The 136062-nt window shown below is 36.5% G+C and overlaps 16 protein-coding genes, 2 long non-coding RNA genes and 1 pseudogene across 40 annotated transcripts in view; 12 read left to right on the top strand and 7 right to left on the bottom strand.

Annotated features, from left to right (window-relative positions):
• Nucleotides 1-18247, bottom strand: part of LOC111476591 — a 22267-nt gene extending 4020 nt beyond the window's left edge. The window contains exons 1-18 of the mRNA XM_023120312.1: nt 15732-18247; nt 15042-15240; nt 14870-14929; nt 14333-14437; nt 13293-13433; nt 10285-10347; nt 9831-10061; nt 9646-9729; nt 8279-8436; nt 7592-8117; nt 5158-5325; nt 4962-5021; nt 4319-4441; nt 2699-2974; nt 1599-1664; nt 1288-1419; nt 106-921; nt 1-19 (exon numbers count right to left, since the gene is read on the bottom strand). The exon at nt 1-19 is cut by the window's left edge and continues 262 nt beyond it. Of these exons, the coding sequence (XP_022976080.1) occupies nt 1-19; nt 106-921; nt 1288-1419; nt 1599-1664; nt 2699-2974; nt 4319-4441; nt 4962-5021; nt 5158-5325; nt 7592-8117; nt 8279-8436; nt 9646-9729; nt 9831-10061; nt 10285-10347; nt 13293-13433; nt 14333-14437; nt 14870-14929; nt 15042-15240; nt 15732-17635 (5131 nt within the window). The 5' untranslated portion in view covers nt 17636-18247. The remainder of the gene's footprint in view (nt 20-105; nt 922-1287; nt 1420-1598; nt 1665-2698; nt 2975-4318; nt 4442-4961; nt 5022-5157; nt 5326-7591; nt 8118-8278; nt 8437-9645; nt 9730-9830; nt 10062-10284; nt 10348-13292; nt 13434-14332; nt 14438-14869; nt 14930-15041; nt 15241-15731) is intronic.
• A 1122-nt stretch (nt 18248-19369) lies between these two features.
• On the bottom strand, nt 19370-22419 carry LOC111476645 (nucleolin). Its single transcript, XM_023120413.1, has 3 exons — nt 21555-22419; nt 20615-20894; nt 19370-20094 (listed from the first exon to the last, which is right to left on the bottom strand). The coding sequence occupies exons 1-3, from the start codon at nt 21873-21875 to the stop codon at nt 19718-19720; spliced, it is 978 nt and encodes a 325-aa protein (XP_022976181.1). The 5' UTR covers nt 21876-22419; the 3' UTR covers nt 19370-19717.
• Nucleotides 22420-24417: 1998 nt separating this feature from the next.
• Nucleotides 24418-31578, top strand: LOC111476594. 3 transcript variants are annotated; one of them, XM_023120318.1, is made up of 5 exons: nt 24418-24663; nt 24842-27390; nt 27603-29285; nt 30029-30275; nt 30383-31578. In XM_023120318.1, exons 2-5 carry the CDS (start codon nt 24880-24882, stop codon nt 30949-30951), a joined length of 5010 nt encoding a protein of 1669 aa, XP_022976086.1. In that variant the 5' UTR covers nt 24418-24663; nt 24842-24879; the 3' UTR covers nt 30952-31578. The 3 variants fall into 3 exon arrangements, with proteins under 3 accessions (XP_022976086.1, XP_022976083.1, XP_022976085.1); XM_023120315.1 differs by having other exon boundaries at nt 24419-24659; XM_023120317.1 differs by lacking the exon at nt 24418-24663 and having other exon boundaries at nt 24671-27390.
• Nucleotides 31579-32613: 1035 nt separating this feature from the next.
• LOC111476615 lies at nt 32614-39033 on the top strand. Of its 5 annotated transcripts, none has more exons than XM_023120372.1 (14): nt 32614-32786; nt 33092-33206; nt 34051-34112; nt 34277-34364; nt 34437-34498; nt 34575-34671; nt 35174-35596; nt 35956-36423; nt 36529-36684; nt 36780-36887; nt 36987-37046; nt 37862-37937; nt 38020-38065; nt 38677-39033. In XM_023120372.1, the coding sequence occupies exons 2-14, from the start codon at nt 33108-33110 to the stop codon at nt 38834-38836; spliced, it is 1905 nt and encodes a 634-aa protein (XP_022976140.1). In that variant the 5' UTR covers nt 32614-32786; nt 33092-33107; the 3' UTR covers nt 38837-39033. The 5 variants fall into 5 exon arrangements, with proteins under 5 accessions (XP_022976140.1, XP_022976139.1, XP_022976138.1 ...); XM_023120371.1 differs by having other exon boundaries at nt 33089-33206; XM_023120370.1 differs by having other exon boundaries at nt 32614-32833.
• Nucleotides 39034-39663: 630 nt separating this feature from the next.
• Nucleotides 39664-51434, top strand: LOC111476612. Of its 7 annotated transcripts, none has more exons than XM_023120361.1 (10): nt 39664-39842; nt 40749-41020; nt 41237-41897; nt 42149-42348; nt 42430-42674; nt 42980-43631; nt 43747-43866; nt 43964-45195; nt 46070-46217; nt 49930-51434. In XM_023120361.1, the coding sequence occupies exons 2-6, from the start codon at nt 40749-40751 to the stop codon at nt 43522-43524; spliced, it is 1923 nt and encodes a 640-aa protein (XP_022976129.1). In that variant the 5' UTR covers nt 39664-39842; the 3' UTR covers nt 43525-43631; nt 43747-43866; nt 43964-45195; nt 46070-46217; nt 49930-51434. The 7 variants fall into 7 exon arrangements, with proteins under 7 accessions (XP_022976129.1, XP_022976130.1, XP_022976126.1 ...); XM_023120362.1 differs by having other exon boundaries at nt 42980-43663; nt 44007-45195; XM_023120358.1 differs by having other exon boundaries at nt 42980-43663.
• Nucleotides 50117-55341, top strand: LOC111476646 (probable E3 ubiquitin-protein ligase RZFP34). Of its 2 annotated transcripts, none has more exons than XM_023120415.1 (12): nt 50117-50265; nt 52808-53040; nt 53125-53212; nt 53312-53371; nt 53483-53515; nt 53617-53694; nt 53871-53914; nt 54074-54114; nt 54211-54293; nt 54381-54472; nt 54543-54654; nt 54873-55341. In XM_023120415.1, exons 2-12 carry the CDS (start codon nt 52868-52870, stop codon nt 54975-54977), a joined length of 909 nt encoding a protein of 302 aa, XP_022976183.1. In that variant the 5' UTR covers nt 50117-50265; nt 52808-52867; the 3' UTR covers nt 54978-55341. The 2 variants fall into 2 exon arrangements, with proteins under 2 accessions (XP_022976183.1, XP_022976182.1); XM_023120414.1 differs by having other exon boundaries at nt 50117-52731.
• Nucleotides 55342-57088: 1747 nt separating this feature from the next.
• LOC111476636 lies at nt 57089-59696 on the bottom strand. Its single transcript, XM_023120401.1, has 3 exons — nt 59427-59696; nt 57720-58823; nt 57089-57618 (listed from the first exon to the last, which is right to left on the bottom strand). Exons 2-3 carry the CDS (start codon nt 58727-58729, stop codon nt 57489-57491), a joined length of 1140 nt encoding a protein of 379 aa, XP_022976169.1. The 5' UTR covers nt 58730-58823; nt 59427-59696; the 3' UTR covers nt 57089-57488.
• Nucleotides 59697-61684: 1988 nt separating this feature from the next.
• LOC111476676 lies at nt 61685-67106 on the top strand. Its single transcript, XM_023120453.1, has 5 exons — nt 61685-61842; nt 62835-62886; nt 63122-63277; nt 65343-65422; nt 66738-67106. Exons 1-4 carry the CDS (start codon nt 61737-61739, stop codon nt 65350-65352), a joined length of 324 nt encoding a protein of 107 aa, XP_022976221.1. The 5' UTR covers nt 61685-61736; the 3' UTR covers nt 65353-65422; nt 66738-67106.
• LOC111476617 (potassium channel KAT3-like) lies at nt 63199-70445 on the bottom strand. The gene is made up of 13 exons (XM_023120373.1): nt 70237-70445; nt 69617-69832; nt 69006-69167; nt 68785-68842; nt 68369-68686; nt 67888-68127; nt 67562-67660; nt 67446-67478; nt 66111-66296; nt 65848-65925; nt 64633-64699; nt 63941-64087; nt 63199-63533 (listed from the first exon to the last, which is right to left on the bottom strand). The coding sequence occupies exons 1-13, from the start codon at nt 70419-70421 to the stop codon at nt 63430-63432; spliced, it is 1893 nt and encodes a 630-aa protein (XP_022976141.1). The 5' UTR covers nt 70422-70445; the 3' UTR covers nt 63199-63429.
• On the top strand, nt 67873-70942 carry LOC111476679. Of its 3 annotated transcripts, none has more exons than XR_002717145.1 (7): nt 67873-67988; nt 68083-68130; nt 68642-68752; nt 68989-69163; nt 69518-69905; nt 70278-70510; nt 70790-70942. It is a non-coding gene; the product is annotated as an uncharacterized LOC111476679 (long non-coding RNA). The 3 variants fall into 3 exon arrangements; XR_002717144.1 differs by having other exon boundaries at nt 69042-69163; nt 69553-69905; nt 70790-70941; XR_002717143.1 differs by having other exon boundaries at nt 69553-69905; nt 70790-70941.
• Nucleotides 70943-71929: 987 nt separating this feature from the next.
• Nucleotides 71930-97029, bottom strand: LOC111476590. 2 transcript variants are annotated; one of them, XM_023120310.1, is made up of 36 exons: nt 95851-97029; nt 95473-95617; nt 95058-95336; nt 94781-94948; nt 94475-94690; nt 94089-94183; nt 93102-93273; nt 92361-92785; nt 90650-90773; nt 89638-89733; nt 89382-89453; nt 87887-88024; nt 86646-86799; nt 86184-86551; nt 85311-85771; nt 84883-85227; nt 82835-83059; nt 82345-82435; nt 82153-82230; nt 81737-82027; nt 81430-81627; nt 80777-81268; nt 79886-80047; nt 79383-79712; nt 79218-79300; nt 79015-79119; nt 77741-77963; nt 76075-76440; nt 74913-75014; nt 74686-74829; nt 74205-74293; nt 73619-73701; nt 73397-73512; nt 73206-73291; nt 72714-72813; nt 71930-72439 (listed from the first exon to the last, which is right to left on the bottom strand). In XM_023120310.1, the coding sequence occupies exons 1-36, from the start codon at nt 96783-96785 to the stop codon at nt 72374-72376; spliced, it is 7623 nt and encodes a 2540-aa protein (XP_022976078.1). In that variant the 5' UTR covers nt 96786-97029; the 3' UTR covers nt 71930-72373. The 2 variants fall into 2 exon arrangements, with proteins under 2 accessions (XP_022976078.1, XP_022976079.1); XM_023120311.1 differs by lacking the exon at nt 95851-97029 and having other exon boundaries at nt 95406-95498.
• A 932-nt stretch (nt 97030-97961) lies between these two features.
• Nucleotides 97962-102536, top strand: LOC111476637 (DDT domain-containing protein DDR4). 3 transcript variants are annotated; one of them, XM_023120402.1, is made up of 11 exons: nt 97962-98422; nt 98539-98649; nt 99152-99241; nt 99334-99371; nt 99472-99553; nt 99891-99997; nt 100081-100240; nt 100329-100421; nt 100579-100702; nt 101155-101197; nt 101987-102536. In XM_023120402.1, exons 1-11 carry the CDS (start codon nt 98234-98236, stop codon nt 102018-102020), a joined length of 1071 nt encoding a protein of 356 aa, XP_022976170.1. In that variant the 5' UTR covers nt 97962-98233; the 3' UTR covers nt 102021-102536. The 3 variants fall into 3 exon arrangements, with proteins under 3 accessions (XP_022976170.1, XP_022976172.1, XP_022976171.1); XM_023120404.1 differs by having other exon boundaries at nt 101960-102006; XM_023120403.1 differs by lacking the exon at nt 101987-102536 and adding an exon at nt 101333-101931.
• A 696-nt stretch (nt 102537-103232) lies between these two features.
• Nucleotides 103233-107378, top strand: LOC111476621 (aspartate--tRNA ligase 2, cytoplasmic-like). The gene is made up of 9 exons (XM_023120380.1): nt 103233-103947; nt 104194-104307; nt 105607-105897; nt 105980-106090; nt 106266-106319; nt 106442-106521; nt 106606-106721; nt 106852-106966; nt 107099-107378. Exons 1-9 carry the CDS (start codon nt 103318-103320, stop codon nt 107223-107225), a joined length of 1638 nt encoding a protein of 545 aa, XP_022976148.1. The 5' UTR covers nt 103233-103317; the 3' UTR covers nt 107226-107378.
• Nucleotides 107379-108460: 1082 nt separating this feature from the next.
• LOC111476592 (DDB1- and CUL4-associated factor homolog 1-like) lies at nt 108461-118413 on the bottom strand. The gene is made up of 14 exons (XM_023120313.1): nt 117884-118413; nt 116943-117021; nt 116632-116748; nt 116340-116518; nt 115397-116243; nt 115189-115286; nt 114646-115069; nt 113937-114539; nt 113665-113847; nt 112971-113534; nt 111977-112087; nt 111513-111631; nt 109804-111409; nt 108461-109233 (listed from the first exon to the last, which is right to left on the bottom strand). The coding sequence occupies exons 1-14, from the start codon at nt 118165-118167 to the stop codon at nt 108541-108543; spliced, it is 5907 nt and encodes a 1968-aa protein (XP_022976081.1). The 5' UTR covers nt 118168-118413; the 3' UTR covers nt 108461-108540.
• Nucleotides 118414-119476: 1063 nt separating this feature from the next.
• On the top strand, nt 119477-121501 carry LOC111476667. 3 transcript variants are annotated; one of them, XM_023120445.1, is made up of 5 exons: nt 119515-119612; nt 119878-119932; nt 120163-120280; nt 120500-120714; nt 121126-121501. In XM_023120445.1, exons 3-5 carry the CDS (start codon nt 120191-120193, stop codon nt 121388-121390), a joined length of 570 nt encoding a protein of 189 aa, XP_022976213.1. In that variant the 5' UTR covers nt 119515-119612; nt 119878-119932; nt 120163-120190; the 3' UTR covers nt 121391-121501. The 3 variants fall into 3 exon arrangements, with proteins under 3 accessions (XP_022976211.1, XP_022976212.1, XP_022976213.1); XM_023120443.1 differs by lacking the exon at nt 119878-119932 and having other exon boundaries at nt 119477-119612; XM_023120444.1 differs by lacking the exon at nt 119878-119932 and having other exon boundaries at nt 119513-119608.
• Nucleotides 121502-123438: 1937 nt separating this feature from the next.
• LOC111476666 lies at nt 123439-125595 on the top strand. 3 transcript variants are annotated; one of them, XM_023120439.1, is made up of 4 exons: nt 123439-123572; nt 124202-124319; nt 124540-124754; nt 125208-125595. In XM_023120439.1, exons 2-4 carry the CDS (start codon nt 124230-124232, stop codon nt 125470-125472), a joined length of 570 nt encoding a protein of 189 aa, XP_022976207.1. In that variant the 5' UTR covers nt 123439-123572; nt 124202-124229; the 3' UTR covers nt 125473-125595. The 3 variants fall into 3 exon arrangements, with proteins under 3 accessions (XP_022976207.1, XP_022976208.1, XP_022976209.1); XM_023120440.1 differs by having other exon boundaries at nt 123476-123576; XM_023120441.1 differs by lacking the exon at nt 123439-123572 and adding an exon at nt 123587-123704.
• A 276-nt stretch (nt 125596-125871) lies between these two features.
• On the top strand, nt 125872-129034 carry LOC111476684. The gene is made up of 7 exons (XR_002717151.1): nt 125872-126180; nt 127405-127518; nt 127659-127737; nt 127846-127900; nt 128132-128211; nt 128296-128505; nt 128688-129034. It is a non-coding gene; the product is annotated as an uncharacterized LOC111476684 (long non-coding RNA).
• An 870-nt stretch (nt 129035-129904) lies between these two features.
• Nucleotides 129905-132655, bottom strand: LOC111476668 (annotated as a pseudogene).
• Nucleotides 132656-133950: 1295 nt separating this feature from the next.
• On the top strand, nt 133951-135360 carry LOC111476672 (guanine nucleotide-binding protein subunit gamma 2-like). Its single transcript, XM_023120448.1, has 4 exons — nt 133951-134688; nt 134809-134861; nt 134955-134999; nt 135094-135360. The coding sequence occupies exons 1-4, from the start codon at nt 134491-134493 to the stop codon at nt 135173-135175; spliced, it is 378 nt and encodes a 125-aa protein (XP_022976216.1). The 5' UTR covers nt 133951-134490; the 3' UTR covers nt 135176-135360.
• Nucleotides 135361-136062: the final 702 nt, after the last annotated feature.

Here is a 136062-nt window from a genome sequence, read left to right as displayed (position 1 = left end):
CCTCAATGGTCCCTTTTACCTATTTATTAAGAGAATATGTAATTGAAATACAGTGTGAAAGAAATTAGATGATATAAACCCATGATGAAATTGGAGTGTGCTCACCTGAAGTAAGATGTCAGCATTTCCATGAAGCCAGTTGACATGAGGAGACAAAGCTGTAAGTAACAGCATGCCTCCATCTTTAATATCTGCATCAACCCTAACTTCTCCTACATCCAAAAGATTCCAGTTTAATCCTTTAAGGCCTTCAGCCAATTGAGTATTCCAACCTTCTTCATTTCTCTCTCTAGAACTTTTTCTGTCATTGAACTTATCTCTAACCTTTTCCTTCCCCCAAGCATGGATCAAAGTTGCCCTACTTGTATCAGTTTCGAGTTCTTCCACCTCTGTCACGCTATTTTGGAAAAACAGCACAGGAATGCTTCCTTGAACATGTACATGGCCGTTTTGGATAATTGGTTCAAATTTTGCATTGAACAAAAGACGGCTACTTGAGGTAAGGGAAGCAACAACTTCGGCTCGACCAAGATCAATGCCACCAATGGCACCATCAAGGAGCCTTACTTGCACATCACACTCAGGTTTTGCAAGATTACCTCTGAGATCTCCTTCCATGTGCAGTATACCTCTAATTGGAGTTACAAGTTGCCTCAATGAGTGAACAAGATCTTTTGCTGAAGATTCAATTACCTGAACCACAGTAGGAACTAGACTGACAGGAAAATTTAGAACAGCAAAGTGTAGATTAGTTATAGGGCCAAACAAAGTTCCATCTGCATGAATTGTGGCATTATCCTTCTGGATAAAAATTTTTTCTAGCCGCAAACCATCATTGTTGCTGTATGCACCACCAGCCAAAACACGCTGCGTTTTGTAGGTTCCCCATTCCCAGTCCTCCCCATGAAAGTCAAACTCTGCCTGACAAAACCACCAAGGAATGACGGTCATTCTTAGAAGCCAACCATCCAAGCCACAGATCACCATATAATAATTCGGGCAGCAATGATATGGATTTCTATTGTTAATCTGAGATAGCATGCAGTTTCCACAATTAAACTCAATAAAGTAATGAACTTTTGACATCATTATTTCAGGAAGTGTGCACCTGCTTATTTAGTACATTAGGACGAGGTTTAGAAAGTAACATACTTTCAGTTCATCAACATAACTTCCAACCAGAACGTTTAAAGCCACATAATTCAAATTACCATCGCCAATAATTGGACACAAAAAGGAAAGAAAAGTGAACTTATTATGCGCTAAAAGTTATAATTCAAGATCTACCATCGTATCCCCATTGCCTCCACCACTTGCATCAAGAGAGCCACGCCAGCAGCCTCTGAGTTCAGATAAGCCTGGAAGAGACAAATCTTCAAGGACAATTTCATCTGATAGAATAAATTGCCTCCGTATCACCTGGAAAAGTAAGATAAAGACAAAGCATGATGGAGTTGTGAATGTAGCAGCTCAAGACAAGATCATTGATCAAGAAAAGAAACAAGGACATTTCTGTGAAGGTACAGACTAAGGAGTGAAAAAAGCAAGTCAGAAATAGTTAAATCATTGCAGCTTTCGATCATTCTATCAAAAAGTACCTCGATCAGCTCTTGAACACTTTCAGTGTATAATCCAACAGCTTGCAAACTTCGAATAAAAAGATCCTGCATTTGGTTGTAAGTTTAGAAATTTACCAAGTAACAATAACACACTTCACATACAAAATACACACAAATTCAAAATTTCATCATTTTTTTACTTTCTTGCAAGGGAAGCTTTTACTCTATCAACTTTATTTTTTAAATGGACTATATTGTACAATACTAAAGAAATCGGGCCCTAAGATAGCTGTTTGCTTCAATTTGACTTTTCTTTTCCTTAATAGAGAACAAACATTTTATTAATAACCACACACACACACAAAAAAAAACAAAAAAAAAAACAAAAAATCCACTACAGGGATAAGATCAAACGCAGAAGGATGTGTAGGCAAGGTTTTCTTCACTGCTCTTATGCTAGTGTTCACCTTTGTTGCAATCTTTCCTGTGTATTTAAACCCCCTATGAGCCAATGACCACAGAAAGTGTTCACCTTCCTCGGTATTTTGAAGTTCCAGATCTTTTTTTTCAAAGGGTACAATAATTGAGTTCTAGAAGCAGCCGAAGTCAGAAACTGGGACTTAGTGGAGAAAGAACCCGAAGAGTACAAGACCCAGCTGATTCTGTCATCCCCTTGGCCCAAACGAAAACATTCCAGCTTTTCAGTTAACTCAATCCAAGCATGCACCTCTCTAACAAATAACCCTCTTCTGATGCCCAAAGATGGGAAAAGTAATCTCATAACTTCAAAGAAATTACAACTAAGAGGTGCTAAGGTCTTCCCCCCATCCTTGTGTAAAATGCCTCAATTAAGAATAGCGAAATACAAAGTTTCTTTGTACTTCAATAAGAATGGCCCAATATGGCGTTGGAAGCCAAAGAAATAAACCCTACTACAAATGTTATGGCCATTTCCATCAAAATGCTAGACGTCAAACCTTACAAGTTCACACCATAAAAAAACAACAAATGAATAAATAAAAGGGCATGCTTTAAGGTAGAGCTATGGTTGAAGTTTTAAGCAGATACAGGTTTCTTGACCACATTTTAGAAGATAATAACAAAAAAAATCAATCTTGTTGCAGTGAAGAGGAAATAACCTTGGATCTTGAGTGAACTGAAGGATCTGTACTTCGTGAAAGAAGTCGGGCCAGTGGAAGCATCTCAGCAACCTCAGCCCTTGGAACTTCAAGTCTCATCCTCCATCTTCCCATGGAAGATATGACACTGCTCAGATGTGAAGCCATTGCCTTCTTCAAAAATCCATGAGTTTCCTTACCAGTAACATTTCGATCACGGCTTCCAGGAAGCACATATTCACCTTGAAGCTCATAACGACTGTTGCTTTGCTCTAGAATAGTTTTCTCGATGGTGATCTAAAGATGCATGCGGGTGAAGTACATCGTTAGATATTAAATAGCAGGAACAAAGTCTAAGAAGAATCAATATTATTATATGGGTTATGATAAATGGCAGCCTCAATTCCTCAGAAATTTTGCAGAAAAAGCTTCCCAACCATTTTCTTATGCCTTGGGTTTGCTCTCTTTGTTTGGTTTTGGGGGTTCTCTCAACCATATTTTCTTTGAATTCTCCTGTTCACGGTGGTGTTGGTTCAACTTATTTGCTTTGTTCAATCTTCAAACTTCAAAGGGTACTTTCAAACAAAATGAAGGATAACGTCATTCAACTTCTAAGTGGTCCTTCAATGAGTTCAAAGGCTATTGGACTAATGCAGTCAAAGCCATTCTTTTTGAGTTACGGTGGAAAAGAAATCAGTGTATTTTTCGGAGCTTTCAAGTTATGGTGAGTTTGCAGGGCTTTATGTTTACTTTGTTGGTGTTTTTTTCTGTCTTCTTATTTTCGTCTTAATTTACTTTGGCTCCTTTCTGAGTGTAAATTGTCTCATACTTTTACTTCCAATAATCATACCTCCCTCATTCTAAATTGGGAAGGTCTTTTTGTAAGCATTATGGATAATACACCCCTTTTGTAAATTTCATATATCAATGATATATATATATATATATTCTTTCTTTCTTTCTTTCCTTCTTTTTTTTTTTTTTTTTTTCTCTTCTTCTTTTTTTGCTCCTTTTGGAGCTTGTATGATTAAGCAGTATTCTATTTTCATACTCTTAATGAAAAGTGTCGCATCTTGTTCAAAACATAAATTATTAACTCTAATATCATTTTATCCAGAAAAGCTTTAATCTAATCAATGTAAATTAATTAACTATGACATATATTTATCAAATTAGATCATTGTTAAAATAAATTTATTAACCTTGATTCCCACCATCAAGAACGTTGAGTGGGAGGTCCTTCAACCTTCCCGATGATGAGAATAATAACATTAATTAATAAACAAATAAAACCCACCCCACTTCCTCACTCACATTCACCTCTTTCCCTTGTATGGATCTTGGCCCACTAAAATTGAGCTGAAAGATAATAGGGGTATAGTGAGATAATCAGGCAGAACGTTAATGTTGTAAAGCAGTGTTGTCAACTTGATGTGGGTAAAAACGACTCCACTGTGAGTATGGATCATTTTTAACTCCATGGCAAAAAAATATCAGTTTTATTTGATATATTTTATCATCCACATATAATAGGGAGAAAAATTCAACTCAAAGATTGGAGGTAACAGGAGTTGATTGTGCTTATTAATAATAAAAGTTAATGGAATAACAAAGGCTAGTAGACATATGCTTTGGACTTACCACATCTCCACTCCATCTAGCAGCTATGTCCAAAGCTTCACCCAGCACGCCACTAAATTTTGGGCCAAGTACTGATAAAACCCCATGGCCTCTTCTTTTCTGAAGATTAAGTTCAATCTCTGCCTGAAAGTAAACTGCGTTGTTGAGTACAAGCTTCAAATATAAACTGTAACTAATTGTCAACAAATATGAAATGGAAATTATCATTCAGTTCAAATAAAGATTACAACTATATAAAATAGATGAAGAAAAAATGGAAGAAGAGGAAAAAGAAGATACCACATCAGAAAGAGTGGGAAAATGGTTAATTTCCATCTAAGACTAAGTTCCAAAACTTCAATAAAATAAGATCACCAAAAGCCCGTTGAATTAGCTAAAATCAATCATAAACTTTAATATTATTCATTATCTTTACAGAAGAAGTACAGTATCATCAGGAAGTTTATGTGAGATGTGTGAATGTGATGTTTGATCAATCCATTTAAAACATCAACAACCCATACAAAAAGAACGAAGAAAGAGGGTCTCTGTCACAAACCTCTTGTTGCCTTTATCCACCCCCTTCATCTACCATTGATAGAATTATAGATATGAAAATGCACCCTTGGAAAATTTGTATCAAGAGCAAGAATGAGTGCCTTACCCTTTGTATTGCTCCCCTAAGTGAAGCCAGCTCCAAGTCATCAAGTGGCAAATGACGTAACTATAACCAACAGACAAAGAATAGGGAGATCATAATCAGATTATCATGTTCTTCGGGTATCAACCGTGTGGGGGGCAAGCTTGTCACAAAAAGTACAAAAGATCCCTTCTTTTAAAAATCATAATAATATGTATACCTCCAAATGTGCAGATCGAAATGGTTGGTAACATACATTGGCTCTTAATTGCCCCCTTTGGAGGTTAAAAGAGAACAACTTCGACTTTATAGAATTATCTGAGCCAGGCTTCAATGACCCCACAATTTCTACTGAAAGACTTTCATCTGGTCGGCCTGTTGCATCCAACTACGACAACAGAGAGAAGATAGAGCACAAAAGAAAGAACCACTGATAAATAGATTTATCAAGAGCTAGATTGGAAGACACTTCTTCTTTGAATTCATACAATAAATTGACAAACATCTGAACCCAAAAAATCTATAACAAGGTCTACACATTTTAGAGATCATAAAAAATCTCACTCTTGAACATATGAAGGCAAACAGAAAGCAAAACAGACTGTTATGATATCTCGCTAACTGAACTGCATTCCTAAAAACTAAAGGATCTGTTTATTCTTTGATGCTCTTCAAGATATCAGAGATGAGCAAGGTCTTCTTGACGAAGAAAAGTACTGAGAACATCTTCGGACCCAAGAGAACTATGGGTACGCATCATTTCTAGCCAATATAAAGAATTCATGAAAGTAAGGACTTCAAGATTAAGATTGAGTGCGACACTGGAAGCATCAAAGTGATCAATTACTAAGAGGAGACACTTGATGAAAGTGTACTTGTGAGTAATCTCAAGAGACAGAACCATGACCAAATTCTGAGGAGAATATGGAAAGGCCTCCCTTATCCCCTTTTTCTATTTGTGTTAGTGAGAGATGCACATAGTAGAATGCTAGGCCATAGAGAGAGAATAGGGTAGTTGGAAGAATTTGAGCTGGAACTTGGAAGAAACAGCATTCATATAACTCATCTTAAATCCATTGATGCTATTTTGTGGGAATGACCAGAAGATGGAAACATGTTTAAAGCTCCAAAAGTTTTTGAAATGGTTTCGGGAATACGGTTAATTTGAAAAAGTGGAAAGGGAAGAAAATTGTGTTAATGGAATGAAGTGTCTAGAACTTTGGAGTGTACTTCAAGTACTTCAAATGCTTTACCAATCACTTATTTGGGTATGCTGATAGGAGATAAGCCTAGGAGGGTAAAGTTATGAAACAAATAGAAGAGACAATCTAAGAAGACTAGAAAAGTGAAGAAACATTTTCCTTTCAAAGAGGCGATTAATGACTACTATCTCATCCCTGATGCAACTTTTCCCCAGGTTGCTCAAGTGGTCTAAGAGATACCAATGCCTCTGTCAGGTAAGTGTGGGAGGGTATGGATAACAATGGTGGGTGGAGTGTTTTTTTTTTAATTACAAAAATAAGAAACAAGCTAACACTTACCATTCGAAAACAAAGGCAACAGATGTGCCAAGACAGCCTAAAGGAAAAAGGGACAACTCGTCTTTTTTTCCAAAAAGAGGGATTACAAAAAAAGTCCTCCGATCTAAGTGGGTCTGTTATTATGAAAAGAAACTGACAGATGATTAATCGAGTGACTCCAATAGATCCCCCTTCTTTAACATAATGAATACAAGGTTAGTTATGAATTTTAAAAATAAATAAAATTGATAAAAAGTATAAAAGAAAAAATACACAGGTACAGTTCGGAATGAAAGGCCTCAGAAGGTGTTCATTATGTGCACATGTTGCCCCGAAGACTAAGCATTGCAGAAGGATTACAGAGGAGGTCCTCAACCATGAGTCTTAGTCCATCTTGGTGTGTAGCGTGTAGGGGGCAGAGGAAAGTGTTGGGCACGAGATTCTATTAGTTTTACCCTGGCAAGAACTGTTGGACCTCTTTGATGCAGGAAATTTAGATATATTGGGTCTTTGATACAGATGCACAAGACAACATATGTCAGATTGAGGGAGAGCAACACTTCGGGTAAAAGCAGCGAAGGCATTGTGCTGGGGATTATAGTTGGAGAGGAACTATTGAGAAATTAATAGAAATAAAGAACAACGGAACGAAGTTTTATTTAGCTAGATTCTATTATTCACCGTGGTGTTATATAACTAACTCTTTTTCCAACTATACACCGTACTTAGTTCGGTTCCCTTCAATTATAAATTCAAACGATCATCACATTTTGACTCGACTAGAAAAAACTTGTAAGACAACGGACTGGCGGAGAGTATTTAAGCTTTAGGATATTTTAAACGTCACTAAACATAATAAGACATCATATCTAAACAGAAACACAAGCCAACTGAAGCTAAACCATAAACGAAAGAGATTGTATTTGAAAACTTAAGGCTAATGAGACATCATATCCAGAAACACAAGCCAATTGAAGCTAAACCATAAAGCAAGGCAATTGTATTTGAAAACTTAAGGAGATACCTTACGCAGAGATATTTGAACAAGCAAAACAAATAAATAAATTCACATGTCAATTTCAAAAAGAAAACTAATATTTTTTTTTTCCTACAAGAGAGGACTTCAGATAGAACCTTAATTGACTCGCGAGTCATGCTCAATTGCCCAGCAAGCTTAGGTGCCAGAATCAATTGATTTAGCTTAAGACCAGAAATTGAAACCTCGCCAGCGAGACTATTTTTATTCTCATCACCAATTGTCTGCACCTGCTGATAGCTCTTCTCAATATTAAAATCTTGACTAGAGTTACTAGCCGAAGGTCTCAAAACTTTCCCCACAAACTTTACCCTTCCGGTTGCTTTTAGATGTGTAGGCCGTGGAGACTCAAAAATATAGGAGACTAAGCTCAAGAACTCAAAACCACGCATATGTAAGTCCAACTCCACTCCATCAATAGTACATGATGGAGTCCTCTTTGCATCAAAAGCTTCTTCATCAAGCATATTCTCGTCAGAATAGGATGTTTGCATCTTTGAAAACAGTTCAAAAGCAACAGAGGAGGAATTAACAATAAAATAATCATGGGAAATATTAATATCTCCACGAGCATCCCTGAATGATCCTTCAGCAAGTGGTGCAGTCCAGTTAATGTTAAACCTCCTGCCGAAATGAAAATAGGGAAAGATGTAAACAGCCAAAAAAATAATGAAATTCCAGGAAATTCTAGAAAACATAATCATGAAATAATAATGCTAGCAGATCCAAAGAGGAAGACAGACGGTTTTCAATTAACAAACGAAAAGAAAAGCACACAGTATTACGGTCTCGTGAGGGATCCAGAAACTTTGGTTTCCCCATTTAAAAGCCCCAATTTGAGTGGCATCAAGTCTAAATAGCCAGGCATATATCGATGCATGATTTTATCAAATGATATATTTCCTGAAATATTTAGATCCATTGCTGTATCATCCAGCTCACCCTGAAAGAAACAAATATGACATCAGTATAGGGAGATTAATTAACTTCTAGCTAAAGAGAAACAACAACAAAACTTTTAAGACCTAAAGATACGGATATGAAAAAATAATTCCTGAAGTCTATGTTTAAGACACTCATTCAGAAGTACCCAACAGCCGTATTTACTCTTCAGTCTGCAGTCAACCTACCACAGAACTTAAAATGATAACTATTATAAATGGCCAAATTTATTTAGGGCATAACAATGCCATTCGTTAATTATTATATACTAGGAGTTATTCTAGGACCTTCATGTGATAAAGAGAGATATTAAGGAGGCCGTTGCGATCAAGCCTGGTTACTTTAGTCACAATGGAGACACTTTGATTAACTATCTAGCCTTCTCCTTCCGAGAGAATCCATGGTGCAGCTTGTTTTGTGACCTTACTGCTGATAAGCTCAAGGCTAAGTTGGCCAAATAAAGGAATATAACTATCTCCAACGGTGAAAGAATTACTTTGGCACAATCTATCCTTTGGAGTATCCCTCTATTTTTCTATCCCCTTTCAAAAACCCTATCAAAGTGTCCAAAACCTTGGGGAAAACCATAAAGGGACTTTATATGGGAAGCTGTTGGCTCCAAACAAAGAAGCCACCTTGTGAAATGGAACTGGGCTACTCTTCCTCAATCCTTCAATGGCCTTAGATTATTATTAACCAGACAGGAATTATGGATATTATTAACCAGATTCATCGTCAAAGTCATGAATATCAACCACAGAGGCATGCCTTATTCCTAACTAGATGCACTGTCAGTGACAAGATCTATAGCATAATAATTGATAGTGAAAACAACCAAAACATCTAATCAAAGAAGCTTAGTGATGCCCTCAAACTAAAGGTTGATCCCCACCCAAGTCCCTACAAAGTATCTTGAATTAAGAAAGGAGAAACCTTAGTGACAGAGATCAAATTATATGTGATGTTCTCGACATGGACGCATGCCACATTCTAATGTATTGTTCACTCCGAGGATGAATGGTTAGGCTCTCACCCTTCCCATAAAAATAAAATAAAGATTAAAAGGAAAAGAAAAAGAAAAAATGGAACAAATACAAATTTATAGTTTCCTGATAATGATAATAACTGCTTGCATCCAGGAAAAATGAACAACAAAATTAGCTTAAAAGATCTTGGTCTTGAGAAGAAAATTTTATATTATGTAGTGCACCTCTGGGCATATCCATGCATTCCCTGCCCCTCGAATTTCACCACCATCCACAAGGTTGGCTCTGATTCCATATAAGTCAGCAACCTACTCGAATACAAGTTTTAATGATCATTAATCAAGGAAAAACACAATAAAAACTGATGATGCTTTTACTCAGGAAAACTCTAAATTAGCTAATAGCATACACAGTTGTCGATGTTGAAAGTGAAATTTGCCGAGACATAGGAAAATGGAATACGGTCAACTGCTGCAATTGCACCAGCTTCTTTACTTTTCACAATTGCTTCAGAAGCACAGGATGCAGGGATATCTGAAATTGAATGATTCATCTTCCTGGAAACCATTCCACTTCCTACAAAGATGGGGGAATCCAATGGGCCTTGACAGTTGAACACAGCAGTTACCGAACCAGCCAACTGTTGATCCATATCATGAGAATAATCAACAAGGAAGTCTGAAATGTTTCTTTAAAAGATCCTTCTCAAAATTTTATTGTATTATTATCATGTGTGTGCGTGCCTTTAAAGGAAGAGAATAGCGCAATAACCGAGGAGAGTCATGATAAGAAAGACTTCCCTCTTAGCGCATTGGATTTTCCAGGAGAAAGATGTAGAAGAGAAATTGTACGAGTAAACTTACAGGGAACAAGAAAGGTCGCATCTTGAAAGTTTTCATCAGGGCATTTACTTCAACGCAGGGAACCTGGAAAGAATATAACAAATACAAGGTTACAAGTCAAAAAATTATTGTACTAACAAACTCTAGAAATACTAGTATTCTATACTGTAAGAACTGGGGAAGCATGACATGTAATCTTCATAGGGATAGATTACAGTAATTCTATTATACGACATTCTCGGGAACAAAGGAATACAGGGGACATCTGTATAGATCCTCTTTGTAGTAAGTATCCACATCTTGAAATATGCATGAACGTGAATATGAAAATGTAGTGGATGCCATGAACACTTTCACATCCCCAATACCCAAATAGATGCATCATTGATAACTCTCTAAAAGTAGAGTCATATCGAGTCTTTTTGTAATTAATATTGCACTCTTATTCACAATTTTCTCATTTATTATCCTATTTATTCTACTTAATGAGCATGAAATCGTTTATTGCAGTCCAACATGAAAAAAATATGATTTGACATAAATCGATCTTAATTGTACATTTAATTGAGTTATGTGATAAAATTTCAGACATTTACGCTGAACCATGAGGGAGTAGCAAATTTGGAAACAAATGGGGGATGACATGAAAATTTTAAATCCACATCAGGAATTCAAGTGGGTCATTGACTACCCAATGAGGAACATCCTATGTGGACAACTTATTCCTTTTCAGCCCTAAAGGGGAACTCATGCTCAATATAAAAGAAAAAAGAAGACCAAGAGGAGAGGGACACACTTTGGGAGAAAAATCGAATTACACAGCAGCAGTCTCTGCTGCAGTGAACTGCTGTGAAACCAGAGAAGAAGAAGAAAATCCTAATCCAGTAGCTGTTGATAGCAGAAGGAAAAGGAGACCAACAAGGATTGATTAGGGCAAAGAGGTGGACATGAGAGCTCAAGAGAAGGGAACTTCCATTGACGAATGGCAACAAACCGGGATAACTCTCTATTTCCTTATTCTCTTTTCTTATTCCATCAATTTTACATGATGAAGATGCGAATTCCTCTGTTTAATTCAGTTTGTATGGAGAGCTAAACTTTATAAGGGAGGCGAGAGAGTTTTATATAGTTTAAGTATGTTGATAGTATGATTTTAGTTTATTAAAGAGTTGTTGTTAATGATTTACATGTGTGTTTAATTAGCTATGTTACATACATAGTTGTTGTTCTCTTATTCAGGAGAAGAGAGGGAGCAATGAAATCCTAATTAATACTCTAGTTCCATAGCAAGGAGACTTGAAGAGTAATAGAAGGGTTAGGAATAATTCTTCTCCTAGAGCCTTGTTAATAGAAATTACAACGATTATGGAAATAATCACCATTCATGACCCTCGAAAGTGGGCTTGAGAATCTATTAAAAGGAACTAAAATCTACCACAAAACTTAACAACTTATCTATTTAATCTCTCTTAGCCAAACCTTCCTCATTATAGTTGATATTCTCATCATTTTCTGTTTTTCGACAACAGTGACACTCTGTTTTAGTTTTGTTTAAGTAGTTAAAATCACCAACCCATTTGAATGTTACCCAAAAACTCACTTATTTTCCATCTATTTTAGTTTTGTTTAAGTAGTTAAAATCACCGACACCCATTTGAATGTTACCCAAAAACTCACTTAATTTCCAGCAATAAAATTAACCAAAAAGATAGGTTCCCTGTGGAATCAATAATTTACTTATTACTTCCTACTTGTGATGATGTATACTTGCACTTATTCTTGTAAAGTTTACATCATTTTACTATATACATCCACAAGCGATCAGTCATTCCAAGTGTTGTCTTGTCAATTGACAACCATTTGTGAAGAAGATTCAAAAACTTGCTAGCTTTTAATTACTAACTTCTAGTATCAAATATGATCCCTATATGGATACACAATTACAAAATAAAAACTCGGAGAACAAGGTATCAGTCTTGCATCAAGCTGATAGCCATCCTTTATTAACTTATGATTTCTCTAGTGAGAAAATGACAACCTATCAACTAATGACCAATTCGAGAGGGCCACAGTTCTTTACACTCTTAACAAGCCAAAACAAGATAGAAAACTGAACCACCCTATCTTTCCAACTAAACAACATATATGAAAGGGAAAAAGCATTCGAACGTGAAAGTTATAACTCCTTTTTGTGTGATAACCACGAGTCAGAACTTTGCTTCCCAATACACAGGGGCGCCAGCGCCTGTCTTAAGGCTTGGACCAAGGAAACGTCAAGGGTTTTTGGTATTAAATTCACCCAAAGGTTCAAATTTAAGTTATAACTCCCTATTCAAAAAAAAAAAAAAAAGATAAAATAACCACCTAAGAACAAAACTACCACCGCTTCTTGTTATTTGTGGCTAAAATTCTCCTTTTGCCCTTCCTAAAGTAAACTTTCATCATGTGCGGTCTAACACAAGCTACAATGAGGATTACAAGAAAACTCTCCAACTTCTCCTAACAAACGATGAAATCACGAAACTGGTGTGATTGAAACCATAGGGAGACCAAACAAACATGCTCTCAAATCTCCAAAATATTACCACTCCATAATTGTCTTTAAGAACCCTCATTTACCTCTCCTTTAAAATCTCCTAAAACAGAAGCTCTTGAACTTTCTCTGCAGAAACACACCTCAACCAAACCAATAACGCATCCATAATACAACAAAAACAACAAGGGGTTAAAAGAAACCAATCAAAATTCTTGGAGTTACAAGGTTAGATTGTTAGTGTGAACAGGTTACCTAGGACTCAAAACAGAAGAAAAACTGCAACTTAGGAGTCCTTCAGTGACTTTGCTCTCCTCTCAATGTTCTCTTTTTGTGGAAGAAAGTGAAGACTTTGTATTCGAATAATTTTGAATTATTCATCAAAGGTACTCAATAGAAATAGAAAAATACATCTAAACAACAAAGAATATGCATTTGATGAGATGTAGTACAAGGCAAAACAGTTATCTACAGTTTCCCCTAAATACAGACATACCTGACACATCAAATGAAACTCTCCTTCCTCCGGATGAATGCCAAAGTCACCAGATGCCTCTAATGGAGCACTGCCAAACCAACCACTTGCATTTTGTACAAATATTCTCTGACCACGGAAACATAAACTTGCCGCCATTTCCTGCATGAGTGAATGTCTGAATTACCATGATACTGTAGTTCTAAATCAGCATTGGAGGATCGCTAAGGGTACGATGAGGCAGATGTTCAGTCCAAGCACTAGATAGTATTTCAAGAAGTTATAAAAACAAAAAACATCTACATAGGTGAAACAATGGTAGCATTAAGATATTATTCTCAAGAAAAGGGTATATCCTCTATCCTTTCTCCTTATCGTTTTTCAGCCTTCATCGAAGCCCTGATCCCTTGATTTTCTCCCTTTCCTTAAAGATATTTCTATCCCACCCTAACCACATATTCCACAAAAACATTGTACAGGCATTAATTGTAGAACTGTCTTCTGAGGTCTTAAGTTATAACCTGCAATGACTTGAAAAACCTTAAATTTGCTAAAAGCTAATAAGACATACGAACCCAGGCCATCTCAAAAACCTACAAGAACCTAAGCCAACGTGGAACTACAGTCAGACAAGAACAAAAAAGAGGGTTGGCATCCTCCTGAGAACTACCACATAAAGACCACCAATTTGGATGGAGCCCATTCGTATCAAACTTCCGAACTCTGATCCTCCATATTACAGAGCAATTGGACAGCATTTAAGACGTTGATAAAATTTTAATAATTATAAATATAATACCTAGGGTGAATTTTAAGGTTTGTTCTCTGAAGCAATTCCTCACGCTTCAAAACACGACACCCATTCTATAATATTATAAATATTGGACTGGAATTTCACCAACCACCTAAGAATTCCTACCACATGATCAGCATATTCTCCCCTATAAACCACAAAAGGAGTAATCTTACAAAGGACTTAAGTTTCAAGTTTCTACTGGTATAGCAGAGAATTGGTCCATGAAATGGATGAAAACGTGTTACACTGACAACATCAGACTTACGGTAAAGCTTGATGGAGCATCAAAGATCTTAAAGGCCAAACCAGTCACATCAAGTTGCCCTTGAAAATTAGGAAATGTATCTCCTCTTGACATGCACAAGTGAACCTGAAAACAGATACATAAAATAAAGAGAATTGTTAGCAGACAACATAAAATAAATGCAATTATACAGCATCAGTTTTTGTTAAAATATTAATTTAAAATTTCCATATTGGTCAATCGCCAGTAGGGTAATGACAAACACCTTCTAAACTATTCTTGGCTTTTTTTTTTTTCCCCCAATATATTTATATGATTTGGGAAGTTCTTTGTCGTTTTTTAGTCTTGTGGTTCTCTCTTTTCCCCCTTGTCGGGCTTGTATTCTTTAGCCTAGACTATTTTCATTACTTCAATGAAAATTTTGTTTCTTGTTAAAACAAAAATAAATAATTAAATCATCAGTAAGTTAGCATATACCGTTTGGTGACTTCTAAAATTTTGATATCCTTTTAAAAAGTGTAAAAGGTCGAAATACAGGACAAAATGTTAGAGAAGCACCTCACCGGTGGCTCTTCCTTTGGACCACGTGATTGGAATATCTAAAATTCTCTCAAAAAGCTGCATAAAGATGAAAAGGGGAACTCGTGATGAGTAAACACAACATTTAGTGCAGACGGAGACTTCTAAATTCAGCAGTTAAATATAGGTAATCATTGCTTATGTAGCATACCGGAACAAAAAGGTTGGTAATTTTCAAATTCGAATGCCATTGCTGCTCAAAGATGTCGACAAAAACATCTGCAGATAACCAGCCACCATCTCCGGAGACACTATCTGATCTCCATGTCTTACAATTACCACTCAAATGAACATGCACGTTGCCATAATGATTTTGAAATTTCACATGCCCATTAACATTCTCCATCTCTCTGAAGACATATAAATTAATTGTAAAGACTTTGTCCATATAGTGTTTGCATTCATTTAACATAATTGAGTACATCAATTAAGCCACGTGCATTTTGATTCCCAGTCAAAGAATTCTACTATCGTGTAATATACGCTCCTTGCCAGCTAATCACTTAATATAAATGGTTTCAGCCCAGTTCATTATCAAACTACTGGCAATCTTAAATTGAACCTAGCCAAAAGAAAAGGCAGCATCATTGTGCATTTTTTCCTAATACTCAGCATATAAAACAATTTATTAGCATTCCTAATGCAGCCATTGGTGGTGTCTCAATTCATCTATAACCTTTTGATACAATATAAAATTCCCCACAAATTTGTTCAATTTGTGTTGATGGCCAACTTCAAAGTTTAACCCCCATACATACATATATGTGTGTGTGCCGTAGAAAAAAAAATTATTAAAAAAATGTTTCTTTTCAGATAAACTACTTTTGAGAGGAGACACTACCTTGGTTCTCTGTCACCATATGCAAGTAACATAAGTGTCCCACCTTTGAAATGGACAGAATCAATCGTTACTGGAAGCATTGCTTCAGTACCTTTATTCTTCATTACATCTCCACCATTGACAATAACCCTAGAGTGTTGAACCAAGCCAAATTTCAAGTTCTTAAAGTACATGGCTAGGTGGTACAACAGCTTCGTCCCTGCATCTTTAGGAAAATAGGATAAAGCTGATTTTGGGCTCATTGCCCAGAAGGATGTTGGTCCAGATGTTCCAGACTGATGTTCATGACCTGTTGAAGTTGGTGCTTGAGACGTATGACACATTTGATCAGATACTCCATCAGGAATATGATCAGATACTCCATCAGGAATATGATCAGATCCTACAACATCATCATTTTTCACATTGGACTCATTAATGCTGGGAGTAACTGAAAAGAATCTTCTGTCTTTATTGCCCAAGCCTGTAACTGTAGAAATCTGATCATCTATATGGTTCGGAATATCAATACCCCCTTCTTCTTCAAGAGAAGGCCATCCGGCATATAAACGTTGTTTCCCATACTGGGCATCAGTATTCATGACAGAGGAGTCCGCGTTAGTTTCATTCACACTTTTGACCAAGTAAGCGTCAAGGTTCACATTATTGAAACTCCTGTGTAATTCTGAAGGCTCACCAAACTTCACCTCAGATGCAGCCTTGAAATAATCCTGAGCTGCCAATGTACTGCGCCTCAGAATTCTCTTTTTGGCCATGAAATTATTTACATACACGTTGTCTCCACTTGCCTTCCTCTTTGATTGGCCTTTTATAGGTACTTTCATTACTCTGGACAAGAATTTAAGCCTTGAACCAGGGCTTTTTACATCAAAATACTTCTCTGCATTAGCATGCTTTATTTTATAATCCACATCTGTATCCATGCAGCGATGTTCCCTCGAATGAACATTCTCATCCATGAAAAGGAAAGCTTTAGAGTTTTCAACATCTACTGTAGGACCTACATCCTCCTTCAAATTGCTGCTATCATACAAACCTGAACTCCTGTCAGAAACAACAAAACCCATCTCAGCTGCTTCCCTAGCTGCATCATCCCTATCTTTGGACCAGCAAGCAGCCGCCTCTTCCCTGGCAATTCTTCTGATTTTTGTACGATTGTCAATACCTTCTTCAGAAGAAGAATGCCTCTGCAATGTCCCTTCAGATGGAAAGGGCAGCCCCAACCAAGTATAGTCCCTCTTCTGCACAACTACCGCACTTGGATGAGACAATACCACATCAATTATTACTCTCCCTCTCCTCAAACTGGTAAAAGGTAAAACACGAAGTTTCATGGTGGGAACTTCACCGCAAGAGAATTCTTCATCATCTGGACCAACGGAACATGACTCTAGTGTGATACTCAAGGGTGAAATGCTTCTAACCTTTCCAAAATCAAGATCACGCTGAATACAGTCACTGACTGCTTTGCAAACAGATGGAAGAAGCTTAGCTTCAACAAAACCCTTGGCTTTTGTCTGCCCATACCAAACCAGTAAGCATATACCAGATACAACAGCAACAAATGCAGAACATCTAATCAAAAACAACCCCTCGTTCCTCAAAGGACGCAAGAAACTTGATAGAGCTTTTGTTTGAACAGAAGGCTCATTGGCACATTTCATCAAAGACTCGTGTCTAGGCCTAAGCTTTAAACTTATTGACTTTAAATGCTGCCCACAAAAACGTGAAAATCTATCCACTCGAGCATTCCAATCGTTATGCTTTGCGCATATGTACTTCTTAGAGTCCCGTTTCGACAATTGGCCTCGACGCACATAAACAAAATTTCCATTCTTTATGCAGTACAGTGAGCTATGGAGTTGAGTCGCAAAGAAGGAAGAATCAAGTTTCACATTATTCATTATCCTCCTAGTCTCGCTCAAACCAAAAACTTCATCTGCGGGGGACCAAGAGACAGGTCTCAGTCCCCTGACAATTCAAACTGTCAGCAAGAACTCAGGCATGGAATCGAATCGATCGTCTACCAAATTCAACATGAACCGGGCTATTTACGTTTCATTGAACAGGCAAAAATCCAAAAACAAATGGACCCAACGTGAGAATCAGATAACCATGGTAGCTCGAAATCCCGAACGTTATATTAGACAAACAACTATCTCCCAATTACTCGCAACACAAACACCCATTCCAGAGGGAAAAGAAAGAAAATCAATCAGCTCGAGACGCTAACACTTTCCAATCGAACATATGTGCCTAACTGCGTGGCATAGAAAAAAAAAATACGAGGAAATTAGGACGAGATAGAACCTGTAGCGATTGAACAAAGCATTTACGAGAAACCTGAAGAAGAAATGAACCAAGGCGAAAGAATTGGAACTTATTGTGCAACTGTCAGCACATTCTGCTGCGATTTTGCGTCTATGCGTGTAGAGAGAGAGAGAAGTAGATTACGTCAGTGTGAGCCGCGAGGTTCCCTTACGCTCGCCCCACAGACCGCGAATCCTATTTTGGAGGGCGGGTGGGTGCATATAGAAGCTTCAAGCATTTTAGCCGGTTTTTTTTTTTTTTTTTTTTTTTTTTTGGCCTTTTCGGGCAAAAGATGGCTTTAAATTTCTCGCGAAAAAATGTGCATGTGTGAGTATGGTATATATAAAAATAATAAATGTATAATTTGGGAATAAAAACGTTTTTTTAAAATACGCTTGTTGGAATAGAGTATTGTAGTAATTTAATTTAGATTAAATTACAAGACTCTTCTTCTCTTCTCATTTGTTTGAATGATCCGACAGATAATTATGTATTTGAAAATAGCAGTTGCCAACCTGAACCAACAAGTCAAGGTTATCTAAATCGGTGATTCCCGTTTTCTTAGTAATGAAAGACTCTACTGAGGCAAAGATGATAAAGATGATGTAAACTAAATTTTGTCCATGTCCTGAAATCAATCAATGGGACAAGAAGAAGGGGAGAAGCTATCAGACCAAGGTGAAGAAGACATAACCAAACAAACACATAATTATCGAGTGAAAGAAAATATATAGTTCAACCTAAACCTGTAAACGTTTGTAACAGTGAGAACATAGGAATTTGGAGATGACCCAAAGACAAATTGTAAGCTGCCTTCAAAATGCACAAAATGCAATACTTACCGAATGATATATAGTGTTTCCAACTAGCATGTTGGATTTAGCGATGAATCTAGAACCTAAAATGTTATGCATGATTCAAAAGTAATCTACTAAACACAATAAATAAAAAAAAACGTGCAAGGAGTGTGAACGAAGGATCTATTGATTCGAATATCTCAAATATCTTGATCAAAAGTATAAATTTTAACCGGTTATAGTTAAAAGCACACGAGAGGTCATCGGTTATCTCGGTTGGTGGACGTTTCCTAAAAATGATTTACCATAGCAGCCTTCTAGCCTCCAATAACACAGCAGCAACTAATGATTTGAACATATTATAAGGCATTTGACTATATAAAAACAACATAATGAATCCCATCTGTGATATTAAACAATCAACAATTGCTTCATGTGGATAAGATTGTAGACTAAGTACCTAAAGAGACAGAATAAGATCACACAGTGTATTCAACAATAAATTCAGATGGCAAACCAAACACAATGATATATTCTTGAGCTCTGTTCTTATTTCTTACTTCTCATCAAGGTGGCAGTGTTAGGGAGAAGCAATCACAGTTTCTGTAGCTTCATTTTGCATATTTTCAGATGCACCTAGAGCCAAAAGTTTTAAAGAGCAAACATGCAAGAACACAGTTGGGGACTAAAACGATGAACAACAAGGGATCCACAAAAGAAAAAGGTGAAAATTCCCCCAATCCATTTTAATACAACTAATTGCCATTGTCCACAAAACCAGATTTGAGAGCCCAGAGAGATTATTCTGCATTGCTTATACAAACACTGAGAAACGTATGTCCCGTTATAGACGGAAAAAAAGGAAAACAAGGTCGTTGTTTACCGCACGGGCTGTTGGTTGTAATGGTTCTTATCTTTCTTTTTTGCGGCTGCAAGTCTCGCGCTCCTTGCTGCAGCCTCAACGGCAGCAGCTTTGGCAGCAGAGTCCATCTCTTTGCTAGATTTCTTCTTCTTCATGGATGTCACCTTCTTAAGGCGCTCCTTCACATCAACTGCCGATGTGTCTTCTTCCACATCATCATTGCCAGCAAGTTCATCTGTCCCCGTGTTAACATCGGAACTGTTTCGCTGATCCTGATCTTTAACCTCTTTCTTTTCCTTCTTTTTCTTCTTCTTGGCACTTTTCGACTCAGAAGGGGCATTTTCCTTCTTTTCCCCATCTCCATTGGATTCTCCATCTCTTTTTTCTTGCACATCTGAAAATGCCAAATAAAACAAACAACAAAAGCCTTCTTCAGACAAGGTCTGCAACCTCCTTTGTTGGTAAAGAACCCACAATTAATCATATGTCTTCGCCTATATTGAAGATCCATAAAAAGTCCAATGTATGAATAATTAATAACAAGATTGAAGAAGACCAAAGCAGGACAAATTCACAACCATCCAACGCAATGACTAGGAAGGGTATTCACACTCCCAAACATGAATCCATCATCACAATTGGTACAAATGCAGCAGTTAGCTGTCAATGGTAGACAAACAAGGTGTTAACAATGCCTCAATTCGGTCGAGATATTTGTAGGGCTTCATACCCACATCTGTTCACAGTTACCAAGAATATGATATATGAACAAAGACGACATTCTTGTTGCAAACTAAAACAAAACTTTCACGAGCATACGTGGAGTACAGCTAAACTTCTAGAGAACAGGCAAGACAGGTAGGAGGGAAACAAAAACGACATCATAAGGTTTGAAACAACAGAAATTGTATTACCACGAGACTCATCTTGACTGTTGCTGTCTTTCTGGCTTACTCCAAAATCAGCCAAAAGGGCATCAAGTTCAGCAAGTTCCTTCTTCTTCCTTTCCTTCTTGGAAAGTTGCCTATCAGCCTCCTTTGGTGCCACAGAGGCTTCAGGAGCCTTCTTCACAGCCGGCTCAGGATGCACAAGAACCTCTGGTTCATGCTCATGCTCATGATCATGATCATGATCATGCTCATCCTCAAGATCATAATCAACTTCATCGAGGATGTCATCATCACTCTCACTCTCCTGCAACCAAATACCCATACTTAGAAGGATTTTCGCAGCAATAAACAATAAAATAATTTTGGGACATGCTTACGAGCACATTTCTCACATATTTTATTCAACAAGATAGAACGTAGGGAATTTCAATGCCTGCCCTCTGCATCTATGCGTACTACTAAGCATAAAATTTCAAGGCTCAACCACAATAAATAGTGCTATCAAATAATGACAAACATGATAAACACAACTGTTAAGCCATTAGTTGTCATAACAACATAATCTACCAAGACTATTATCCAGGAAAGTGTTCATTCTATCCAGCCTACCCACTCAATCAATTTCAGTATGAACAGAAACATGAAACAAACTGCAAGGAATACTCAAGTAACGGATGTTATGCTCGTTCCTTCCACTCCACATCGTTCCCTGCATATCTTAAGAGCCTTATGACGCGGCTCTTCACCAAAAGCAGAATCTAAATGGTAGACAGAAAAATGGTAAAGTATAATCCTGGGGATCATTCTCATGGCCAATTTATGGTTTAAAAAGTTTGAATGTACTGTCTTCCTCGTAGAACCAACCAGAAAACGAAAGATTAACATGGATATGAATAAGCTAACAGAATTCAAATACACAAGTCAGTAATATATCAGTAAGGTTCGCGAGATAAAGTCATCCAACCTCTACAATGTTCGGCCTCTCCTTGCTCTCATGAGCCTCCGAGGAGCCCCACACAGCCTGTGGCGGAGCAGTCGTGGCATAGTAATCGTCATCATCTTCATCGTCAACATCAGCCCATGACTTTGAAGTTAATGGAGCTGGTGCCCAAAAAACCTGAGGTTCGGGTTCCTTAGGCTGGACGGACTGAGACTTAGACGACCCTTTATTTTTGCGTTCCTTGTCAGACTTCTTCTTCTTCCTGAGAGTCTCAAGGGCTGCAAAAACATTGGTGTTGTTGATAACCAAAGAACCCTCGTCCCTCCTGCTTCCACCACCGACCATTTTCAGAAATAAAACAGATCAACCAAAGCGAAGCAAAAACAATGAAATCGTAAAAACAGAAGCCAGATTACTAAAATTCCTCGAAGTTCAGGAATTCCACCAAGAATTTTATTGGCGAAACCGAATCTCCGGGCAGCGAACTGAAATCAGACAACGCCCAAGTAGGTCCGACAAAGATTGAGAGAAAATATGAATCAATAAATCGCCAACAAAATTCTTGACAACAAAAAACAAAACAGATGCAAATTTCTCGATTGATAGATCAAAGATTTGCGACAGATTTGAGGGTGAGGCAACAGAAAATTAGGGTTTCGGGTTCTGCACAAGTTGATGATGAAAGATTACAAATAAAAGTAATAGATGGAGGGAAATTGAGGATTTGGTAAGTTTTATGATAGAAATTGAAGAGAAATCGGTGGATTATACGTTAAACGAAGATGAGAAGAAGGGTAGTGTAGGGCAACACAGAGGAGACGATAACGTAATGTAAAAGAGAAGGAAGAAAGAGAAGACTTTATAGGGTATATTTTCGACCAAAAGGACCTGATTTTCGTTGAACTTGCAGTTAGGGCAAATTCTGATTTCTTATATTTATTTAGGTTAAATAAATAAAAATATTCTTTGCCTCATTTTTTTTTCATACGTTTAAAAAATATAATTTTTAAAAATTTTATTAATAGAATTAAAACTTTAAAAAATATGTTCGAAAATACTAATGAATTTTTAAAAATAACATTAAATATATTAGAAATAATATACGAGTGGTAGCCATATCCCCCTACCAGATAGTTGTTTGTTGTTCCCTTCTTGCTTACATTTTCTATACAATACCAATTTCAATTTTTCAAATCTTGTTTTCAAAACTCTTTTTCGAAATCTCCCTGCCCTCGTTTTCTAAATTTTTTTTCTTAAACCGGGGCCAGAGGCTCGAGTATACGTCGTTTGGCCGTAGGCGACGCAAGAACAAATAGATTTAACTCACTCGTTGCTTGCTACACAATCGCAAGTCCGCTGCCATCAAAGTGCAATTGCGAAAAGTGGTTTTTGTCGATATGTCAACGGTAAAAAAAAAAAAAAAAAAAATTGTGCTCTTATTTATAAAAGTAAAAATTGTTAATTTTAATTTTAAAATTTATAGATATCTGTATTTTTTAAATGGAAGTGGGTTAAAATTTTGATAATATATTTTTAAAATAAAATATTAATTATTTTCATATAAAATTAAAAATAAGGGTTTTTTTTATTTTTTTTATTTTGTTATTATTTATTCTGATTTTTCTTGCAATTGCCAAAGGGGTGCAGTGTTGTCGACCGTGTCACTCAAAATTTTCATCATGAATACGCCGCCGTTTTACTTTTTATGCTAAAATGAATCATTTTATTAAATCATATTTATAAAATTATAAATAAGAAATTCTAATTTAAATTTATAATTTAGTATTTTTTATTATTTACTTGTTAATACGAAATGAAAGGTAATTAATGTAATATAATTATTTTAGTGTATATGCATATATATATATATATATATATATATGATATAATAAAAAAAAAATTAAAACACTGCCAAATATAATATAATTGAAACCAACTATTTCTAAAAACAAATGATTCAAATAAATAATAATTTGAATTTTTTAAAATTTATTTTTATTACTAAAAATGCAGCAACATAATTTTACTATCATATTAGAGTATTACTAATTCAAGCATAAAATAAATATATTTTAAAGTGGTTAATAAAAAATAATTTGTTTTGAATATTTAGAATTATTAGAATCAATAAACCATAAAAACTAGCCAAGCCAAGCCGCTAAACGGGAATGGGCCGTCCGTTCATCGGCTCGGCAAAAGCATCGTCTGTCACGTTAACCTTTCCCTTCAGTAATATTATTTTGACCACGTCACTTTGTACTGTTTTTTTCCAAAGTTAAAATCTGAAAACCACGCGTTGGATCAGGCGCGTATTAAATAGTTGCTTCCTCGAAGTGCATATAGTTAGCGAAAATTGTCCACGTTGCAAAAGAATAGAGCGAGTGTCTAAACTTAACTACTCTCAGCGATTGGAAAGTCCGGTTGTTTTATGGCGCCTCCGAACTCAAATCTCCGTGGTATTTTCGAAATATGTTTGAAAATCAAGGGTAATCTAATCTTTCCTTTAGAGGAAATAGCTTTATTTGTCATATTTTTCCGTTTAAACGGAATTTTCTTTTCTTTTCTTTTCTATTTAAAAAAAGAATTAAATCGGTATTTCACTGAAGTCGTGTCTTCTAAGAACTCTCAAGTGAGGTTTGAATCTGGACCGTCCAATTTAAGAGGATCAATCTTGGCCGTTGATACTCTCCATGTTGGCCGGCGGAATTGTGAGCTGCATTTAATCATCGAGGGCGCGGAAGCAGGAGAGCGCGATTGCCACAATAACATTCCAATCCAACGGTTAATATTACGACACGTGGCGGACCAGAACACTTCAATTTTCATTGTTTTTTTCCCAGATTTATTACACTCATTTTCCCTTTTCTTTTTTCTTTTTGTTATTTTCGATATTAAACCCTTTCTCGGGGAGAACCAAAAGAAACCCTAGCTTCGTCCGTTTCTCACGGTTAAAATTAAAATATTAGGGCAAAAAATCAAAAAAATTGCCAAAATTAATTGGGGAAATTGTGGAATCTATTAGGGTTTCGAACGAGATGGCTCGGATTCAAGCCCTAATTTACCTTTCGGGTTTATGATCGATACCATTCGTAGACGAAGGGATTTTTGTTCGCAGTTCAATCAGTCGAGGTAGGTATATGATTTTCGTTGTCTTAATTTTTTTTTTCATGAGTTTTGGTCTATCCGAATCCATCCGAGATTACTATGAATGCATGGATAATTGGATGGGATCGCTCTGCGCGTCCGTTTGATCAGAATTTTTGTTGTTGTTTTTTTTTTTTTTCATTTTTGGCGTGGGTTCGGTGATACAGATCTGAGAAATGTTTATATGCATGTACAATGATGGAACATGAAAATTGGGGGTTTCTGGATTGGGAGTTTTCGTTTGGGGAAGTCGATGGAAAATAGCTTAGGAAACTCACATGGTACTGATACACCGAAGAAATCGAGATCTTTGGATCTCAAGAGTTTATACGAATCAAAGGTGTCCAAAGAGGTTCAGAATAAGAGATTAAAGAGAAAGGTCCGGGCAGAGGATGGTGATGAGCAGAAGACCGAGAGGAGAAATAGGAAAACGGTGTCCCTCAGTAATTTCAGTAGTATTTATAGCAGGAGCAGGAGGTGTTTGGATGAAGTATATGATGCTGGGCTAGGTTCAAGTGGGCATGATTCTAAGAAGGCCCTGAAGTCAGAGTCAAGAGAAAAGTTAAATAGCAGTAGCGAGTTTAACAAACTTCCACTTATTTTAGATGAAAATGTTATGCAAATTCCTAAGCGTAAGAGGGGTGGTTTTGTTAGGAGAAAAAAATCTGTTGATGGTCAGATTTTGAAACCATATGGGCAATTGGATGGTAAAGCTGGTATTGTGGGTCAGATTTCTAAATCTAGTGCCAAAGATCCCAGTGATCAGGTGGAATGCTGTAAGACGAATAGAAAGCCAGGGCCTAAAGATTCAAAGGAGAAAGGGCAAAATGGGTTAAGCTCAACTCGGCATCTGAAGAAGGGAGATGGACAGGTTGATCAGTTGATTAAAGTAAATGAATCAAATTTCACTTTGCTTTTGAAGGAGGAAGGTGAGCACATTGATCATTCGGCTGTAAAACCTGTCAGTTTGTCCCCCAAAAAATCACAAAGGAATGTCAGGAAAAGAAAGATTTCTGCATCTGGGAGCAAAAGTAATTCAAAGGAGGGCGAGGCATCGATATCGCATTCTACTAACCGACGTGATGGCTTCCCGGAAGAAGATGAAGAGAATCTGGAGGAGAATGCTGCCAGAATGTTATCTTCAAGATTTGATCAAAATTGCACTGGGTTTTCTTCAAACCCAAAGGGATCATTGCCACCAGCAAATGGGTTATCCTTCTTGTTGCCTCCTGGCCATCATATTGATAGTCGTGGTCTTAAGCACGGTTCAGAATCTGCATCAGTTGATTCTGCCGGCAGAGTATTGAGGCCTAGGACGCCAAGAAAAGAAAAGAAAAGCTCACGGAAAAGACGCCATTTTTATGAAATTTTTTTTGGGGACTTGGATGCATTCTGGGTATTGAACAGGAGGATCAAGGTCTTTTGGCCTTTAGACCAAATCTGGTACTATGGGCTTGTGAATGACTATGATAACGAAAGGAAGCTTCATCATGTCAAATATGATGATCGTGATGAAGAATGGATTGACCTTCAAAATGAAAGGTTCAAACTATTGCTGCTTCCTAGTGAAGTTCCTGGTAGGGAAGAACGTAGGAAGCCGGTGGTGGGAAGTAATCCTGCTAATAAGAGAGGGAGACCAAGATCCAGGAAAGGAAAAGAAACTGACGCTGCGATCCTGGAGGATAATTGCAGCACTGGTAGCTATAAGGACTCCGAGCCAATTATCTCTTGGTTGGCTCGATCTACTCAATGTAGTAAATCATCTCCCTCTCATAGTTCAAAGAGGCAGAAAACTTCCTGCCTATCTTTAAAATCGGGGTCCCAGGCAAATGAAAAGCCAGCAAATTTACGTGTTAAATTTTCAGGATTGCCAGAAAGATTAGGAGATATGGATAGGTTAGAGAAATCTGCTTCAGAAATCACCACTTGTTCTAAGACAAGCAAACTTCCTATTGTATATTTTAGGAAAAGGTTTCGCAACATAGGCACTGAAGTGTCCCTTAAGCGTGGGACAGACTATGCCTATAGAAGGAAACATGCTTCATTTTTTTCTAGTGTTGGTAAAATTGATGATTTGGAAGAACGAGATATTTCTCCCAGAAGAACGGAAGCACATAGGTTGCTATGGTGTGTTGATGATGCTGGGTTGTTACAGTTGGCTATTCCAGTGATGGAAGTGGGACAGTTGAGATTCGAATTAAGCATTCCAGAATATTCATTCCTGAACGTCACTTCTTGTGCTGAGACATTTTGGCTATTCCATCTGGCGATGTTCATCCAATATGGTACATTGACGTTACTATGGCCAAAGGTTCAATTAGAGTTGTTATTTGTGGATAATGTGGTTGGGTTGAGATTTCTCCTGTTTGAAGGTTATTTGATGCAGGCAGTGGCTTTCATTTTTCTTGTCCTGAAAATGTTTCGGTCACCCGGTAAACAGGGAAGGTATGCCGATTTTCAATGTCCCGTTACTTCTATCAGGTTCAAATTCTCCTGCCTTTTGGACATCGGAAAGCAGCTCGTGTTTGCTTTCTATAACTTCTCAGAAATAAAAAATTCCAAGTGGGTTCATCTAGACTGGCGGCTGAAGAAGTATTGCATAGTCGCAAAGCAGCTTCCATTGACTGAATGCACCTACGATAACATCAAACGGCTTCAAAATAGCAAAAGACAGTTCCATACATCTCCATTTCATGGCCAGTCTTCCTCTGTCAAGGTAGCCCTATAGTCTATATTTTTTCTTTTTTGTTTCTTCATCTTCTTCTTTTATTTTTGGTTGTGCTACCAACTATATTGTTTGTCCGAGCACGTTACACGAATTTCTAATGTATTTTTTGCTTTCTCTTATCCTTGTTTTATATGATCTTCCAATCCAAGGCCAGATATTTCATCTTGTAGTAATTCCATCAGTGTTTCTTCTCTAATCAGGTCAAACAGAAGATTAGTAGTCTTGGTATCAACCTCAAAGGAGCTGCATGCGTGAGCAATGGTCACTCTAATTTGTGCTCCAATGAAATGAAAAGAAACTTTCCTGCTTTTGCTCTTTCTTTTACTGCTGCACCTACCTTTTTCCTTAGTTTGCATCTCAAGCTGCTAATGGAACAGTGTGTTTCTCATTTACGTTTGCAACATCACGATTCAGTGGAGCATCCAGAAAATTTTGGCAAATTGACTGTCGATGATATCTATATGGATGACTGTGCTAATAGTCTTAGTACCTCGTCAAAGACGTCTGATATCTGGAATTCTTGTGCTCAGTCAGATCTAGGGACTGGTATCTCTGATTGTGAGGACGGAGATGGGGTACAGTCCTCCCAGTATAAAAGGAGTAGTCTTGTTGTTGCTGAAACTTGTGCAGGGTCTCGGGACTCGGACAAGGCTAGAAATGATGTCAAGAGGCGGATGCGATCATTGGGAAAGAACAAATCAAAGAAAGTAATACTTTTACCTAATGTGGCAAGATCTGATAATGATTCATTTTTGAATGACCTTAGTGTTGAGGTTCCATCATTTCAGCCTGTGGATGGGGAGTTGCACAGTGCTCAGCATTCTATGGATATAGCATGGAATGTGAATACTGGCATCATTCCCAGCCCTAACCCAACTGCACCACGAAGCACATGGCATCGAAATAAGAATAACTCACCATTTGGATTGGTTTCACATGGATGGTCAGATGGAAAAGATTTTCTTAACAAAAGCTTGGGAAATAGGATGAAGAAACCCCGAACTCAGGTGTCCTACTTGTTGCCTTTTGGAGCTTTTGATTATAGCTCAAAGAACAGAAACTCTTACCCTAAAGCAATTCCTTTCAAGCGAATTAGAAGGGCTAGTGAGAAGAGGTTGGATGTAGCCAGTGGATCCCAAAGGAACTTAGAACTACTGTCATGTGATGCAAACGTGTTGATTACACTTGGTGATAGAGGGTGGAGAGAATGTGGGGCAAGGGTGGTATTAGAAGTCTTTGATCATAATGAGTGGAAGCTTGCTGTCAAACTTTCAGGAATTACCAAATACTCTTACAAGGCTCATCAATTTTTGCAACCTGGATCTACAAATCGGTATACACATGCTATGATGTGGAAGGGAGAAAAGGACTGGATTTTGGAGTTTCCAGATAGGAGTCAGTGGGCAATCTTCAAAGAGTTGCACGAGGAGTGTTACAATCGAAACATTAGAGCAGCTTCTGTTAAAAATATTCCGATCCCTGGTGTTTGCTTGATAGAGGAAAATGATGAACATGTAGCAGAGGTTGCATTTATGCGGAATCCTTCCCAGTACTTCCGGCAGGTAGAAACAGATGTTGAAATGGCTTTGAACCCAAACCGTGTCTTGTATGACATGGACAGCGACGATGAGCAGTGGATCAAGGAAAGTTCTTCGGAAGTTGGCAGTAGTAGTGGCTTGGGGGAGGTTTCAAGTGAGCTTTTCGAGAAGACGATGGATGCATTTGAGAAGGCTGCATACTCTCAGCAATGCGATGAGTTCACAGATGATGAGATAGCAGAGGTGATGAATGAAACTCTGGTTTCAGGTTCGACAAAAGCCATCTTCGAGTATTGGCAGCGGAAAAGGCGGCGGAAGGGAATGCCTTTAATTCGAAATCTTCAGGTAGCGTTTTGGTCTTTAAATTCCTTCACATTATGAGTCCTCTGCATTTTCTGCTCTTCCTTGCTCCGCTGCTGCTTTGATAGAAATAATTATCGAAAACGAAATTGATAACAGTTATTGACTCCATGAGAGTTAAAAAATGCAAATGAGGCAGACTGATATGATATGCCCTGCATTTATTTCGCATATATCATTCATTATCAATTGGAGAGGGGAACGAAACATTTTTTATAAAAGTGTGGAAACCTCTCCTTAACAGATGCATTTTAAAACCGTGAGGCTGACGGTGATATGTAACGGCCAAAGTGGACAATATCTGTTAGTAGTGGGCTTGGGCTGTTTCAAATGGTATCAGAGCTAGACGCCGGGTGGTTTGCTAGCGAGGACGCTGGCCCTCAAGGAAGGGTAGATTGTGAGATCCCACATTGGTTGGAGAGGGGAACGAAACATTCTTTATAGGAGTGGAAACTTTTCCCTAACAAATGCATTTTAAAACCGTGAGGCTGACGGCGATACGTAACGTGTCAAAGCAGACAATATCTATTAGCGGTGGTGGGCTTGGACTGTTACACATTTTTTCCATACCTTTCTTCTTCTCTCTCCTTGCGGTTGTTGATATCCAGTCTGTGATGTTAGTGGTATTTTCTTCTTTCGTGAAACAATATGACTTGTTTGCATATAAATATATATATATTTATATTTTAAAATTGACGCTACAAAAATGCATCTTGTGGCTTTTCCAGCCGCCTCTTTGGGAAACCTACCAACTGCAATTAAAAGAGTGGGAGTCTACAGTTAACAAAAACAACACCAATTTTTGCAATGGATATCACGAGAAGGCTGCATCGGTCGAGAAACCTCCTATGTTTGCATTCTGTTTGAAGCCCCGTGGCCTCGAAGTGTTCAATAAAGGCTCTAAGCAAAGGTCGCAGAGGAAGTTTTCAGTGTCTGGTCATAGCAATTCTATTGCTTATAATCAGGATGGCTTTGGTAAATTCCATTGTCCATTTTTACCCATTTCATCTAGTTATTGAACTCGAACAACTTTACGTTGAACTTCTTTCGTAGTTATTGACTCTTTCGACTTGGCTTATCAGGTAGAAGATTGAATGGGTTTGCCTTTGGGGATGATAAGATGGCCTATGTAGGCCATAACTATGAGTTTGTAGAAGATTCTCCTTTGATTCACACGTCGCCCAGCTTATTTTCGCCACGACTTGAAGGCGGAGTTTTGAGTAATAACGGATTGGAGAGGAGTTTTCTACCTAAACTTCATAAGAGCAAGCCCAGAAAGTATGGGGCATGGTCATCTCCATATGACTCTATGATGGTATCTTCTTTCAATCAGAGAACGATTGGTAAGAGAGATGGGTTAAATAGGTGGAGCAACGGTTGTTCCGAGCGGTCAAGCCCTCGACATTATCAGCTTGATGAATCCCAAAGGCAAATTATCGAGCAACTGGAAGGTTCCGACCTCAGTGAGTTTAGGCTCCGTGATGCATCTGGTGCTGCTCAGCACGCACGCAATATGGCTAAGGTCAAGAGAGAGAAGGCGAGGCGATTACTTTACAGAGCAGACCTTGCAATTCACAAGGCAGTGGTTGCTATCATGACTGCCGAAGCAATGAAAGCTGCCTCCCAGGACGATGCCAATGGCGATGGATAGAAAAGTGAAGAAAATCCAAAACCTAACGACCACAACTTCCTGCGATTGCTCGATCTCACTGATTTGCATCTAAATGACAAGCGGAGTAGCTTCGACAAGGACAGACGATTTTGTTAGTGAAGGGCTTTGTTTACACTTCTGTCAATGGTATACAGTACAGCCCCTTTTAACATTAATGTGCAGATTTAATAGCGAACTTCTGACACGACAAAAACGAGCGGGGTACGTTATGAGAATTTGTTGCTAGAGCGTCCCAGATCCACTTCTGACACGACGAAAGCAAGTCGTAAACGATGAGAATTTGTTGCTACAGCTTCCCAGATCCACAAGGGGAAGGGTTTTTTTTAGGCCAACATGATTGAGAGGGATCCTCTCATTTGAGTGGCAGAACATTGTAGTGATCAGGTTTTTAGGGTTCCCCCATATTTGTACAGTTTTCAGCTCACCATATCACCTTGTTCTTTTGTTTCACTTTAAAAGCTCCCCCTCTTCTGTCTTGTTCCATCCATCAAATGAGCATCTTAGCTTCAATAATACATCATCATCTCTTCAATGCCGTTCCATATTCTCTCTGTAAATACATATTCTACTGTTTATGCTAGTACTACTCTTATGATCCTTCTCACAGATCTTTTTTTTTTCACTATTTTTTAGTCAATTCTTCATTTTTGTTTTGTAAGTTGTTTAGGGTTTTCTTAACTAATTCCTTTGTGTTTGGCCTCTACTCTTAGGGAAATGAGTTTTTAATCTTTAAAAACAATTTATATTTTTCTTATAATAATATAGAAATTGACGCTATCATGTATGGATTATTGTAAATGATTCTAGTCTCTTTTGAGATGAAAATAAATGTCACGAGTGTGTTAAGATCCTAAAGCTACACGGCTAAAGACACTTAGTCAAAGACACTTAGAGATGTACGACCGTGATAGTTGACATCAAAGCCACATTTTGTGTCTCTAGTTGGACAAGAATGTCGGAAAAGAGAACCCAAGGGTTGAAATCGTCACAAGTGCGTCAAGAGTGTTGGTTTCAAGGCAGAGACAATTTGAGATGTACGACTGTGATAGTTGATATTAGATCCACATTTTGTGTGTCTAGTTGAACAAGAAGATCCACATTTTGTGTGTCTAGTTGAACAAGAATGTCAGGAAAAAGAATCTAAAGGTTGAATTTATCATAAATGTATCAAAGATTGTCGGTTTGGACAAGGCAAAAACGGTTAGAGATGTATGACTGTGATAGTTGATTTTAGAACCACATTTTGTGTCTAGTCGAACAAGAATATTGGGAAAAAGAATCCGAGGGTTGAATTCATCACAAGTGCGTCAAGAGTGTCGGTTTGGACAAGGCAAAGACGGTTAGAGATGTACGACTGTGATAGTTAATATCAGAACTACATCTTATGTGCCTAGTCGGACAAGAATGTCGGCAAAAAGAATCCGAGGGTTAAATTCATCAACAAGTGCGTCAAGAGTGTCTAGTTCGACAGGGTAAAGATAGTCGTACGTCGAAGTCAAGACTCTCCCATGCTCGAGCGTGTGAGTGTGACACATAAATGAATGAGGGGAGTTATATTTTATTTCAAAGGGATGCTTATGTAAATAGTCACATGCAACAAAGGACACAAAAGTTACCAACCAACCGTTGATAACGGCCCATTTCCCCTCTCACTCTCTCTCTCCAATCCGCCTTCCCGCCATTGAAATCCCAACCTACTTTCTCGCATACATGTCTGAACCTAATCCCTTCATTCCATGTCCCTGCTATTCTTTGCGGTTCGACTCGTTTCTCTGCTCTTGCTATTCTCTTACAAATTTGCGACCATCGCTCAGGTTCCTTTTGAATGCCATTTGGTTCTTAATTTTTCATCGTCGATCAGGTACGTTCTCCCTATTGCGTTCTGTATTCGTTTTGTTGAACGAAAACGAGCCATTAACTTAAAAGAGAAGCGAAATCTTGTGTAATGAATCATTTGAGCTTGTTTGGAGGATATTTTGTTCTCATTGTTACAGAAATCTAGATTTTGTCTTCCTCCCGTTTAGAAATTATTTGCCTGTATACAGATCGATCCAAGTTTTTTTCAACTCATTGTTTACTGGAAGTAACGTTTTTCCTTTTCAATTTTTTTATGAAGAAGATTCGAAGTTTGAAACATGGCAAGTCGTGTCAAGGAAGAAGAGAAAATTGAAAGAACCATACGCAATCTTTTGAAACTTCCGAAGAACCGAAGATGTATTAACTGCAATAGTCTGGTATGAGAATTCCTCCCCATCTTGCCACTACCTTGAGGAACCAGAAATTCGGAGATTAATAAAATATATACCGATTTTTTAAGCACTTACGAGGAGATTTTCCCTCTAATTAAGGTTAACGACGGATATTTAGATTCAAATTCATATGTGGTAACTTGGTAGATTTCCGGCTGTATTTAGGATCGTTGCTAGTGAATTTAATCTAAAGCAGAGAATCTACAGGGCTGTTATTAGGAGGAACCCTAAAGTTCGGTACGAGGAAAATGCTCCCGAACTTGAGCCAACAAGTCGATCAAATTAATTCATTTGGATAAAATGTCTCAGAGTTCCATGTACAATTAGGTCCAAATTTGTTTTTGATGTTAATCTTAGTGAGTGTTTGTATGCATATATTTCACTCAGATCATAGAGGACAAGCAATAGGCAGTGTTTTGCAGACAGCTCAGTCCGACATAATGGCGTATTTTACCTTGTTCTTGCTACATAATTACTTTGAAGTCGATAGTCAATCCTTTGAGTGCAATATTGATAGCCATCTGCTTCACTTTTCCCAGGGTGTTTGAGTGGCTGAATATGTGACCATGTACTATCAAGTTAGCAATGCATTTTCTATTTACCCCAAATATTCTTTGTAGAAAACTGTTAGTTTATTGATAGAATTTGCGACTTGAGTCTAATGGGCCACGGACATGTGGTTCCATACTATCCATACCTGATGATTGTGTTGGCTATTGATTCTCATTGATTCAGGCATTTGATTTCATTCATAATCCTTCCTTCTGTCCATATTTATGAATTTTATATATGACACTTATCCTTTACATTTACATGTATCCTCCAACAGGGACCGCAATACGTCTGTACAACATTCTTGACATTCGTCTGTACAAATTGTAGTGGAGTACAGTAAGTATTAAAATGACTGTTTAGTTATCTGCATATGTGGAAATTCTCGGTTCCATATAACTTTTTAACTTTTTTTATAAAGAATGTACATAAACTGAATTTGAAGAGATATTTTTTTTAGTTAGAGCAATAAAGATCCTTGGTTCAATTTCATGACTTTGCAGTCGTGAGTTCACTCACCGAGTAAAGTCAGTGTCAGTGGCAAAATTCACGGCAGAAGAGGTGACTGCTCTTCAGGCAGCGGGAAATGAGGTCAGATGCAGTTCCCTTGATGTTCACTTGTTCTTTCTCATCCATTATTAACTTTAAGCTGTCATTATATAGAAAGCACAGCAGATATATTTAAAAACGTGGGATCCCCTGCGACATTCTTATCCAGAAAACAGGTTATTGAACTCATTATATATTTATACATGCTGTAACTGCCATAAAATTTCATCTAATTCCTATATTTTCAAGCAGCAATCTCCATCAACTACGGGACTTCATCAAGCATGTCTATGTTGATAGGAAATATGCGGGTGAGAAAAGTGCTGATGAGCTCCCGAGGTTGAGGCTTGTAAGCTCTCTTCTAATGTGTTTACTCACTTTGGTTAACATTCATTTTGCTTGTTGCTATGCTCGGTGTTCACGAATTTGAAATGATTTTATTTCCTTTAAGCTCATTGATAGAGAAAATATTTCATGTGTGCAAGTCCTCTTCTCTGCAGCTTTTTTAATATACCTTTGGTTAGTAATGACCGACTCTTCACAATAGTATGATATTATCTACTTTGAGCATAAGCTCTTGTGGCTTTACTTTGGGCTTTTCCAAAAGGCTTCATACCAATAGAGATGAATTCCTTACCTATAAACTCATGATCATTCCTTAAATTAGCCAATGTGGGACTCCCTCTCCTCCCTCCCAACAATCCTCAACATCTCTCCTTTTTGACATTTTGCATTTATGTAAGGTTCCCTTCGCTATAAGCATTTTTGGATTTAAACCAACGATGACGAATAATTCTGTGTCCTCAATAAAATCGGCTCCATGTGTTGACAGAAATTTTCAAATATTACAGACTGACAAGGACTCATCCCAAGAAAGGAGAAGGGTTACTCCATATTATGGTGGATTTCAGAACCTGCAAGTTGAGATGTCAAGATCTAGTTCAAAGAGGGAACACAGGAGTCCAATTTATTACTCTGATGAGAGAAGCAGTCCTTCGTATTTAAAAGAAAACTCCAGATATGGAGGCTATAGGAGAAGCTTCACACGCATTGAGGTTGTAGATGACAGAACCAAAGATGATGGACTTCGAATTCGCAAGCTCTCAAATGGATATTCCAGGCCAGTTATCCTGTTTAGTCGTAGTCAAGGAAATTTAGAGAAGTCTTCTCTTGCAGTTGCATTTCATAATAAAGTTACGTCGGGCAAAAATGAACCTGCCCGTAGACTTGAGGATGATGTAAGAAAAGGGATGGACGCTGGTAGCTCTGATCAGGTTTGTAGCTAAAATTGTTGGATACTTGAGTGTTCTTGTTCATTCTGATTAGGGGTATTATTAGTTCTGTGATGTCAATTTTTGCAGTAATATTCTTATGTCTTTCCTCAAAATTATGATGGAATAGGGTTCTTCTATTTGTTTAAATACTTGGCATGCTTTAAGTTGTGTATTGGAGTTTTCGTATGCCATGTTTTTGGATCAAGTGTAAGATTTAGCTGTTCTACTTGTACACAATAAGCCATGATTAAGATTCTAGATATATATATTTTTTACACAGAAACTGGACCTGTTAGTATAAGCTTTACTTCATTTTTGAAATTGACTTCTTCCATCATGTTACATCCTCCTGCTACCAGATTGGTGTTCATGTTAATCCCGTGGAAGCTAAAAGAGACAACGTAGAGAGCCTAATTGATCTTGGCATCAGTTCTGATGAGCCTGATGGTGCTGCCGCATCACAGACCCAACATATGCCTTCAACTAACAATGACAACTGGAACGCCTTTGAGTCATCTTCAACAAAGAACACATCACCAGCCCCCAGTGCAAATACTCTGGAAGCTTTGCTTTTTGAATTATCAGTACCATCAACTGGAGCTGATAATAAACCGACTGATGGACCTGGAAATGGCCATGTGCCAGCAACTGTTTCTGGAAGTACTCTTACACCATATTTCGCTGTGGAGCAGACAGCACTACCAATCAACGTTCAAGCTTCTGTAGCTGGGAGCCCTCCCCAACTCACATCCAATAAGGGTGGTGATATTGCACTAAAAGTCATTAATGGACAACTGATGACTTCAGCTGCCGTGCCAAATTTAGAAGTGAGTTGCTTGATGTGAATTTCTGATCTGAAGAAATTAAGCTCAATTCTGTCTTAAATTTTCTTAACATATTGCTGCTTTTTCGGCTACATCTTTTTGCTGCAGTGGACTTCATTGGAATCCAATGCACAAGGATTTTCAAGTGTTCCAGCTGCAAAGATAGTTGCTGATTCAAAACCAGCTCAGGGTACCACCAATGAAGTTGGATCCCAACCTCCATCTCCGGAAAAGAGTTCTTGCGGAAGAAAGGAACTTCCTCTGGTAATGAGTTTAAATATGATTCATTAATTACTGATGTTTTGCTTTAATGATATGTATATATATATATATATATATACACACACACTTGTATGCAGGACCTTTTTGCCGTTGACTACCCTCAAGTTCCCACCTCACAACCGGGTTGGCAGACTGAAGCTCAACGTGTCATGGGCCAAAGCTTGCAGTATTATCCTACCCCACTGGTATATGAAAAAAATTCATGGTGTTGTGGAATGTAACTTCTTTTTCTGTTCTTTCCAGAAGTATATAACAGATTGTTAATCTATCTTCTATGTTTGCAGGCTGCAAGACCAACGAACCCATTTGATCTTGATGATGAAAACAGTAGATTTTACCCACAGGTACGAACAATAATCAGACATTTCACCTCTGATTTCTCTCTTTCCCTTTGTCTTTTCCACTAGTAATCTGCTTGCCTCTGTGTTCTTTGCTTGATCCTCCGTTCCTCGTGTTGGACGAACACGACTCTCCACAATGGTATGATATTGTCCACTTTGAGCATAAGCTCTCATGGCTTTGTTTTGGGCTTTCCAAAAGGCCTCATCCCAATGAAGAGTGTATTCTTAGATTATAAACCCATGATCATTCCCTAAATTAACCGATGTGGGACTTTCATCATCCAACACCTCGAACTTGTATCAGACAAGTGTTGCAAATATTTCTGATTGAGAAAGAATTTAGTTCTGGATGGGAAGTGTCTTCTTTGGGCTTTTCTTTTGTGAATTGTGAGATCACACATCATTGAAGAGGAGAACGAAACATTTTTTATATGGGGTTTTCCTAGCAGACGCGTTTTAAAATCTGGAAGGAAAGTAAAGCTTAAAATGGAAAGTCTGAAGAAGACAATATTTACTAGTGGTGGAGTTGGGTTGTTATAGGAAAGAAAAAACTATAAAAACTATCCATTTGTGTATTTGGGTGTAGCATTCATGTGCAAATCTAAGTATTCATTATGTAATTATCATGCATAACTTTACCTGAAAATGAAATGGTTGCAGTTTTCATTCATGCCATTTAACCATGAAAGAAGATGGATTAAAATTACGAGTACAGTGCCCCTCACTAGCATTGAGTTGTATTTATCACCCTAGTTGAGGTTGGGTCATTTGTTGTTATTTAAATTGTGATGTTATTTCCTTCTACGCCATCTTTGCAGAGTGCTCCTAGTACCATGCCCGCTCTTGCTAGCTTAACACGGAGTTATAGCGACCAACTGGAAACCCAATATTCAGGTAAGATCGTTCATGCTCTTCAAACTCACCGTAGTCACCTTTAAATCTTTCTGAGGCTCATTTTCCTCTAAACAAATCTCAGGTACATACGCGGGGCAACAGGTCTATGGGAGTATTCCATCTTTGAGGTATGTTCTGTTTACTTGAATCTCAAATTCAAATTACATGCCGTTGGTTGGGGGAAATGAAAACCTCTTTGTAATAAACGCGTTTTAAAGACTGTATCGGCTAGCAATGGGTTTGAGTTGTTACAAATAGTATAAGAGTCAGATACTGGGCGGTGTGTCAACAAGGATGTTGAGCCCCCAGGAAGGTAGATTGTGAGATCTCACATTAATTGGAGAGGGGAGCCAACGAGGATGTTGGCCCCAAAGAGGATGGATGGTGAGATCTCATATTGGTTGGAGAGGGGAACGAAAAAAGGACGTGGAAACCTCTTTCACGTTTTAAAACGATCTCACATTAATTGGAGAGGGGAGCCAACGAGGATGTTGGCCCCAAAGAGGGTGGATGGTGAGATCTCATATTGGTTGGAGAGGGGAATGAAAAAAGGACGTGGAAACCTCTTTCACGTTTTAAAACTATAATTAGTGAGAGTTGAGTGATTCGAACTCCGAAACTCTACGATAACCTTTTAAGGTTCTAACAATACGGGGAGTCGAGGGATTTGAACTCCGATCTCAAGGAGTAAACATATCTTAACCATGAAGGTAAAAAGTAATTAATCTTTTGGGTACAGACCACCGGGAGGAGTAGATAAGTATGGAGGATCCTCCTTCGCAAGTCCTTCTGGCTCCATCAATGCGACACTCCAGCAGCCGAGTAGAACATATTCAGCACCCAACGCAAATCCAAATGCTGCTGCTGCTTCATTTCGCAATAATAATCCCTTTGGATAAGACTTCTGGAAGCTTGTGGGCGCGTCCCATTATCAGGTAATTTCCTTCCTTAATTCTCACTAAATTGTGATTATTGTAATCAAAAGTTTGGTTTTAGTTGAAATAAAACATATGTATATCACTCTCGATGGAGTGTGAAATTTTGTTCATTGACAGTCGAATGAACTGAAACAACACTGTCATTTTTTTATAAATTATATTTTATGGGATAATTTCCACAAGAAAGCTTTGAGACATTATTATTATTATTATTATTTTACTCTAAAGTTCATTAAGGGTGAAATAATATAAGACGGTTTGGTGTGACACAATTTAGTCTATAGTTATTTATTTATTTATATTTCTTAAAATTGGCTGAAACTTTGATAATATTTGTTGACATAGATAATAAATTATTATAAAACGAACATTTTTCTAGTTATTTTTATCTTATATTTGTTTATAAGGATAATTGAAAATCTAATTACAATCAAATAAATACAAATATTAATTGAACGGCAAAAATATCAATAATAATAGTAAATTAATCTTGTGAATATTGAAAGATTTTAAAATTTGTATTAATATTTTTAATAAATCTCAAATTTAGCATTTCAAAGTTAATTTTTATCCTATTTAGGTAAAAAAAAAATCTCATGTAAATATATTTTCATAATTTTTTTGTAGAATACGAAGTATCTTTAATAATTAATTTTAAAGTTTATTGAAATTATAAAAATTAAAATGATATAAATATAAAAAGAAATAAAATTTATAAGACCAAAATTATATTTTAACCCAAAAAAAACATTTTTTCAAAAAAAGAAAAAGAAAAAAAAAGTAGTAGCGGGGCTCCCCTGAAAAAAAAAATGGCGGCAGTTCGTTCGAGTGATCGAGGCGATTTGATTACTAGCGCTGCCTGATCAATCTCCATAGCAGCTCAGTTACTCGATAATGGCGGAACTTCGAAACTTCGATCGGAAAATTGGAGTGCCATCACTGTTCACTTAAATCGACAAATTATAAGGCGTTTTTTCCCTTTTGAAACTCATCTGGTTTCTCTCTCTTTCTCTCTCTCTCTATATCCTTACTGTAACTGCTGCTTTGTTCACAATAGTGTATAATTTTTTTGGATTTCATAGTGTAGCGCATGGAGTATAATTTGTTCAACTCAAATTAGCTTTGTTGAGCTAGCGTTTCTATGCGTGCCTGGTTTATCTCTTTCTTTACTGTAATTGTTGTTTTTCTCACAATAGTATATAATTTTTTGGATTTCATAGTGTAGCGCATGGAGTACAATTTGTTCAATTCAAATTGGCTTTATTGAGCTTCATCTAGTATTTCTACTCGTGCCTGGTTCATCTCTTTCTTTACTGTAACTGTTGCTTTGTTCAAAATAGTATATAATTTTTTGGATTTCGTAGTGTAGCGCATGGAATATATTCTGTTCCATTCAAATTGGCTTTGTTGAGCTCGATCTAGCGTTTCTGTGCCATGTTTGTGTCGTTTGTTGCTGCAATAGACTCTAGTCCTTTGTTTCAGTCTTTCACTGTGATGTCTCTGCAGTAACTCATGTTTGTGTCGTGCCTGTCTTGATGATCAGGAATATCAATTTTGGATATAAGTTTCGTGAACTTTTATTGGGATAGAAAATCAGGATTTTCTCTTTTATTTTTTTATTTTTTATCTTCTTGTCAGTGATCTATGAAACAGAGTAAGTAGCTGAACTTTGAAGAGTCAAGAGTGGATGCCCTTCTTTGTTTAATTCCTTCATGGATCCCTTAGAAAAATACAGAAAAGAGAGACAACCTGGCTGCTTGTTGCTGTTTTTATTTTATGATTCTGAAGAAGAAAGAAGGGTCATTCAGCTTCTTATTGTAGGACTTCGTATGAAATTGGAGTCATTATTGACTTTTCTAATTTTGCACCATAGATGCCGAGAACGGAGGACATTCTCAAACTTCCGGTGCAAGATCCAACATGCTTGGAGTTCTCTGCTGCTCATATCATGTGGGAAAAAATAGAAGGTGGTCGTCAAGGTGGTGCTGATATTGCTCTAGTTCCATTTTCTAGAGTTGAGGATTTCGTAAAAGGAGAATCTTCCAATGCAGAATGTCCTTCTTGCTTTCGCATTGAATCAAGAAGGAAAAGAACTGCAGGGAGTGTCAGCAAACCAAGGGTCGATGGTTATCTCGAATATATATTGTATGTTGTATTTTAATTATCCACTTCTTTTGATGTGTCTGAAGATAATGTTTCCCATGTAATTAATCTGTAAAACATTAAAAGAAGTGGATATTACATGGGAACAGAATATTATGACAATGATGATCTCCAACAATTATTTGGATAAAGCTAGCTGCAATACTTTATTTTATTTAAGTGCCTGACCTTTTATATACTTATATGTAATATGATCAGGTATTGGTGTTCTTATGGTCCAGAAGATTACCGAGCAAGTGACATTGGTGTTAGGCGTAGCTCAATCATCAAACCTGCATCTGGGAAGAGCAGCAGACCAGGAAGACGTCACATGATGAGAGGTTGCCTCTGCCACTTCACTGTTAAGCGCTTATATACACAACCACATCTTGCTCTCATCATCTATAACCAAAGAAAGCATATTGATAAGTCAGGAGCTCCTTGCCATGGGATACTTGACCATGATGCTGTTGGGACAAGAGCTATGTATGCGCCGAGAATTTCAGCGGAATTACGTCAAGAGATTATGTACATGGTGTATGAAGGAATATCTATAGACAATATTGTTCAGCACCATACAGAGGTTGTACAGAGGCAAGGGGGACCCCAAACTCGTGATGATTTTCTTTCTCGTAATGACGTCCGTAACATGGAAAGAGCTATTCGTAATTCTTCACATGAGCTTCATCCAAATGATGATTGTAGTGTGAAGATATGGGTGCAACGAAATAAGAAAATCATTTTCTTCTTTCAAGAGCGTAGTGATTGTAAGCCTTTTGTCCTGGGCATACAGACAGATTGGCAGCTACAACAGATGTTGCATTATGGTCGTAATGGCTCTGTTGCTTCCCATTCAACATTTGGATCAATGAAACTACGGGTACTTTTTATTTCGATTGTGTCATGTCATTATGAATTGTGAGATGCCTTCTCGTGCTCTCCATGTGCTAGATGTTTCTATTCCTTATTGGCTTGACGAATTAATTGACTATTATGAATTGTGACTTATTGACTTACAGAGCCTGCATGATATGATAAGAAAGTGATGCGACAGGTTTTTTAAGTTGCTGTCTCATGCTTGAATAGAAATAGCATTACATTATCCATAATTTTTTAAACATCTCTTGGCAGCTTCCACTATGTAGTTTACTTGTTTTTGACTCATCCCAAAACGCCATTCCCGTTGCTTGGATCATTGCATCCTCTTTTTCTGATCAAGACATTCGTAAATGGCTTGGATTGCTAGCTGAAAGACTTCGTGCGAAGGATCCCAAATGGAGAATTGGTTCCTTTTTATTAGACAATCCTTCTTTTGAGGTTTCTATTATAAGGTTAATTCTGGATTTTCCTTATATATAGGTTCAACTGTTTAAACAATCATGTCTGAGCGTTGATATCATGGTTATTTGCAGGGAGGCTTTTCAGTGTCCGGTTCTATTATGCATATGGCATGTTCGTCGCAATTGGATGAGGAATCTTCTTAAAAAGTGTTCTAATTTGGATGTACAAAGAAAGATGCTTAAGCAATTAGGGAAAGTTTTGTATTGCACAAGGATTGGGTTAGGTTTTGCAGATGCAATGGAGCAGTTCAAGGAAATATTTGCTGATCAGTGTGCTTTTGTTGATTATCTTACAAATACGTGGTTGCCTGACATAGGTAGTTTCTTATTGAAGTTGGTTATTGCAACACCATGACTATCATCTTTTAGTAATTTATTTTTATTTTAGTTATTTCATGTAATTCATTTCTACTTTCGTTTTAGTTTTACCTTATAAACATGCATGCTGTAATTTAATCTTTGATATCAAAATATTTATGATTGATGTTAACACGTGTAAGCCTCATGCTAATGTGATCGTCTTAAAAATAGTTATTTAAGCAACGAATGTTGTTTAGGTGATTTTTGATATGCCTCATTCTCATCCTGAATTATTGATCTTACATGGTTTCATGTCTTGTAGAATTGTGGATAAACAGTATACGGTTGCTACCTTTTTCCACTTTGGAGGCTAATGCGGCGATTGAATCATACCACATTAGATTAAAATCCAAGCTTTTCAAAGAGCAAAACAACAGTTCCTTGTCAAGAGTCGACTGGCTGATCCACACTCTTACAACTCAGTTTCACTCCTCATATTGGTTAGACCAATACTGTCTAGAGAACGGATGTTTTGGGAATTTCAGAGATAAATCCATCTTAACTAATGCATGGAACAAGGCATTACACATCCCAGATGTAGATGTTATGCTAGATGAGTCAAATCTTCAGTTTGCAAAAGTAATATCTCAGTCAAAAAGAAATCTGGAATATACAATTTGGGATCCTGGTTCAGAGTTCTCGTTATGTGATTGTTCTTGGTCAAGGATGGGAAATCTCTGTAAACATGCCATCAAGGTCTCACTGATATGTAAAAGGCAGCAAGCTGCAAGACCATTGTTGGCTTCTCAAGTTTATCAGGATCATGGGACAAACTGTCAGCACAACCCTGTTATTTTTTACCATTGATTACATTTACTGACATACAACAAGAAGCAAAAGGCTTGAAGGATTTGTCAGATGGTGGCTTGCTCCAGCTTATACATCTTGATACTGATTCCCAGATGGAAGATAATGTTCTCCTCTGATCCTGAAATTTTCAATGCAAGTTTTGTATCAGTTTCATTGTTTAGTAACTATTTATTTAACTTTTGTCATAAAAACTATGAATAATTTTGTTTGTTCTATCAGATATGGGCTGGTAGAAAAGGCTTGGCCATAATATGAGTTCTACGTTTGCAAGGATCTGAGAGTTTCAGATGGATGAAATGCAGCTGATAGGGTCTGAAGGATGGCCTCTATGTTGATGAGGTGAGGAGACGTAGAGAGGCAATCAACAACTTTGCTCTATGAATCAGTGGTTGACATATATCATGTTGCCACTGAAATTTCTGTCTACTGTTTAGAGGTCCACATTTGGTTCTGCATTAAAGCTGTCTCACTTTTGCTAGAGGTGGGGATGGTAATGTGATACTGATGGCGGTGACGGCAATATTGAAGTTATGGAGGTGATGATGGTGTTGAGGATTGTTGGAAGGTAGTCCCACGTTGGCTCATTAGGAGGTTGATCATGGGTTTATAAGTAAGGAATAGATCTCCATTGGTACGAGGCTTTTGGGGAAACTAAAACTAAAGCCACGAGAATTTATGCTCAAAGTGGACAATATCATACCATTGTATGAGGCCTTTTGGAGGTTTGTGATTCTTAACGAGTGGGGAAGGAGATGGGGAAGATGAAGGCAAAGGGGCTGCAAGCGGTTTACAAGAAATTGTGATCAACAGGCCTGGACAGAAATACTTTACATTGCAAAGTTGATTGCTTTGGCTTAGCTCACAAACAATTCCTGCGGCTTGCCCAGTGAAAAGTTCGTATTGTATACTAAATTTCTGCAGCTTGAGAAGCTTGCAGACAGGTTATTATGTGTCACATTGAGCGTTTCCAAGCTCGGCATTTTCCCATGGGACTTCGGAAACTGATGGTCAAGATTATAAAGAAACGCTTTCATTAGATACTATTGTTCATTGCGGCTTCTTCACTCGGTGTACTTGACATGGCAAGACATCCACGAAACTTATTGGCAAGAACCATGACAGAAACTGGCGAGTTTTTAAATAATCAGGCAGTACGAAGGCAAATCGATTATGGTGGATAAAAATTGTAATGGAGTTCTTTGTCAAAAAAGAAATTGGCGTACTCACCTTCAAACTCATTGAACTGAAGGCCAAGATATTTATGACTTGGGAAATTTAGAACATCACGAGGAAATTTCCCTGCAAACCAGTTGTTTTTGGAAACTGTTTAGAACTTGATAGCAAAACTGATTTAAAAATTGTGGAAAATGGCATATCAGATAGAAGGTGTAGTTCTTCAGGAAGATATCCAGTAATGTTTCCATGGTTTAGATCAATGCCCTCAACATATAGGATTTAAGGGTCATCAAGAGCTTTGAAGCAAACGCACCTGTACAGTAGCACATATTGCATCCTACCCAATTGGCAGTTATGTTTAGCAGGTTTGAGATAATCAAGCTTATAGGGCAAGTGCTCAGACTGTGAACCTTCAAGCTCGCTTTGTTTATGAAGGATAATTTTTGAGCTACGATGAGGCAAACAAGCGTGAGAAAGGTGGTAATGAGAATGGTAAAAAAATTCATTTCATATCACAGTTCGAGAAAATATTCCTGAAATTTTTATGCTGGAAAAGTGAAAAGAATTTACAAGTGGCTTCTCTTTTCCTTGCTTCTTAGCTAGGGAGAGGAAGGAGCTGTCAAGGAAAAGAAGATTTATGAACCTGAAAAAACCAAGTGGGGGACTGAACTTAGCTTTTGAGAAAGCATGAAGAAATAGTGCAAAGATTTATGCACTTAAAACCCCACCTCATTGATATCAAATATATAGCCTACTGGTCCCAAATCTTACTGAAAAAGCCATATTCTATGCATTAAAATTGTTTGAGGGTAGTTCAAGCCAACCGCTAACCGATATTGTTCTTTTTGGACTTTCCCTTTGGGGCTTTCCCTTAAGATTTTTTAAAACGTGTTTGCTAAGGAAAGGTTTCCATACCCTCATAAACATACCAACACTAATGCACCGGATCCCATCAAAACTCCACAGTTAAGTGTGCGAATTGTTAGATCCCACATTGATTGGAGAGAGGAATGAGTGCCAGCGAGAATGTTGGATCCCAAAGGGGGTGTATTGTGAGAGCCCACATCGGTTGGATAGAGGAATGAAATATTCGTTATAAGGGTGTGGAAATCTCTCCCTAGCAGATGCATTTTTAGGGAAAACTCGAAAGGGAAAGCCTAAAAAAGACAATATCTACGACCAGTGGGTTTAGATTGTTACATTCCATATCTTAATTTTCTTCCAGTTAAGCCAAACCTCTAGATTTTGATATAGAAAAGTGAAACGTAAGGTTATAAAAACCACCCTATGTTTGATCTCTTATGGCATGAATAAGGGTTCAGTCAAAGTCACTGCTATCACTTAAAGTTTCATTCTTCTTGTATAGGTGGCATGCTCAAATTTTGCAGGGTACTAAGAAAAGATCGTGAGGGAAACGCATTGCACTGTGGAGGCTACCATTTCCGAGTTCATGGCAGTTGAAGGACGCTGGATGTTAAAGCATACGTGTGTCACTGTGGCAACATCTTTTTCAGGTCAGTGACTTCTTTCTATTCTACTGATTCTTTTGATCTTAATGAATCTCATATCATTTCAATTTCTTTAATGATAGATACCCAAACCAATATTATCTGAATTATTCCTTCATCATTATCATCATTATTAATATCTTGTTGATTTCCTAAGTTGGTTTAAAACTCTGGCTAAAGAGTCAACATGTTCCTAACTCAGTTAGTAAGGGATTGATAAGGTTCATCATGAATCGTTAGTTCAAATTTCTATCTCTGTTTTTTTCTGTTCGAACATCGTAAGTTAGTGATCGAAGATTAACTTTTAAGATGTAATTGATATTTCGGAAATCTGTGGCCAAAAGAAAAAAGAAAAAAAAAACTTTACCATCATAATATGTTGCTAGTTTGAATCACCTTGTGTAACTGAAGAAGATACTATTTATGGATGGGATGTGAGTGGAGGGCCCCACAGTTCTTTAACGTTTTTGGAGATTTTTAACCGTTCCTCATGGCTGAGAATAGTAGGACAGTTGGCTTAACTTGCTTCCTCCTGTCCTTTAGCCACCTTTTGTTGCTGTGATATTTCCTAAGAATATTCCTACTCTTTACGCCCCTTCTTTTTGCTTCACTTTTTACCATCCATCTTTTCTGCTTATCTCAACAACTTTCTGGGGTGGCGATTTGATCCCAAAATCCCTTTGCTTACAATCTGTTGATTCTTCTATCCTAAACTTACATTCATTCTATTCCTTCTTGTCATTTTGTTTTGAATTTATTGATATTTTGGAATTCAAATCTCTTGGGTTTTTAAGGAACAAAAAAGAAAAACATCCTAGAGAATTCTTCTTACTACGAGTAGATATTGTCCACTTTGGCCTATTATATAATACTCACGGGTTTTAAAACGCGTTTACTAGGGAGAGGTTTCCACACTCTACTAAGGAATGTTTTGTTTCCCTTTCTAACCAATGTCAGATCTCATAATCCACTCCCTTGAGAGCCCAAAGTCCTCACCAGCAGACCGTCAAGTGTCCAGCTATGATACCATTTGTAATAGTCTAGCCTAAGTCTATCTTTAGTAGATATTGTCCGTTTTAGCTCGTTACATATCGTCACTAATCTCACGATTTTTGAAACACATCTAATAGAAAGAGGTTTTCACACCTTCAACGAAAGATAAAGATATTAAAAGAAAACAAATATAATTCTGAAAAACTACTAAACAAATATTTATCATAAACGACCCTAAACCTAGACAGAACCGTAGTTTGAGCACATTTGTACTGAATTTTGTGGTAAATAAAGATGAAATCTATAGGTTGTGAAGACTAGTCGTTATCAGCCGAAAAAGGAAAGATAAACTATTGGGTTAGTTTCCCCTGGAATTAAAAAAAGAAAATTATCCACTTTTTATGGAATCCAAAATTTCCCCAAATCTTCCCATAAGATTTAGTTCTTGTACTCAAGGGAGCACAAAGAATCGATGAAAAAGGTGTGCATCTTTTTGGATTATTCGTGCACACCCACGTCCATGACTCGTCATAATGTAAGTAATATGTGTAAACATGTGAACGTTTTATTCCATTTTTTGCTTTGAAAATGACGTTAAAAGTGGGTTCGGTATCCTTATCGTATCCATATGTTGTGCACTGGGGCTAGTATAGTGATGGCTGAGTGGGCTTCTACTAGTCTGGGTGGCTGCTCTTATTCAGCTTCCTCCCAAGGGGGTTTTGAATTGCCTCAAGGATTAATCATTTTTAAGGGGAAGATCATTTCTTAACCCCTCGAACGAGACAATATCGAAATGAGAGTGATCTTGAGTATGTATATGTATGAGATCCCAAGTTAATTAGAAAGAGGAACGAAACATTTCTTAGAAGGGTGTAAGACCTCTCTTTAGTTAACATATTGTAAAATCGTAAGGTTGACAATGATACATAACAGGTCAAAGCGGACATGAGTTTGGGCTGTTATAAATAGTATTAGAGTTAGCCACTGGGCAGTGTGTTAGTGATGTTGAAATTTTTTCTAAGAAGCATGTTGAAAGGACTCGAATTTGTGGGGATGGTAGTTTTCAGTCTTGGAAACGATGAGGAAGCATGTTAAAAGAACTCTTCACTCTTAGAACCACAGCAAATGTTGAGGATTATTGGGAGTAAGTCCCACATTGACTAATTTAGAGAATGATCATGAGTTTAGAAGTGAGGAATACTATCTCTATTGTTAAGAGGCATTTTGGGGAATCCCAAAGCAAAGCTATGAGAGCTAATACTAAAAATGGACAATACCATACTATTGTGGAGAGTCGAAGCCGTGAGAGCTAATGCTCAAAGTGGGTTTTTGGGTAGATTATATATTTATTTTATAATTTATTAAAAATAAAAACAAATATAGACGTGGCAAAGATGAGTCCCATCCCCATCCCATTCTTTTCTTCCTTGTCTGATCTGATAAACATCAAAATAGTTAGCTGTTTTCATTTGACAAAACACGTGATTCCGTGATACACCCTTCCTCCTGGTTTTTCTCCCCCAAACACTTATCCAAAACTCTTTATTATTATTATTATATTCACGGTCATCCGTCCACGTCATTTCTTTTCTAATTTTCATCTTGACACGTGGCACACAAAAAAAAAAAACGACGCTTCATCACTTCCCACTCCACCCGTCACTTTAAATCTGAACCGTCGAAACTGAATCTCCGTGACCTGTTGTTTGGCTTCTGGAATCAAACACGCTTCAACATAACCGACAATTTTGAATTTTCGGAAAAAAAAAAAAAAAGAAAAATAAATTACAACTGTAATCCATTCATCTATGTTCTTATTTCCATAGATTCCCTCTCTTTTGGTTTTTCCTCCCTTACCGTTGATTTTTATTTTATTCATCTAATTTTTAAATTTCTTATTTTTCATTTTATAGTTTTTTTTAATCTACTAAACATTGATTATATCCTATTTTATTTTCCAATTTTTGTTTTTTGTAATAAATTGTATTAAATAAATGAATCCACTGATTTCAGTTTCTTTTTTTACAATATTGAAAAAAAGAAAAAAAAAAAAAAAAACCTTTCGTACTTATTTGATTGTACTATCTATATTTTTCATATTTATTTAGGCTCAAAAAGATAATTTTAGAATCTTCCGCCAATTTTGAATAATTCCTAAAAGAAATTGGAAAATTCGATCTTCTTGGGAAAGAAAACTAATCAGATTACTCAATGGTCAAAATAAATTACTAATTAATTTTTTTTTTTGTCACTAATGGAAATTATAAACATAAATTTCAGTGTCATTTATATATTTGGATTAAAAAAGTATTTACATTTTTTTTAATATTTTTAAAAATCCATAAAATTAGTATGAAATAAAGAAAATTATATTGCTGTAGAAGCATCGGAATCTTTGAGAAACATGGCTTTTGTTCTTTACAGCTATAAATTTGGTCCAAAAAAACACACACATTCAAACACAGCTATAAAACTTGCTGCAAAAGGAAAATTTTGCTAAAATAAATTTAAATTAGTTCCTAAAACTAAAAATTTAGTAATTGAATTATTATATTTTTTAAATTTTATAAATTTACTGAACCAAAAAAAATTAAAATTTAAGGATATATGGATATAAAATTTAAATTTATATCTAATAGGCTGATTATTTTTTTCTTTTTTTTTTAAAATTATTGTGAGTTAAAAATTTATGGTATATTAAATTTATATAAAAAAAAAAATGCAGTATTGAAGATAATTCAAAAGATAGGGGTAGAAGAGGAAATTCATGCGCTGGCCATATGGGATGGCGACACCCGAAGCTTCACAGTATCGCTGTCGTTCTTTGAGAAACGCGCGTTGCGAAGCCTCTGGAAATCGCGCCCTCGCCTTTACTATAAATACCGTTTCACTTTGAACTGTACCTCACACACCTTCGGATTCTTTGTTTCTCATCTGGTTCTTAAACTCAGCGGGTTTCTCGGCTGTTCGGTGCTTCGATTTTTGTGTTGGATCTCTTTTGTAGCTGTTTTTGGTATTCGGGTTCGCATCCGCAAGCTTGTGTGTTCGCCGACTGAACGAAGTTCGTTATTCTATTTAGACAATTTTCTGTAGTTTTTCTGTAGTTCGTAATTCTTGTTTTTGATTATCTTTTGGTGGAACGGTTGGATTTTAGTTTTATCTTGTCTTCTTTCTTCGGCAAATGTGATGTGCATTTTCTCTCTGGCTGGAATTTTTTGTTTGGTTTCTTTGATAATTTTATCGCGAAATAGATGGGGATTTGGGATCTTATACCTTCTGGTTTAGTTCAACTTGTTGTGAGTGGTTCTCGATTGTGTTCTTGTTCCCTCTGCGACTACAATTGTGGAGGTATATGGTCCCAAATTTTCTATAATTTTTTTTCCTTGCGATAATGAAGTCAAAATTCTCCTTGCAATTTTTTGGGTGCGCACTAGGCTGTTTGGTTCTCTGCGATTGATGGCTCTGGGGATGTTCGTTCCCTAGTTTTGTTTGAGGTTTCTCTTGCAGCTAGGTGTTGCTAAAGTTGATGGATTGAGCGATGTTTTGATTTGATGATGTATCTTGGTCTGGAGTTTTTGTATTTCTAGAGTACATTTTGATTGTGTGTTGAAATGCTTTTCGGTTAGGGTTTTGTTTATAGAAACTAAGAGCTAGATGTCTGTTAAAATTCCTTGCCTCCTGCAGTATTGAAGACTTTGACGTCCGTTTTTGAAGTTGTTGAACTGAGTAATGCTCATGAATGGATGTTACATCCTTGATCATAATTTTGAGGTCTTGACTTCGTCTTCCATTTTCTAAGTGTTATGTTTAAGATGCTTATCTTCTTAGTTAGGGAGATAGTATCTATTTTGCAGCCTTTTTGAGTCTCCCCCTTGGCCCTCCAACCCAAAAACGTAAGACACGGTTCTTAAAGCTCATTACTACGTAGTATAATATCCATGGAAGCTGTTCCTATGATGTTGAATTTCAATCGAAATGGTTTGATGGGTGGGAAGTCAGGTCAGAGAAGTTTTAGATTCAGTGGTGACATTTAGGCATTCACCCCTCTACTGGTGCTTTAAATTACATGTTGAACACGCGAATGGTGGTTTTTGTTTGATAATTGTACAGAATCATAGGGTCTACTACTGTAAGTACGCGAGATGATGTCCAAAACGAAGCAAGCTGTGGTTTATTTATTTGGATGCTCTTTACCAAATATTCAGGATTCTCTGGCTTTCTCTCAACTTGGTCGCTGGTGATACCTTGTAAAAACTCTGGCCACAATCTTTGGCGGGCTTATCTACGATCTTTTTATCTATTTGTTTATTTTTATTTAAAAAATCTAATTATGAGGAGCAGTAGGGAGCTGGGATGGTAGCCACACCGTCCCATCGACGTACTTCACCCTTTTGCAGTGGACTTGGACGAGTTATTATAACCAAGTACAAATGAAGTTTAGATAGATGCTTCTGGGTGGTGTTGAATGTTGGATTCTTGTCTGCCACCTTTCGAAAACTTGACGTTGGAGTATGAGTAGCATCGTTGGAGTTCCGGACGTGTTTGTGCTTCTTCTACGTGTTCCCGATGAAGTCCTGATTATCCTTGGACTCTCAGAGACCATAAGAGTTATAGGTGGCTCTCTGCTAGCGAGATTGCCAGAGCTGTAGGTGCAGTTATGGGCGTTATATTTGGTTGGCTGGATAGCCTTGGGCACATGATCTATTCTTGTAAGATCAGCTACGCAGATTGTGTCGTTCACCTTAGAAGCTAAAAGTTCAGATCCCCCTCATTTTATCAATTCTCCATCTCTCTTCAATGAATCTTTAGCTTCCTCTTGCACCTTGCCCTCCGGAACAATTTTCATTGTTCAGTCAGTTGCTGGCCATGGCCGCCTTCAAGAAGAGTAAAAAAAAAAAAAAAAAAAAAAAAAAAAAAAAAACAGAACCTTTTTGCTAATCTGGGGAAATAGTTGTCTTCTTCTTGGTTGTTTGGTTCTCAGTATTATGGGAACGGAGGAGCCGGATGATTGCAAAATACCATGTGATGAAGGAAAATCTATTGGCTTTCAGAGAGAAAATAATAGATGGGTAAGTTGGGTTCTTGACGGAAACTGAATGCGGATTTTCAATTTGAGGTAGGCATGTCCTTTTGGACAATTAAGCGAGTAGAACCATTAAATACTTTGCTCTTTTTTTTTCTTTTTTTTCTTTTTTTTTTGTTATTTTTGGAACACATTTGATTGGGTATGTGTTGCTTTTACCATAGGTTGATGCATCTACTGGTTGACCCAGTTTAGTGGGAATTGCATCCGGAGTCTTCAACAAATCAAGTGATCATGATGTGCAATTGGTCACTATTCAAAGCTGGAGGCTCTGGGGTTCCCCAGTGCTGCGTTGTAGTTATTATATGGTCTCCTATAACTCTTCTTTTTTGGATGAACTGAACTCTCCTCTTGGAGTTATGATGATTGGAGCTGTTCAGCGTTCCATGGATTATTTGTTGCTGATGTGCTGTGGTCTGCAGCTGTATAGAAGAAAGCAACAATGTCATGGCCTTTTTGACGGTGATTAACATGCCTTTTCTGGCTTTAGGATGATTGCTGAATTTATTCCTATATGCAGGTGCTTTAAGCTTCTACCCAGATTCAACCATTGTCTTGCATTGGAGGATATTATATTTCCATGGCAGAGGTTGCTACTTACTCCGAGCCTCAACAGATTGGGACAGAAGGAAATCAACAAATGACATGCAGAGGAAATGAGACAAGAAATGAGCAGTTTGATTCTCAGGCTTTGCCCTTTGAAAAGTCAAATGACCCCCAAGAGTTGATGGAGATGGGATACATGCAATATGGGTAAAGTCCTTGAGAATTTGCTTTCTATCCCTGTTTCAGGTCTTTCTTATTCATTTGCTAAACACAGAACATGTTATTTTGCAGATGTGCACATTATAGGCGAAGGTGCCGCATCAGAGCTCCCTGTTGTAATGAAATTTTTGATTGCCGTCATTGCCATAATGAAATAAAGGCAAGAAACTACATTTTGAGCGTGATCTTAGATCTGGTTCTGAGCATCATATCATATAGTTGACTCATAAACCTTTTCTTTTTTAATTTCCTCTTGCAGAATAGTATTTGTGTTGATCAGAAAGAAAGACATGAGATCCCACGCCATGAAGTCAACCAGGTAAAGTTACCCACTGGTCACTTATCCATCTTCTTCAACCTCTTCACCTTGTCAGAAGTTTCTCTGAGTTGAAGTATCTCTTCAAATTTACCTATACTTCTGTTTTCTCAGGTTATATGCTCACTTTGTGGAACTGAACAGGAGGTGTGTGCTTAATCTTACTATTTAAATTTTGTATAATTGGTTAGTAATGCTCGTGCTCATTTGCTCTAGATTCACATTTTTGTTGGTTTCTGATTCGACAGGTTCGCCAAGAATGTATCAATTGCGGTGTGTGCTTTGGGAAATATTTCTGTGAGGCTTGCAAGCTGTTTGATGATGATGTAAGTACTGGGCATCCCACTTGGTTTCCCATATCGTGCACCAATTCACAGTTTTCCATTTTGTATACACCTCTCATTTCTTATGCACTAACGAAGTCAATTTTTTTTTATCCACTTGGTTTTATTTTATACCATCTTATTTATATTTATTTTGGTATTTGTTTCCTTTCTTGTAGATATCTAAGAAGCAGTATCACTGTAATGGCTGTGGAATTTGTAGGTATGATATCCTAAATTCCATTTATCTTAATCGAATAATACTGCTCTGTTTCCATATGTTTACATGAAAACCAAAAACTTGGTTGTATTGTATGTGTTTTCTTTGGAGTTTTACCTATGTCCTCACAATTATTTGATGCCATTTTGAACATTTTGACAGAATTGGGGGGCGCGATAACTTTTTCCACTGTTACAAGTGTGGTAAGTCAGTCGTGATTGTCTGATGCATCCTGCTAATGGACTGATTAAAGTTGTATCAAATGTGTATGCTGATTTTTATATAATCTTGTCATGAAGGTTGCTGCTATTCAGTTATTTTAAAAAATAGCCATCCCTGTGTTGAAGGAGCAATGCACCATGACTGTCCTGTTTGCTTTGAGGTAAAGCTTTCCCCTCATTTCCCTTCTTCATTTGCTACCTATTCTTACACCAAGTAATGACGCGCATCTTTAACAAATGGATTGCAGTTTCTATTTGATTCGACCAATGACGTTACGGTAATGCCATGTGGACACACCATCCATCAGAATTGCTTGAAGGAGATGAGAGATCACTTTCAGTAAGTGTTCATACAGAGTTCTTGTTTACTTGTGGAACTTAGTTTTCTAATAACATTGATTGTGCCACAGATTTGCTTGCCCTCTCTGCTCCAAGTCCGTTTGTGATATGTCCAAGGTGTGGGAAAAATTTGACAGGGAAATTGCAGCCACGCCCATTCCAGAGCCATACCAGAACAAAATGGTAAAGCTCCCACCTCACTTTTACTTCGACTTTCTTTTCACTGATGGGTAATATTTATATTAGAGCGTATCTGCTGATGCTATTTATTGGTTGTTTAATATAATATCGCCGTAGAAACTAAAGAGTCTTATGTGTTCAAATGTCTGTTATGAATATATCATAACCTATGGGTTTAAGCTTTTAATCCTCCAAGATTAAAAAATTTACAACTCAAACAGGTTCGGATTCTTTGCAACGATTGCGGTAAGACGTCGAATGTGCAGTATCATATTGTGGCCCAAAAGTGCTTGAATTGCAAGTCCTACAACACCAGACAGACCTGAGGCTAGAGATGTGGATATGAAGGCCACATCCTATCATCCTGCAGCCCTGAAATGCTTCCATCTCCAGCTATCTAAGCTCCCGTTTCCATGCTGCTACTCTTGAAGAACCTTCAAGCCACACGTCATTCTCGAGCGATGGAGAAGATGACTGACGTATTCTGCAGCTTCCTTTGCTTTTGCTTCAGGAAATCAACAACATCGCACCTTCTTTTTTTTTTTCCTTTTTTTTTTTGTTTCCTTCATTTGGTTGATATCTTGTGTTCTACCTCTTTCTTTCTACATCATTCTATTTATTGGTGTCTGTATTGTTGTATTTGCCCCCTCGCTTAGTATGAAAGTATTGCATTGCATTTGATTTGGTTTTTCCAGAATTAATAGCCTTTCCGTGATGATTAATGACCAACTTATTTTAGTTAGTAAAACGACTGACGAATCGAGCTGAGAACTTTCTAAGAAGCTTGAAAGATAGTTCTCGGTTCGATCCAATTCTAGGGGTCGTATTGATGAATGAGGTCAAGTTTTAGGTAATATATTTGATGGATTGATGTTTGCTTTGCAAGCTTAATTTGCCCAAGCTTTGGTTGAGGAATCTCAAAAGTTAAATGATGGCCAAAAGAAAAGGGTAATGTGGTGAATAGGAAGGGCAATGATGAGAGCACATGCAAATGGAAGGTATTAGGGGACCAAAGCAACAAAGCCTAACCTTCTCACTTTCTTCTTTCCCCTCTTCCATGTTTCCACTCCACAAACAATCTCTTTCCTTCCCAATTAAAGTTTTGCTTCATCATTTTTGCTTTTCCACCTTCAACCATGATTGGGGATGTTCCCCTTTCTTTAGGTCCAAAGTAACCCGGGTTTGATACTCGAAACACGTTCTTGTTGCGGTTCGAGGGTCAGGATCGACGTACTTAGTAGTTTCCACGAAAGTTGCATCGATATTCTTAATTTTAATATGCTTTTCTTAATGACCGACGATAAAAATATAGTCAAAATATTAAAATCAACTTGAAATTTAAAGGGGAGAAAAAGCAAGCAAAAGTGTAAAAAATTAATAAAGCCATTTGGATTTAGCAATAATTTAATATTTAAAAAAAAAGTGAATAAAACAACCATGAAAATCCTATAACAGACGTTTTGGAATTTTCTATTGGAGGTAATCAAGGGATTATTTGCAGGAATTAAAAAATAAAGCCCCTAATAAAATATTGTGAAGAGAATATAATTAAAAAAAAAAAAAAAAAAAAAAAAAGTGGTTTCCTTTTCATTTTCATTATTTTTCTTACCTTACAAAAAGGGAATGGCAAAAATCAACAGTAAAATGAAAAACATAGAGAAAACAAGAAAGCACCTCAGAAAGAGACAACACCATCCATCAAAAGAAAAAAATATATATATGAAAAAGAAATATACCCAAAGCCCATGGATTTTCAAAAATGGGGACTCGTTTGAAACAATTTTCAAAAAAGTGCTTTTTAAGTGAATTATGATTTTTCCCTCTTTATTTGAGTATTACTCTTAATGGGTTTTTCTTTTTCTAAAACCCCATCTAAGTGTTTTTGAAATTTTCTAAATATATATATATATTTTTTTACTAAATTATAATAAAAACATCATGAAAGTTATGAAAAGAAAAGTAGGTTGAAAGTCTCAAACTAGTTATGGGTAGATCTCAAGTTTGAATCTATCCCTTTTTTTTTTAATTAAAAATGAAAAAGTACATGGGTAAACCCTATATTTAATTATATATATAAATTTAGTTTGTAAAATTATTAAGAAAATCCTATTGATTGGAGCTTACTCTTGATTTCCGAGAAAAGTAGGTAAAAAAAAGGCTCGAAAATCCCTCCATTACCCCAAAATGAAAGAAAAATGAAAGAGGTAATCTCGTAGTTCTTGTTCTAAAATTTTAAAAAGTGTCTAATCAAATCTATTCTTAAAACGATAAGTTCCAAGTTTAGCAAGTAGAAGGCCTAAAATTTTAAGAAACTTGATGGTGCCATTATAGAAGGAAAGAAGAAGAAAGGCAGTTTTGGAAAAAATGGAAAAATATGAATGATTGTTTGCACTAAATTCTTTTCTAATTTTCAGAGAAGATATGATCCACCAAGGTGACCAACTATTTGGAAGAGTATTCTATTTGCGGTTTAATTTGGAGGGAAAAGAAATATGATGCTCGGTGCTTCAAAGTCTTTTATCATATCTGGCCATTAAAAAGATACAAAGCCAGAAAATTAGAATATGGGGGAGCCATAAAAGCAGAGGCTTCTACCCTTTGAACCCTTCTACAAGGCCATACTAGCTTGGCTTGACAATAAAATTGCCAAATTTATGTGAATTTCAGAAGAAAAAAAAGATGAAAAACACACCCTGACAGTGAAATGCAAATCAAACAAATGCATCATCAATGTACAGGATCATCCATGGCTGCCATAACAACAGCTCTTCTGTTAACAGACGACCGAACAGAGCATTTGTCGATTGGCACTGTGGCCGTGGAGGACACCAACCTGTTTATTCAAAAATGGTGCCATCTCTGGATGTTGAAGAATGTTCGAAGATTTCGCAGACAGGCTTCTCGAATTCTTCTTCATTCACAATCTCCTGATGGCGACAGTCAGCGCTGCAAAACGCTTTCTCGCCCCTATCGAAACAAAGGGTGTTTAGTTTTTTTGTGAAACAAAACATTCGACAATGTTTCAAGCAGAGATAATGAAGCCACTGCATAATGTGGTTGTGACAAACCTGTATATGTATATGTCTTTCCCACTTTCAAGTTTTTTGTTGCAAAAGTAACAAAAACTCAGAAAATCAATCGGTTGACATGGAGAAGGATTGTCCAGGCTGCTTCTAACTGAGAGAGGAGATCCTATCTCATTCATCTCATTCTTCTTCAAGTTGTTCAAATCATTAGAGTGACATTCTAAAATGCAGTCACCAAAAATGTGAGTGGATTTTGGATTGGCACCATGGGATATTACACGAGTATAATCCTCGGAGAGCTCGATCTGGCTTGCAGAAAGAGACTCTACAAACCCAGAAACAGGTAGCGTTACAGATGCTAAGGTTGAAACATCTGCAGACAAAACTTTGTCATGAGGCTCAGAATCACCATTTGTCATCACTTTCTTCACAAATGGATTTGTAGAATGGAAGAAGCTGCGACCTTTTACACCACGAGATGCAGAGACGAACCGGGTCGAGTCCAATGAACACGCCTCACTCTTCTTTGAAGGCTTGAATTCTAATGGTTCTCCAATTTCAAAGAAAACCTCTGAGCTACGACCACGTAGTGATTTGAACTGCAATGGTAGAAAGTTGGGACAATTTTTAGGCAAAGATCTAGGACCTACCTGGGGAAAAACTGGATCAATTTGAAGATTTGGGGTCTGAGTCTTGGTTCTAACTTGGGGTCCAAAAATGATGTTCTTACTCTCAGATGATCCAAGAGGTTTAGCAGATAGGTTATTATCATCATCAAGAGAATCAATAATGCCTAATCCTACTTTACTACAATCCCAGCTCCTTCTATGGCCGCCATAGGATGATTTAGGGGATCCTATTGAGTTGCTAAGATTTGAAAACACCCTAAGTTCTAAAGGAGAGGTGGGACTTTTGACTGAATCATGATCTGAAGCTACTTTGAAATTTAAGCCAACAAAGAGACCAGGGACACTGAAAAAAGGGCTGCCTTTGGATTTGTGCCCCAACACAGCAGACTGAACAGGACACAACTCAGAACCAGAGTCAGCCATTGTTGTAGCTGATTCAAAAGTCGAACTGATCTCTCTGTGAAGCAATCTTCAAACACTGCAAATGCTGGACTCTGGCAATCGCCAAGCTTGTTTCCTGTAAACAAACTGAGACATTTCATTGGAAGAAGAAGAAGAAGAAGAAGAAGAAGAAGAAGAAGAGATTGAATGGAAAATTAACCAAACTAAAGAACAGACAGAATGATGATAAAGGAAACAATCGTCTCAATCATGTTTTTCCAAAAAAAGAAGAATCCAAGGAAAATAATATACAAACAAAATTGGTTAGAAAATTTGTTGGACGCACCAGCAGTTACAATTTAGCGTTGGAAACAGAAGAGGTATCCGATAATGAGGCATAAAATGGAAAAATAGACACAACTCTGTGAATCAAAGGGAGAAACGTTTCTAGACAGTTCATTAATCTGCGGAAAGATCCAGTGAAAATCAAGTATCCAATGAGAGCGTTCTAACAGTCCAAAATCGATGAAATGATCCAAAAACGGAGATCAAAACAACGAACAAATCATCAAAAGCTCAAATGAACAAGCAGTAACAGCGATAACTGAAGTACAACGATCGCAGAAATCTCATTACAAAAAAGAAAAGATCAAGAACATCAACAAAAAAACTCCGAAATGCATCAAAACAAACGAAAACAACGCCATAGAAGAAGGAAGGAAGGAAGGGCAAAGCTAACCTCCTTTCCTTCGCTGCGGAAGAAAAAAGACACAAAAAAAATGCCGAAACAAGAACAAGAAGAAATTGAAAGTATGAATGGGTATGACTGAAACTTGCTCTGCAATCTCTCTTTCTCTCTCAGTGATGCCTCAAAATCAGCGAAGGCAGCTCAGTCACAAGCATTCCCACTTTCTCTCTCTAGAAAAATGGAAGAAAACAAAAAACCCAACGATTTTCTCTCTCTACAAATACAATGCCATTTGCAGTGAATGGCAGCCACTTTAATTTCGCCCACAGTAATGTCTTTCAATGCATTATTTTACCACTCTTCCAATTTTTATTTTATTAATTATATTTTTTTTAATTTCTTAATTTATTTATTCTCTAAATTTTAAAATATTTTCAAAACTAAATTTGAAAATTAAGAAAATATTACTTTTTTTTAAAAAAAAAAATTTAATAAAAGATTTTATATTTGCACTTTTGGTAAGCTGTGGCGGAGAATGTGGGGAGGACGAAACATCCATTTTAGTAAGGTCCATGACTGTGTGATTGGCCTTTTTTTGCTTATTGACAAATTTGCCCTCATACTAACAGTTTATTACAATTTTACCCTCTTCATCTTCATTTCATGGGCACGTAAATTAGTCCCCTAAATTATACTCTTTTTTTTTTTTTATTGAAATTTTAAATATTATATTTTTAGAGATTAAATTAGTAATTTAATATTAAAAAACATTCTCCCACGTTAATGATTTCCATCGAACATAAACGGCGTCTATTTAACCGTTAACTAATAATTATTGGTCCATTCAGTCCCTATCAAACAAGTTGCCACGTCATACTGTATTAATAAACTTACATAATTTTGTAATTCATTTTTCGGAACTGCCTTGTTTGTCGTTTTGCGTGACTCAGCCTTTCTTCATTCTCGATCTTGAACAGACGTCTGATTCCGACACGTGTCTGTCATATTTGAGGATCCCGATGAAATCCAACGGCTGTAAACGCAAGATTCTTTTACTACTGGACCTGTCTTCTTCGGGCGGTTGATTTATTCACTGCGTGCTTTTTCTGGAAAAAGCTCTGTTCCAGTGGGTCCAGCACTCGTAGGAAACACACGTGTCGAGTTCTGGTGGAACCGTGGAGTTGAAGGGAGAGTTTGTCTGGCAAAGAAGGAGCATTGGAAGAGGAAGGGGTAAAAAAGGAAAAGGGTAATAAAGTAAAAATATTATTCATCAACCTTTGATGATTGAAACTATTTTTATCAAATTATAGATTCAATTTTTTAATTAAAAAAATTTATAAAATACATACTTGAGACTTTTCAAATAATACATATTTTTGGTAGCAAGGTCGAGTGGCAAATCGTAGCATCGAGTGAGGCGTAACTTCTCCGAGTTTTAGCTTCGAGACCCTACAACCAATGTCGAGATGCTATATGTGTAGGTTTGCTTGGCTCGAGTGTAATTCAGTATCAAGTCGTCGGTGGGTTGGTGGGGGGCGTTAATATTGTCCCCTCCTGATTTCCTCATTCGTTCGACTATTTCTTACAACAGAAAATAATGTTATTTCACTTGGTGTGCTCCTGCTTTCCCTTTGTGGTGGGTCTCGTGCTTTACCTGAAGAAGAAAGGTCATCAATTTACTCAACTCGCCCTTTTTAGATAGGATTAATGGAACAACCCTGAACATTAGGAAAGATAAGGGAAGACCACCTAAACGAACCGATTGAAAGGACCTGGCTTATTCGAATCGAAGAATAGTGGCTTCAAGATCAGTGTATCACGAATAGCTTTGTTGCTTGATTGACGGGAGGAGCGTCTCGAAGTATGAGACAAAAGATCAAGCATTTTGGCTTTGCTCTCGAGTTCCACCATAGGTTGGGTTTGAGAGCCCCATTTTTTTTGTGGTCGTATCAAATTTACCGTATGTATATATATATATATCTATATGATACTGACCTTAAACGCTCCTTAAACGCTCTCGAGTTCCACCATAGGTCGGGTTTTCATTTTTTTTTTAGTATAAACATGGCTGATCTTATTAAGGAGTGCATTTAATTACTGATTATATCCACATATAAATAATTATGTTAATGGAATAATAATTTAATATTACATGAACTATTTAGTTTTAAGTTTAGCATATTTTTACGAAAATAATATAATTCGTAATTTTTTAAAAATTAAAATAATTTAAGAATTATTTGAGACGATTTTGTGTAGAATGAAAAATACTATAAATAAAAAAAATTGAACATCAGTTGTATACTTCACCCGCGCAAACGTAACTGGAGCCTTTGTTCTTCTCGTTCCAGTCTCTATACGATGGCAAGTTCCGAATCAAAACCCACTGATCAGCTTATTCCCTTGCCGGAATCTGAGTCATTGTCAGAATCTGAATCTGAAACGCAGCTCTCAGTTCTCCTATTCCGTAAGTTCTTCGCTTCTTTTTTCTCTTTCTCTCTAATGCACACACTCAAAAGGCGCGCAAAAACGCTTTCTCGTAATGAAAATATGCCTGCCTCACGTTGTATGGCGAGATTTTTAGTTAGATTTGTTGTACTTATTGTGAAAAACGGGCACTGTTAATCGTCTACTAGTTGTGCTTAAAGAAGTAAGAAATGCTTTGAGATTGAACTCTAGGTAGGTGATGAAACTTCGACTGGATTGCATTTGATAATGTTCGGCGCAGGTTTGACTGGAAACGCCGATTAGGTTAACTTTCTTCGCTTCTGATACTATATAGAATTGTATAGCACAAAACTGAAATAGATAGAGGTTGTTTGTTTTAGACAAATTATTGAACAAATCGACGGTGTTAGTTGTACTCTCTTAAGACGAGGAGGTATTTGGATTCTTGAACTTAAGAGTCTGCCTTCTACCAAATATATCAAGAGTCTTCCTCCAAATGTTGGCTCTGTTGGCACTTTATTCTTAACACTATTTGAATCGTGAATCGTGTTCAGAAATGGCCAGTCAGTACTCGCGTCTTATGATTCTGCCTCCATTTATATGTGCAGTCCATTTTTATATGATTGTTTTGCTTCGCTCATCCGTTATTTTTAAGTTCTGTAATTCTAGAAGGAGTTTGATTGATTCGCTAGCTTCGAGATGGTTGTACTTGGAGCAAGGTTGCTCCTCGCAAATTTACAGGCTTGTAAATTATACCAGACCAAATGTACTCATGAGATTAGATCTGTTCTGAAGAGAGGCGGTAAATCATAGCCGAACAACGATGAAAACTTCAAAGCCTTAATATCAGTTCGACCAAGACGTGCTTGCTTTCATCACAAAATCATTTTATCGTTTTCTCTTTCCTTCTTTGCATGTTGATGTTTATCACGCCCTGATCTTTGGATCTTTGGATTACTCTGTGTCATCCGATTAGATAATGCTGGTTCTGGTATTTTTATATTTGCGCAGATATATCACAACAGGCCCAAGGGGCTATGGAGAACATGCTTAGAATGATCAGGTTTGTTAATTATGGAGAGTAGCTCGATTACTTTTATTTTTTATGCATGTTTTTTATTTTAAATTTGCAGGAGTTGTTGTAAACTGATAAGCTGTAAGTGGGGAGAGCGAAATATTTTCAATTATGGAGGAGTTCTTCTACTTCTAATGACTCCAAATTAATTGCATAAAACGTCATAATGGTACGTCTAGATTCTCATGCTAACCTTAGTCCTCTTGTTTTCCACTGTTTGCAGTGAAATCGATCAAAATGCTGTTGGTATATTGGAAGACATAGAGAAGTGCAGGGGTTCTGCTCTTGACAGGAAGGGAGTGCTAGAGGAAGAGAAACAACAATTTCAACAAGCTGCTTACACTGTTTTAGACATGCTCAACAACGGAGGGGGAACGCTGTAAGATTTCTCCCAAAATTTCTGCACATTTCTGCCAATACGTATCCCTTTAATATATTTACACTATCACTCATCTCTTGTTTCTTGATAGTTGTAGACCATAAGTCATCGGTTTAGGCCTTATGTAAACCCAGTAGATATTGTTTTTGTCTTCAGACAAAAAATAAATGATCACCCTCTCTTAAAACATTCAAGTCTTCTACTTTAGAGCCATCAGCCATGATAATTGAGCTCCCTCTCTTGCCAAATCTTTTCTCTGCAATACATTGTCAATCAGTTATCTTCTAATTAAAAAATGTCATCTATATTGACATTAAAAAGGTATATAAGGCGTATAAAAAGCCAAGCCCTTTGTATGATTAAGCCAACAACCACGATGATTTGTTCTGTCTGATCCCAAACTCTATTCAATAAATTACACAACCATGATAACTAGGTCTTTAACTGTCTTCTTTATAAGACAGAAAAATCTAGTTATTGACTTAAATTTCTTATTTCACCATCTTCTTCCTATCATATTAAAATCATATGATTAAACCAATAGATTTTTGTACTTTAAGAAGAATAGGTACTTAGCGTTGGATTGTAATTTCTGAAATGTTTCCTGGGATTGTTTAAAATGTATGACGCAAATTATACTTCACACAAATCTAATCATAATACCTGCCAATCCGAAAAGTTCTTCGATCGACTTGGGCAAAAATACCAGTTTTCCCATACCATTGTCATCTTTTGTACTTTCATCTGGATGGTGCTCGTGAATTATCACCCTGATGCGATCTGTATGTGGTGTAGATGCTTCTGGCAATCCTATAACATAATTATGTGAATTGAGCTACGAAATGTGCTTATCCAGGAAAAGTCCAACATTTGAAAATACATGGTATCCAAGTTGCTCGAACAAAAGTAACTCGATTAAGATTAGAACATTTAGGAAGTGTGCTTTGTGCTGAATCAAGTTGATAACACAAACTGCTGACAAAGTTGATTCAATATTTTTTAGATTAAAAGTTAAATTTTTATAGTTTAATCTAAGTTATAGAAAAAGTTATAAATGCTCAACCGCACTCTGTTTTTAAAGAGACGAATGTAAAATATTTTGATAAAGCTAAATATATTTTACTTGAAAAACAAAGTGACAACACAGCTCTTCCACACATAAACATTATGTCCTGATGATTCTAGAATGTGCTTGCATGTTGTTGTAACTTGCCACAGTCCGAGTAGATATATGTTCAGTGAAAAAAATAAATTCCCAAGAAACTATTTATGATTTCTCCATTTTATGCATGCTTTCTAAGATCTAATTAGAAAATAATGTCATAACTGTCAATGTCATTCCACAATTTCCTTACCTTCCATTTTTTGATCTCCATAATAATCTGGTAGTCTCTGATTTTGTGTCTCATTCGGTTCTGTGAACTGCAAAACAACATGCGAGGATCATCATCTAGTTAAGGTTCTTTTTATCGTTCTCGTAAGTGAGTCCTTTTCTCTGGTAGGAAATCATTAAGAGCTAGTTTGTTCAAAGAATATAGGGAAAGAAAGAATATTTGGTATTGTACTGGTAATTTGTTCAAAGCTAATTTGTATCAACGTCTATTTTTTATTCAAGGCATAGGTTTAACTTTCATTGAGAATTTCAGTACAAGTTGCATCATTCAATGCTGCTTGGTCATTCTTTTCTATTTGTATTTTAGACAAAATTAGAATTAGTTTATGAATGAATATTTATTTGGTAACTTACAAAGCTCTTCTATGGTTTACTCTAATGGACTTATTTTCCCTCTTACTTTGAAATGTAAGCCAATAGATAAATAATTTCGAAATTTCCCTTTCAATTTGTTTTTGTCAAATATTCTTGACCAGAGAAGAAATTGAAATTCTCCCTTTATATCTTATGTTATTAACTCATTTTTCAATTTATTACATACTAAGTTTCATAAGTGAATTTATAGAACTAAAAAAAAAAAAACTTTAGCAACATTCATTTTCCAGAAAATGAATCTTATAACTTTGATCTACTTATATCTTATTCTGTAATTTTTCTGCTATATTCTTGCAGGAAAAGTTGACTTTCATCAGTCTTGGGTGGAAAAGTACCAGTTGTCATAATTCTCCTCCCATTTTATTCTCTAGACATGGGTAAGGAGAACACATTAATGCCTAGCCTATTTTCACCATATGCATAAACATTTTGCTTGAATCTTGTTCGCCTATTTCACACTTGCATAGATAATATTTTTGGAAGTCTTTCATTTACAAGCATGAAAATCAGCAAATTGACTAGTTTTAATAAAGAAACTCTTATCCTTTAGATAGCAGTTAACCCGAGTCAACTCGATCCTAAAAAATCATGACTTTGAGATTAATTTTGCTGTAAAGTTTCCTGGTATGTAATAAACACCCGCTTACGTTCTTAGTAATATATTTAGAAGAGATCATTTCTCCTGGATACTTCTCAAAGTTATATTCAAACAACAAGGCTTCTAACGTTCGGCATTGCACTAACTACAAGCTAAGTATGTCCAAATTGTAAACCACTTTATTGAATAGTAAAAGAAGGGTACCTCTGAATTTAGGTCTTCCAGCAACTCTGAAAAGTAGGGTATTTCGTTTTGCTCCTCCTTTTTCATCCCCTTCAAGTGCTGATTGTGCAGCACAAAAATCAGCATAAAAAAATGTGCGTACTAAACACGGGTTTTATTAGGATTATACATGGCAAGTTTATCCAGTTACTATCTTGATGATGGTATCTTTAATCTCAAAGGCTTCTGATATAAAATTTGGTTATCTTGTAATAATTGTATTATAGATCAACTATTTTTCTAACCTCAGTGAAGTTGATGAAAAGGGTTTTTCCATCTTCGTTGTTTGGTTGTAACATTTGCTTAAAATGATGATGACTGATCCTGATGACTTGGGAGAGTCTTCTAGTTCTCACTGTAAATGGCTGTGGGATATTCAACATCACAGCAATTTCCCCTGCCATCTGTGGAGATTCCAGCTTTGACAAAATCTGAAAATCAATTCATGCAAATATATTACGAAAAAGAGTGAAAAAATCAGGTTCATTGGATTTTCCTGTCTTTTCCTGTTGAGGATGGAAATATCTCAACACATGAGTACTGCAGATGCAGCCGCCCTTCCATTTTAAGTATCATTGAATTGCATCATTATTACCCAAATTGTCTTGATTCTACTTAATTGTTAGAGAGCTAACAGATAAATCTTATTTGTTTTGTTTAGAGATTTGGAAGACTAGGAAGACTGCTTAGGTTGGAATGGGGTTATTTCCTAATGCTAGTTTGAGGGGGAAAAAAACAAGTCTTTCAATAAGGATCTTGCATTCCTTTCCAATCTCGATGCTTGAAAAGACATTATATCATAATATGAATTTTCCCTTCCTGACGTCATTCATGACAGTACTTTGTACACTTATGTCAATTTCTTCTTGCAGGAAATTTTCTCGAGCATGAAGTGTGGGTTTCAAAGTCTTACTTGAGCTTGAAGAATCAACTTGCAAAGATAGTTGGGTGCTATGATATATGAATGAATGGGATATTATCTTCTGTTGGATGGTGCATACAATACACTATTTTTGTTCAGTCTATAATCACTACAGGACAGATCTCATCCTATCCTCTTCTGTTGTCTTACTTCAGTTCTTGGTTTATTGAAATTCAAGATGTGCACTGCTTGTACTGTCTGAATATCCATCAATTGCCAAACAGATTATCACTTCTAGGCAACATAAGTTTTCTTAAAGATACTGACAATCCAATTAGATACTTATTTAAAAAAAATATAATTTTGTGCTTTGATTTCAGGGATCTTGGTTGCTGGGCCAAAGCTCTCTTTCGTCACTCTGGATCTTCTAACCATTTAAATTCTTTTGCCACCAATTTTACTGGAGTTTGATTTTCGTTATAACTGCTTAGAAATACATTACTTGAATAGACTAGGGTCTGTTATATAAATTATACAACTGTTTCTTTGAGTTCGTTTTAAGTACTTAGAATTTTATCATAATTACTTCATTGTCTAACTTTACCCTGTCAGCATTTGTAATTTGGTCGTGAATATTTAAAATTTCTTGCATTATATAATGTAATGCATAGAAATAGGCAATAACCTTTTAACACAACAATGAACTGCTCTACGTTACCTGTTCAGTTCCAGTCTTGTACACGATCACATCCTGCATTTTTATAAATGTAGTTTAGATTAGATTTGATTCCAAGAGAACATGGAATGCAGATGAAAAAACACAAGATTACTTACCACTGATCCAGACACCAAAATGTAGAAATCTGTTGGTATCTCGTTTTGTATTATAATGTCAACTTTAGGTGGAAAGTACTCGGCTTTCATCTCAGACACCTGCACAAATATGTATTAGGCCAACAGGAGAACTGAGAATAGCAATAAATTTAGCTTGGTTAGTTTCCAGATATTCTTCTGTTAAATGGTGAAGGTAAATGCTCCAAAGTTCTACTTTTTTGTACTTCATGCTGCATGACTTGGTAGTCTATTTGACGACTCTTTTTTTTTTTTTTTTTTTTTTTTGTGAAATCGTCATCTCTTGAACAGGGAAAAAGTTCTCTTACCAATTGGGCGATTAAGTCGTAAGATAGATCCTTGAATAAGTATGCATTCTCAACTGTATGACGGAAAAGGTGCTGGGCAATACTGGTTCTGATTGCTTTAGGTAAATCCTCCAACACCTCTTCTTGCTTCAACTCTGCTGTCTTGAACTTGAGCTGCATGTGCGCCAACATTTGATCTTTCAAGCTTTCTGGCAGTCTATTCTTGCTTCCATAACGCAATATCTCATTTATGGAATCCCTCTGGTAAGTGACAATACAATTAGTTTATTATAAAGTGTAAAATTATGTTTTCTATTGACACTATGCTTTGTTTTGTAAACCATTGATTATTACCAAACATAGACATAGTTACAGGGTAAGATTCGCGCAGTAGCATTTTCTTCGTTACATTGCCAGTAGACATATAACAAATACTATGCTTTCTATGTTAGACTGGTTCCTGTAACTTAGATTGAGTGCATGGAGAAAAAGGATGAATTACCATGATAAATGTTCGGATAGCACTGTGAACGATGAGATTTGTCATGTTTCCTATCAAATAAGATGTGAGGCCGATGTTGAATAACATGTAGCAGATGCTAAAAATCTTCTCCCCTAGATTAACTGCATGCAAGTCCCCATAACCAACGGTAGCAAGTGTGACAATTGACCAATATATTGAATAGGTGTAGCCAAGCCAGATACTTCTGCTTTTAAAATCTTCTACTTCAATTCCAATCCATGTATTTTCTGCATCTTTATGATGAATTGCCAGCCAGTAGTAGAAACAACCAGCTGAATGAACTGCCAACAGTGTAACCTGTCATTGGAGAACAACCCAAAGATACTTATACTTAAGCAGTGGTCTGAGAGTAGAATGTTACAAGTAAGTTTGTTATCCCCACAAAGAAGTCTTACACAAATTAGTTTGACGAGTCTTGTTAAAAAGTAACTGAAGCGTATGTCTTTCTCGAGCCTGGATTTGAGGCAATTTGTCAGTTAGATTAGTTCTGAGCTGAACATTCCAAGTCCTTTTAATTTCATATGTAAGTAGTATGAAAATGCATTTTTAATTTTTGAAATCTTTACTATCAAATAATCTACTTCCATTATAAATTGAAGTGCAAGCAACATGTTACCTTGAGAAAAGTTCACTAACACGCCTTAGTCGCCAGAACCGAAGTAAGTTGAGGAAACCGAAGACCTCATTGCGGTTCATCTTTCCAGTGAAAATTCTGTATATTACCTGAAATGGAAGAGTGGAGGCTACGTCCATGGGGAACCACAGGCTTGTAAGGTAACTGCAGCAACACATAATTTTCTATTAATCTAATAGCTGTTCTGAAATTTGCTTCAGTAATTCATTTCACACTGCAAATAGTTAGCTCTAACCATTCACCCATGTCATATTTGTATATATATATTTTCTACCGATTACAATTTACAACCTATTAAATTCAAGTTGTCATGATAAATCTTAGATCAATCTCTTGACCGTTTATTGTATTAAAAACAAATTCTTTTTTCTTCATCAGAAAAGTAATACATATTGTTTTAATGCCTTCTAGTTACAACTTCTACATGTGTGCAGCTGTCGTCTTGTGCTAAATTGTCATTTATTGTATAACTGTACTGTTTCCCCTTCCTTCAGCTCTTGAAACAACTTTTGAAAATTTCAATTTTCAGAAGAAGTAGATGGAAGAAGAAACCCAAACCAAAACATTACTTGGAATGGGCAAAATGAACATACCGTACAGCAATCTTCTTATGATCATCAACGAGGAGATAAGTGGATTTATCCAGATAAGCCACGAAGAAGGTCAAGACAATATCAAGGGCAAAGAATGCATCCACCACCAAATCAACGGGTAAAAGAGACCCAGTTGCCACTTTCTTGAAGGCAAGCTCAAAGGGAGATACCCACGCTGAGTACACCACTAGCACTACCAGGAAAGTTTGCCACCACCTGCATTGCATCATCGTTCATATTCCAAAATGCCCAACCAAAGTGGTCCGCTCCTTTCTCTCGCCAAAAGCAAGTAAGACAAATTCTTGCTTTTGACTAGTTTTCCACATTATAATTATTCATATATCAATACTTATAAAAAAAAAAAAATTAAAAAAAAAAAATCATTTATACTGTATGTGTTCTTTCATTTACAGCTAATGAAATTCATCCTCATATATGGCAAGAAAAAAAATATATTTTCAATACTGAATATCATGGATCACCGACCTATCACACAACCGGTAGGATCAAATTTATTAGCAGAGAAACTAAGCACTAAGATATGAAAGTACTTATGGTGTGTTAAATTTAAACTATATTGTCTCTTAGAATTGCATCTACAAGTTTTTGAATTGACTCACCGATATCTTCTATCATACGGAACTATAATGAACTTGTTCAGGTTTGAGTATCCATCGGTCACAACAGTTCCAAACGCCGGCAAAAGGCTGCTGGAAACCGACGTCAAGTTCTTTATTTCGCCACTTGAGTGCCGCCGGAACAGCAAAGGTAACGGCGACCTTGTTTCGGACATTGGTGTCGTCATTGTGTTTCAGCCTCTGCAAATTCTAATGACCCAGAAACAAGACGGTCACTTTTCATGCATGCCTGAGACTTTTTATGCACACAAAAGAGGTAACTTCTACGCGAACCCCGTGAGTTCAACTTAATATATATTAATTAAAGGGGAAGGTGGCAATGAGCATTCGTTGAATTGGTGTAAATAAATTTAAAAAAGATCATTTCGTGACTGTTATACATAAAAGATAAGATTTATTTTAGTGATCCATGTTGACTTGCATTATTCTATGAATCGATCCCATGCTCAAGAGATGATGTCTCATAATTACTCTAATAATTGCGATTTTTATATGTAATATGCGTGTATTATGAAGAGTTGACTCTTAATTTCAGGACTTCAACAGGGGAAAGGACTTCAAGGAAGGCTTTGTGGATCTCTTTTACCATCATTAAACATATGGTTAGTTTCTTGCTTCTTTGAATGAACGAGGTTCTCCTATGCATTATATATATATATATATATATATATACATATATCTTAACCTTAGGTAAATTGGAAGCTTAACTGTGGAAGTAAAAGGCGAATCTGAGGTCAGAATACGATACTAGTGAATAAATCCTTATGAATTTGTGAACTTAATTCGAGATCTAATCACTTTATTCTGTCAATAATAATAATAAAGTATTGATGGTTCATTAATTGTTAGGGGCTTTTTTTAATAGAAAATATTTATAGATTTGTTGTGTATCGTAGAATTTTACAACTTTATGTCCGATCTTTCTTGCTGAGATCAATTAGCAATTAGATATTTTATTTCCTTTTCCGATTTTACCCTCTAGTGTCTGCCATAATTAATTCTATTTTCAACTTAAATTCCTTTTCCAATTTTACCCTCTCGTGTCTGACATAATTAATTGCATTTTGAAATTAAACTTTGTAGTAGACAAGCTTTTTCTTTAACTGGTTTATACAATGAATCTATGTTCATATTCTCTTTTAGATTTTGAAATTTAATAACCACAGTTTTTAACTTTCTTCCGTTTTCTTAGGTAGTCCATTTTTCACTCTATTTTTTTATTTGTGAAATTAAAAAAAATATATATATATATACTTATTTTTCCCATTATATAATTATTTGACCAATTTCCATCCTAGTCACCTAGTGTGTGTATTTATCATTTTATTTTGGTGGCCACTATAATTATATGTGATTATCTTATCTTACGCATAAAAAATTGTGAAAATGAATCGATGATTGACATTTTTTTTTGTAAAAAAAAATTCATTATAAATCAAATTTAGGAACATAAGCTTGTTTATGCATACATTCATATGTTTCAACTACGACAAAATTCTTACAAAAACAATATATTTTGAACCTTATTGAATAACATTGATTAATCAGAAGCTGACTTTGGAATTATAAATAATAAATTGTCGCAACTTAATTATATTATATACTTTTATAATTCCGCCAAAACGAAATGGCCGGCCAGGATAGTAATTAATAATAAGAAAAGGACATTAGCGACTAGAGAAAGAACTACAGCCAACCGATCTCTGAAGGTGACAAGAGTGGAGCGCCACATTCCTCTGCCTCCTCTTTACCTGTGGTAGAACGCTTCTTACAGTAAAATACCCTTTTGCTATATATATATATCTATTAATTTCTTTTAATTTCAGGTTCAGCTTTGTGATCACATCTTTAGTAGCAGAAACTGAATAGCCTCGACGAGCAAAACCGTCCAATAAATATGATCGATTACATCTCTACTCAAAACACTGGAATCCCGATTAATTAAGCAAATCGAGTTTTTCTTTCTTTATGAGGCACTTTAAACAAGCTCTATCATTATCATACTAGAAGGCTGGAACTACTAAAACAATTGATGTTGAACCAAGTAAATGGTTGCATGGATGTTGCGAGACTGTATAGGTTGAAAACCGAAAGGCAAAATCTGCTCGATTGAGATGGATTACATGTATTGAGCCAACCATTGCTTACACATATCGAGCACGGGGAGGGCGTTTGCGTGCAATGCCTGAAAGAGAGATGGACAGCTCAACATGAGTAGTTATTGTTTCTAAATCAAGAACCAAAATCACAAATAAGCTCCACATTGGTCACTATTACATTAACATCATTAGGGAAAACAAAAATACATTCAATACATTTAAAGGACATTCATATAGTTGATAACATAGAGAAAGTATTTACAGATTTTCTTTTGAAAGAGATAACATAGAGAATATATATATATATATATATATATATATATATATATATATAGATTGTTTGTGGTGAAGATGGCTGACCTGATGAGCTACATACTGAACATCAGCAACACTTCCACTTCGAGAAGCAATTTGGAAAGCACTTTTCAGACGACCACAGACCACACAAGCCAAAACTTTTCTGTATGTACACAACATGAGTACCACAAGGATTTCAGGCAATTGTATTGTATGCCAAATCAAAATAATGCATCGAGGAGGAGGAGGAGGAGGATGAATTCTACTAAGAACATGTTCTCTAATCCCACCCGATATAACATGCCATGTCCCTTTTCAAGCTACTTCCAAACAAACTCCTATTTATAACTTACTGTTTACACATTTAATAATTAGAAGAAAGAAAACTCGGGTTAATCGGTCGGTCTTTGAAACATACCCAACCTTCCAAGGAGAAAAAACAAATCTTGGCCTATAATTCAAAACACCCTTTACTTGTTGAAGGAGTTCTTGCAACTTCATGTAAGACAGTCATTACACAAGGACACAAATCAGACAGAAGTGCATATCGATTACCTGTGACTGCTAGTCAACATATCTATGAGACGGTCTGGTCGCTCCTTGTGTTTGTTAGCATATACATTTATTGCAGCTCCCAAGACCTGCCATTCCGAAAAACAAGCATGGTTAAAACATGTGGGAGAGATGAAACATCATACAGATTCTGTTATATGTTATACAATAGAACAAAAGTACAATTCCCTTACCTGGTCCCAATCGCCATCTTCAATGGTGCCCTTAATATTTCTGAAGAACTCCGTCAACTGACCGCCTTTCTTCCTCTCAGCAAGCGATGCAGCAACACCAGCATATATATCAACGGCTGGAGGGACCAGGAGACGGTGTTAAAGCATCAATAGAAAAATTACAGCGACAATTTCAAGAATTAGAAAAGAAAAGTTGTCCAGCCAACACAATGCAATTGCTACCTGGAAGACCAAATTGATATATAATCTGAAAGGCCAAGTCAAAGTTTTTCTCCACAAGGGTCTCGGCGATCTTACACCTTCTCCTGAAACACACAGCAATTGAATTTCTTCATTTGCTTCTTGTGAGCTATACAACTCCACAAAATATTTAATAACACAACGTGAGTAAAATTATAGTAAAAAGCACAAGGGTCTTGGTATATGACTCTTATCACAATCTCTCTAAACATTGTGATCCACTCTTAGCAATAAGATTTTTACTTAAAAAAGAACCATTCTCAGATTGGAAATGAAATATTTCTGATGTATATGGAAAGATCAAGAGTGAAATGGCAGACCTTGTTCATGAATCATGGAAAAGTAGTTTAGAACATTACATGTACAAAAAGTGTAAGAGCATTCAGGAAGCCATTCACAGAGACTCACACAAGGTACTTTTAGCCAAAATTTGACTCTTATTCATCTTATAATTTTATATACTTGGGATATTTTCAGACATCATCTTCACTAATAAATCAAGTGGTTACTGGCTTACTGCATATTACTATGAGGAAAATAAAATCATCGTTGATGAAGGTAATAAAACCTGAATGTTTCAGGATCATTTGGATTTCCAAAGAGTGAGTGTTTCCATTGAGGTCCATCTGAATCATTGAATGACTTCACAACTTCCACCTAAGAATACAAAAAATTCATAAGAGTTTCTAGAATTGCTTGTATAAATTGCACCTCCACCAATGACTAAAATACGCTATACAACTACTAAGACAGTCTGTGATTTTAACTTTAAACTTGTATCGGAATGAACAAACATCTATCTGTATTAATTTTATAGGAGTCGAGCAATTTCTTCTTTAATAACAACCAAAGAATCCCATAATTTTTCACATGAAGTAATAGTGAGAGAATCGTCGAAGACAAAATATTCCAACTTTTCCAGACTTCTTTTCAAGTTAATTGTTAACCACTGACCAAACAAATTATTACATGTTATTTGGAGATTAATCCAGTTTTAGCATTATATGATTGAAGAAAAGCAATAACATCCATTAGACGTCAGACATTACTTGGATTGAAATCCTGGCAGAAAACCTGACAAGTCCTTCTTCAGAAAGCTTCTCAGAGGCACTTCTCACTCTAACTCCCTTTACCATAGGCTTGGTAGAATCTCCACCTTTATATCGGGCTGATAGTGCCTCATCAAAGTGCATCTGTATTTAAAATGAAAATTGAATGATGAAGCCAAAATTAGTTGAACAAGTAGTGGAGTACAGGAGTTATAATTAAGATATACCTTTGCATGTTCTAAATGCTTGACTGCTTCCTCTGGTGAGTAAGAATTCATAAACAACTGGATACAGCAAAGCCCAGCTGCAACATGATCCTGTTTCAATACCTGTGTAACATAGAGGTAAACAATAAAAAATTTGAAGAAAAGCTGAAAAGAAAAACAAGACGCTTGAACACAAGCCAACTAAAGTACATGGCTTCGAGTGACTTCTTTTGTGTACACTAGCATTATTAATTCTTTTTTTTATTTTTTTGAGTTGAGCATGTTAGAGTGTTGATTTAAATCTTTAACCTCTTGGTCGAGAAACAATACTTGAATTAACTGAGTGATGCTCAAGTTGGCTTGTGTGTACACGAGTGTTCTAGCAACATTATGCCTAGAAGGTGCTTGTTTTTAAAAGGGCCAACAAAGCCACAAAACCGGGCAAAAAATGTGAATGGGGCGTGAGTACCCAAAACGGTAAGCTAGCAAAGGTAATCTTCTTTTATTACATTCTAAACCCTTCCCTTCACACTTAGGCTCAAAATCTAATTCATGAACTATTACAAAAAAAGCGGAAGTAAATATCATCCACAGATTTAAAATCAGAATCTCTTGCTTTAGATCTACTGGATCTAAAAGTTCGCTATCCAACTAAAGACTACACAAAATGATAAAAGAAGATTCTTCATCATTCCCCCTTTTCCTTTTGTCTACAAACACAAAACCGGACGAAAAATACTTGATAAAATTAAGAGCCTGCCAAATATTTCTGCAAGGAACATGGTAACTAGCAATATAAAAGGCTTAAATAACATGGTCATGACAACACATAAAGAAATCACTATTTTACAGACATGGGAGATCAAAAAGTGGTTTGAGGAACCATCTTGGCACAGTTAGGACAATATTATGCCAAGATTTCATTTTCATTCAATCAAAACTTATCACAATAGTAACTTCATTGTTCTTTTTGTTCCAATGATAGTACTCGAGTACTAGACAGTTCAGCAAGTTTGGCAGTTTTTTTAAATTTCAAACTACTGTTATGCTTCATTACACCCATTAGCTAATTATTTTTATTCAATATAGGAAGGCATCAAGTAAATGAACTTAAAATCTTGGTAACACCACATTGACCCAATCCCTCAAAATTAAAGTCTTAAAAAAGAGGAAAAAATGGTACCTGAAACACGTATAAATAATTAAAATGCCTGTGCATTTCACAGAAGTTACAAGTACGAGCAAGTGCGGTTGCCATATACTGATTCATTGCTCCATCCTCCGGTTTAGTAGATGATAATTTTAATGAAATCACCTCTTCAAGAACAGACATAGCATCATAACCAATACAAAGATCACAGAGATCATCAATGGTCCCATAGTCGGTTGCTAATGGATCAGATCTTTGGGGTGAAGATGATGAGGTGACAGTTCCCACACTTGAGGGTTGAGGTGGCGCAGGAACAGAATCTAGAGGGAAAAACAGCATGCAGGCGTCTCTGTAATGTCCATGCTTAAACATAAATCCAAGCAACAGTTGACGTGCATACTGCAAAGAACAAAAGCACGTATCACTGACCCCATCTCATTTCAAATAAATCTAACCCAAAACATATACTATAGAAAAGTACAGTTTATTTGAAAAAAATGGCAAAGAAAAAATCATTTAATGAGACGTTATTTGTAGAGGCACATTGGAGGATCTTGATCATATATTTTTGGAGATGCCACTAATGTAGCCGATTTGGGTTCATTTTTTGGAGTTCTTTTACGTTTCTTTTGCTAATAACCAAGATTGTTGAACGATGGTTGAGAAGGTTGGATTGTTCCCTCCCTTTAGAATAAAGGGTAGAGTTCATTGGCAAGCTTGTTTCTTCGCAATTTTTTTTTTTTTTTTTTTTTTTTTTTTTTTTTTTTTTTTTTTTTTATAAGAAGCAAAGAACCTCCTACACTAACTAAAAAGAAAGCAACCGACAGCAAAAGGCCCTAGAGATGAGGGATTCCTAAGCATAGTACATGAGAATCAAAAAAGGGTGGGCCTCCAATATAAGATAACGAGAGAATGCTGTGTTACAAAAAGAATTGTGTAAAGCATTCCAAGAAGAGGCCGTAAACTGTACATTTTCACAAAAAACTCAGAAAGAAGAGATCTTATCTGAGAACAGTCTTCAACACCTCTTAGAAGGGTACTTGACTTAAAAGAGAAACCATACCATTTTTAGAGGGGTTAAAAGGTCTTGGAAGTAATTTCGATAACACATTCAACACCTCTTTATGTGTTACAATTTGCTTCTAAGGCTTTTTATAATTATCGGTCAGGCATTATTCCGTTTCATTGGAGCCCCTTTCAATAGGTTTTGGCTCATCTTTGTTGGACATTTTTTTGTATGTTGTTTTATATTCTATGATATTTCAATGAAAGCTCAATATCTTTTTTTTTCACAAAAGGAGCTATGAAAAGATGAAACTCTTCTTTAATCATGTAATGAGACGTGAAGAAATGAAACTCGGCTTTTCTATCCTTTAAAACAAAGAAGAGAAACCAGCTATAAAACTCAAGAAAGGAGAAACATTCACACAGAAAAGAATGGAAGGCCAATCAATAAACACATAAGGGCACTCACTGCCAATATTGGGTGCTTTCTGTTCTCATATTGTGCACGCTACCGTGAAAACGGATGTGCTAATGTCATACCTTTCCTTCTTCAAATCATTATTAAAATACAAAAAGCAGTAACAATTAGAAAAAAAAAAAATCAGGGCAAGAAGCATTGCAAAACACAAACAGGAGTCATAGTGCCAAGGATTAAAGACAAGCTGAAGTATATATGCAAACAGATTAGGCTTACTTCTTGCATGTAACTAACACATTCAGTAAACCGAATGCTGTCCAAATTACTACGAGGTCCATCGTCATACTCTAAATGTGAACTATCATTTGCAGACTCTAGAATCCATCGGTATCTTTCTGACCGAGGAAAAGTTGATGGCATATGTAGAACATTGAGATAAGAATCTGCAGAAAGTGAATCATCTAATATCGTTGGGGCACTTTTAGCCAAATGCTCGTACCTGCAATTCAATTTCTATCATTTATTTCGATAACAAATCATCTAAGCAACTGAGTCATGTAAACAATACGGGGTTCAATTGAAATGATATATAGAATAGCATTGTTTAACAACAAACTCTTCATGTGTCAAAACTAACAACTTCTAGCACTAGAAAGGCTAGGGAAGAAGTGGAAGTGAAGACACTAAAAATGGAATTACCAAAATTATATTGACAACCAAACTGAAGAAGACAGAAAGTAATAGCTCAAATGTAATAAGCATACTACCAAAAGAGGCAATGGGAAATAAAAATTGAAAGACTTTCAGGTTCTCCTTTTTGTTGATCAAAGAAACACCAAAAGAAATCAAATTTCATCAGATTGCACAGAAATACATCTAATATCTTATATTGTATTCAATAAATATTTTGTTGAGAATCGTAATGATATCTCATCAACTAGCCTGCCATTGTTTAGATTCAAGGAAATACAAATCAGCTACAAGAATGAATGGTCAAAGATGGTTGCCACTCGCACAAGCCAAAATACATGAGATGAATGGAAAAATACTACGGGTTATTTAGAAACTATTTCCAAAATAGTTGTATTTTTCCATATTTCCTTCTATTGAGAGTTATCATAAATGACCTTTTTTTAAAAAATTACAGCTTTGTTGGTAGTGAATTCAGTTTGCATAATAATATTGACTCTTACTAATTCAAATAAAATTTAAAAATTTAAAATTTAAAAAGGAAAAAAAAAAGATTATATTTTCTAGGCAGTTTTCCATAAAAACCCTTAATGCAAGCAGAATGGCATCCTATTTATTTTGACAATATAACTACAATAGATAAATTTCCATTATTATATAAAATTTGTCAATGATAGTTAAGAAAACATGCATTTGCATTCGTTTTTTCTTAAATATTATTATCAGCTTTCTATTTTCTTCACCTCAGCCGCCCTAGACCTACGTCATTCGAGTTTCTATTTCTTTGAATTGGAAATTCTAGCAAAAGAGCGATGGAAGAAAAAGAGGAGAGAAAAATTGAAAGTCAAATATTATCTTACATGGATCGAACAGTAGCAACCTCCACAGGAGGGCCTCCTTCAATTGTATTGATAATGTCTTGTACAAAAGTCACGGAATCCCCCTTGTACAACTGAAAAGCTTGCCTGAGAAGCATTGGTGACAATACAGAATAAGGTTACTTGAAAACTTGCTGTGAACCAGATGAAAACAGTAGGTCCTTTTAAAAGATAAAAATAAATACTTGAATTTTACACGTGCTTGCACATAGTGTTCCATCCGTATCAAAGCATGGCCCCATGCATTCCAAACAGGGAAAACATCAATCTGAGAGATATACAAAAGCAAAAATTTATATTTCACATCATTGCAAAAGGAAATGGCTGTGACAGTATCAAATCCATATTACCTTGCACTTTTTGCATGTATATACAGCCATGCTATATCTCTCATCCAGGATCAACCTATCACGGAGACGAGCAGATGACTCCACATCAGCAATATCGTCAAGAGATGCAGCAATTCCTGACCCCAAGAGGCTTTGAAGTAGCTGAGCACGAACTAGCCATGTGCCAGCCTGAGAATGAGCCTCAGAAAGCTCGTCTGTTGACTGACTACCCAAACTAGAGCAGCCAGCATCTGAAGACGTGTCATCAAGATCCCTACTTTTTTCAGAATTACTTGGTAATTCAGTACCACCAACAAGCTTTCTCAACAAGGATTTAGCATAGAGTAGCCCCTGAACACAGAGAAATGATTCTTTTCAGTAATCACATACCCATTAAGTTATAATGTTACGCAAGGAAAGAACCAAAAATTGCAACTATTTTGGAGTTCTCTACCAAAAGCAAAAAATATGTTCAGAAGCCACAGCATCATCAGATCATGACAAGAACATGACAAAAAATACACCTGTACAATTGTCTCTGTAGCATGATATGCACGACCAATTATTTCCATTGATGCATTCTCAGGCAAATGCTGAGAGCTCAACACATTCTTCATCTGGTTGATACACAAGTCCATGGCACTTTTGGCAGATGTTAGCTCATCAGAACAGAGAGAAAGCAACGCCTACACATAAAGAGTAAAAAAATACTGAGACGTGCAGCAGAATGCACACAGGGAAATTTCATTTCTGAAACCAAAATTGCCCGGGATAAGTAAAAACAACACTGAAAATATCCAAGAAAAAATGTCAATAACCTTACAATTCACTGAAGAATGTAAATATCTACGTTCTAATAACTGTTTAAGAAAAAAGTTACCATTGGCCTATTTTTAGTAAGCATATTATTAGGTTTCTGCAGTTTGATGGCTAATTTGACAAGAAACAAGTAATGACATCTTTTCAAATAAAACGAAAGGTGCTGAAGCTGCTTGAACTCAAATTGTATATTCTACCTGTAGTTCTTCTAAGAATATAAATCTTTAGATTTTGACTTTGTTTTCCTTTGTTCTTTTTGCTCATTCCCATCAAATGCAACTTCCTTCAGCAATCTACTACTGTTTTCAGGATGCATTATGCTCCTAAAACTTTATAATTACTTTTTATTCTTTTTATAGAAAATATAGAAACCTTTATTCATGACCCATTTATTTCAATAAAATATTATTTTTTCAGAGACGCATAAAAAATAAAAGAAATCAAAAAGGTGCTCCTTATCCACTCTCCCCCATAAAATCAAACCTCATAATAAGAACCAGCTTTGGGATGTACATCTATGGAAAACAAAGATACCACGACCTAACTTTTATCTCCTACAAGGAACCCAATTTTCCTAATCAAGCACCCTGTCATACCTTAAAAAGAGTAAAGTCAGGGGCACTTTCATATCTGTGAGATCCACGAACAACTTCATCCTTTTCAGTATCGCCTGTTAGCATCCACTCCTCAGAAATTGAAACAGAAGGAAGTCTTTCTTGACCATCAGTGGGATATGATGATACCCGATCCTCTTGAATTCCAGTCATTGCCTCCCATGCAACTCTTTCGGATGGTGCAAGTCCAGAACTCTTTCTTTTTCTGTAACTCTCTTTTGGAGCAGCCTTCTCCCCAGTATTATTTCGAGGAGCCCATGAAAATGCTCTACGAGCCTCTTTCTGAAAATTACTAAGGCTTGTAGTGAAGGAGGACCTTGCAGACACTCCTGATTTTGGTTTTGGTTTAGGTCTTGTTGCTGAGATGGATACGCGATGTTCTCTAGGTGGAGAGTTGATATTGACAACAATAGCTTTAGTAGCATAAGTAATGATGACATTGTTGTCTCTCAAAGAAGGAAACTCTTTTATAATCTGCACATGGATAGATCATCGGATTTGATCTCAGAGAAACTTAAAAGTGGTTATCTTTGAATGCTTGGGATGATATTAAGTCAGCATTCCACCAGATGCATACAATTACAGGGATGTTAGCAAAGCATCAAAAGAGTACTAAAAGTCGAGAGTTATAATACCAAAGAAGCAGATTGCAGTTGCTTCCTCATCAGCAAAACCTCCAGTATCAAATGAGGATGCTCATGCAAAGAAGAACATCTTTGCTGCCATGGCAGTGGCAAAGCAGCCAACACACGAAGACCTAAGGCCCAGGAGTTAAGACGAGATACCTCAACTTCGGACAGATTTCCTTCTCTACGCTTCAGGAAAAAGTGAACCTTTGGAAAAAAATAGAAAGGAAATTATATTCAAGGGACAAATGGAATATAAATTAGAATAAAGAGGTCCGGCCAATCTTTAAACGTTAGACCAGGATACAATTATTACCAGAAGCTGCTTTGAACGAAGATTGGGTAGTAATTGCATTGCACCCATAGCCACAGGCAATGCATCATCTGAATCACGTAGTGAAGAAAGAAAGCGTGAAGCTTCCGCAGGACCTCCACCATTGAGTGGGTCAGCAGTCAAAAGCTTCACAAGTTGCCTTCCCTGTAGCTCTCGGCGTAAATCTATTGATAGTCCAGCACTTTCAGCTACCTCTAAAGCAGCAAAAACAGCTCCTTTCCCAGCTAATCTAAGAGCCAAGCCCTCAGGATCCTCCTTACACTCTGCTTCAACCTGATTTCCAAGAGAACAGCATGAACTAAAATACTATTCTAGATTAAAAAAAACCCTAGCAGAAAAATGGCTTTAGTCTATTTTCCCACTCAAAATGTAAATTTCTGAAAACAGATATTTGTGACCTCTTGCCAGCTGCTAAAGTGATCATCAGCACTTAATATATGGCCGTATTTCTGCAAAGCTTGTCTGAATTGCATCACCTACATGTCCCATTTGATTGATCCAAAAAGCAGAAAGGAATCAGTTTTGGCTCAGGGAGAGTAATCCATAAATAAGCGGCAAAGGCCAAAACAGACTAAATCTAAGAGTCAGACTTGATTTCTAAGTGGATCAGATTGAGGCAGGTGGCAGCTGCACATAGTAAGAACATTCAAAGCAGCATCCAGTTCCCACCTATGCATATACCTGTAATGGAAATTTATAATAAAAAATTAATCATTTCCAACCTCGTAAAATTTTGACCACGTATAGGAGGGCTGAATAACATGCTACACTATCATGAGCATATTTCTTTAAATTAATAACTTGAAAGTCTTTAAGGAGGTGATCGTCCAAATACATTTCTGAAATTTCTAGTGACCAGAAAGCAGCAAAAAGATCATGTTCCCATTGGGAAATAATAACAAAAAGAAGAACCAAGCATGATGATATGAAACAATTCTTGTATTTATTCAACTTGAGCACATGTAACAAGCATGAGAGTTAAAGCATCAGAAATCAATAAGCTCAAACACCTTCGTAATTATAGAGATCAACTAGAATTTATGATGATAATGGGAGAAAATTTTCTATGACATCACATACTTAAGGGCAAGTGTAGCCGCTAATTGTTTATCCTTCAACCGTAGACAATACTGCCAACTATTACTCCAGGTACCAGAGTTTCCATGATGTTGAGATTGTCTAAAAATTGAATCTCTTTCTTCCTCATGTTCAACCAGCAGTTTAAGCAATCGATCAGAGGCTCCATTACGTAGAAATCGATCAGAAATAGCAAGAGCATCCATTAACTGGCCATCATCGATTAAGCTGTTCTAAAAATAAAATAAAATTTAAATTAAAAAAACAACAACACTTTGTTAGAAGTTATTTTATCTATATATATAAGAAACCAAATTTTAATTGAGATAAATGAAGGAGCCGCAATGATCAGTATGACTACACAAGTAGGCATCCTCCCAATCAATCAACTACTGATTTCATAATTCAGTAAATTTGAACATCAAAACTCATAGAAGCAAATTTCCAAACAAACTGACAAACCAAACAGGCATCATGTCGTGTATTTCTTTTTATTATTTTTTTAAGAATATTACATCACATGTGGAGTAGAAGGATTCACAACCACAACCTCCTAGAAGAGGTAGAAATTCCTGAACTATTGAGCTGCACCTATGTTAGCACCATTGGCAACATGTGTGTCTTTTATTAGGAGCATAGATAATGATTTTCTATCTTTTTTTTTTTCTATTATTTCTGGTAAGATATGCAATTAGCTTGGTACGGATCAAATGATAATGCATCTAAGAAGAACTGGGTAACATAAAAGAAACATGAAAACCTTTTAAATGGGTGCTATTATGGCAACATGGGAAAGAACACCTTCTAAATGGTGCTAGTACGGAAACCAAGGAAGATCGATGATAGCCAGACTGCCCCATCAATCTGTTCTACATATCAGAGGAAGGATACACATCTAAAGTGTATTTTTTGAAGGGAGCAGACGTGAGCAAGGACAAATTTTGTGGCGAGAGATTTTGTTTTTATTGTTTTTTTTTTTTTTTTTTTNGATTTTGTTTTTATTGTTTTTTTTTTTTTTTTTTGCTATTGTTTATGGTATTTGACTCGAGAATACCAGGATTTTTGGAGAGGCTGAGAGATCTAGTGAGGAGGTCTAGAAAGGGACGGTGTTTAATGCTTCCTAGTGGCATCTATCAACTTTAGTAATTATGATTTTGTTGGATTGAAGCCCTTCTTGTATTTATTTGGGGATCCATCCACTTCTTTTGAAGACCGTTATTTTGTATACCCTTCTTTCATTTTTTTCTCAATGAAAACTCAGTTTCTTACCCCAAAAAAAACTCAGGAGAACTATTATGGTTTTGTTCTTGCAGGAGTTAAAGTTTAGGGAGAGCAATAACAAGTTGTAGCTCAAGTGGTCGAACCATCAAGAAAAGGAGGAGATTTCATATTCTAATGTTGGTCAAAACTAAAAGATTATTCAATTCCAAGTTTATTTCTTCCTTGAGCTGGCTGGTTTACAGTTTTTTTAGTATGGACTAACACATCTTATCCGAAGAACTTCATGATATATTTTTTATTTACCAACAATAAACTTTCATTTCAAATAATTACAAAGATTGCGACAGAAAATTGAAAGATAGGTCAACTATGGCACATATGTATATACATATATATAAATATAACTAGATTATTCAATTTTAGAATATCTGACAAAAACTCCATTTATAATGGATCTTATCTAGGCTTCAAGTAGTTGTAGCTACTTTGGTTATTATTTTCTACCATAGGACGCTAACTTAAAATTATAACATAAGAGGCTTCATTTCTTTAATGAAAATTTTTGCTTGTTTATGTATATATAAACCCTTCAATTCCATTATATTCCAACCAACATTTTTCTCCTGTAACATGAAGTGGGTAAAGATTCTTGAGGAAAATACCCACTCTGCATATTTAGAACAACTACCAAACACAAGATAATACAGAAATCAATAATATTAACATGCTGAACACGTAAATTGTTGAAATATCTAGAGGTATCTTCATGTCAATTGCTAACAAAAAGGAAATTCATGACCACTAACAAGAAGGAGAACGATTTACAATACCGCTCGACAGCTTTCTGATAAGGTTCTTCATTCTCCCAATCAAACGATAGGAAAGTTGTTGTATCAAGTTCATCAATATCAGATTTTGAGGAATGACACCAACCATCTTGAAATGTACCATCCTGAACATTTATACCTGGTAAAGGCACTGAAGTTTTACTGCTACTGACGATTTCATCAAACTCAGACTCAGTATCACTGTCATGCTCAAGAAGTCTCTTCATGGACGCCCTTGTGTCAGGCTTAAAACAAACATCATCAGCATCCTGTTTTGCTGTTATAGCAAACTCTGAAACGCGATGGAGATTGGTTTGCAATTGTATCCACCGGTTTAAAGTTGGGAACCTACTTCAGAGTTCAAAAAATAATAAACATAAATGGGAAAATGAGAGTTAAGTTGTAAAATAAATGATATAAGAAATAGTAACCTCTCAGACTGATCAAGAGCAAACTCAAGAAAGAGTCTGTCAGCATCAGGCGCCTGCTGTAAGCTGTCATTTGAGGAGCTTGAAATAGGGATGCTACTACTGTGTAATATACTACTTCCAAAGACGCATGCCAAGATAGCCCTTACTGGAGATATTTTAACCAAATGTTTTACAATATCCAACTGTAAAGGATGAAGAGGAATTCCAATCATTGCCAATGAACTTCTAGCACATCTTAACTTGGCCTCCTTTGTTGAAGGTGAGAGTAGTCTATTCTCAGAACTACCTTTTGAACAAGATGGAACAACTGGAATACATGCCCATCCACAACCAGATCGTGGGGGATAAACAGGAGGCACACATGCTGAAATCACTTCATGAACAAAATCTGCATTCATTATTTCAGCAACTTTACCAGCTGCGTCAGTGCTCCCTCGATCAAAAACAAGTCGAGTTATAAGCTACATTGTACAAAAGAAGAACAAAGAAAATAATTGTCATCCAAGATCATTCGTCTGTGCAAAATTCTGAATAATTAAGCACATAACATGCCTTTCCTAAACAGCATAGCTTTAGTGCGAGTAAAATTGACAATTAAGTGAATAATAACCTCTAGGATTCTATGCAACTTTCAGAAATTTTGCTCCAAGGTTTCAAATAGAAAAGGAACTCAACTTCCGAGTCTCAAGAAGATAATGTAGCATCTGATCCACTAAATTCTACTATATCTAATCTTGAACAATAAACTAGACAATTATGTCTCCTAAGTGATTCTACAAGCACTCTGAGGACCATGTCATGCAATAGCTAACAAATATATTGATGAAAAAATCGGACCACCATGTAACAGGAAAGAAGAAAAGGGATACTTACATCTTTAGGCCACTCATACACAAGTGAGAAATAGTTGAAATCATGAGTTGTATCAGTTCCATCCACAATGTCACCAACTGCAGCAATATGGAGAATGAACTGTGATAGATATGTCGAGGGTTTGGTACTTAACGGACCAAATAGCATCTTCTCAGCTTCTTTCACATCATAACCAACTGATTGCATGCTGGTATCTCCAGCTAAGGAACTCAAATGTGCCTGATTTACAGCTCTAAGCCCAAGACCAAGAACCCCATCCTTGTTCAAATTAGAAATAACCTTCCGATTGGCAGACTGGTTTTCCCCACTTTTGAGAAAATGGTGTTCCAGTTCATCAGTAACAGCTCTTGCCAAATTATGAAGCTTACCTTAGGTTTCATAAGACATGAATAGAGAATGAGATCATGTGTATAGGTAAGGCGAAAAGAAGAAAATTAACAATTTAATCAATGCAGAAAATACCACTCAGAAATTGTCGCTTTCCTTGGTGGGCATCTTCAATCATTTGATGTAGCATACCAAGAGCACGTTCCCTTTGCCCTTGACGTTGTGAGTCCTCTACTGAAGAAATAATAATCTCACCGGACATAATAGCCTGAAGGCATGGAGAATTTTCCTAGAAGATATCACAGAGAAGAGTGTATAAGTCTACTTGTGCAATGTGCTCAAACATAATGCAAAGCCGAGTGATTTGTTGCATATGACCTATATTTGTGCACTCATGCAACCAAATATGAAAAGTATTTAGATAACATTATATCTTTAATATCAATCTTCGATATGTAATATCTCAGGCAAAGACTAGGAACCTCTTGAAAACTTCACCTCTCAAATCATTCCTATTCAGTGATAATGATCTTTAATTCCCTGTCACTTGTAAGAAATTAAGACGTTTTTTTTCCCCATCAGAGGTAGTGTGTTCTATGGAAACAAAACCTTTAGAGTTGGTTCCCATGATAAATAGGGAGGAACAGACAAATTAAATTGAGGAGGATAGTTCTAAGTCCTTTTAGTTTTGTTGCATCTTGGATCATTGGAATGTTTATCTAGCTAGTGAATACGGTATTAGAGGTTCTCCTTTCTTGAGTTCTTCTGACAGCATGGAAGTTCTTTATATTCATTCTGGACTGAACCAAAAAGGATTTGTTAAAGACTTCCTTCAAAGGCTCCTTCCAAGGAGTGTTTTACATTGAATCCTGTTAAGAAGTTTGTGGAAGTTGTAAAGGGAGAACGTGGCAAGACCAATCAATATGTAGCCTTCTCTTTTGCTTCTTATGACAAATTCATTATCATTCCATCTATCTGTAAGTGAATTAAGGCGAGGAACCTCCATCAATCATGTTGAGATGAAAAAAAATATTCACGATCAATGGGAAATACTGGGTACATTTAAAGACCAAGAGAGCCATTTAGGATGCCGGAACGGTGCTTGAGATCCTCCCACATCAGAAAGAGAACATCAAGAAGAAGCCTTGAGACCCAGCCAAAACAATATAATCAAGTCAAAAGTTTTGACTCTTTAGCATCCATTCCAGTTATGTCACTCCTATTGGAGTTTATATGTTTGAGCATTAGTCTCTTTCACCCCCTTAAAAGGTTTTGTCTTTTGTTTTAAAAAAGAATACATCATCAAGTTAAAATCATGGAACAGAAAATAACAAACCCACCAAATAAAATAAATTACATGATAAATGAATAATCACCTGTTCCAAGGACTCATGTAAACGCTTGAGAATACGCCTTGAAACAGAGATAATTCCCACTTCAAGGATCTGATCCCAATAATTGGATCCAGACTTTGGAGACGCTCCTGGATATATCTCAGATAGCATAGTTTGAGCCTGCAAAAGATACAAAACAGAAGTAAATCATTTAACTGGTAAAAACCTTGAAACTTTAAGAGAAATTGAAGAGGGAAATGAACAAAGACTTTGGAGGCGCTCCCTTTCAGCATTTGTTTGTAATAAAAAGAAAGGGAAGGAGGATTTACACCAGCATCTTTTCAACCAAACTCTCTAAGCTCTGCAGTTGCTGCAAAATTTATTGAGAGTGCATTTTGACTGGAAGTATCCTTTTCCCATCATCCTTCGTAATTTCTTCTACATTTTTTTTTTTTTTTAATAACAAATGGGATTAAATGTACTAGGATGCCAAAAAAAAATAAAAAATGGAGACAACATCCCAAAGACCTGAAGGACGAGGGACCTCTAAGGCAAAAAGAGGAGGAATCAAATAGAAGACCTCCAAACTAAAGAAAGAAGATCACTTGACCTAGAAGGACAACGATGATATAAGATGAAAACCAAACTTTTATTTTGTGGGAGCATTTTTTCAGTAAGAATCAGAAGAATTTTCCAGGGTTGATTTACAGATTAGAAAGAGGTTTTGAAGGCTATGAACTTCTACACCCAACACCTCCCTTCTGCAGTTTCTTCGTCCTCTTGTCTTTTTAGATATTCCTTAGCTTGCAGATAATTGACCTCTACCTCCATAAATGGGGTTGGGTTTTCAATTGCCACCTTAGTTCGTTTCTGTCAGCTACCTTCTGTGTCTTCTTATGTTGTTCTTAATAATAAAAGTTCTGTTTTTCCTTAGCAGTCAAAAAAAAAAAAAAAAAAAAAAAAACTATGATTTGTCTACCAAACCTACAGGACGAAAAGTGCAAATGTTCCTTGCATAAAAAACTATATTTCCACAGACCTATATTCCAAAATTCCTTGTAATGACCCCCACCCCAACCAAACCACCCACCTGAGGGGAGGGGATCATAGCTGAGGCTCCATAAGAGAACAAGGAACAAAATGATAATTAAGTACTTCAATATTTCACTGTCTACATATTGCTCAAATTATAAATGCATCTTTTCAGTAATATGTGATTGCTCAATATCAAATTGGATAAACAAAATGAAGTGATACTTCCAACTCAACTAGAACTATCAACTAAATTAAATAATGACAAATTCTAACCATACGAAGTTTTACAAAGTGACATTAACGAGATTACTAGCAACTTATAGCAATTCCTTTTCCATTTTTCAAGCTGTTTCATTCAACTTGCAAAGTGCATGGATTTAAGGTAAACATGCAAAAAAAAAAAAAAAAAAAAAAAAAAAAAAAAAAAAAAAAAAAAAAAAAAAATCAAATTTGTATGACCAGAAAAATAAAAGAAGTGTTTTAAACGGAGTAAGAGCAATGCCTGATCAAGAAGCTGCATGGATATCTTCTTACTTCGTACAGAAGTTGTGGCAATGTCAATACATAGAAGAATCTGGCAAGGAAATCAAATATCAATGGGCTTACTAGATAAAAAGAACACCAACTCTTTGCATGTGAGTTTATTAATACATTGGGATGACATTGATAATAACTTGGAACCTCATATCTTTTCTTTTCAATTAAACTTAAACCACAAGCCTTGGCGTAAAAAAGGAAATGGGTAAAGGAGCACGTACTACAGGCAAGGGACCTATTTGTGATCGTAATGAGGAAAAATCAATCTCTTGTACTGCAGAAATCCCATCAGCAGCACGGGACATGACGTCTTCCATCTGGGTAAAAAAGATAGAATAATTTGAGATAGCATGATCAAAACAAGGATAGTACCAAATTAAGTCACATAAATGTCAGTAAAACAAGAGATGAAATGTTTGTTGCTGCTTTTGGACTTATCCGGAAACTGATTCAATAATAGTCTTGGTTCATGTGTCAATTTACATGTACTCTTTATCTGTGAGGTAATTGGCAATTGACATGTACTCTTATCCTTAGGTGGAGGTTCAAATCCTCAAAAAAAAAAAAAAAAAATTCAGCTCAGGTGTGTGTTAAACTTCTCTGTGGCCAGTTTTAATTTATTTAAAAGAAGCTAAAAAAAAATTGTTTTTTCAAATGTCTCTTCATTGACAAATCTTAGAATGTACACATTCATTAGAGAACAAATATAAGAAAAGAAAAATTCATGAAAAAGATATTATAGAAGGATTAAATTTATTTGAATAACTATTAAAAAGCTGAAGGTGACAGTTGAAAAAAAAAAACAAAATTATCATAGTAACAAACCACGTATCATTTTCTTCCTAAAAGTACATTAACAATCCAGACTCTGAGAATGCAAGACATATAAAAAATAAGGACCACCCAAATAATAACATAGAAATACCACAAAAATTAAGCATGAAAGAAAACACCACATTCATGCACTATGAATAAGCAAAAATATATTCCATGGAACGTATAACATAAGCAACAGAAAGAAAACACCACATTCATGCACTAAGAATAGATGCATAGACTTGAAAAGGGAAAATATTTGAAAACATGCGGAACATATAATAAATAAACAAAACTAGTAATATTTACTGATCGAGGCATAGACTCAGTTAATTCTTTATAGCTAAAGCACATGCTGTAGTTTGAAATGCAAAACCAGTAAAACCAGACATTATGCATTGACTAGGTGGTTCGTACGGATACTCGTCTGATAGCATTATCAACCCACTCAGCTAGTTCAAGCGTGGCTTTATCTTCTGCTGATAATGAAAATCTATGAACTGCCTCCTCTCCTAAATCATATTTTGCTTTCTGCATACATCTGCAAATACAAGGAGTCCACATCTGTCAGAGATCCTTAGTTACTAGGCACCCCAACAGAAAAATGGAATATCCTCAAACCAAGTAGAAACATTGAAGTGCGTAACATTCTAAACCTCCTACCACATACCACTAACAATATCTAGCTTTGAAACTTTTCTTGTTTCTCTCATGTCAAAATACTCCAAAATGATGAATTGATCTCTAGTAGTTTGTCTTTATTTTTATTTTATTTTTAATAAGAGACATTCAGCATAACTTGGCAAGTAAGGAATATATTCCTTCCAGAGTCGAACGTTGAAATCCTCACCCCTACATTTGTTCATTACAAGAGAGTCAAGGAAATATATTTAAAAGAGAGTTACAGAAGAACAGCATAGGGGCTGGAATAGAATAAACCCCCGCCAAAGGAACTACAAAAGAAAAGCTTGTCCATTGTTAATAATCATCATAAGGCTCTAGTTACAAAAGAATTTTCGATGGTTTGAACACCACCGAAGTATATTGCAACAATTACAAAAAAATAATACAAAAAGAAAAAGTATTATTTTTTTGTTTTTCAGATAAGAATCAGTCCATTGATCATATAAACTTAAAAAAAAAATTGGAAGGAAGATTCTCCAAACCCAAGAAGATTACGAAAAGCTTTCCAATGGGATAAAATTGAAGGCTACAATTACAAAAGATCGGTGCTAATTTACACCATTTGAGAGCCAAAAAAGAGAGATTTTCAAAAAAAGAAACTATCAAAGCCTCATTCTTTGTCTTTTGAGTATGCAGTAATTCATTCCATATAGACCAGAGGAAAGCTCTAAAAAAGTTGCAATTAACTTTGTTAAGGCTCTCCTGGAAGGGCAATGTACCAGCCAAACGAGGAGCTAATCATGTTCCAACAAGACGTGAAACATGGTTTCCCTCCGTCCAAAGATGTCAAAGAAGGTCACACATATTTCCTTTACATCTTAGCCTTGCTTTTACCACGCCAACCCCTCAAGACTTCTATAAGCCAATCGCTCACATGTCTAAGGAAAAATAAAGACAAAACCAAACTCATTTAAGGAGGTCAAAGCCCATCAGTGATAAAAATATCATATCAAGGGGGTCCGTCATACTCTTTATGACTTTCATGGGAGCTCTAAGAAGGAGATAAAAGATTGGAAGACTAATCAAAACCAAATATGTGAAGGCTAATCTATCGAGGAAGCATCTCCAATCCATTCATCGAGCTTTGGTTTAAATTTATCCACCAAAGGCTCCCAGAACACAGAAGCTTGGTAGTTCGCACATTGGGGGAAGACAAGATGGGAAATATGGAATCTTATTACTGATAAGAGACCATTCCAATGTTAATGCAGAATATAGCAGGAAACTAGTAAATGTGGGGTCACAGGTCAAGCAACGTTTCAGTTTCCCCTCAAGAACTAAATAAGAAGAAAAGGAAGACAACATGATAATAACAAAATGAATAAAGATAAAACCAAACAAGTGCAAGGAAGTTACTCAACAGGAACCACCAGCAAGACAAGCATATCATAAACTAGAACGTTTGATCCTGGGCAATTCGTGAAATAAGAGCTACAAAATTTACAGGTTAAGCAGTTTGGAAGGAGCTGCACGCAGAATAGTCAATGCTTCTTTCCATCTCCACTGGCGCTCAGATAATGGTAGCAGATGCTGCAAGATTGACAATCGCCATTCCCACTCTTCAATGAAACGTGTAGCAATGGAAACTCTCCATTCCAAAGCCTTTCTTCCACCCATACGGGCACCATAGTTAGATAGATCATCATCTTGGATCACATCTGATGGAAGACTACGATGCAATATATCAAATAGCACTGTTATGAAAGATATAACCATTTTATTTCTCCCTTCAAATGCTGTGAAATCAGGTTGTTCCGACAGATAGGAATAGAGTGATGAGGAAGGGCTCCCAGGTGAATTGCAATGTGTCATATTGAGTGACAGATCATTCATATGCAAAAGTGAAATAATGATGCTCACCATGAGTACCTGCAATAAATAATAAAGCATTTATTTGAACATTTTAAAAAACAGAAAAGAAAAAAGAAAAGAAAAAGACACAAGTAAGGTCATTTTATTTCTATGGCCACTACAACCCACAAGCATTGTTTAGATGAATCGATCATAAGTTAACTCCCAAGAAGTTCAAAAAGAATCTGAGACAAATTTCCATATCTGATGGAATTACGGATAACTGTACACTTATGTTCTTAAATTAGAAATAGAACAATATCAAGGGTAGACTACCAGTACAAATAGCTAACATGCAGAGTGTGTTACAAAAGGCAAACCACAAGGAAACAACCTTTCGTGCAATATTATCTATGGACTCCAAATGCTTGGAAAGATCATTCAAATGGCAGAATGCAACTTGATGATAATCTCTTTCAGCAGTCATGCCCTTTTCCATTGCTCCTAGTGCAAGAACAGCTGATTCTAGGGCATAACGCATGTGCATAAGTTCAATATCTTGGATCCTATCCAAAAGAAAAAGAAGTAAAATTAAACAGTTTGAAATGTATAGAACATTAAGAGAAAAAAATGTGATTCACCAAAACAAAACAATGATATCCGGTGATCAAAACTAATTATACCTTGGTGTCAAATCAAATATTCTCCAAGTGACAAATAAAAAGAATATAACTTAATTTTCTAAAATTCAGAACCCTACAGCATCAAACACATGCCTTACATGATGACAAACTATTAAGAATATAACTTCTTTTAAAGAAATATGTATGTTAAAACTTAAAAACTTCAGTTTACATCTTGGATACACACAAGTTTAGAAGTCCCATGCACTATTTTTTTTTTTTTTTTTTTTGGAAACTTAATCCCATGCCGTATATTTGCAAATCGAAACTTGTCACTTAATCTCTAACTTAAACACAAGGCCTTATCTTTAACTAGAACATTACTAACTCATTAGAACCAATGAAAGATTGGATAACTCTATCCAAAAAAACAAAGAGAGAAGGGAAGAAGAAGATCGGATGGCAGTTGTCAAATTAAACATTGGGTTATCCTGGTATCCAAGATCAACAGAGAAAGCCAGCTGCTCCTTTCAAAATGCCAACAATGCAAAAGCCAAAAAAACCCAAAAACAGCTCGTTCATACTATGAAACATGGGCACTAAATCCACAAAACCACTACATCAACAACATAAAAGTCTTGTTCTCAAAATTGAAACGCAGGTAACTAGAAAAAGTAATAACAATTAATGGGCCTTACTAACTAACATAAGAAAAGAACATATCGACGAACATACACAGAGTAACCCCAGTACTTTACCTCCTTTCTGCAGCAATGCTAGAAGAAATTGGCTGCATATTAATCAGCTCAAGCGCATCCTCAAATCTGATGCCTGGAACAACATCAAACAAAACCTGCATAAAAGATTCTTCAAACATGTAACGCCATGATCCAAAATAAAATACATGCAAAGAAAACTACATCATTAGATGTTTAGATAGGCTTTGAGAAATTCAAAGAGACAACACCATAAGATGAAGACAGGTCTAAATTACCAAAAGCCTAACAGGGCAAATCACAGAAACATCAAATTGAGATATCATGCCCATACTAATGCAATAAAACGAAACAAAGTTGATTTTTTGTAGGAATGCAATTGAAAGCTTCTGAATTGATTTCTCAAAAGCCATGGGAGAAACACTCACCCGAAGAGGACTCTGAACAGAGAGCCTTTCTAATACAAAGTTCTCAACAAAAAGGTCTGAATTAGTATCTACTCTGCTGCCAACCATATGCCCTTTTCCAGATTGCAATAATGAGAATTTTGAGCTCCATGATCGACCAGAGTTGACACATGCAACAAATGCAGCAAGATCAAGATGGTAACATAAAGTGTCACAAAGATGTTCCACACAAGATATCTGCGGGAAACAAAGCATCATATGTCATCTCATTGACATCTTTTATCATCATACACAGTCAAGAGAAATCAATTTCATGGAAAAGCTCACATCTTCTAACTGACATTTAACCTCAGAAGATGCATCCTGCAGCAAGTCAGGTGACTTGCTGATCCACAGTAGTTGCATCAACTCCCTTCGTTCTTTTAATTGACCCGACAGTAAATCCCAACCCATAGCAGCTACCAAAGGCCGAAGGCGAGGAAACAATAAGAGAACCTAAGAAAGAAAGTTTCCTAATCAAGTGAGATTCAGAGACAACAAACAAAAGAAATTCAATGAATTCTACACTTTTAAATTCCATTAGAAGCAAAACCGAGGCACAAACATGGTTAGCTTCTTGAAGCTCTGTCCTCTTCACTGCAGAGAGAGCAGCATCCATTATACATTCCAGCACATGTGATCCAGAAACACGAGCATAATGGTACAAGTCTCTCATGCAAGAAAATATTGCTTTTGTTAGGCATGCTGTCTTCTCGTCCAAGTTCATTTCAGGTTTTAATTCCATTATATTACTTAGAAAGCGTTGCATTGGGAGTGGAATTTGATTGTTATCGGGCCCTCTATGCATCTCAATCTCTTCAGCTAACACCTCATCTTGAATAATCTGTGACAAAAAGAGATTTATTCTACCTGTCACCTTAACTACAGTGTCTTGCTAAAAACAATGTTGTACCATTTAGAGCTTTCCTGGTCAGGAAAGATAAAGGGCTCATATGCAAGTGAGTGCGCGCACAAATTACTTGTATCATTTCAACGAGGTGTCTGGAATTTGATGAAAGCGCTTCTTCGTAAACTGAAAGCAGTCTTCCTCCCATAACATCGTAGTCGCCTTCACATGCCTCCTTTTGCGCCAAAATAATCTTCAGAAGGTCTTGGAAAACCTTGCTATATAAGAGTTGAATAAAAGTGAAGATAAATACCCACAGGCAACAAAGAATCATGAGAAAACTATCACAGTTAATGAAAATCAAAATGGGCTATCACAGTTAATGAAAATCAAAATGGGGCGACGAACAATTCAAGTGTAAAATGAAATACCAGAAACCTGCCAGTATGGTTTCTGTTTCATCTCTTTTACTTAAGTAACTAAGTTGAGAATCGATCTTAATTCAACATACCGGTACTCAGATTCGTCCAATCCACGCTCAACATGAAGAAAACGAATGCGAGAAATTGCACCATCTACATCCGCATTCTTCAGGCACTCCTTCAAATGGTCCAAATGGGTTGTCTGAACGCATCTTTGTATTGAAGAAAAACACTTGACGTCTTCCTCATCGTTCAATCCCACATTTCCATCGTTGTTACTCCGCACTGTTATTGCCAAACTTGGGCCATAACTCTGAGAACTCCCAACCTGTCTTTGAATGTTCGAACACAAGGCATCAAAAGCGTCTGCATGATCTCCAATTACTCTGCTCAAACACGTTAATTCTTCTTCATTAACCGATCCCACCGTCGCGGGACTAGCGTCACTCTGCCTATCGTCAACTTCGGCATCGGCACCTTCTACCATCAATCTCTTCACTCCCAATTCCAAAACCTTACCCAAAACCTGCACGCAATCACCGATTTCCGACGGCACATCTTCAGGCTTTCCCTCTTCGACACGCAACAAATCAGCCCGTTCCTCGACAGTTTCGTTTAAGGTCGAAACTTCTTCTTCTCCTCCTTCTTTGTTTACGCTCTCCAATTCGAGCATCTTCCTCGTGCTTCCCACTATCTGGTCGATTAAATTCTGGACTAATAACAAGAATTCCGCTCGTAACCGCAGCGTTTCGTGGTCGAACCCCCATATCGACGTAGCGTTATCAAACTGAATCAATTCAAGGGTCGCTAAGTACGTTAACAAAGACGGTGACGAACAAGAGGGCGACCAAGTGACATTGTCGAATCGACCAGATCGAGATACGATCGTCTGGAGTATAGAAAGAGCGAGTTCGGGATTCCTAACTCTAAGAGCAACAATAGTGGCACGGAGAGGCTCAAACTGGCCAAGAAATAGATGATTTGCAGCCAATCGTGAAAGAATTTCAGTTTCTTTGTCCTCCATACCTTAAATCCGGCAAAAATCCAGTCGCATAATGTAGATTCCAAGTGAAATTCGTCAAGAACAATGGATTAGCGAATTGGGTAACATGAAAAAAAGCGATAAAATTGAATTGGCCGTATATATAATGAGCGTGATGATGAAAATGGCGACGTCTCTGGGGGTGGAACTGTTTGATTCTCGGAAAATTGAAGCGGAAGAATGACAAGAAAGTTGCATCGGCGAAAATGGCCCAACGGTGAAAAGGTTAAAAATGAAAAAACTCCGTTGGCGCTGCCACAGTCGCCAATTCCCACGGCGCGCTCGTGATTGTGGCGCGCCATTTTTTTCCGCGCTATAAAATATCAATTTTTATTTTATTTTATATAATTATTAAGATTTTATTTACTTATCGTGTGTGGAATTTAACCTAATTCAGTTATTTTTTATTTTAACCATACATACATCCCTACTTTATATTAAATTTTAATATTAATATGTTCACATTTATTCTTATTTTTTTATACGTTATATTCGTATTACCTGTGTTTTATATATTTCAATGAAAAATATTTATTGTTTTATTATTTCTATTGATCGTAGTTAAATAAATAAATAATAAATTAACGTTTAAAAGGTTGAGATAAATACGATTATAAAGTAGTATACTAATACTGTAATTTAACATTATAACTATATGCAAATACAAACCGATACGTGCTTGAATTTTTACTGTCGAGCAAGAAAAAATGAAAGGTAAATAAATGATTAGATATAGTCGAACGACGGGACCAGTATCTTCTCCATAAATTTTATATATTTGTAGATGAAAATTATCGTCCTTTGCTGACCAACCACTTTTGTTGTCGTTTTCTTATGTTCTATGAGCCGATGTTTCTACTGTGAAAAATGTTTTTCTTGCTGACTCCCTCACGAGCACGTTCTTTCTCCCATAAATATTTCTCAATTGTGTTCGAAATTTAAAAAATGACCAAATCTCTAGTTAAGTTGTTGTTTTGTTACTTTTTACTTATAAGATGCATTATAAATAAATAAATAATTATCAAAATCAAGTTTATTTATTTATTTATTTAGAAAATTTTAAAAATGTATTAAATATTTTTTAGATATTAAAAGATAAAATAAAATATATTTTATTTTTACCGCATTAGGTTTATAATATAACCAATTTAAGTAAAAATTGCTTAAGAAATTGGAACAAGGGCAAAAGGAAAAGGGGAAGATCTGGGTGATTCTTTTTGTACCGCCGTCAGCTTGGCTATCAATCATTCGTTCGGCGGCATTTTCCCGAGAATCAAACAATCCCGTTGGGTAATTTGTTTGGCGGGAAAAGTTCTTAAAAAGGAAATTTGAGGCGGCATATGGTTTCTACTTTTATCGGATCAGTAGAAGTAGAACGTACTAAGTTTTTGTATCTGTAACAAGTTACCGATCCTCTAAGATTCACTGTCATGGCTGATGTCCTTCCGTCGTGTCGGTCACCGGCGGCAATGAAGGTCGCCGGAGGGGACGAGCTGTCGGCGAAAGAAGAGAACGTCGATGGTTCAGCAATGGCAGTTGATTCAGACGTGAATTTTGAAGCCGAGGCTTTGAAGTTACGAGGTCAATGGGAGTTGGCATCGGTTTTGAACTTCTTGAATGTGAGTTTGTTTTCCCGTTTACATTGCCTTTCATAGGGAGAGGAAGAAATTGCGTTAGATACTGCATTGGTGATGAAATTAATGTGTTTATTTCTTTAATTTTTTTTTCCATGGAGGTTTTCGAGCCGTTAATTGGGAAAAGCTTGAGGATTTCGGCAGAAGAGATTGAAAAGGGTTTGATAATGCCCGACAGTTCATTAGTTGAACTCCACATTGTTCTTTTGAAGGTTGAAGATGTTTTTTTTCTTTCATATCTTTAAATGCACTGATCATCAATTTTCATTACTAAACGACTGTTTGTATCTTTTCAGTCGGCCATCTCACTCAAACTATGATTTCGTTCTATGCATCATACATAGGCGTGTGTTTTGGTCATATGAACGTCGTGATGCATCTTCATCGTCCCTCGTGTCTACTAGCATTGTCTCGAGGATATTTTATTTATCTTGCCAATAATTGATGCCTTCCATTGGGAATTTGGGATAGAGTGTTTTTGTTGGTCTCATTTAGGTCTTGTTTTTGTTGGTCCCATTTTGTATACATTTCTCAAAACTTGTTTTGAATGCAAATTTTAACGGCACCAATGAAAACAGCATTCATTTACTTCGTTGTAGTTATTCAACAGGTAGTTATCTCTTAGAAGTGGAAGCCCATCTCTCGTGGTGCTTTAGACAAGGTTTGTGGGATTATAGAGCCCTTTATTCACTAATGTGCTGTTTATGTTATCAGGGTATACTACCACCTGTAAGTAAAATGTTAAATGGTTCTAATGCATGGGTGACTGTACTTTGTAAGAAGCTCGCCCAATGGTGGCCTCGGGTAAGTTACTGTTTGTACGGTCGTGCTTAGTTTAGTCTTCTGTTTTCGCCTGTGTCAGTAGCATAAGAATAACACATGAGTGTTTATTGCAGGTTGCTGAAGGGGAAATTCCAATTAAGGCCTTTAAAGGGTAGTTACAATAATACTATTTACTTGTATGACATATCTGTATCTGCATAATTTTGAAAATTTATTGATTGTATCTTTGTTCCATTGTTTCTTTTATACAGAGAGGAGATATCAAATTACAAGAACCTTGATCCGACAAAACGCTTACTGCTTCTAAAAGCTCTATGTCAAATTCGAGCTGATGTATTGTTTCGTATCTTTGTTCATTTTCATTGCTTACTTTTATAACCATTCATTTTTCTTATTACCACTATGCTTCAGACCGTGGATCAATATGACCTATTCTTATTTGGTCCATGTTTCTTGTTGAATAAATTTGGGTACGCATTTGGAGACTGCTTTATATGTGAACTATTTTGGATAATGTTCTATAATTTTTTTTGCCTATTAAAAGATTTTGTTCGATATATTTTTATGGCCCTTTTATTTTCGACTTTCTTCATCTAAAACTTATCAAAATATCTTCGCACCATGGGGTCTTCACGAACTTGAATGATTTATTTAATTTGTTCATTTGCAGCAAGATGATGCAGTATCATATATTAGCGACTGCTCGAAAGATAAAACTCAAATATCTTGTTTCCAGAAAGATAAATTTGGAGGAGATGGAAATGGAGTTTCCTATTGGTAATTTGTTAAAGTTATTTGTCTTCATCAAATTTCTGAAGTCTGATGATCAACTGTATCAGTAATTCTTACTGTGATTTTAGGTATGATGGGAATCCATTTGTCGGTTATAGACTATACAGGGAAGTTATCAAATGTGATAGAAAGAAAAAAGGTAAACAAAAGGGAAGTATTTCCCTTCCAAAGTTCAGCACTCGATGGGAAACAATGGCCACAAATCTCGAGGAATTTCATAAAGTTAAAGTATGTTGACAGTCCCTTTCATTTTGGATTTGAGGTCTGTTACCAAGGGCTTAGAAATCGTTAACGACTTCTTTCTTGCTAATGGCAGGACAACTTTTTATGCAGCAAGATCAGCAGTGAATTTGCTGTTGGAAGGAAAATTGAATCAGATGCCATTCCTGTTCTTGAGAAACTTCGGAAGGTTGTCGTTGCCTAATCATTATGGTTTTGTGTTTGATTAATTATTATGCTTTGTATTGTCAATTTTTGCTAGTACCATGTAAAAGTCGTAGATTGATTCTGATTGGAGATCAACTAGTTTTTTGTGGTTATAAAGCCTCTGCTTTTGTATGCTGCAGAGTAAGGAAAGGTCATTGAAACGTAAGCATAGAAAGAGCATGCTCTTGAATGGCTTTAAGAAGTCCTGCATAGTTGGAGTTACTCGCACTTGTCGGATTCGTGCACCCGTGAACTATACATTTGGTATAGAATCAAGTTCCCTTCACTATTCTTTTGGTTATTAAACTAACTGCTTTTGAAATTTTCAGACGTTTGTAGTAACCAATGTATTGTCATTTTCACTCTTTTGTCTTTGTTGCTGTAATATTACAATGAACACACACAAAGGACGAAATGGCTTGCCATTTTGGCACTATTCCTGCTTTGTCAGTGATTAGAGTTGGACTTGGAAGAATAATTTTCTGTCACCTATGTTGTAGTATGTAGGTCAAGATGACTGAGTGGAGTTGAATTATTATTTTTGTTCTTCTAATCTCTCTTAATAATTGATCAACATTCTGGCAGTTGTTGATGGGAATTTGAAAATTTTGCCAAAATATAGTTGATATTAGAAATTCGATCTTATGTGCATATCCACACTTTTTATATTCTTAACCACCTCTTAATAAAGTGTCGATTTGTGGAATGCTGTGCAGAGGAGTACAATCGGGCTATTGATGACGCCATAGGGATATCTAGGTAAACATTTTTCTTCTCTCTCTATCTTCATAAATTTGGGAAAAAAAAAAAATCATATTTCTTTGTTTATAGATTTACTGCCTTCTTTATTTATTTTATAACGTTCTGATCAAGACTAATATTTTTTTTTTCCAGTGACATCTTTGACTTTTAATGGATTTTATGGGTGTAAATGTGAACACCCTTGACTATAGACTTTCCTCTTTACTTTCCAATAGGAGATGTTTCTTGTAGTGCTCTTTTATATTCTCCAATTTTCTTATGTGAAATAATATATAGATATATATCATATGTAATTGTCTAGGGGTTTAGACACAGCCTTCAATTCCATGTTAAAACGCCAATGAACCCTAAAACTTAAACTTATAAATTAGTAAGTTTATTCCTTTTGTCAATACGTAAACAACTATCTCTTTTTTGTTTTGATAGACTATAAAGAATAAGTTATTGAGATGATTCAGAATGAACCAAAGTCGATATAATATGGTATACAAGACCGACCATATACTCATATTCCCTTGTTTCGGTGGTGGAAGTTGCCATATGTATCTGGTTGCATGGAAAGCTAGTTGTGTTTATGCTGAGTTCATAGCTTTTGTAGGGCAAAGTATTCATTGTAGTCTACTACTAATTTCAGTCACTTGTTCTTCAAAAATATTCAAAAAAACTCAGTTGACACTAGGTTCAAATTATTCTTAGTCTTAGCATGCCCACAAGTAACCAAATTTTGGCCTTAATATTTGGATATCATTTTCCCTCTAGGATGTGAGTTGTAGTGTTGCATTTGAGGACACTTGGATGTTGGTTACTGCTTATCATGTAGGAGGTTTGTTGTGCAGCCGTTTTTTTTGTTCATCAATTGCTTTCAACAGCATGAACAGTAGGGGCTAATTGCTATCAGTATGGTACGGTTGTAGGAACTCAATTTTGTAGTTTGTATCTTGGAATCCAAGGAATTCTCCTGGATAATATTGATGGATGAAATCTGTGACACAAAATCCTAGCTGTGGGTAATTACCAAAAGCACCTCCAATGTCAGGAGGGACGATATATTATAGTTACAGAAGGGAGTAGAAAAGGTCACTCCCAAGTTAATGCAAGAAAAGGTGTAGATTCAATGAAAGTAAGAGTACTTTGTTGCTCATCTGTAAAGAGCTGCACATTTCTTTCCATCCATAAGTTCCAATAGAAAGCATATATAAAGTTCTTCCTTATGAAATTCAAAATTTTCATTTCGTATATTGAAAGAGTTTACTTTTACGGTTAACCCGTTCTGTTCCCTGTGTCTTTGTTTGAACAAACCTTGAATACAATAGTTCTTGAGGGTTCACAGGTAGCTGAATATTTATTCGATGATAAGGGCTTATTATTCAATCTTTAAAAGGTGTTTTGAGTGAGTTATTTCAGCTCCATGCTTTCCTTTCTCGAATTAAAAAAAATCTCGGGATTAACATAATTTTTTTTTTTACCATAAATGGTTATTTTACTTATTTTAACACTCTTTTAAAAAAAAAAACTAAAAATAGTACTAGGAATTGAATTTCTTTTCTCAACGTGATATAAAGTCACAACTAATGAAATATCGTATATATACTTTTACGTTCTATATATATATATATAATTGTAATAAATTATTAATTACAATTTCAACTATAGAATATATCAATCAAACTATTAAAACTTAAATGTATTAAGATTGAAAATTTCTATATGCATAGATACAATTATTTATTTAAAAAGTCAATAGTTATTTTTTAAACAAAATATAAAATTTAAAGATTTTAAAATATATATTAAAATATTAAAATACCATATTGTTGTTTGTTTTATTCATTTATTATTTATTTTTAATAAGAAAGACAACGAGTTTGGAAGATAATATTAGCAAAAGCATAATCCAACTTAATAAGGGTATTTAGGAAATAAAAATAATAATATAAATACATTGTACTAAAAAAAAAAAAAAAAAAAAAAAAAAAAAAAAAAAAAAAGGAAAGCCCATGGTATTTGTCCAGCCCATCTTACCAGCGCAGAGGTTTATTGCGCTTCCTTCTTCATTACATTCTCTCGTTCGTTGCCCTCAATATTCCCTCTCATTTCTTCATCTTCTTCCTGCAACCATGTCCGCTTCATCCGAAACTCCGATCGATGAGACCCTGTCTGCTGGTGACGAAGCATCTAAAGCTGTCAGCAAGAAGGCCGCCAAGAAGGAGGCTGCCAAGCTGGAAAAGTTGCGCCGTCGCCAGGAAGCTGCCGCTGAAGCTGCTATTTCGTCTCTCAATGTCGAGGACGACCCACTCTCCGCTAACTATGGCGATGTACCTCTCTCCGATCTCCAATCCAAGGAGGCTAAGGATGTCGCGAACTGGACTCAGGTCGGCTCTTTGACCGGGGAGCTTAAAGACAAGTATGTGATTCTACGTGGACGCATTCAGACGATCCGTGCTGTTGCCAAGAAGATGGCGTTTCTCGTGGTGAGAGAAAAGGGATTCACCGTGCAATGCGTTGTGTCGGAGCAGCCGGAGCTCGTCAGTCGCCAGATGGTGAAGTATGTCGTTGGATTGAGCCGTGAATCCATTGTCGACGTTGAAGGAGTCGTGTCTGTGCCCAATGTTGCCATTAAAGGTGCTACGCAGCAGGTGGAAATTCAAGTGAGGAAAGTATACTGCATCAGTAAGGCAATGCCGAGTCTGCCTATAAATATTGAGGACGCTGCTCGTAGTGAAGCTGAGATTGAGAAAGCGTTGCAGGTATACTTCGTTATCGCTCACTTTCGATGTGTTCTTCTTCGTGCTTCGATTATCTGTTCAGCTCGATTGTCTAATTTCCATTGTTCTTCGTAATTAATTTGGAGAATTTTAGAAGTTCCAAATCTAATGATTGTTTTTTCTTTCATTCTATGTCTATTGAAGCTAATTTTTTATACCAAAAATAAAATAAGAATTTTCTAGAAATTACACATCCTGTTTAACGTCGGACTCATTTGTTGGCTGCAGGCTGGTGAGCAACTAGTACGTGTTAATCAGGATACGCGGTTGAACTACAGAGTTCTTGACATGCGAACTCCAGCTAATCAAGGAATTTTTCGCATTCAATGTCAAGTTGGAACAGTGAGTTTTCTATCTTATTTTCTGTTTTCTGGTTTTAATTGTTCCATTTTTTAGAAAATTATTAGAAACAATTTCATTGATGTCATTACAAAAGAGGGGAGACCCCTATTGGGAGATTACCAAAAACCTCTCCAATTGAAGGAATGAGGTTAAGCTATAGTGATGAAAAAGAACCTTTACACCAAGTCACAGCCAAGTGAACTTTAGCATAAAAAAATCTACTAAAAAAGTATTCCTTAACTTGGAAAATTATTTTGTTCCTATCTTGCCAGTTACTACAGCAAAATTCCCTAATAAAATTCTCCCACATGAAGCTTTTTTTTCATTTTTGAAATGATGACCCCCTAAAGTATGCGAGAGAAGAAGCTTTAGATTTTCAAATCCACTGTACTAGAAAGGTGCCATTTTTTTTTAGTGGAAGGATTTTTTTTTTTTTCTTTTTTTTTTTTTTTTCATTTAATGAGATGCAGCACCTTACTTTCTCCATGGCCTTTCCAAATGAAATTTCTAATCATTCTCTCTATGGTTGTGGCCACCTTGACCAGTGTTTTAAATACAAACATATAGTACGTAGGGAAGTTTGATAGTGTGGCTTGGATGAGCGTAGGCCTTGTATTTTTCCAAGAGAGAAGCCTCTTGTCCACCTTTTCAATAATTGGCTTCCAAAATTGTAGTGACCGAGGCTTACCATTGAAGGGAAGACCAAGATAAACGGCGGGCCAATTTCCCACTTTGCAACAATATTTATTTGCAAGAACATATTTATGCCTAAGATTTCTGATTTTTTATGATTGAAATTGAGCCCTGATGTCAGTTCAAAATGCCTCACCAGCTTGAATAAGTTATCAAGAGCTCGTCCTTTTGCCCGAGAATAATATTGTATTGTCATTAAAGGTTTCTTTTAATTGTTGATCTAAATGGATGTTTTTATATCATACCAAATTGAAGCATACAGACTTTATCCAAAGTTGATCTTGGTAGCTATATCTACTATTATCAGCCAGCTTGATTCGTGTTGCATAGTTCGACGGTCATCTTTTGAATAAAAAACTATTGACTGGTGGATCTTTGGTAGTTTCATCTATTAATAGTTGGAGTCTTTGATGGCGTCCACGTTTAGTATCATCAGCATAGCTTTCTTATTTGGTCTCCATGATTTTTCCGTGCAATGTCTTGTTTGATTTGTAGATTTATTAAGGGAATTGATGAGGCATGTTTACAGCTAGTGTTTGAGTCCTTCTTAGCATTATTGTAAATGAAGGGTTTGCAACATAGATTGAGTTTGTTCTCATTATGCAGATATTTCGACAATTTCTGTTGTCCGAAGGCTTTGTTGAAATCCATACACCAAAATTGATTGGGGGTTCCAGTGAAGGTGGTGCTTCTGTATTTAGGTTGGACTACAAAGGTCAACCCGCTTGCCTGGCTCAGTCACCTCAGCTTCATAAGCAAATGTCAATCTGCGGCGACTTCGGCCGTGTATTTGAGATTGGTCCTGTTTTCAGAGCAGAGGACTCATTCACACACAGACATTTATGTGAATTTACAGGACTTGATGTTGAAATGGAGATTAAAACCCATTATTATGAGGTAATGCTCTGAGTTGACTTTTTATTTGTCATGGTCATCTTTACTTGATACTTGATCTGATTTCTTTTCTTTTTCTATGCAGGTCATGGACATCGTGGACCGATTATTTGTCTCAATGTTCGACAGTATGAATCAAAACTGTAAGAAGGAGCTTGAAGCAATTGACAAACAGTATCCCTTTGAGCCTTTGAAGGTGAACTTTATTGATAATCTGCTTCTCAGAAATCTTTATAGTGCCAAAGTGTTGGATAATCTTGTGGCTTTGGATTTATGCCAATAAATATGTAAAATGTGGATAGATGACTGAGTTTGGTAGTAGATTGATTTCTTCTCATTTCCATCTTTGATCCGAGTTCATGATTATGCAGTACTTGCGAAACACTCTACGCCTTACATTTGAGGAAGGAATTCAGATGTTGAAGGTGAAGTTCTCTTGTTTGTTTTTTGTAACTTTTTAATTGCAGTGCCAGATAAATTGTAGAAAGATTCCAAATCCCAAATGTCATGACATTTTCTTCTTGGTTATGAATGATTATCTACACAGGATGCTGGCGTTGAAATCGATCCTCTCGGGGATCTTAATACAGAGGCTGAGAGGAAATTGGGACGACTCGTCCTAGAGAAGTAATTCGTGTCCCTACTTGAACTTATGATGTTGTACAATTATTATATATCTAAAGATTGCTGATCAAACTTTCCTAACTATAGGTATGGCACAGAGTTCTACATTCTTCACCGCTATCCTTTGTCTGTTAGGCCATTCTACACTATGCCTTGCCATGATAACCCAACTTACAGTAACTCATTTGATGTCTTTATTCGAGGTATACATTAAATATTATTTCGTCACTATAAGTGTCTTGCTGGTGCTTATTCTTCTCTATCATTTTATGTAACAAAATTTTCTAATATATGATCCATGATAAGTAACTTAAAACTTTGTTGTTCACGCAGGGGAAGAAATCATTTCTGGGGCTCAGCGTGTTCACGTGCCAGAATTTCTTGCAGAACGCGCTCAAGCATGTGGGATCGATGTAAAAACCATAGAAACTTACATCGATTCGTTTAGGTACAGTTCTCTTATGCTTTTGTTTTCTTTTCCCCTTCACTCGAAGTTGAAATTTAACCGAATAAACGAAATTTAAGTGTGATGGCAACGTCTTGATGGGGTTTTCATTTACGTGCAATGCTTTCATTGCAGGTATGGCGCTCCCCCACACGGTGGATTCGGAGTAGGTTTGGAGCGTGTAGTGATGCTTTTTTGTGGTTTGAATAACATTCGGAAAACATCATTGTTCCCTCGCGACCCACAGAGGATTGCTCCTTAGAATTGCACCAGTAATAATGTAAGAACGTTTTTGAAATTGACATTTTGTTGCCTCTTCCGCACTTCATAGGGAAAATATGAATTTCAGATCTCTGCAGTATGGTGTATTGATACAATTGTTTGCATCGTTATAATGCAAAGTTTGTTTTGACCAGTGTCATTTGATTTATATTTTTATTACAGTTTTGCCACACTTGTTTGGTTAAAGGATGGTAGAACTCTTCAATAATGACGACTGTTCTCCTGTGATGGTGTGTGGAAGGAGAGATTAGAGAGGCGGCCTAGGTTTAGGGTCAATGGTCAAACCTATATCTTTTTTGAACTTCCCCTCGAGATTTTTAAAACGTGCCCCTCAAGATTTTAAAATACGTTGGGGAGAAGTTTTTACACCCTCAACAATGTTTCGTTCTCCTATCTGATCCGTATGAGATTTCAATGTTATAATGTTCTAATTTTGGAGATAGGTTTTCACACCTTTAAGAATGTTTCGTTCTCCTATCTGATCGGTATGAGATTTTGATGTTGTAATGCTCTAATTTTGGAGAGGTTTTCACAGCCTTAAGAATGTTTCGTTCTCCTATCTGACCGGTATGAGATTTCGATGTTGTAATGCTCTAATTTGGAGATAGGTTTTTACAGCCTTACATTCGTTGTTCTTCTATCTGACCGGTATGAGATTTTGATGTTGTAATGTTCTAATTTTGAAGAGAAGTTTTCACCGCCTTTAAAATGTTTCGTGATTCTGATGTTGTAATGGCTCTAATTTTGGAGATAGGTTTTCGCACCCTTAAAGAATGTTTTGTTCTCTTTTTCTATTTCAATTGGATGTTGTAATGCTCCGATTTTGGAGATGAAGATATTCTAGAAGGGATTTGAATGAAACGTCCTCGGGCGAGGAATAATTGTTGTCCAAGTTAAATAACACAAAATGAGCATACAAAACAAGAAGGTAGGTTGACGACACCAACATACCCACTTTGCTCGTGCATAAACACTACACTCAAGAACGATCCTTTTTTAAAAATATATATATTTAATTACAAATATAGAAATTAAGATTTCAATTGGCTTATTATCCTCATGGAAAAGAAAACAAAATCTTGGCAATAATAATAAAAAAAAACAAAAAAAACAAAAAAAACAAAGGTCAAAACCACCGGACTCGAAGAGATTGAAAACGGGAGAATTTCTCATTTTTCATTTCCTTTATCTGATTAAATTGTTAAAATAAAGATATTTTGGACTAAAAACTGACTAAAAACTAAATAAGAACATCAAGGTTAACCTGATTATTTTGATTGTTCTTTCTGTAATGTTCAAAAGCCAAACCCGTTATTGACAAAATCCTCATCCTCCTCACTGCTAAATGATTCCATCAGTTGACTATCATCTTCATCTTCTTCTGGCAAAATATCCAAAATTCCAGGACCACCCTCAAAGTCAACATCATCCATCACGAAGTCAACGTCGTCGTCATCGAGGTCACTCACACTGTCGTCATCGTCGTTACTCATATCATCAGAATCACTCTCACCATCCCCATCAATATCAGGACCCAAAATTGGATCCAAACTATCGTCATCACCATCGTCTTCGTCTTCATCTTCCTCACTCTCAGCATCGTCAGGATCCGAATCATCGTCAGTGGGCCTTCTTCTACCAATTTCATAGACCCTTGCTGAAGAAAACATTTCATCTTGATCATCCATTGTGATCAAACCAACGAAGGAATCAGTTTTCTCTGTTGTGAAGTCTAGGACACAACGATCTAGAGGAATAGTGGCAATATCTGAATAGTTCACTGCATCGATGGTTCGAAACGCAGCAAAGAGCGGATGCTTGACACGACGGGTATGAACAGCTGACATAACATCTTCAAGATTTCTCCTCAAGATTGCATAAATTACATCACCACTCGCATTGAATGTAATCGCTGTTTGGTCGAGCGAAGGTACACTGCGGAGAAGCCTAAACTTTCGAAGATCCCAGACCTCGGAATTAATAATTACCTGTAAGCATGGCCAAGAATATCAAGAAAAAACAAAGTATTTGACACAATACTATGAACAAACTTGAGTCAATGTAAGAACCAATAGCCCATCGACACATGGCCAAACTAAAAAGAAAAGGAAAATTTTCATATATAGTAAAGAGTTCCTCCGCATTATATAAGAATCACAAAAATATTGGCACAGATTCCTCCACCATAGAAATTGGTATCATACACTGAAGAATTAATGCAGCTCAAGCTATTGGTATCATAGCTTTTCTTTTTACTATAAAAGTGATTTTGAAGAATCTAATAACCATCAGAAAACTCAGTTTTTCTTCCATAAGTACTTATAGAATAATTGTTCTCACTTTAAAAAAGCACTTCTTTAAAAATAAAAAACCATCCCAAAATGCACCAAAATTTGCAAGTTTTTTTAAATGAGAACTGAAAATAACAATTAGCTTAGCTATTTCAATGTTTCTGTGACTTACAAAGAAGTCTAGGAAAAGATTATTAACAGGCAGCAAACAAAAGAACTATAATCAAAGAGATGGCAATAGAAGAGGGAGAGGGTTAAACGACTTACCTCGTTGCCAGCTGGATGAAAACCACCACCCCCATAATCAGTGAACTGATCAAAGCGATGGACAGGCCCTGGTCCACGTCGATCCCATAACACTCCGTTCCAGAGTAACATTGTATCCGAAGGGCTGAAGTGTACGTGTGAATAAGCATGCCCTCGACCTGCAGAACTGACATTGGTGTCGGATAGTTTCAATTCGACTTGGCAGGTTTGAATATCATACAAAAGTATTTCTCTTCGAGCAGGCTCGGATGCCATTGCAGCAAAAATGTTCCCAGCATTGCTAAACCTTGCAGCCTTGCATCCTTCGAATGAATGCATTGGCCCGCTAGAAATGGATGATGCATCCCACAACCTTACGTCTAGGGAGCTGGATGAGAGCACAAGCTGACTGTCGTCAGAAGTATATGACTCCATTATGGTTAAAGGAGACTGATGGCTGGTGCAACTTTCTAATATGCTGCTACTGTTGGTGTCAAAGACCTTGACCTCCCCTGAGTGGCTACCGACAGCAATTCTCGAGTCCCCGAGGAAAGTAAGACAAGTCAAAAGAGCACTAGCATCATCGCGGCAAGTTCGCCAAGGCCTAAACCTGCTGTAGACAAACTGACGGTCCCTACGATTTCCATGAACACCACCATATATACTTCTAAATTCACGAGATCCAAGGCGAGATGTTACATTCCATGGGGCGTCAAGGCTTCGTTTTGGTTCAGGACAAACATGAGGGTGCAAAAGAGACAATGGTGGAAGAGTAGTTATCGGCGTTGGACATTGGCGATGCTGGTGTTTTAGATACTGAACAACAAGGGAGTCCAGAGTTAGCCTCTCACTGTTGCTGGGTTGTGGATCACTTGGATTCCCAGGATGCGATGATGGTGTAACCAAACCAACTTGGGAACTGCCTTGTTGGTTGTCATCCAAACAATCCGTCCAAAAACCCCCAGGTATTGGTCGTCCATGCTGATCTCTCATGTTAGTAGTGCTTGGCGTAGAAAACCCAACATCTGTAATCAAACTAACTTTGCGAGACGAAATAGGAGTAGGACAAATAGGAGATCGGAGTCCTGGCTCATTAGAGTGAAGTCGCTTCGAGGACAACAAGATACTGGTGTCCTTCAATTCCGACAACTTCCGCTTCATTGGCAATATAATGGGTGTTTTACATTGAGACTCGGTGTCGATGATTGGGGTAGTTTCGATTGAAGATAGAGGCGCAGCAGATTGTTTTGAAGTACTAGAAATTTTTCTAACTGCCGAGGAAGACGATTCCAGGGATTTAGGCAGAGACTTTGAATGCATACCAAAAGGAGTGGAGAAGACTATGGGCTTTTTCCTTGGACAAGACATGCTAAAATCACATTTCGAACTTGTATCTTCTTCTCGTGCAGGAAGCTTCGGTTTATCAGTCAGAAATCCACATGGGGATCGACCATAGGGCCACTGCAGTTGGGTTGAGGATGTCTCCAGCTTGGAGTCTTGGTATGCAAGAGATGATGGAGCTGCTAAAAGAGGTAAAGGTGTCAACTCGGCCTCTTTCAGCAGAGCAAAGGCAGCTTTGCTTAATCCAGAAGCTAGAAGATGCTCGTGAATTAAAAGAAGAAGCTCCCTGAAATATTACACAAGCGTATGAGAAACAAGAAAGCCAACACAATCACAAGGTATTCTCTACCCATAGCACAAAATCCACATTCGAAATAATCAGCAACTACCTGGAATGGTAAGTGATAGGCGTAGCAGCAGCTATGGCTGCTCTTTCTATCCGTCTCAAAGTGGGGGTAGCAGCATCACTAGCTGCCAAAGCACTGGCCCGCCCAGAATTTGTTACAATCTGATTATTATTGAATAACATAATCAGTTCCTTGCTTGGATAAAAAAAAAAAAGAAAAAACAATAATTTTTTTTAACAAATAAAACAGCAATATCTTGTTATGAAAACATTCCCAATATGAAGTTGTGTTGTATGCATGTCCAATCTCCACTCAAAAGCTAGGTTTGTTAAGTTTAGTTGCATAAATCATATGAAAACAGAACGCATTTAATGTATGACCTCAGTTTTACCCCGTGACATTATGCATCATCTATATAGGTAAGGAGAGTTCTCTCTCAATGAAATGATGAAGAAATGGAAATAGAAGTCGGAATACTGGAAAATTGTGGAGAGAAAGGTACTTACTGAAATAAGCTCAATAGCGACCTGGGAAAGCTCCGCTTGCCACCTACCTTGCTCTGTTCCTGATATCTGGCTCCCTGAATCTCGAATTAGTTCCGATAATTTTTTCCCCACCTGTCAACCAATTTGTGTTATAGCAGAGCTCAAAGAAGTATACAACTTCAAAATATAGCATTGTAGGATCATATAAATTATTCGCATGTATAACAAGAGAATGAGGCTGCAGTATTATGTATTTATTGAAGCAACAGAAAATGGGAGCCTAAAAAATATTATTCGTTTGTAAAACTATCCAGTTCGGAAAATGTAGGTTCTGCCAATAATTCTTGTGGATAAAAAGAAAACTGAAGAGACTACTAAAAATAAAACACAATTCTGCAGATGATTGTTGGTTATAGGCACAAAATTCCGGCAATCTCATATCTTCTTTCATGCCTTGACAGCATCTGAAGCCTTGGTCTCTCGGTCTTCTTAACTCCCCGGATTTTTATCGCCCCGTTCTACCTTTCCTTCAGTTGCTTTCTCGATTCTTCTACTTAGTGTCGAGTCCATGCCTGATTAGCCTGTATTTTGGTTCATACTTCTTTGCATTCTCGACAGAATCATAGATCAAACCAAACGCAGACAATTTTCCACCACCAAAGTGAGTTATGATCTTGAAAACAAAGATACCTTTAAGCCGTTTCTTATATATCTTCAGGTATGCCCAACTACAGTCTTAACAAAAACATTAAACACCATATCACAACGGATGCTCATGCCTATGCAATTATCACGGTGTTCCCTTAACCCCAACTCCCTAAACAAGAACTTGAGAATCTGTTTAGACTTGCATTCTAAAAGGGAATACTCTCAGGAATCGAAATGTTAGATCCTAATCATAATTGAAGTAATTTTTTCACTGTCCAATCAGATGAGTCAACTTTTTACTTGGATACTACCATGCAAAGGAAACACAAATATTAGTAACAAAAGACTCTATGTAAACAAATTATACCTGAAGTTTTGTCAATATGTGTGCTATTGTATCATCTCTAGCTAAACCAAGCAGGACCCGGCACGCAAGAGCTCGGAGACAATCAAGAGCTGCAGGAGGCAGATAGATCCTTGGCTGGAGAAGATGCAAAATAACCTTTATACCATTGTTAGCACGGACTGCCTCCCTAGCTTGACGATACCCTTGCTCTAGTTGTGCAGCAAGACCAGCACAGCCTGCTCCTGCACCTAAAGATATTCGACGATCCCCAACCAATCCTGATGTTGCTGTTGCAACGGGATTTTGAGAATTATTGTTAGTAGCCTGACCACTTGCCGAAGTATTGCCTCGATCTACAATGCTAGAATCCCCATTGCGTTCTCTTTGATCTCCTTGACCAGTCATATAAGCGGCTCGATCTGGGACACTGCGTTCTCCATTTCTATCTCTACTCTCTACAGCAGGGGTACTAGAGGTCTGGGAAGACATAGCTTGTGATCCTTGCATGACTACAGGTGGTTTATTGCTGATTGATGGTGGAGGACAAACAAGATTGATCAACACATTCAAAGCCGGCTGAATGATCTGCAAAGATTTTTAGGTATCAAGCTAAAACCATTGGATGACCAAGTCATAGCTCACACACTATCTACACGAAAGTTTGGTTTCCAGCATTTGCAATATGATAAAAATAACAGAAAAATAGGTCATTTACCTCTGGATCAACAAAATTACTAGCAATACTTGCTGCATCCAAAATGACAGCTACACCAACACGATTGTTGCTCAATGTGGCATTCACAATCATTTTGCGGCTGTTAGGCACCAACGTTACAATATGCAGAACCCCCAATGCATATTGAAGTAAATCATGCAAGTAGCGATCAACAGGAGGGGCCTACAAAACCAAGACTAAAATTATAAAAAAAATAAAAAGTCTAGAGAAAAACAGGTACGGATGAAAGCAAAATTTTTCAATAGTAGTACCTGACACAACTCCAACATGGTTATATGCCCATTATAGTTTAAGAACTTCTCAGCTGCAGGCCAACGAGTTCTTACAAATGCAGCACCAAGCTTCCGATCCTTCTGTAAAAGGAGAAGTACAGTATCCATAGCCTCGTTGCTAATATCAAGTGGTTTGTATGCTGCCCTCACACTTGAAGCATTTCGAGCAGCACTTCGACTACTTTTATTAGGACGAATAGAATCCACGAGCAAAAGGAGATGAGCTCTGAAATATTGGCGTAAAGCAACACAGGTATGATAAGCTATTTGCTTTCCAGATGATGTAAGTACTTCAGTAGGAGACCGATCATTCTGCAACAATCCTGTACTAGACAGGCCTAAAGCCCCAGAATTCACTCCAGACCTCACAGATGCAGCATCATTCAATAGCCCTAGTAATTTCTGTAAGCCATCTTGAGCGTCAAATGCATCAAGAACAGCTCTGAACACAAATGCAGCAGCAAAAAATAAGGCTGCATTTTTTCTTGCCTGATCTTGTTGGCACTCAAGAAGCTGGATGGCTAACTCAACCACCTGATAGACAACATCTGAAGGAAGGGCACAGACCCGTTCCATTATTCCCTGCACAGAGGGGAAGCCATGCAAGTGAGATGAAATAAAGGGTCTACAAAATGAAAGAATAATACAGAAACTAAGTATACAGAAAACGTTTAGCCTCAATAACTACCTGTAGGGAACCAATTGTGAATAAACAAGAAGAGAGCCCAAAAAATGTTTGAGCAACTCTGGGAACTGCAAGGAGTTTCTGCATGCCACCCCGGTCAACAAAGAGTGCTGCAAACTTACGATGAGCAGCCAAAGCACAGATTAATTTCATCACATCTGGCAATAGCATTTCAGCATTTGATGTTTCACTTTGCTTGGAACTCCTTTGCAGTAGTGTAAGACATACATCTACACCCTTTTCACGCAATACAGGCCCAAGCACTTCCACATATTCCCCAAGAATCTCAAGACATTGAATACAGTATTTTTCTCTCAGTTGTGCGAGGGAGTCAAAATTAGGGATGAAAAAATCTTCAGTTTGCTCATTCATTTCTTTTCCTGTGGGACCTGGATCAGCTGGACTAACATTTGAATCGTTCTGGCTCCTGCACCAATCCATCCGTACTTTTTCAGCCCACAAATGGGGAAGGTTTTTAAAAACATGTGAAATGAGAAAGTGCAATGCATTCTCTTCAGTATATCATGAGAATAAAAGATCACAAACCTGGAAACCTCCACAGCATTGGCAGCATCAATCACAGTAGTTGCAGCCTTAGAAGCAGCCAAAAATGCAGCTTCTTCATCGTTAGAAGTTTTAAATTCCTACATAAATAAAGAAGCTTATATGTCAGAAGTGAAGGGAAAAAAATATTTTTAAGTTTCCTGTGTTTGCATGAAGGATTGAGAAAGAAAGAGAGACAGAGAGCATATACCTCAAAAGCTGCACTCTTAACAACCTCAGCAGCAGAATCACCCGCTGCTTTTATGGCTTCTAAAGGCGCACCGACTGCTCTTGCTTCAGCTTCTGCAGCACAAACGGCTTTCTTTACTAGCTCAGAAATATCTTTTGATCCAACTCTGCATTCTTGGTAGCAATCATCATTATCATCTCGTTCCACAGAAGAAACATCAGAATTGATCCTGCCAGATGTCCTACTAGCATCAGGTACTTTTTTAACATCCAGATGTTTCAACGAACTCCTTTCTCTAGCACTCCGCCCTCTATTACCAGACATTGGTGAAGTGAGGGCATGATCAATCTCAAGAGCACCTTCATTTACTCTTCCTTTCCCTCTGGATCTGCTACGGCTCATTTTGCGCCTTGTAGAATCATCTCTAGCATTGTCATCAATCTCACCGTGCTTATTCCTCCCATCACGAAAATCTAAAGCATGCCATCTGTCTTCACCTTCTACATCCATCTCGTAGCCATCAGCCCTTGTAGCCAATGCATCAGGTGCTTCTTCACCAACCCAACATTCTTCTGGTGGTGCCAATCTACTTAGGCCCCTATCATGATCTCTATCAAAAACTTGATCCTCTACAGATCTTTCATCAGCTGTTCTTGAGTCATCTAGATGAGATGTTTCCATAACTTGTCGTACCCTCGCTCGGCTTTCATCTCTAACTTTAACTCCACTAGCACTAGATGCATTTTTGGCTTCTATTAAATGATTACCATCTTTTTGACTCACATCTCCAAGAACACGAATACGAAGAAAGCGCATTAGTTTTGCAGATAATCTAGCAGTGAAAACATCTTCCACCAATTGACTTCCACTGAGAAAATTAGAAAAACGAACATTGGCATATTACTATGCAAAATGAACAAGTGTATTAAGGAGAATGGTGAAAAGAGTTACGGCAGTAGCATACCCCGCCAAGCATACAGCAAGGAGTCCAGTGGAATATGTCCGTAACATTTCAGAATCTGAAACCTCCTTTCCTCCTGATTCATGTTTCCAGTTGCGATCTTCAGCAGAAAATTTCCCAGTTTCCTCCATCACCCACTTTTTTATGTTTTCCAGAACATCATCCTCAAAAACATGAGGATACTGCAAAACATGTGGAGGTCTTATCACATTGGGTAAACTCAACAAACAGCTACAAAAATAAGATTTTGCGTGAGTGTGTGAGAGAGTGAGTCAGACAGGGAGAGAGAGTTAACCGTCCAAGTCAGTGAACAGCTTATAAGAAGTCTTGAAGCAGCAGCCTGTATGGAGGATGAGTATCTAGCGTCTGACAGAAACTTCGAGGAAATCAATTCAAAAAATTCATCGTTCTCCTGCAGAGTAGGTGAAAAAAGTCAGAATAAGTAACATCATTGAACTAAGAATAACAACATATACCTATTATTTATATTCCCCGCCGACCATCATGAAAAGCTTAAATATGTATAGAATTGAATTTGCTCCAAATCCAGCAAACAACATAAATAAATAAATAAAAGAAAGCTGGATAACTCAAAATTTGGGTTACCCGGACTACATTCCCTAGCCTTCCAATGCTATGAGATCCCCGACCATTACTAGAAGAATGACCATTCTCTGCCATGTATCTGCATTATTGTGTGTGTAATAAAATAGGTTCAGAACAAACGTGACATCATGCAACAGTAAACCTTAATGTCTCGTAAAGAAATAAATGGCACATACATTCAAATGAGGTAAATATTACCATAAATGTTAGACGCTAATGAAAACTTCGAATAAAACAAATTGCGCTTAAACATACACCAAGGTGAATGAAAGCTTTATTCAAGGCCTCCCCATTATCTCTTGAGCAAATGTTAAACTAGAAATGAACTTAAACTATTAAGTTCAGATTAAATTCTATCTGAAGGAGAAGACCTGCAACCCATAGACCATCTATAACACAATTTCATTATCCACTTTTTTCCGGCTCTGAAATTCAAAAGTCCTCCAACTCGTTGAATTAGAAACCAGGAATACCAACAAACTCCGGACTCCAGAAGTTGAAAAACTTAGGACATAATTAACTTTCCAAGTGGGTAATGTGGCCCACTCCATGATGTTATAATCTCCTCAAGGTTTCGCTGATCCTTACCACTCTTTATATTCTAGTTTTTAATTCTGAAGTTCTGTTAAGGCGGTTAGCGCGTAAATTTTTTTATTTATAAAGTTAGTAGATAGAAACTGCATTAGCTCATAGCGCGAAGCTCCTCTCCCACCCCACAGCAAGAGAGAAATCAATAATACAAACACAAGTGAAAAACAACCAACCAAAAAGAAAACGAAAAACGTTGAACAGTCCCTTACGAAGACCATTCCAATGCACACTCCATACTAAAAATCATTTCAGGAACACGTTTAAACTATCATAACGTTAGAAATTCGGTTTTGAAAACAAGTACCTTCACAAAGCGTATCAAAACCAGCAAAATAACAAGAAGCACAAACCTGGATTCTTGAGTCTCGAGAAGTGATGCAAGGGCATGAAGAACGGTAGGGTTAGGGTTATCAGGCGAGGCAGTGATCTTTTCCATCAACTTATGAGCCTTGGCAATCAACTCGTCCTCTTCATTCTTAGACTCCTCTTCGTCCTCCTCCCCTCTTCCTTCTTGAGATTGCGATTGAGTTCCCGCCGTTTCCGGCGGCGGAGGAGGAGGAGGAGATGGAACTGGAGGCTGTTCGCCCTGACCTGGTGCCTCGTTCGTTTGCTCGTCCATGGCCGGTGGGTCCATATTTCGAGATTAAGATCCGTAACAGAATGGAAAAACAGAGAAAATTAATCGATGTAGGGCTTATTGTTTGTACAATTGAAGTAGTTCATGTATCTTGTTTCAGCACATTCGGCAGTGCGTTTGTGCGAATGTCTATGAAAGATACGTACTGTAGCTGCGTTTGTTTTGAGCCGCAGTGAAATGAAGAGAGAGGGGGAGAGAGAGAGAGAGAGAGAGAGAGAGAGAGAGAGAGAGAGAACGTCAAAAGGAAACACGAAAGGGATTGGGGCGTGGCTTTTTGGAGTTTTATAATAGCGACAAAAAAATAAATTAGTGCGAGACCTTAAATATGGATTTCGAACATTCGGGAAAATCACTACCTAAGCCTGTTTCGATATTGGGCCTACTAATTCGGCCCATTAATATCTATTCAGGCCCACGATCGCCCTATATAGGAAAATCATTAAATTATTAAAAACAAATTAATAAAAAATAAATTTACAAATATTTGATATTTAATCCAGCTTAATCCATCCGTACATCCACATAAAGTTGGCACCATTTTACTAGTTATAATACTTACATTGAAAGGGTAAAATAGGCATAAAAGTTGATCGATTCTCCCGAGAGGTCACAATTACCACGAGCAAACATATTAATGACGAAGAACACATTTTTTCTTTTCTACTAATACTTGTACTTGCTCTGTTATTCTGCCGAAGTCTGGCTGAGGAAGAATTGCATGGAATAAAACAAAAAAAATGCTGATTCGGGAAGCGTGTATTTTGTTATTCATTTTTTTTTTTACTCGTACCTTTCTAGTGAGATAATTACAGTCAAATGCATTAATCCAGTCGAACTCGAGGATTGATCTAGTTATTCACTGGTAACGTAGCTCACGAGCTTGCTACTTATGCATAAAGACATTGACCGACGATGATTTGGTGGGGGAATCACCGTCGACCTGTCGACTCTCTTACTCCCTTTCATTTGTTTTATGTTTTTTTGGGTACGTATGGCTCGAAAATAAAAAAACTAAAATCATAAAGGTTACATTGATTAATACGGTTTTGAACACAGTAATTTTGAACACAGTTGCAAACATGTAATTAATACGGTTAAAAACGAATGCCAGCTGGCGCCAAGTCAGACATTTTAAAAGTCCATTTTTATCTCTCAATGAATCATTTTCCTTGTGGATTTCAAAAAACGACATAATTCCTAATTTAAAAAAATATAAAAAAATAATAATAATAATAAAAAAAACTGTTTAATTCCATTTTTTAAATACGCCTCCCCCCGAGATTACGTAGATTCCCATCGGACGATACTGAGTACTATAAATATCAAGCATTGACTGATCTCCTTCCATAGTCTTCGCCGAAATCCGGAGTGGGAGTGGGAGCTGGAACGAAAGCGATTTTCCTGTTGTCTTGCCCATTTTTCTTCGTCGTTCAGTTCTATAGGTTTGCTTGCAATTCCTCTTGAATTTAATCGTTCGTAAATCATCACCGTTGCCGCCAATTTTGGCGATCGAATTTTGTTTTGGGTATTGTTTAAGTTGTTTATGATTTCTCGGCTTGATTGTGGTATCTAGGCTGGAGCTGATTTGTTGTTACAGAGAAGCTTTCCGTTTGACTGTTCGATTATGAGATTTTAGTTCTATTCTGTTTACTCTCGTGATTCTTCCCCATGTATGATTTTTTTTTTTTTTTCCTGTCAATGACTTAGGGATTAGAGTAATCAAGCTAAGATTGGAACATCTGATGCTATTGCTTTTCGTGCGGTGTGTTTATCTATAATCTTCTATTGTATCATTGATCTTCCTTGGAGTTTGGAGTGTAGAATCTTTTAGAACACATGACTAGCGGGGAAGCAATTGAGGAGGCTGTAGTTTTCCATTGTGAATTTTGAAAAACTATATTCTGTAAAAAAAAAAAAACCTACAGTCATAACTTATTCTATCCGATCTGCCTTGTTTTCCATCCGTTCTGAAAACTCTTTTGTTCCCTGTAGGTGACTGGTAACATTTATCTTGGGATCAATGGCGGTGTCTGTTAAAATAATGTCTCTTACTGTCGCAACTCTAGGTGTGATATCCTTTATATTTGGAGTCGTAGCTGAGAACAAGAAGGTAAGCTTCTGTTCATAAATTGTTTGATTCTTACTGTGTACATATTTGATCATTTGAAACAGTCACAACAAGAATTAAGATACGGACTGAATTGGTTGTTGTTGAATGGTTGTCTGTGTCTATATCATATAAGTTAGCTTACTCTCGTGTCCTGAGAATGTTCCTCGCTCCCTCATTAATGGACACTGTCCTTTTTTTGTTGTGTTTGCTTGTGGGCAGCCTGCATCCGGAACTCCCATCCCAGGCAAAGGCATTGTTATCTGTAAATATCCAGCGGACCCAACTGTGGCCCTGGGATATCTTTCAGTTGCGTTTCTTCTTGCTTCTTCAATTGCAGGATACTTCTCTTTGTTCTATCCTTACCAAGGAAAATCCGCTCCTCGAGGTGCCATGTTTAAGAGCAGCAGTTTCTCTATTTTCTTCAACATTGCCTTGTAAGTTCTCTTTCCAAGTCGCATCCTTTACTCTAACTGTTAGCTAAATCTTCTAAACTTTGTAGTATTTACTTGCATTATGGTTTCAATATTATAGTTCCGTGAAATTCTTGCTTTTGTCTGAGAATCTACTCCTACGGTGTGTTATCATCCATTGCCGTATTTATTTGATCACTTGGGATCTGTTTTTATTTTCATTTTGATGAAGTCGAGCTGCAATGGATGTTCTTTTTCCCCGAGTCGTCGAATGAATTCGATCCTTGGGATAATGCACCACCTAATTATCATCTTCCTCTCTACCCTCAATAAAAATGAAATAGAAATGTTATCAATCGAACATTCATATCGATCGGTGTGGTTTCTGTAAGGCATTGTTGCCATATCATTTGAATCCACTCTCTATGTTTGCAGGTTCACAACTGGATTGGCTATAACTTTGCTCGTATGGCCTACAGTCACCGAGCAAATTCACTTGACTCGTAACGTTCATCAGAATCTCGAGACAGCGTGCCCAACCGCTAAGACGGGTCTTCTGGGTGGTGGTGCATTTCTATCACTTGATTCATCCCTCTTCTGGTTGGTTGCCCTGATGTTGGCTGAAAATGCTCGAGAGGATTACTTTGATGAAATAGAGGAAAAAGGAGCCAGTGGTGAACCTCTTAAGAACGACGCATGAAATTTCTTGGTTCAGAGTTTCACTTTACCGTTGTGATTGACTATTAAGTACAGACTTAATTGTGAATATGATATTCCAAGAAATGTTCAAAATTATAGTATAATTGTATGAGTTTTTATATATATCTATATCTATATATATATATATATATATATATATATATATATATATAGATATAATATTTAAATATTTAATAGTTTTGAAGCAAATAATATGGCATAAATAGATGTATTTTAAAAATAAATCACATAGTTTCAGAGTATTTTTTAAATTTAATTATTAATTTATCATTGAAATTTTAATGATATTTTTCATGTTCCTAAGGTAGGGATGTTCCTAAGGTAGGAAAGGCAACTCGGTCCCGTTTGATTCTCTATTTTTGTAAAATTTTAAACAAAAAAAATATATGTCGAGCCATTAAAATATTACTTACCCGAAAAAAATAAATAAACATGCAAAATCAAATCACCGAAACATAAAATGAACAAATATTAGTAATATTTAAATTTTAGTTATTAAAGTGTAACGTGTATGGTGGATAAATATGATTTTTAAATAATTAAAAAAAAATGACAACCCGATAATCCAATCCAACTCAATCCATGAGTTTTAAACTCTATTTTGATTGCTCGAGTCACCGACCCATATTTTAAATTGGTCCGAAAGATTTTTTCAACTCAACCCTCCTACCTCGGTACCATGTTGCTAGCTAGAATACTTATAATGAAAGGGTAAAATTGACATAAAAGCCATATTTAAGAGTTTTTTCCCATTTATATCCATACGTATAACCTCGTGTTTATAGTCAAACCAACCTGACCTAAAAGTTATATATATATAAAAGAAGCCGAGATTTGTGTTATTAATCTCTCACCATTTTTTTCGAGATATTTCAAACATTAGATATGTTTTTTTGTTTTTTTTGCTTCCTAATTATACCGATAGGTGTATTTACGGTCGAACTATCTAAATCGAAAATTTTATATCTTACATAAAAAAGTGGGGTTGAGCATCAAATATTCGATAGCTCATAAGTTGATAATGGGAGCTCATTACTATTTCGTTGTTCGTATTGTTGATCAATGAACCTTCTCCATCAAATTGAAGTTTAATACAGTTATAAGAAACAGTGGTGCGGTCATTGGTGCATAAGTTTGTGACCCCAGTGGAAAAAGTACGATGACTTTAGATCAAATTAAATATTCAGTTAGTTGTATCTAGCTTGTCAAAAAAATATCTCTTCGCGAAGGTATTCCTAAAGTATTAAAGGCGCGTATTCATTTCTTACTGTTTAAAGCATACTAAGCTATCCTCTCGAACCTTATGTCGCAAAATATTTTGACACGTAAACAAGCTCCAAACGTTTGTTAATTCTATCAGCAACTAGCATCGATGTAGTAGAGACCAATACCATCTTTTTGTTAATCAAAAGTGCAACTCGGTAGCTTGTGAGCTTGCTACACACGCTTAAAAACATACACGATCGATATCTTGGCTCAAGGATCACCCTCTATAATTCGACCATTTTATCACCTTCCGTCTATGCATTACTTAGTTTCTTTTTTTTAATTTTTTTCTATTATGCGTGCTAAAAAAAAACTCAAATCACGATAATTTGGGTTGGATTCATCACCTGGTGGTTCACAAATAATTTTGAACACTCCCGCATGTATCAATCGGTGCGTTTTGTTGTTCGTTTTTTTTTCCGACCCATGCCTTTCTTGTGGGATCATTACGGTCAGACACATTAACCCAGTCGACACGAGCTTGTTACTTACACCTATGATGATTTGGCATGGATATCACCCTCAAACTAAAATCATAAAAATTAGATTGATTAAGTTATGTGTTCATCTGTTTGTTTGTTTGTTTTTTTTTTGTTTGTTTGGGGGCAGACATTCATTAATATGGTTAAAAATTAACCCTAGTTAAAACCAATGCCAGCTGGCGCTTAAGTCTGACTTTTTAAAAACGACATAATTCCCAATTCCATATTTTAAATACGCCTACAGAGATTACAAGTAGATTCCAGGATATACATTGGACGATACCGAGCACTATAAATATCAAGCATTGACTTATCTCATTCCATAGTCTTCGCCGAAATCCGGAGTGGGAGTGGGAGCGGGAACGAAAGCGATTTTCCTGTTCTCTTGCACATTTTTCTTCGTCGTTCAATTCTGTAGGTTTTCTTGCGATTTCTCTTGAATTTAATCGTTTTTTCTGTGAATATTCCGTAAATCACCCTTGCCGCCAATTTTGGTGATTGAATTTTGTTTTTCTGTAGAAATTGGAGGAGAATTTCGTGTTTTAGGTATTGTTTAAGTTGTTTATGATTTCTCGGCTTGATTATGGTATCTAGGTTGGAGCTGAATTGCTGTTACAGAGTAGCTTTCGTTTGATTGTTCGATTATTAGATTTTAGTTCTATTGTTCTTACTTTCGTGATTCTTCCCCGTGTATGATTTTTTTTCCTGTGATTGACAAAAGATGATTCTTAATTTGGTTTGCTTGGGGATTAGAGCGATCAAGCTAAGATTGGAACGTTTGATGTTATTGCTTTTCGTGCGGTGTGTTTTCCACTAATCTTCAGTCGTATCATTGATCTTCTTTGGATCTTATAGTGTGGAATCTCTTAGAACACATGACTAGAGGGGAAGCTATTGAGGAGTCTGTATTTTTCCACTGTGAATCTGGAAAAACTATATTCTATAAAAAAAAAAAAAAAAAAAAAAAAACTTGCAGTCATAACATATTCTATTAAATCTGCCTTGTTTTCCATCCGTTCTGAAAACTCTTTTGTTCCCTGCAGGTGTCTGGTAAAATTTATCTTGGGATCAATGGCCGTGTCTGTCAAGATAATGTCTCTTACTGTCACAACTCTAGGTGTGATATCCTTTATATTTGGAGTCGTAGCTGAGAACAAGAAGGTAAGCTTCTGTTCATAAATTGTTTGATTCTTACTGTGTAGATATTTGATCATTTGAAACTGTCACATCAAGAATTAAGACGCGGATTGAATTGGTTGTTGTTGAATAGTTTGTCTTTGTCTATATCATATAAGTTAGCTTACTCTCGTGTCCTGAGAATTTTCCTCGCTCCCTCATTAATGGGCACTGTCCTTTTTTTGTTGTGTTTGCTTGTGGGCAGCCTGCATCCGGAACTCCCATCCCAGGCAAAGGCATTGTTATCTGTCAATATCCAGCGGACCCAACTGTGGCCCTGGGATATCTTTCCGTTGCGTTTCTTCTTGCTTCTTCAATTGCAGGATACTTCTCTTTGTTCTATCCTTACCAAGGAAAATCCGTTCCTCGAGGTGCGATGTTTAAGAGCAGCACTTTCTCCATTTTCTTCAACATTGCCCTGTAAGTTCTCTTTCCAATTCACATCCTTTACTCTAACTGTTGGCTAAAACTTCTAAACTTTGTAGTATTTACTTGTATTATGGTTTCATTAAATTCTTGCTTTTCTCTGAGAATCTACTCCTGCGGTTTGATTTGAAACAAGATTTCTTGCATGTTTATCAGTTGAGAGGTGTGTTGTCGTCCATTGCCGTATTTATTTGATCACTTGGGATCTGTTTTTATTTACATTTTGATGAAGTCGAGTTGCAATGGATGTTCTTTTTCCCCAAGTCGTCGAATGGATTCGATCCTTGGGATAATGCACCACCTAATTATCGTCTTTCTCTCCACCCTCAATAAAAATAAAATGTGAAATGGAAACGTTATCAATCAAACATTCATATCGATCGGATCGGTGTGGTTTCTGTAAGGCATTGTTGCCATATCATTTGAATCCACCCTCTGTGTTTGCAGGTTCACAACTGGATTGGCTATAACTTTGCTTCTATGGCCTACAGTCATCGAGCAAATTCACTTGACTCGCAACGTTCATCACAATCTCGAGGCAGCATGCCCGACCGCTAAGACTGGTCTTCTGGGTGGTGGTGCCTTTCTATCCCTTGATTCATCCCTCTTCTGGTTGGTTACCCTGATGTTGGCTGGAAATGCTCGAGAGGACTACTTTGATGAAATTGAGGAAAACGGAGACAGTGCTGAGGCTCTTAAGAACAACGCATGAAATTTCTTTGTTCGGTGAGAATAATAATTCAGTTTCAGTTTACTGCACTGTAATTGACTATTAAGTAAGGACTTAATTGTGAATATGATATTTCAAGGAATGTTCATCAATGAAATTATATCATGATAGTATGAGTTTTTATTTTTCATTTTCAACCTCGACCTAACTTATAATAATTGTAAAAAAAAATTAATTATTTAGGAGTTTTGAACCGAGTAGTATGACATAAATTAATATGTAGCACTTGCCTTAAGGTCGGGATCTAAAATTCACATAGTCAATCATCAAAAAAAAAAAAAAAAAAAAAAAAAAAAAAAAAAAAAAAAAAAATCCCATCCTACCATCGGACATGACGATTGAATTTATTAAGATTAACATATTAAAAATCTAGTTTTTGTCATTCAGTAGTCGACATGTCGTTTTACGTGTTCCACATCGATTGGGCCTCGCGCTCAAAACCCTAGCTTCTTGTTAGAAATCCCTCCACTTAAATATCGGCGCCCAAAACTTCCATTTAAAACCCCAACAAATCCCTGTTTCTCCCTCCCTCCCTCTCTCTCTCTATTTTGGCTCTTTCAAGGTGCTGTTCTACGAAAATGCCGCTTGGAGATCGATTGGCGACAAGATCGAGTCTCTGTTTTGTGACGTGGCGACTGAGTTCGATGACGGTGTGCCTCTGCTCCATTTGACTTAGTCGTCACTCCTTTGGTTAGCATTCTTCCATTTCTCTTTTCGATATTTACTGCTGGAAATGATGTTTAGACCTCAACTGACTGAGAAATGGCGTTCGATGAGTGTTATTTTTCTTTTGCGTTTGCACGTAGTGCGCATTTTTCTCTCCGTATCCAAGAATAGCGTTCTTTGTCTGTTTGTTTGAAAGTGAACGGAGTACGTTGGTTAGATCTTTATTTCGTTGTTGTTTTGCACTGTTTCTTGTTATTACGGTGGCTAATTAGCCAGTCACACACCGGCTATTTAGCTGTATGTTCTGTGTGAATGGTCAGTAAGCTCACCTAAATCAACGTCGTTTGGCAGCCAATCTAGTGAAGGAAGATCGTGTGGTTTCACTTCAAGGCTGTCAAAGTACATTTCTCAAACCGTGTCGAAGAGTATGGCTGGATGTACAGTAATAATCTGGCTCAAAAATATAAGAACGATAAGATACTTGATATTTCACTAGAGGATCGCTAATTATTTTCGTATTTGATGCCATTTCCTTCATTCTTATATTCGTTTACTTCTATTTATTGAATTGATACACAGCCGCTTCAAGCTTGAAACGTTTATGAAGTTTCTGGAGCAATAAAATTTATCATCTGCATGCTTATAAGGCATGCCGCACCTGAGGTTGTAGATATTTAGATTTTACAGTACTGTTGGATCTTTTTGAAAATGATACATCCATCAACGTAGTTTGTTTGATTCTCCATATTTGCAGAGTACTAATGGTGGCCAATTAGCTAGTCACACATCAGCTCATAGCTGTATTTTTTTTGTGTGAATGGTCAGTAAGCTCACCGAAAACAATATTTATTAATTGTCCGTGCAGTGAATATAGACCATGTAATCTTCACACTTGGACTGTTAAATACATTTTGATGAGTGGATATTAACAAATCTTTGGGATGTCTGGTTACTCTTAACTTGTAGATATGTATTTGATTAACATTTGTGAGGATATTTTGATTTCATAACTTCCTAAAACTGTTATTTGGTAAATATTGCTTCAAATGGATCCATCTTGTCGGCCAAGCTTGAAACAAAAAGAGAACGGTGTTCTCATTGAACAGCCACGTTGTTGGTAGCCTTGTGAAAATTTAATATTCGATTGCTTGTCTGCTCTCTGGTTTCTTACACTTATTGTAGCATACAATGAGTATATTTTGTAATATTTTATTTATTTATTATTTATTATTATTTTTTGTGTCCCAGGCAAAATTAGTTCTTGGATTGACTTAGATTCTGAAGATGAGGTTGTTTGTACAAATTGATTCTGAGAGAGCTCCGAAGCAAGAGATTGCATGGGCTTCCCATCTCTCTCTGCAGGTGTATTATTCTAGCAGTATCTTCATCATCCATTGCTCTTCATTCTTTGTCAACTCTCTCAACTTTGAAAGCATTTAATGGTTTGTTAGCTGTCTAGTTTCTCTCCATCTTAACAGTTAAGAGCTGATTTATTACTGCAGGCATGTCTTTTTGCAGCTCCTAAGGGAACATCATATGCTCTAATTATGCTAGGTGTGTTCGGGCCTTAATAATATGCAGGTGCCACTCTTATTTATCATTAAATGACACTTTTCTTAATTCTGTATGTTTTTTTTACCAATGTTTTAGAACTTTTCTAATTGATATTTTTCTGAAATTGTGGCTCAGGATACTTCTTGTGGAGGTTGATGATGATTCTACAGATGTGAAGTCTGATCACTTGGTGAGTAAGTATCTTTGAATTTTCCTCTCATCTTTCTCTTCATGCTTCTTGATGGGAAAGGGATTTGGATTCTTACAAATTAGTTTCTTTTCTGATAAGTGATTGATTATAGGGTAAAATTATCAATGTTTATTATGGCAAGTGGAACGAAAATCTATTTTTTTCCCGTCCATGCTCTTGAGTTTATGATGTTCAATGTAAACAACTGCCAATACCATCCATTTGCTGCAGGTTGATTCTTTGGATTTGTGGAACGCATTTCGTCTGTCTTTGCGAGCGCCTCTGTGAGTTATCAATTGTACTTGCATTTTGTATGTTCTCATACCTGAGTTGAGTTAGTTACTATCTATCTTATATATATTATGATGTTGAAATTGGTATTTTCTGTTCATTAGGAGTACGTTGCCTTCACCAAATGCGGCTTGGACGGGGGAGTCTTGTCAAAGCGGCCATATTTAGTACCGATGTAAATATATATTGGTTATTTTTCTCAAGATCAAACAGATATTTGAGGTTGATTACCGGGTTTTTTAAAGGCACTTGGACTATTGTCGAAGCGGCACCAGAAGTTGATTACTGGATTTTTCAACCATCGCTCCATTCAGGTATCTGATTTCATACCATTTAGCTTGTTTCCAACAACTTCATATTACCCTGCAACAATTGCAAAAGTAGAAGTAGCATTTTACACTCGTTTGCTGATTGCATTATGAGGAATAATTAGTTTTTGATTATCCATTGCTGGCTGCATAGTCTATTAAACATTGATCGTCTGTGTCCCTTTCAGGTAGTTTTATCTGGTAAATCATTTCCCTACGTTTCAAGGGGATGTTGTGCAGATTCGCTAACCGGCCCCTGTAAAGAGCAGAAAAGAATCTTAAGAGTAGATTTCTCATGAATATAATTCCATTTTATTGTAATCTATTTTTAGCAACCCTTTCTCATACTTTGTTTCCCTTCCCTCATCCTTCATTACGTTTTTAAAAAATCAATGGCATAGATGTTTAAAAATTTTTATAACTAGAAAAATGAATTATAATGTTAGCCACAATTTTTATATAACATTTTTCTTGTTCGTCGACAATGTTTTCTATCCTGTTATTAAAATAGAATTTAAGGCACTGAAATAGTTATTACTATTTCAAAAACAAAAATGAACTTTCTTTTGGGTGTGATTGTCAATGTGTGAATTCTTAGATAAATTTTAAAAACAAGCTTAAATGGTGTTTATAAGCTTAGTTTTGAAAAATCAAGCACAATTTTTATAGATAGAAAACAATATCCAAAACTCAAGTAGTTATCTGTAGCATACAAAATCCTGTTTTTTGAAAAAGAAAATCAACCCCAAACCTTGAGTCTTAAAAATTGAAATGGACTTGATTCTGTTTAAAAAATAAACATTTTCAATCAAACTGATAATCGAAAAAATAAAAATAAAATGAAATCAGAAAGTTAATATAAACGTAGAGAGAGAAGTCGTTCATGAAAAGGAAATAGATGTGACTGGCAAACCTTGATGCGCACCTACCAGATGACCATAATAATGAAGTCCGCACACTCACTGGTTTCCCATCAGAAGACAACATTATCCTTCCGAATTACCTTGAGCTTAGCATTCCTACTGCGCCGATTCAACCTCTCTTCCTCTATAGAGTGTACCTTTTGAACCCTTCACACCATGCTTAATCCATTCCTGTCCTGAATCACTCATCTCTTTCGGTTTTCGGGTTTATGATATCCAGAAATGTTTGCTTCACAACCCTACCCTCCAAACTGTGGAAAGAAATGATATGCATACAGGGTGGCGTCTTCTAATACCTTCAGTCAATCATTAACAGCAATCCTCAGAGCTTGGAATATTCTTCTATTTCCATTAAATTTTACATCACATATTCATACCAAAGTAAGAAAATGATCTTTTAACTTATTTTCAAGCGAGTCCTTATGTAAAGATGAAATGATATGAAATTACAAAGGTCGGGGTGAAAAGAAATGGACCTCAAATTCATAGAGACACAATCATGATTGATATGACAAGGAACAATAATAAACAAAGATCGATGTGGCTCAGACGCGAAAAAAGAAGAAGAAACAAAATCAATGAAGGCACGACTCAAAGAACGAGCAGTGCTTACCTTTTCAGCCCAAAGTGGATTTTCGGATAAGAAGATCAACTAATTCACTGGAGGAATGCAGTCCACCCCCTTGTGGCCTTGTGGGATTGGGAAGGACTGTACCGTTACATCCAGCCATAAAGAGAACAAAGGACCAGTTAGAAAGAAAATCAGTAATCTGCAGGCGGTCCAACAAACAGTTACAGAAATAATCATCGGTAACTCAATATACCAAAGCAATAAGCGTGTAACAGTAAAAGCACTTCTAATTCAGCATGCGCAGAATGAAATAAAATAAGTGAACGCGTACAAACAAGCAACTGACTATTATACGTCTCACGCACACCCAAACACGACACTAACAACATAAAGTATCATCGTTTTACGTTTTTGTAAGAAAATTTGCCCGCATGGATGAATCAGTTTAACTACAAAGGAAAAACGTAAAGAATAGCTTATAGTTGATTCGGTAAGTAACAGTATAGCAAGCATAAACAATGGAATAGCTAGAAACGGACTCATACATTATCTACTAATTTATTAAACCAGTTTGTACCTGAGGATCCATTCGTATATCAAGAGGTCCATCACCAAAGACACTAATTCCCCTTTCAGGATCGTCCACCTAAGCAGCCTGGAAAATTGCCAAATTTCAGGCTGTTAAAAGATTACATTCTATGCGAGAAATTAAATCTCATAAACTCCATGGGATGAATCAATGAGGTATCATGGAAAGATAACTTTGTTAACTGTTATCATGATTTTCCCTGTAAAGAAAGTGGACCGTACTACTCATACATTGGATCCCAACTGTAATATTAAATAACAGTAACTTGGCATTCTACAATTATTTCTATATATTTTATGTTGTTCACTCTGTATTTGCCTTGTATTTCCATTAGCACCTTACATGTACTAGCATACAGGTTTACTCTCTCCACTGTTTTAATAGAACTGTACCTTGAACCTCATCACAGACTGAGCTAAATATTTTAAAAATCTGTGAATTCTCTTTGATTTACCTGCATGGATGACATTCCTAAATACATCAAAATTCCGTCAACTCCAGGATCTAAAGGTTTCTCGTCTGAGTCAGCCAGTAGCGATTTCATGTATTTAAGTTCTTCAGAAGTACGAATGCCTTCAAATCAGAATCCTCGCTGAAGAAAGCACTAATCCGATCTTCGGCCTTATGAAGTGCAATTGGATGACTTCCATTTGCAAGTAAAATTTCAACTCTGGATGTGCTTGAATTATCTGTTTTCCAGGACACGAAATCAGAATTGAACATCATGAAAAAGAAAAATCAACTCGGACAGAAAATGCTAAGAGAGCGAATACAGCCACGGAAAAGAGCAGTTATCAAAGTACGTTGTGTCAAAAGCCGCACTTATTCCAAATTCTCGTGCATCAACATCAAAGGAACGACACAGGATGACAGACTGCAAGTTAATCCAAAATTTCGCAGGCGAAACAATAGTAAAGAAAAAAGCACGTAGATAAGATCGATCACTACTATGGCCAAATGTAGCTCCACATAAAACACAATACTGAATTCAATATACAAATCAGCGCACATTAAACTGCTCATTGATTGTAAATTTTGATAGGAATTTGGATGAGCATCTAATCCGGCTGCAGATATACACGAATAATAATATATTTCAGAAAATTTGACGAGAGAAATACAATCATAAAACACATTCGAATAATAATTGTTAACCAAAAATGCACCGAATCAATCATTAACGACGAACAGGACAAGAAGGCAAACATGTTAAGACAGAGACTAACAGCTAAGAAGTGTTCACCTGCACCGACGGTGCAATCTACAAAGGAGCTTAGCGGCCTTCCGGAAGAAGCAGAGAATACGTCCAATACTTCCGAAAGCGTCACCAGGATGTGAGCAGCAGTGTCGCCGAACTGGACAGCGGTCTCATCAAACTCCTTGGTGAAGCGAGTCGTTTTCTCCTTCACCAAAGCTAACTTCGAAGATAAAGAAGAAGACTCCGATGATTTCGAAACACAGGTATTCGCCTTAAGATTCTTGGATTTCTTTTGCTTCTCCTTCCTTGCCTTACTCGAAATCAGTAGCGGTAGAAATGGAACAGCACCGGAAGACTCTCGGCAGTGAAGCAGTAGAGATGAAGACCAAATGCTGTAAACGGAGAAAAAGAAAACAACGAGAGCTTCGCCATTGATGATCTAAAAGCCATTTCCTACAGCTCCGATAAGATCAGAAGATCAAAGAATGAGATTGTTAGAGCCGTGAAGTGGTGAAATCCGGAAGTTCAAAGGGAGAGTTCACCATGGTCAGAAAATGGAGGGAAATGGCGAGATTTAAACTTTTGAGCCCTAATTGGCCAATTGGTCTGTCTTGTCCTCCTTTTATACCCGCCAAAATAAAATTAAAAAAATAATAGAAATAAAAATAAATTGACCTTTTTCTCCTTCCTTAGAGGATAGAGTTTAAGATGTACTTACCTTGCACTTGGGGATAACTTTGTTATAAAGTGGGAAAAGGCAAGGGATATTTTGGTATTTTCACAAATGTTTTTAGAATGAAGTGCTTAATTTTGATTTTTTTAATAAAACACTTGAAATAAAATTTAAAAAAATGAAAATTGATTTTTGTATGTTTATTTGTGAATTCTCTAAAAAAGTAATATTATATATAAATTTTTCTAAAAAAGTAATTTAGAAAAATAAAAAATTATTATAAAAAAAAAGGTAATTAAACAAATAATAATAACTAAATGACTCAGGATTTTCCTTCATCCTACAATTCCTTTTATTTACTTAATAAATGCAACCTACAGAATAATTAATTATATTCATTAACTTTCATTGATTGGTTGGATTTCATTAATTAATTAATTAATCAAAACGAGTAATAATTTCCAAATAAAGCAATTATTGTGTTAAGTTCAAAATCATAGCATTTTATATTAATACTTCTATCATTATTCAATTTTAACTAATCAAACTAACTAAACTAATCATAATTAATTTCATAAAATTGATCTAATCAAGGCTTTGGCGTTCTCAATGATTTGAATAATATAATATTAAAAATCTTAACTTCAATTAAAATACTATTTTAATCTCAATAACTTCTGTATGAAAAAAATTAGATAAAAATATAATTTTAAAGAGGAAGGTTGATATAAATTAATTATTTTATAAAATAATAACCGATAAGGTAAGTATCAAAATTTATTAAAAATAACTATTTCAAGACTGATAAACAAATAAATCAAAATTTTTGTATTGGTTCTACACAACAATGAAAGTAGATTTCGAACCTCTGACCTAATGGTTAATAACATAAACAACATGGAGAGTGAATTTCGAACCTCAAACAGATTTTGAAGGGGACTTCGAACCTCTGACCTAATAATGATTAATAATATATGTTTCATGAGTCCCCAAACTAACTACCCACCCCAAAAAGCTAACACATTGAAAGAAAAAAAAAAGTTTTTAGATTGAAGAGCACAACTAATGAACTTAGAAGCTCTAACCTAATGGGTAATAACATAAACAACATGGAGAGAGAATTTTGGACCTCGGACTGATTTCGAAGGGAAATTCGAACCTCGGACCTAATGGTTAATAATATACGTTTCAATGGGTCCAAATGAATGGCCCACACCAAAATCTAACACGTTGAAAGAAAAAAAAATTAAGATGGAAGATCACAACTAAACAACTAATGAACTTAGAAGCTCAAAGATTAGGTGTTAATTGACTCTATTCTAATGGTTTAGAACATGGAGGAGAAAAAAAGTAGCATTGAAGAGGCGATGGGGAGGTAGTTTGTGTGAGAAAGATATTAATTAAGCTATGGAAGAAAAAATGGAGAGGGAGACATGGCGGCTTTGATGGGTTTGTTTGACCTCATCAACTCCTCAAATTCTATTAAAAATCTCAATTCCCTCCTCTTCTTCTCCCTCAATTGTCAAAATCTCCTTCCTCATCAAACAGGGAACCAGAAGAAGAACAAGACAGAGAGAGAGAGAGAGAGAGAGAGGCAGAGAGAGAGGCGGAGAGAGAGGAAGAGGGCAAAAAGGCATACCTTAAGCAGCAACTGTAGTTCAGAAATTGCTTTTTTCTGATCTTTTGGTGTTACTTTTTTCACAGGGTTTTGACTGTCCACTTTATTCCTTTTCATCATAATCTCATCTCTTTTTCTTCTTTCTTCAATTATTCCAATTACATCACAAAAACACACATAAAACCTTGCTTTCATCATTTGTTTCCAGCTTTGGCCGCACCATTTCTTCACCTTTTTGAATGTTTTATAATATTCTCACCTTCCCCGCCCACCTTTTTCCTCACAAAACAACCTATAGTTCTTCTCCTTCTCTTCAATTCCCCTTGCTTTTCTAAGATTCCTGTATTTCTCTCTATTCTGCGATTTATCGTAACAGATAAGGAGTTCTGAATTTGATTTATTACCTGAAAGTTGCAACAATGGATGATGATAAACAGCACCAGTCACAGCCGATGTCCTCGCCGTCGCCGTCTGGAGAAGAGTCAGCGAAGAGACAAGAAGGAGTCAATTCAGAAACCAAATCAAAATCTGCAGTTCGGAGCAAGAACACCTTCTTTGGCAGACATAGAATCTCAGCGGCCATAACCAGACTCCAAAACGAAATCAATATCATCGAGGTGATCGCTATTTCGTTTACGATTCACAGATTTACCTTAATCGGACAATAAAATCCATATCTCCAGCCACGATTCTTTTCCCTCTGAGATTAAATACGATAATTTACCGTAATAATGCAGGAAGAATTGCGACAGCTCGAGAGCATAGGCGAATCCTCCACCGTCTGCGAAGAGTAAGCAAATAAATCAATTCCTTAGGGTTTCGAAAAATTCCTAATAGTTTAGGATCATCGTCTCCACTAATTTCTTCTCCTGTTTACGCACAGCCTCGTCTCCAGCGTCGTAGCGATTCCAGATCCTCTGCTTCCAGAGTAAGATTAAATCACCGTCAACACTAATTATCGATCTTCAAATAAAATGACAATTTCTTCCCCTAATCAACGAAGAATGATTCATCATATGCAGAACAATCGGTCCAACGGACGTCAACTGGGACCAGTGGTTCCGAGGAGCTCACGGCGGTCGCAACCACAGACGGTGGATCTGATTCCGAACACACAGGGAGATCCATTTTGGGGATCGCCGTTGATTTACAGGGGTTTGAGATCAACTAGTCCTGATCGATTGCAGCCATAACCAGAATATGGAGGAGAAGAAAAGAAGAGAAGACTTGGAAATTGAAACGACGACGTCGCAATCGCACCGTGTGTAAAAGTTTTCGGGTACATTTAGTTTTTTTTTTTTTGTCTCTATGTGTTGGCAATATTATTAAACAAATGTTATGTTAAAATGTTATAAATTTTAAAATTTAAAATGGTATTGTATTATTAATAATTAATTATAATAAAATGTTAAATATATTAATAACTTATTAAACATGAAATTAAAAATTTAAATTTCAAGGATTAATAATTATGAAATGTGGAGACAAAATTTAAAATTTAAATTTAAAATTTAATTTTTTTTTTTTTTTTTAGTGGGAAACCAATGGTAAGATACGACAGCTCAATGTCTTTTGCTTGTTCCAAGCTTCCACTAAAGTGGGTAGACAAGTAAACAGATGTGAAGATAATATCTTATATAATCTGCTCTTTTTTCTTTTTTTTTTATTATTATTATTTATTTTGTTTTTATAAAAATATCAATAAAATATAAATAGCAAAAAAGGAACTCCTTACGGAATAACCCTTCCTAACCCTTTTTTTTAATTATACTGTAAATCTCTGTCGGTCAAAATCGAGAAATATCTACCATGATCATCTATTTTATTATTGATTTAATGATTCATTTTCTCTCGTACATTCATGATATTGCTTGAACATGACACTCAAAGAAATCCACTCTAATAGACTTAACTCGCTCGTGTAACAATTCTCTTCAAATAGGCTTGCTATCTTAATTTCTAACTTCAATATAGACCTTTGTCCAATTCTT

Source organism: Cucurbita maxima, unplaced genomic scaffold (genome assembly GCF_002738345.1).
Source record: "Cucurbita maxima cultivar Rimu unplaced genomic scaffold, Cmax_1.0 Cma_Scf00003, whole genome shotgun sequence".
In the NCBI taxonomy this organism is placed as follows: Eukaryota; Viridiplantae; Streptophyta; class Magnoliopsida; order Cucurbitales; family Cucurbitaceae; genus Cucurbita; species Cucurbita maxima.
This window is presented reverse-complemented; position numbering and strand designations above follow the sequence as displayed.

Bases quoted from the DNA above. Each gene is read 5' to 3' on its own strand.
- LOC111476676 (XM_023120453.1), top strand. From the start codon at position 61,737: ATGGCAAGTTCCGAATCAAAACCCACTGATCAGCTTATTCCCTTGCCG. The intron at 61,843-62,834 runs GTAAGTTCTTCG...ATATTTGCGCAG, and splicing joins GCTCTCAGTTCTCCTATTCC to ATATATCACAACAGGCCCAA. The intron at 62,887-63,121 runs GTTTGTTAATTA...CACTGTTTGCAG, and splicing joins AACATGCTTAGAATGATCAG to TGAAATCGATCAAAATGCTG.
- LOC111476667 (XM_023120443.1), top strand. From the start codon at position 120,191: ATGGCGGTGTCTGTTAAAATAATGTCTCTTACTGTCGCAACTCTAGGT. The intron at 120,281-120,499 runs GTAAGCTTCTGT...GCTTGTGGGCAG, and splicing joins TCGTAGCTGAGAACAAGAAG to CCTGCATCCGGAACTCCCAT. The intron at 120,715-121,125 runs GTAAGTTCTCTT...CTATGTTTGCAG, and splicing joins ATTTTCTTCAACATTGCCTT to GTTCACAACTGGATTGGCTA.
- LOC111476590 (XM_023120310.1), bottom strand. From the start codon at position 96,785: ATGGAGGACAAAGAAACTGAAATTCTTTCACGATTGGCTGCAAATCAT. The intron at 89,734-90,649 runs GTACGAACCACC...TTTTTTACCCAG, and splicing joins ATGCTATCAGACGAGTATCC to ATGGAAGACGTCATGTCCCG. The intron at 72,814-73,205 runs GTAATCGATATG...GTGTACATACAG, and splicing joins ATGTTGACTAGCAGTCACAG to AAAAGTTTTGGCTTGTGTGG.
- LOC111476612 (XM_023120361.1), top strand. From the start codon at position 40,749: ATGCCGAGAACGGAGGACATTCTCAAACTTCCGGTGCAAGATCCAACA. The intron at 41,021-41,236 runs GTATGTTGTATT...TAATATGATCAG, and splicing joins GGTTATCTCGAATATATATT to GTATTGGTGTTCTTATGGTC. The intron at 42,349-42,429 runs GTTAATTCTGGA...GGTTATTTGCAG, and splicing joins TTTGAGGTTTCTATTATAAG to GGAGGCTTTTCAGTGTCCGG.
- LOC111476636 (XM_023120401.1), bottom strand. From the start codon at position 58,729: ATGGCTGACTCTGGTTCTGAGTTGTGTCCTGTTCAGTCTGCTGTGTTG. The intron at 57,619-57,719 runs GTTTGTCACAAC...TTGTTTCGATAG, and splicing joins AAAGACATATACATATACAG to GGGCGAGAAAGCGTTTTGCA.
- LOC111476646 (XM_023120415.1), top strand. From the start codon at position 52,868: ATGGCAGAGGTTGCTACTTACTCCGAGCCTCAACAGATTGGGACAGAA. The intron at 53,915-54,073 runs GTATGATATCCT...ACATTTTGACAG, and splicing joins AATGGCTGTGGAATTTGTAG to AATTGGGGGGCGCGATAACT. The intron at 54,294-54,380 runs GTAAAGCTTTCC...AATGGATTGCAG, and splicing joins ACTGTCCTGTTTGCTTTGAG to TTTCTATTTGATTCGACCAA.
- LOC111476594 (XM_023120318.1), top strand. From the start codon at position 24,880: ATGAAAATTGGGGGTTTCTGGATTGGGAGTTTTCGTTTGGGGAAGTCG. The intron at 27,391-27,602 runs GTAGCCCTATAG...TTCTCTAATCAG, and splicing joins GCCAGTCTTCCTCTGTCAAG to GTCAAACAGAAGATTAGTAG. The intron at 30,276-30,382 runs GTAAATTCCATT...TTGGCTTATCAG, and splicing joins TTATAATCAGGATGGCTTTG to GTAGAAGATTGAATGGGTTT.
- LOC111476672 (XM_023120448.1), top strand. From the start codon at position 134,491: ATGGATGATGATAAACAGCACCAGTCACAGCCGATGTCCTCGCCGTCG. The intron at 134,689-134,808 runs GTGATCGCTATT...GTAATAATGCAG, and splicing joins ACGAAATCAATATCATCGAG to GAAGAATTGCGACAGCTCGA. The intron at 135,000-135,093 runs GTAAGATTAAAT...CATCATATGCAG, and splicing joins CCAGATCCTCTGCTTCCAGA to AACAATCGGTCCAACGGACG.
- LOC111476637 (XM_023120402.1), top strand. From the start codon at position 98,234: ATGGCTGATGTCCTTCCGTCGTGTCGGTCACCGGCGGCAATGAAGGTC. The intron at 99,242-99,333 runs GTAAGTTACTGT...TGTTTATTGCAG, and splicing joins TCGCCCAATGGTGGCCTCGG to GTTGCTGAAGGGGAAATTCC. The intron at 100,241-100,328 runs GTATGTTGACAG...TGCTAATGGCAG, and splicing joins AGGAATTTCATAAAGTTAAA to GACAACTTTTTATGCAGCAA.
- LOC111476645 (XM_023120413.1), bottom strand. From the start codon at position 21,875: ATGGTCGGTGGTGGAAGCAGGAGGGACGAGGGTTCTTTGGTTATCAAC. The intron at 20,895-21,554 runs GTTGGATGACTT...ATTTGGTTGCAG, and splicing joins AGAGGCCGAACATTGTAGAG to GAGAGTGAGAGTGATGATGA. The intron at 20,095-20,614 runs GTAATACAATTT...TGGCATTTTCAG, and splicing joins CAGTCAAGATGAGTCTCGTG to ATGTGCAAGAAAAAAGAGAT.
- LOC111476621 (XM_023120380.1), top strand. From the start codon at position 103,318: ATGTCCGCTTCATCCGAAACTCCGATCGATGAGACCCTGTCTGCTGGT. The intron at 103,948-104,193 runs GTATACTTCGTT...TGTTGGCTGCAG, and splicing joins AGATTGAGAAAGCGTTGCAG to GCTGGTGAGCAACTAGTACG. The intron at 106,320-106,441 runs GTGAAGTTCTCT...TTATCTACACAG, and splicing joins AAGGAATTCAGATGTTGAAG to GATGCTGGCGTTGAAATCGA.
- LOC111476666 (XM_023120439.1), top strand. From the start codon at position 124,230: ATGGCCGTGTCTGTCAAGATAATGTCTCTTACTGTCACAACTCTAGGT. The intron at 124,320-124,539 runs GTAAGCTTCTGT...GCTTGTGGGCAG, and splicing joins TCGTAGCTGAGAACAAGAAG to CCTGCATCCGGAACTCCCAT. The intron at 124,755-125,207 runs GTAAGTTCTCTT...CTGTGTTTGCAG, and splicing joins ATTTTCTTCAACATTGCCCT to GTTCACAACTGGATTGGCTA.
- LOC111476615 (XM_023120372.1), top strand. From the start codon at position 33,108: ATGGCAAGTCGTGTCAAGGAAGAAGAGAAAATTGAAAGAACCATACGC. The intron at 34,499-34,574 runs GTTATTGAACTC...ATTTTCAAGCAG, and splicing joins CATTCTTATCCAGAAAACAG to CAATCTCCATCAACTACGGG. The intron at 36,424-36,528 runs GTGAGTTGCTTG...TTTTTGCTGCAG, and splicing joins CTGCCGTGCCAAATTTAGAA to TGGACTTCATTGGAATCCAA.
- LOC111476617 (XM_023120373.1), bottom strand. From the start codon at position 70,421: ATGACGACACCAATGTCCGAAACAAGGTCGCCGTTACCTTTGCTGTTC. The intron at 69,833-70,236 runs GTGAGTCAATTC...GATGCAATGCAG, and splicing joins CCGTATGATAGAAGATATCG to GTGGTGGCAAACTTTCCTGG. The intron at 66,297-67,445 runs GTAACGTAGAGC...ATTGATTTTCAG, and splicing joins ACAAGACTGGAACTGAACAG to ATTTTGTCAAAGCTGGAATC.
- LOC111476592 (XM_023120313.1), bottom strand. From the start codon at position 118,167: ATGGACCCACCGGCCATGGACGAGCAAACGAACGAGGCACCAGGTCAG. The intron at 115,070-115,188 runs GTTTGTGATCTT...GGATTGGTGCAG, and splicing joins AATGCTGTGGAGGTTTCCAG to GAGCCAGAACGATTCAAATG. The intron at 112,088-112,970 runs GTATAATTTGTT...ATTGGTTGACAG, and splicing joins ACATATTGACAAAACTTCAG to GTGGGGAAAAAATTATCGGA.